The sequence below is a fragment of the Anolis sagrei genome, chromosome Y (genome assembly GCF_037176765.1).
Source record: "Anolis sagrei isolate rAnoSag1 chromosome Y, rAnoSag1.mat, whole genome shotgun sequence".
In the NCBI taxonomy this organism is placed as follows: domain Eukaryota; kingdom Metazoa; phylum Chordata; class Lepidosauria; order Squamata; family Dactyloidae; genus Anolis; species Anolis sagrei.
The window spans coordinates 34,895,516-35,017,411 of NC_090035.1; the positions used below are offsets into that span (position 1 = coordinate 34,895,516).

The 121,896-nt window shown below is 43.2% G+C and overlaps 1 protein-coding gene across 9 annotated transcripts; it reads left to right on the forward strand.

Moving 5' to 3' along the window:
• Positions 1 to 36,074: 36,074 nt before the first annotated feature.
• LOC137095496 (dual specificity tyrosine-phosphorylation-regulated kinase 1B-like) lies at positions 36,075 to 121,036 on the forward strand. 9 transcript variants are annotated; one of them, XM_067462232.1, is made up of 13 exons: positions 36,075 to 36,297; positions 49,418 to 49,651; positions 50,219 to 50,396; positions 87,438 to 87,583; positions 88,765 to 88,884; positions 89,099 to 89,287; positions 90,020 to 90,167; positions 90,806 to 91,092; positions 91,363 to 91,509; positions 102,475 to 102,615; positions 117,534 to 117,837; positions 118,003 to 118,109; positions 118,240 to 121,036. In XM_067462232.1, exons 4-13 carry the CDS (start codon positions 87,521 to 87,523, stop codon positions 118,633 to 118,635), a joined length of 1,902 nt encoding a protein of 633 aa, XP_067318333.1. In that variant the 5' UTR covers positions 36,075 to 36,297; positions 49,418 to 49,651; positions 50,219 to 50,396; positions 87,438 to 87,520; the 3' UTR covers positions 118,636 to 121,036. The 9 variants fall into 9 exon arrangements, with proteins under 9 accessions (XP_067318333.1, XP_067318335.1, XP_067318332.1 ...); XM_067462234.1 differs by lacking the exon at positions 87,438 to 87,583; XM_067462231.1 differs by lacking the exon at positions 50,219 to 50,396.
• Positions 121,037 to 121,896: the final 860 nt, after the last annotated feature.

Consider the following 121,896-nt stretch of genomic DNA (forward strand, 5'->3'; position numbering starts at 1 on the left):
TTAAAAATGTCAATACAAAATTAAAACGACCACTGTTTGAAACACAATAGCTTTAAAAATTATATAATAAAAATGTAACACAAACCACATCTGCTGCAATGATTTAAAAACCAAATGCCTGCCTAAATGAAAAAGGATTTGCATGCCAGCAGAAAGACAACAAAGAGGAAGCCAGATAGACCTTCCAAGGGAGTAAATTCCACAATTTGGAAGCAAGCACTGGGAATATGCTATGCATCTTTACCAAACGTGCCTATGATGGTGGTGAGACCAAGAAGCAGTCATTCCCCGGAGGTCTTAAAGCTCAAATAGGTTCATGTAGCGCACTGCCATAAGCCCAAGCCACTGTAACTGACAGGAATGATGAAAGTGGTAGTTCGTCAGTGTCTGAATAGCTACAAGTTGTCCGCCCCATTTATAAATGTTCTGTATTTCTAGTACCTTAACAAACACATTTTCTAACTGCAGTTTTGGAGTTTTGTTTGTTTTCCCATATCGCTCAGGTCCAGGCTATTTGGATGACGGCATCCTCTTGTACAAATGTACCTGGGTCCTGAGATCTTCAAGAGTGGCCCTTTTCTCAATTGCACCTCCATCTCAAGCTCGGTTGGTGGGAACAAGAGAACAGGGCCTTCCTTCTTGGTGGCTGCTCCTCTGCTCTGGAACTCCCTTCTTCCCATAAAATCCAGAATGGCCCCTCCCTGTCTTTCTGGCACCAGGCTATAACATTTGTATTCAGGCAGGCTTTGAAAGAAGGAGGTTTTTAAGACCAAGTCAGGGGGTCCTGTGGTTGTAGCTATGAATATGTATTTATTTACTATATTTATACCCTGCCCTTCTCACACTGAAGAGGACTCAGAGCAGCTTACAAGTAGGCAACAATTTGATGTCGCATAAACAGACATACAAACAAAATAAACATTTACATTAAAAACCAAAAAGTTTAAAACATCTCAACATTAAAACCAATTATTAAAATCATGCAATCCAAAATTATAGTCAGGAGCCATTCCATTTGTTATTCCACTATTCCATATTCATTTTAATTGGTTTTAACTGTTTACTTTTAATACTATTCAGATTTAATTCTATTTTAATATTTGTGTATTTTTAGGCTTTACACTGAAATATATTGGTTTTGCTGTAAGCTGCTTTGAGTCTTTTTTTTTACAGAGAAAAAGTGTGATACAAATAATATAAATACTAATCATAATTCCTTAAATCAGTGGTTATCTTATTTTGTTTTTCTAAGGAGTTTTCATCTGCAGGCTTGCCAAGGCTTTAATCTAGAAAAGGCAGTCTTCCTTCCTTTTCTTTTTCCATAGTGAACTGGATGTTTGGGTGGAAAAAAGAAGCATCATTAAAGCCTTGGCAGACCGTGCAAAAAGAATCTGCGAACCCCACCTCCTCCAGGATGAACTGAACCACCTCAACTGGGCTCTCCAGGCCAATGGATACTCCACCTCAGATATCAGAAGAGCTGAAAGACCAAGAACAAGCCACGAGAGTCAAGATGAAGATCCACCCAGAGGAAAAGTGTTCCTGCCATACATCAAGGGAACCACTGACCGCATAGGGAAGCTGATGAGGAAACACAACTGTAACAAAGCCTCCCAGCTGCTGGCACCAAATTATGTAAAGAAGTACTAATTTTCCTTGATGCCAACAATATTTGTAAGGAACCTTCTTTTAGATATCAATTAAGCTGCCACCAATATGTTTAGAGACGCTGGTTTATGTCTCTGTTTATCCTTAGTTGTGTTGTGAGGTGACATTGGTAGTGTGGAATGCACCAAGCATAAAAGCAATGGAGGAGGCAGGTTTGAAATACAAAGAGAACAAGTTTTATTGTTAACAGAACGTAATTGTTGCAGTTTTGAGAATTTGAACTTGGCACAAGGCTTGATGTTACAAAATGGCTGGTTTGAGATACATTCAAGCTTCTGATGTTACAATTCTATAAACTCCTTCTTTAGTGAAGTGCTTTTATTACTTCAGAGTTCCCTATTGTGAATATTCCACACTGTTTGTCCTATACTCGGATCAAACCACTGATCACCAGTCTTTCCTTACTGGCGATCCTTAAAACCCCTTCTGTTAGATTCTTTTAACCTAAGCAATCTAACAAGGTAACACCTTCAGCTCTCTTGCTGAAGAAATATTCACAAATCCTAAGAACTAACTGAATTCTCACAGCTTCACAACCCAGAGCCCTAACTGACTCTGATCCTCTTCCCCGGGTCTCATCCACCGGACTGAATATTAACTGTCGCTTTCAAACCTTTTATTCCTTAAACTCCGCCCACCTCCTCTGAGGCCTTGTTACCATGGCAACCTATCTCTTACAGTTAGGCCATAGCAACTAATGTAAACCCTAAATACAGTTTAAACACAGTACATTAAACACTCTATAATAAACATTTCTCTACAACAACATACAAACAATCTACAAACCCACCAAGAAAATCCAACAAATGCTACGTTCAGCACAGGACAAGAGGGATCATCTCACCTCTGCAGGAGTCTACTGTATACCATGCAGCTGTGGACAAGTCTACATAGGGACCATCAAACGCAGCGCCCAAACAAGAATCCAGGAACATGAAAGGCACTGCAGACTACTCCAACCAGAGAAATCAGCCATAGCAGAGCACCTGATGAACCAACCTGGACACAACATTTTATTTGAGAACACAAAAATGCTGGACCACTCTCACAACCACCATGTCAGACTACACAGAGAAGCCATTGAAATCCACAAACGTGGACAATTTCAACAGAAAGGAAGAAACCATGAAAATGAACAAAATCTGGCTACCAGTATTAAAAAATTCTAAAATTGCAACAGCAAAAACAGCAGAGAGAAAAACAGGCAGGGACATCTAATCACCTTTCAAGAAGAGTTTGCTCCAGGCACAGTCAGCCCATTGTATGCTAATCAAGGTGGTCAGTTGAAAGATTCACACCTAGCCCAACTTACAAAAGCCCTTTGTCTCACCCTGGTCATTCCACAGATATATAAACCCCTTTTTCCCCAGCTCCAGCAGACCTCACCTCTGAGGATGCTTGCCATAGATGCAGGCGAAACGTCAGGAGAAATGCCTCTAGAACATGGCCATATAGCCCGAAAAAACCCACAAGAACTGAACTGTTGGAACGCTTGAAACTAGGATGAGAACTTGTCAGAAATGCGTGCCCTTCTGCATGTTGTCAGACTGCAATATCAATTAGGTTTAATTAGGACAGCTCATATTGAGGGCTCATGTGAGCTGCTGTTCAACACCTTGGAGGGACACATGTTGCTCATCAGAAAAAATGAGTTTAGGTGGTCTTGGGTTGCCAAGACATTTTGATGGCCTGTAAGGTAAAGCAGGGGTTTGTTTCTGATGTTGAGAGGCATTCCAGTGTCACACATCACCAGTGAAAACTTGGTTTGAATATTCCTGGCATTTAGGCTGAGTGCAACCCATTTAATCCCCAATTTCAAGCTGGGGCAGAAGGTTGAACTCTTCTTTTCTCTATAGCTAGAGTTTGGAAAAGTGATATTCTGAAATATCTTTCTCAAAATCCCCTAGCCAGCCTATGAAATGAAATCTAAAAAGGCAATATTTCCATGCCAGGACAATGATCTGAATTGCTGCATTACTCAGTTGATTTTTTTTAACTATCTGGTCAGAAGTGTATTTGTAGATACAACTGCAGCACTGGATCTTGTGAATGCTTTTTCGGGGTACTGTTAGCCACTTCATTGTTCAAGTAGATAAAGTGTGCTCTGTGTTTACTTCCTGTATCTCATCAAACAGGAAGGTCTTGTGTATGCCGTTGAGTTTTCCCATCGCTCAGGCCGCGACCTCATTAATGTAGCAAAGAAGTGAACCAACATTATCCCTGTAATCGAGGATGCCCGACACCCACACAAATACCGCATGTTGATTGGTAAGATGCATGTAAAACCTTTCCTCCTGTACAGATAGCAACACCTGTGTTCTGATTCTGTTATGAATCCAAAGAGGTTCCTGTTCTTTTGTGCAGAGTGTATAAGGAATAATAAGGTAGTTTAGATCAATGAGACACTTTAGAGACCAAATTTGGCTTTGACACTATTCATGTAACTTCTATTGAAATACAATCATCACAGAATCATATCCAAAATCACATCAAGGAGAGCTCTCGCACATACACACACATTCATACATACGCATACACAGGCCACCTCCAGCGAAGATGATCAGTCTTTTCCGAGGAAGTGCGGACGCTCTGTTGCCATGGATCAGGAAGCGTGCATCTTCTTGGTGTCACCTGCATTTATAGGCAAAAATCCATTTTTCTTCTTTTTAATAATCAGGTTGTTCTGTCCCTTTCAAGTCCTTTTAACTCCTTGTTCTTTCCAAAGTTCAGGACATTGCATTCTGGGCCTCATGACTTATGAGATACACCTGCACACTGCTTCTACTCCTTATATGCTCGGCCGCACACCTTATTGTCCATTGTCATTCAGTTATGCCTTGATGCCTCCTCGCTTTGACTGCCAAGGCCCTCCTATATCATGCCTTGTGAGAACTCCATGTTGGTTTTTCTTCAGGCCTGTTTCTTCTCTTTTACATGCATTCAAAACATTCATTCCTTACAATTCAACTGGACATTTCTCACTAGATTGTCCCTTTGACTCCTTCCCTTACATACACAGAAGGATCAGAAGGTTGAACACAAAAATCCTTATAATGAATCAGACTGACTTGGCTCAGCATAATCTACTCCAGAGCTGGCAAAAGTGCAGCCAGTATGACATGTGTGGCCTCTCAGCTCCCTGGTAATACTGAACACCCACCCAATCATTTGATAAATATTTTTAGTCCACTTTTTAGGTAGGGATTTTTTTTTGCCTGAAGACAGCCTTAAATCTGTTAAACCTGCCCAAAAAAGTGGTGGTTTCACTCCCCCCCCCAAAAAAAACCCCTCCACATTACAAAATAATGAAATCAATCAAAAACACAATATCAAGAATTTGATTCACTTACCTGTGTCTGGAACACCCTGCCCCTCCATCTTCTTCCCTCATTCCTTCAGTCTTATCAATTGGTAGTGGCCTGAAGATTTGTTGCAGGTTTCCAGGAATGGAACCCAGTACCATCTGCAAGCAAACCACAAAACCTGTTGCCCTAATTGCATTACTCAAATTATTTTGGAGAACAGCTTCTGTCATCTCCACTCAGTACGGGATGGTGGATGTTGTGCCCAAAACCTCTGGAGATAATCTTGGTTGGGAAAGGCTGCCCTAAATGACAGGGCCAACTAGGAGTAGCAGTTGTTAGACTGGAAACATTAAGCCAGTTTACTGTCTCCCATGTCGTATTTCACAGTGTTTTATGAGGGGAGGGCATTGAAGGATAAAGAAAAAGCTGTTATACCTCATTGAATAGCAGGAAGGAAAAGCAGGATGTAAATGTTATGTATACTAAATAGGTTAATAAGACACTTGCTACTTCTCTGCAATTGCTCTTACAAAGGCAATGGCTAATATTGAAAGTGTCTAGTTTATTCTTTATTTATTTAAAGCATTTATATTCTGCCCTTCTCACCTTGAATGGCACTTAGGGCGGAGCACAACATATAAACGGCAAGCATTCAATGCCGAAACATACTAGACCATACACATACAAAAACATTAAAATCACTTATCTTGACTTTAAAATCCTCTAGTTAAAACTGTCTCAACAACCACATCAAATTTGGTTGGCATACTAAGAGTTCCTATCGCCACCTCATTAGACAGTCCCAAAGGCTCGGTCCCACAGCCATGTTTTTATCATCCTTCTGAAGGACAAAAGGGAGGGGGCTGACCTGATCTCATTAGGAAGGGAGTTCCATAGCTGAAAGGTAATAACTGAGAAGGCCTGTCTCTCATGCCCGCCAAACATGCCTGGATAGTGGTGGGACCGAGAGCAGGGCCTCCCCAGAAGATCTTAATCTCTACGGTGGTTCATAGAGGGAGATGCGTTCAGACAGGTAAATTGGGCATAGTGTTCCCCAGATAATGAACCACAAGCCCTATAATCCCCAGCCAATAACTATACTGGTTGAGGCTGATAAGAACTTCAGTGCTTCAAAGAAGATTTATGAATAGTCTTTAGTTCCCTTTGTCTAACGTATCTCTTCTCTTTCCAGGCATGGTGGATGTAATCTTTGCAGATGTAGCTCAGCCTGACCGGTCACGTATAGTTGCTTTAAATGCACACAATTTCTTAAAAAATTGTGGTTATTTTGTCATCTCCATCAAGGTAACTCTTAGTATGACTTTTGTACGATTTATTTTCCTTGACTGTGGCTTAAAATATGACTATTCACATGCTGCCTGACTACTGGATATTGATGTAGGTTGCATTATAAGAATAATTACTTGTTGCCCACCACCCTGTCCCCTGCCAGATTTCAGGAGCTGGGGTATTTAACTGGCTGATGCACATCTCTTTTGTTCAGGCAAACTGTGTTGACTCAACAGCAACCCCCGAGGCAGTTTTTGCATCAGAGGTAAAGAAAATGCAGCAGGAAAATATGAAACCCCAAGAACAGTTAACTTTGGAGACCTATGAGCGAGACCATGCAGTGGCGGTTGGCATTTACAGGTATAATGAAATATTTTATTTTTGTTCAAAAGAATGTTCTATTTTTAAAACAACATATAGGAATATAAATATGGGGGGGGGGGGGGCCTTCAGAGGGTTATAAAGACATTGCAATTACACAAAAAGAAACCAAAATAGTGGCAAAGGAAACTGATTTATAACTTTTTAACTAATTGTTGGATGTGATGTGATTATATGTATTATTACCTAACATATTGTACCTATATTTTTACAATTTATGTACTACTAGCAGTGGAATTTTTAGAGAGGAAATTAGTAAATGTCCTCTCTGAAAATTCCGCTCCTAGTATGAGTAAATTATTCCCACAGAAAGACAATGCTGCTTCTCGGTCTTGCATAAAACTACTCACTGACTTTTCTTTACTTAATTTGTTTACTGTATTTATACTGCACCCTTCTCAACCCTGTAGAGAACTCAAGGTTGTTTTTATATAAAGGCAACAATTAGATGCCAACACATAATAAAAACATAAGCATTGAAACAATCATTAAAACACAATAAAACCTTAAAAGCAATTATTTAAAATCACTCAATCTAACATCATAGTAGGTGGCTGTTCTAATTTATTGTTGTACTATTTCATCTTTTCTTATTGCACTGCTAGATTACTCATTGAATGCTTGGTCAAACATCCACGGTTTTAGCCTTTTCCTAAAGGTCAGGAGGAAGAGGGCTGATCTAATCTCACTAGGGAGGGAGTTCCATTGCTGAGGCACCACCACTGAGAAGGCCCTGTCTCTCCCCACCAATCACACCTGTGAAGGAGATGAGACTGAGAGCAGGGACTCCCTAAAAGTTCTTAATCTTCTAGCGTAGCTTATAGAGGGAGATATGTTCGGACAGATAAACTGGGCCAGAACTGTTTAGGACTTTTTAGGATAAAGCCAGCATTTTGAGTTGTGCTCAGTAGCAGATTGGCAGCCAGTGGAGCTGACACAACAGGAAGGATGTCCTCTCTCTGTATGCCACTCCGGTGGCTAGCCTGGCTGCTGACCATTGGGCTACTTGAAGCTTCCGAACAGTCTTTGAAGGCAACCCCATGTAGAGCACATTGCAGTAGTCTACTAAGGATGTAACAAGGCGTGGAGCACCGTGGCCAAGTCTGGCTTCCCAAGATAAGATAATTAACGTATCAATTTCAGCGAGGTCATAGAGTTTCATTCTTTCCATTTCTACAAATACAACAATCTAGTTGCTGTAATTATACACTAGCCCCTTGGTTTTTGCAAGGCTTAGAAGCACGGGATTCCTTTGAAAACATGAATATCTGAAGCTCTGCACTAACCCCCCCCCCCCCCCCGCAAATATTTAAACACCTTCTGGTTCTCTGAGTCCTGAATTTGTGACAGTGTATCCCTGCCCCTGCACAGGGCTTCCTTCAATGAAACCATCCCTTCACCTCGTCTTTCTTGGCAGATGGTGGTGCAGAGCAAATTGTTCTAGCCTACTTCTCCCACCCATCTTTGTCTGCCTAAACAAGCTGCAGAAGCCACTTCCACTTCACAGGAGTCTGTTTTTCATGGGGTGGTGCGTAGTTTGGACCCCAGACCTGCAACTCTCCATCCTCTGTCCTGTCCTCTCCCTCCTCCATTGCAGAAGTGAAAACTCCAGGCAGAAATGTCTCCATTAAGTCAGTAGTAGAGGGCCATGTTTTCACTGTTACTCATTGTTGTCCTGCAGTCACGCTACTGTAGTAGCCACTGCTGCTTCTGCCTCGCATGTCACACTGGTGGTATCAAGAATGATGGGTAGGCCTCAGTTTCTGCCATCCCAACAGTGTCTGGCCTGTGGGTGCCTCCTCCTCTTATATGCTATGTGTATCTCTTCTTATTCTGCAATCTGGTGCCTTTAAGTTATTTATATAGAGCTTCAAGTATCTTTGCACACATAAATATTGTGGTGACTTATATTGTCTCCTTTTAACCTTGAAAGTATCATAAATACAGTCTGGATGCTCACTCTCATTGTCGTGCAGGAAAATGTGATCAGTTTTAGGGAAAGGGGATGACCTAGTTCGACACCCCTTTTGTCCTCACTATCAGGTTTTTGGTGCTCTGTGTGATCACTCTGCTTATGCTTGCCCAGTGGCTACCATGACAGAGGCATCTCCATGTTGCATGGACAAAGAGGGGGTTGCCTAGGATCTGTGGCCTCCTAAGAACAGCGCAGGAGGCAACCCCACTGTGGGCAAACATGAGCATCAATATTCTAATGTTGGATTCTCTATTGGACCTGAGAAGTCCATATAACAGTAATGCATGAGAGCTCCTCCTCCTCCTCCTGATGATACAAATAAGGAGCAAAAACTGGCTGGGGTGTTCAAGATTCTCCTGCTCTTCTGCACGCTTCTCCTTGATCTAATAACTTCCTGCCCTCCTCCTGGCTAGATGTCTCCACAGTAGGAATGTTTATGCTACTTATGGCCTGTTCCCACACGTACAAAAAACCACTCCAAGTTTCATAGAATCACAGTCGGAAGAGATCACATAGGCCATCAAGTTCAGTCCCTTGCCATGCAGAAAAGCACAAAATACCCCTGACAGATATTTACTTTACTGTACTTTACTTTACTTTACTTTACTTATATACCGCTGTTCTCAGCCCGAAGGCGACTCACGGCAGTTCACAACAAATAAGACAGCAAAAATTCAATGCTACAGTGTTAAAAAAACAGTTAACAACGTAACACAATAAACAATTACTACAATAACCATTCACTATCGTCAAATCAACAAAAACATAATCCAGATTTGTCATCCATTGTTCCATTCCTATGTTAATTACCAATCATTGCACTAATTATTCGAACACCTGCTCAAACAGCCAGGTCTTCACTTTTTTGCGGAATACCATTAGAGATGGTGCTAGTCTAATGTCCGTGGGAAGGGCATTTCACAGCCGAGGAGCCACCACCGAGAAGGCCCTATCTCTCGTCCCCGCCAGCCGTGCTTGAGAAGCAGGCGGGATCGAGAGCAGGGCCTCCCCGGAAGACCTCAAAGTCCTGGAGGGTTCATAGGCAGAGATGCGGTCAAATAGGTAGCTTGGGCCGGAACCGTTTAAGGCTTTAAAGGCTAACTCCAGCACCTTGAATTGAGCCCGGTAGCAGATTGGTAGCCAATGGAGCTGGCCCAACAGGAGGGTTGTATGCTCCCTGCGTTCCGCTCCGGTTAGAATCATGGCTGCCGCACGTTGTACTAATTGAAGCTTCCGGGCCGTCTTCAAGGGCAACCCCACGTAGAGAGTGTTGCAGTAGTCTAGGCGGGATGTAACCAGAGCGTGGACTACTGTGGCCAAGTCAGACTTCCCAAGGTACGGGCGCAGCTGGCACACAAGCTTTAACTGTGCAAATGCTCCCCTGGTCACCGCTGAAACCTGGGGTTCCAGGCTCAGCGAGGAGTCCAGGATCACACCCAAGCTGCGAACCTGCGTCTTCAGGGGGAGTGCGACCCCATCCAGCACAGGCTAGCTATCCAGCTTCTGTTTAAAAGCCTCCAAAGGGAATTTCCATCACAATCTGTGGCAATGTGTTCCACTGTTGAACAGCTCTTATGGTCAGGAGGTTCTTCCTCATAATTATAGAATAATAGAGTTGGAAGAGACCACATAGGCCATATTTCTCCTGCCACAAACCATCACGAAGTTTAAGATCTTCAGGAGAGGCCCTGCTCTCGATCCCACCACTATCACAAACACAGTCGATAGGGACGAGAGACGGGGCCTTCTCAGCAGTGGCCCCCATGATGCACTATGGAACGCCCTCCCTAAAGATATCTGTGCTGAAGCACTTTCTTAAACAATGTTTCCTGAGGTGAATAGCCTTTCTGTTTGATCCTTCCCTGATCAAACCCCAGATCTCTAGTTCATTTCTAACTAGTGATCTAAACAAGCTTCTCTTAGTCCTCTCTAACTAATGAAACTAATTAGGTTTCCACTTCAGCCTTCCTAAACTGAAGAAACCTTTGACTATTCACAAACACTTCTTCTCTACTTCCCACTCTCTCTCTCAACTGCTAACTCCGACTCCAAAACTCTAACTGAACATAAACTGTCGTTTTTCAAACTCTCCCCTCTAAGCTCCTCCCACTTCTCTCTCTCTAGCCTACATCGTCTCCATGGCAACGCACTCCTCAGTTAGGCCGCTCCAGCATTAGTGCAGCCAATCTAAAGACAAATACAGTTAAAATCATACAATTTATAATCAACTTCTGTACAATAGGAAATAAATAAATAAGTTTAGTTCAACCTCCTGCCATGCAGGAAAAGCACAATCAGAGTACCCCTGACAGATGGCCATCCAGCCTATATTTGCTTAAAGTGGAGTTGCCTACTGTGAAGCTTTTGGGAAGCAGCAAATCTTGAGCAAAGACAACCACATTTTACTGCATGTCTAGGATGGCAATATTCATGAATCATTCTTAGGACATTTTCAAGTTAATCTATCTATCTATCTATGTATATAATAAAAGTCAAAACTTGTATGCGGAGGACAAAAGTGTGGCGGGAGGAGTATGTGCCAGCGTTCTGATTGGCTGCCGCTGTGGTGCTATTTGCATATGGTCTCTGATTGGCCAGCTTCAATAGGAGCCCCTGGTGGAGAAAAGAGTTCATGGCAGAAACGGGGACATGAGAAGGAAATTTGCATATGGTCTCTGATTGGCCAGCCTCAATTCCAAGATTCTGAGATGACAAAGAGAGGAAAGGAAAAGGCCAGGAGCTGAGTCAGACAATTACCAATACAGACCAGACTTGGCACACAGAGCCCCCATGATGCACTCGACATCCTACTGCAGTTTGGAGGAGGATGAACTATGGATGATGGGACTTGCAGTACCATCACTCACATTCTGAGACCGCTGTTAACCTCATCCAATGACCGAACAGGAACAAACTTGGCACATAGACCTCTCATGACCCACTTTATGTCCTGGTGTGGTTTGGCCGGGGATGGACCATGGATTATGGGACTTGCAGTACCTTTGCTCAATTCTTGAGACCACTGCAACCCTCATCAATTATCGATAAAGACCAAACTTGGCACACTGAGTCTTCATGATGCACTCTACATCCTGGTGCGGCTTGGAGGAGGATGCACCATGGACGATGGGACTTGCAATACCTTCACTCCCTTCCTAAGACCATTACAACTGCCAACAATGATGCATCAGGACCACAATTCACACAGAGAGCCCGCATGACCCACTCTACATCCTGGTGCAGTTTGGAAGAATTTGACAATGGATGATGGGACTTGCAGTCACTGCATTCACTTCCTGAGACCACTGAGATCCTCGCCAATGAGTGATCAAGACCAAACTTGGCACACATAGTCCCTATTGCCCACTCTACATCCTGGTGCACTTTCGAGGAGGACAGACCATGGATGATGGGACTTCAAGTACCTCCACTCCCTTCCCAAGACTGCTGCAACCCTCATCTAATGTCTGATCAAAACCAAACTTGGCACACAGAGCACCCATGATCCACTCTACATCCCAATGCTGTCTGAAGGAGGACGGATGATCAATGATGGGACTCCAAGTACCTTCACTCACTCCCTGAAACCACAGCGACACTTATACGAATACCAATAAAGACCAAACTTGGTACAGAGAGCCCCCTTGGCCAACTCAACATTCAAATGAGGTTTGGGGGAGAACAGACTATGGAGGATGGGACTTGCAGTACCTAAACTCACTTTCTGAGACCACTGTGACCCTCATCCAATGACTGAGCAAGAACAAAACTTGGCACACAGGGCCCTCACGACCCACTCTCCATTCTGGTGCAGTTTGGAGGAGGATGGACCACAGATGATGGGACTCGCAGTACCTTCACTAACTTCCTAAGGCCACTGTAAGCCATATAAATAACTGATAAAGACCAACCTTGAGACCCAATTCCTTTCTCAAATAACCCGGGCAGCGCCAGGTCCCCAAGCTAGTATATAATAAAGGTGAAAGTTTGTATGTGGCGGACAAAAGTATGGCGGTGCAACGGGAGGAGTATGTGCCAGCTTTTTGATTGGCCAGCCTGAAAGTTCCAACATTTTGATTGTCTGCCACAGTGGTGCTATTTGCATATGGTCTCTGATTGGCCAGCTTCAATAGGAGCCCCTGGTGGAGAAAAGAGTTCATGGCAGAAACGGGGACATGAGAAGGAAATTTGCATATGGTCTCTGATTGGCCAGCCTCAATTCCAAGATTCCGAGATGACAAAGAGAGGAAAGGAAAAGGCCAGGGGCTGCGTCAGACAATTACCAATGCAGACCAGATTTGGCACACAGAGCCTGCAAGACCCACTCGACATCCTACTGCACTCACTTCCTGAAACCACAGTGACACCTATCCAAATACCAAGAAAGACCAAACTTAGCACGGAGAGCCCCCTTGGCCAACTCAACATTCTGGTGAGGTTTGGGGGAGAACAGACTATGGATGATGGGACTTCAAGTACCTCCACTCACATCCCAAGACTTCTGCAACAGTCATCCAATGACCAATCAAGACCAAACCTAGCACACAGAGCCCCCATGACCCACTCTGCATCCTGCTGCAGTTTGAAGGAGGATGAACCATGGATGATGGGACTTGCAGTACCACCACTCACATTCTGAGACCGCTGTTAACCTCATCCAATGACTGATCAGGACCAAATTTGGCACATAGACCTCTCATGACACACTTTACGTCCTGGTGTGGTTTGGCCGGGGATGGACCATGGATTATGGGACTTACAGTACCTTTGCTCAAATCCTGAGACCACTGCAACCCTCATCCAATTGCCAAAAAAGACCAAACTTGGCACACTGAATCTCCATGACGCACTCTACATCCTGGTGCGGCTTGGAGGAGGATGCACCATGGACGATGGGGCTTGCAATACCTGCATTCCCTTCCTAAAACCATTATAACTGCCAACAATGATGAATCAGGACCACAATTTACACAGAGAGCCCGCATAACCCACTCTACATCCTGGTGCAGTTTGGAAGAATTTGACAATGGATGATGGGACTTGCAGTCACTTCACTCACTTCCTGAGACCACTGAGACCCTTGCCAATGACTGATCAAGACCAAACTTGGAACACAGAGTCCCCATGACCCACTCTACATCCTGTACTTTCGAGGAGGACAGACCATGGATGATAGGACTTCAAGTACCTCCACTCACTTCCCAAGACTGCTGCAACCCTCATCTAATGTCCGAACAAAACCAAACTTGGCACACAGAGCCCCCATGACCCACTCTACATCCTACTGCGGTTTGGAGTAGGGCATACCATGGATGATGGGACTTGAAGTACCCCTACTAGCTTTCCGAGACTGCTGCAACCCTCAACAATGACTGAACAACACCAAACTTGGCACATAGACCTCTCATGACCCACTTTACGCCATGGTGTGGTTTGACTGTGGATCGAGCATGGATTATGGGACTTGCAGTATCTTCGCTCAATTCCTGAGACCACTGCAACCTTCATCCAATTTCCGATAAGGACCAAACTTGGCACACCGGGTCTCCATGATGCACTCTACATCCTGGTGCGGTTTGGAGGATGATGCACCATGGACGATGGGACTTGCAGTTACTTCACTCACTTAGTGAAACTACTGAGACCCTCATCCAATGACTGATGAAGACCAAACTTGGCACACAGAACCCGCATGACCAATTCAACATTCTGGTGAGGTTTGGGGGAGAACAGACTATGGATGATGGGACTTCAAGTACCTCCACTCACTTCCCAAGATTGCTGCAACCCTCATCTAATGACCAATCAAGACCAAACTTGGCACACAGAGCCCCCATGACCCACTCTACATCCTGGTGCTGTTTGGAGGAGGACGGACTATGGATGATGGGACTTGCAGTACCTTCACTCACTTCCTGAAACCACAGTGACATTCATCCAAATACCAATAAAGACCAAACTTGGCACTGAGAGCCCCCATGGCCAACTCAACATTCTGGTGATGTTTGAGGGAGACTAGTCACTTTCTGAGACTGCTATGACCCTCATTCAATGACTGATCAAGACCAAACTTAGCAAACAGAGCCCCCATGACTCTCTCTCCATCCTGGTGCAGTTTGGAGGACGATGGACCACAGACAATAGGACTCACAGTACCTTCACTAACTTCCTGAGACTACTGCGAGCCATATAAATAACTGATAAAGACCAACCTTGATATACAATTCCTTTCTCTAATAACCCGGGCAGCACCAGGTCCCCAAGCTAGTAAGGGATAAAGCTAAGTTGCCAAGACATAGAGGCTTTGGCTCAGGGCATTCAGGCAGTGGTGGCCAGACTCTGGCACTTCCCCTGAATAACGGAACCAGTGTAGCAGCCCCCGTGGTCCAATTAGCAGGCAAAGACAGTACAGTCTCCACCCTCAAACATGGAGGACCAATTTGAGTTTCTTCCATATTTTTTCCTCTTTATCCTGGTAAAAAGAACTTTGGCTTAATTTTTTATTTTCAAGATTTTCCAAATCAGATTATGAATTTGAGTCCAGCTTTTTTTACCACATATTATTAAGTCCTCATTTGCTACTCATATTTTCAAACAGACATTAGCAGTCCCTTTGTACATCTTAGATCAGTGGTTCTCAACCTGTGGATCCACAGATGGTTTGGCCTACAACTCCTAGAAATCCTAACAGCTGGCAAGCTGGCTGGGATTTCTTTGTGTTGTAGGCCAAAACACCTGGGGACCCACAGGTTGAGAACTGCTGTCTTAGATAATCTCCCTGGAATCAATTACTATATTTGATTATATGGTGAAATCTAACTTTACTATTGCCTGGTTGAACTTGTGTCTGAATGTAGGGAAGGGATGGGCAGCCTTATTGTGAGGCTGCAAAAGTAGTCAGACCACACCTTCATTGATATTTCACATCAAACTGTTTGTTTCCCTAGCCCTAAATAATCTTCTTTGAGTGATATTGGCTCTCTTAAGGTGCATACACAGCTGAGCTTGAAACAGGCACTTTTAGCTTACTAGGTCTAGGGATCACTGGAAAAATGAACTTGGTGACAATGAATAACTGCACAGAATGTGCTTGGTTCCTCCCTCCCACTATCTCTCTATACAAAAAAAAAAAAAAAAAAACAACTATTCAGCTCCCTCTTCCAAATGCCCTGGGTATTCAAAACAGAAAGGGTGCATATCATCCAGAGGAGGATATGTCCAGAGGAGGGTGACTAAAATGATCAAGGGTCTGGAGAACAAGCCCTATGAGGAGCAGCTTAAAGAGCTGGGCATGTTTAGCCTGAAGAAGAGAAGGCTGAGAGGAGACACGATAACCATGTATAAATATGTGAGAGAAAGTCATAAGGAGGAGGGAGCAAGCTTGTTTTCTGCTGCCCTGGAGACTAGGACATGGAACAATGGCTTCAAACTACAAGAACTTCCTGACTGTGAGAACAGTTCAGCAGTGGGACTTTCTGCCCTGGAGTGTGGTGGAGGCTCCTTCTTTGGAAACTTTTAAACAGAGACTGAATGGCCATTTGTTTCCTGATTCTTGGCAGGGGGTTGGACTGGATGGCCCCTGCGGTCTCTTCCAACTTTATGATTCTGTGATTTTATCCCACCAGCCAAAGTAGCAACAATTACTGAACCATATACCAACAGCAAGAGAAAATCAGTCAGTATTCAAAGGGATGCAAATGCATGTTCTGGCCATGTGAAATGTATCCCTTCTCTTCACCTTCATACCTTAATTTGTGGTTCTTGTCATTCAAAGCCCTAAGCTTGCAAGGACAGGCTGTAACTTTTCTAAATTGATGCAAACTATTGTATCAGAGCTTTTATATTCTAATTGTTGAAACCCCAACAGTGATATTATTCTTGCTGGGATGGTAACGTGTAAATTTTGAAAGACAGTACTATCCAGCCTAGCCAGTTCAAATCCTCTCCTGCACTACCGTTTTTTTTCTTTTTAGCAGTAAGAATGGTGGTAAGGTAGGGAATATCAAAATGGAAAAGAATACTAGTGATCAAAAATGAGGAAGAGATGACCTTCTGAGTTGGCTCTTTCAATCAGCCTATATCAGTGGTTCCCAGCCTTTTTTTTAAAACCAGGGACCTCTTGAACAGGTACCACTCTCCAACATTAGTACCAAAAGGGTTACGAATCTGTTTTTTGTCAACTTTAGATTTCATTTGGTTATTTGAGGTGCTAATTCAGAAAATTGGATGGACCACACACATCAGCTCGAGTTTCTGATACAAAACATATGTCATCCAGTAGTCACCTTCTCTTCACCCATAGAAAACCATATTTAATAATCTAGAGCTGATGTGGTAGTAGTAATTTTCATGGGCAGTCAGGCTCTCCTCCCGATATCTTCATTGCCTCAGCACTTATAAGAGGGTTTCATGAGACCAGTTACTCCCATTGCCACGTGGTTTCAAGGCAATGGTGAGGCCGCGGACCATATTTTTGTTTTTGAGGACCACTGCCTTAGATATATTGGCAGTGTTTTCTTGGGGCGGCGGGGAAGAGAAACTAAAGACCTTCAGTCACTCAAAGACCAAAAGTTTTACACCCCTAGAAAAGACTAACTGATTTGTTGAGCCAATTTACACAACTGAGGAGCTTTAGGGTCTTCCTTCATAAGTGGACAGGATTATTCCATGAGTATTCTCTTTGTCTCTTGAGATGTCTTGAAAGGATGTGAATATGGGGTTCTCTTAACTTATCCTTCTTTAGCATGAAGCATGTGTGGTTAGGGTTCTGGAGAAGATATACTAGCAAACAACTAATGGTGGTTCAAGAAATGTGCTTTAGGAATTGGTTTATCTGATATTCTGACAATGTTATCACACTAAGCTAAGTGCCACCAAAATTTCAAGAGTGCATCTAGTTCTGTGATGGCGAACCTATGACATGCGCTGACACTCGTAGCCATTTTTGATGACACGCAGCCGCATATAGAGAAGCATGGGTTCGCATGGCCAAGTGCAGTAGCCGAGGATGAAACATTTGCTGTAGTGTAGACACACTGTACCGGAGATCTATAGCAGGCCAAAATAACAGAACTCTGGCACTTATTTATTTATTTATTTATTTACGATTTTTATATGCCGCCCTTCTCACCCCGAAGGGGACTCAGAGCGGCTTACAAGTAATATGTATATACAATGTATTGTCGAAGGCTTTCATGGCCGGAATCACTCAGTTCTTGTGGGTTTTTTCGGGCTATATGGCCATGTTCTAGAGGCATTTCTCCTGACGTTTCGCCTGCATCAATGACCTCTGAGGATGCTTGCCATAGATGCAGGCGAAACGTCAGGAGAAATGCCTCTAGAACATGGCCATATAGCCCGAAAAAACCCACAAGAACTGAGTGATTCCGGCCATGAAAGCCTTCGACAACACATTGAACCGACCTCTGAGGATGCTTGCCATAGATGCAGGCGAAACGTCAGGAGAAATGCCTCTAGAACATGGCCATATAGCCCGAAAAAACCCACAAGAACTGAGTGTATATATAATATATTATATTATTACCATAACACAATATTAATATTGTATATTACTATATTGTATTATACTATTATACTGTAATATTACATGTAATATAAAATATATAATTATAAGATCATATGTATATTTAATATATTATATTTTTAGCAAAGTGCAGGAGACAAGGTGGAACTGTCTTCCTAGTCCCCTCTCTTCACTCTGGACCCATGGCAGTAGTTGGTGCTGGGGGAAGGAGCTCCCAACTGATGATAGTTCACGCTGGTTTCATCCTCTTTTTTGTTTTGGTCAAAGTGTCTAGTTCTGGGACTTCTGGTTAGGCCGTTAAGGGATCTTTGACCTCACTTCCAGCCAGCGGAACAGGGAGCAGAATGCCGCGGAGGATGCATCTTTGAAAGCTCTGTGATTGCCATTACTAGCAACCACATAACCACAGCAACTATCATCCAGTCTACTGTTCTGGGGTGTCGAATGTGAAGATATCTTACCTTGCCAGCCTGGGTGGCAGGGCCTAGGAGAGACAGGCTACTTAGTTTCAGCTTAGAAGGCCTGGCAGAGGGCAGCAGGAGCCATCTTAGTTTAGGGAAAACTCCATTTCAGAGAGGGGGAGTAGCCTAGGCCTGAGCCAGCCTTGGAGCAGCCAGGATTGGTTTGTTAAAGGGGGACGGAGTTAGATTGTTTGGAGGGAAAGAAAGGAGCTATTTCAGCCAGTCAGTCTGGTTGATGTTAGAGTTAGAGCAGGATTACAGTTTTAGGAGTTCGTGATTAGAATAGGCAGTTTGCCTGAAGTTTGCCAGCCAAGTGAGCTGTGGCAAACTGGGTACAGCTATTTAAGGAAGAAATAGCTGGGTTTTATATTTGTAACCAAGAAAGAACCGTTCTCTTGCAACCGTTACGCTTATAAGAACTAAAACCATTTTATCTGTAACAGCCAAGCTTATTAAACTGCATTCACTTCATTCTGTACCTCTATCAATAAACATTCCTTGTTATTTTTGTTTAGCCATAAAGGAGCCTTTATAATTTGGTGGTAGATGGTGGGATTGATCGTATTGCCATCTGCATAGTTATTATAATTGGTTTGCAGCGGTGTGGGATGCATGTAACATCTCAATCCAGAGCATTTTTGTGAGAATCCTGAGGTAAATTTTTGTCAAAACGTGATACTTAAGAATTACCTCAGAGACAGAACACCTCTAGCGCCATTTTAACACACATTAGGCACCATGGCACCACCAAAAACAAAGAAGGGTACTTCTGAAGAACCAGAAAGAGAAGGGGAGATAACTGCTTCTGTAGTTGAGGAAACTGAGACCCAAGTACAAGAGGGTAGACAAGAACAGATAGCTACCTCTTTGTCAATTGAAAAGCTCAGGCTAGAAATGAGGTTGAAAGAACTGGAGTTTCAGGCAGAGAGGGAAAGGGAAAGGTTTCAGGCTGAAATAGAAAGAGAAAAGATTCAGGCTGAAAGAGAAAAGATACAGGAAAGGGAGAAGGAAAGAATGATTGAATTGGAAAGAGAAAAAATGCAGATGGAGAGAGAAAGAATGCAAGTTGAGGTAGAAAGAGAAAGAGAACGGTTAAAACATGAGGAGAGAATGGCAGAACTACAATTGAGAGAAAGAGAGAGAACTCCTAACTTAAGCCAACAGCAGGACTCTAACATGCAAAGGGTGTTAAAGAACTTTCCTCGTTATGTAAAAGGGGACTGCGTGGAGTCATTTCTGGCTAGCTTTGAACGGGCTTGCCACGATTTCGAGGTACCTGAAGCCAAAATGATGGTGTACCTGAGACCACTACTTTGTGGGGAACTTAGTGAGGTTTACGCTGATCTGCGAGAGACAGAGAGCGCGAGTTACCTCATATTTAAAGAAAGGGTGAAGCTGAGGTTTGGCTTGACTCCTGAACAAAGTAGAAAAATGTTCAGGGAGATCAAAAGAAAGCCAGGAGAAACCTTTTCACAATTGGGAAGCCGAGTGGAAAAAGCCTTAGAGAGATGGCTTGAAGGAAGTAAAACGACCACTTTTGAGGAGTTAAAGCATTTAGTTTGTATGGAACAGTTTTATCGACTGATCCCCATACAAATGAGGTGGTTCGTTAAAGACAAGAAGATTAAACAAGTGTCAGATCTCGTGGCTTGGTTGGATGAGATGGAGCATGACTGGAATGTGAGTCATAGCTCAGGAGCCACCAAGAGACCGAGGGAATGGGTTCCAAAAGAGAAAACTGACGTGGGAAACCAAAATCCTGTCAGGAGGGACCACATTCCAGAGATTGCCACAGGAAAACTTGTCTGTTACTTCTGCCATCAAGAGGGTCATAAGAAAACGGCTTGCCCTAAATTAAACACCCAGAAAAGGCCAATTACACCACCAAAGCCTGTAAAGGTGGTTAGGCAAATATCTCCACACGAAGAAAGTCAGTCTCCACACGCACAGGAAGAGCCTGTAAAGATAATGCGAGTATGGAGTACTGAGAAAGAGACAAATGGAGATTATTTGAGGGTGATCAAAGTGAAGGGTCAAGAACTAATGGGGTTCAGAGACACTGGGTCTGAAGTATCCCTCATTAGGCCGGAGTTTGTCAAGGAAGACCAGATACTTCCAGGCCAAAAGTACAAGCTGAGAGGAATTTATGACCCTGTTTTCGAAGTGTCAGTGGCTGAAATCCCAATAGAATACAAGAACTTCTCTGGAAAATGGAGAATGGGACTTTTTAATGATTTAGAAGTTCCAGTATTGTTAGGCAATGATTTGGCTGAGATATGTTAATATTATTACCAGAAGCCAAGCTGAACTAGAAGGGGAGGCTGAATACAGTGTTGCTGATGAACAACCATCTACCTCACAGACAGAAAATGTCAGCCAAGAAATTCCCTTCAGTTTAAACCAAAGCCATATGAGACAGTTTGAAGCAGCCCAGCAACATGATGAAAGCTTAAAACCTTTATGGGATGAAGTAGTCCCAGAAAACCACACACCCACAAGTGAAAAGCCAGTTTTGTTTAAAGTTGTGGAGAATATATTGTACCGAGTTGTGAGGAGACAAAAGAGTCCCAAATTCTTTGAGGAAAGAACACAACTGGTAGTACCACAAAAGTATAGGGCTAAAATCCTCAAGTTAGCCCATGATACCACCTTCAGTGGACACCTAGGTATCAAGAAGACCAAAGATCGCATCCAGTCTAGGTTTTTTTGGCCCGGAATGGGAGGTGATGTGACAGCCTATTGCAAGTCCTGTGAGACCTGTCAAATGGTGGGAAAAGCCAAAGATAAGACAAAAGGACTGTTACAATCCATTCCAGTTGTCACGGTTCCCTTTGACAAGGTCGGGGTGGACATCATTGGCCCTATGTCCCACAAGACACTTGATGGACATAGATTCATCTTGACTGCCGTGGACTTTGCCACACGATACCCAGAGGCAATTCCATTGAAGGAAACTGACGCCAAAACAGTGGCAGACGCGCTGCTCAATATATTTGCACGCGTGGGTTTCCCTAGATCTATCATTACAGATCTTGGAGCTACATTCTTGTCGCAGATGATGCAAGAACTGTTCCGGACCTGCAAGATAAAGCATCTGACTTCTACTCCATACCATCCTCAAACCAACGGCTTGACGGAGAGATTCAACGGTACCCTCAACCACATGCTGAAGGCGTACGTCCACAAGAACCCTAATGATTGGGACAAGAAACTTCAACACTTCTTGTTTGTTTATCGGGAGGTTCCACAAGCCAGCACCAAGGTCAGCCCATTTGAACTGTTATATGGGAGAACACCAAGAGGACCTATGGACATTTTGAAGGAAGCATGGACAGGAGCAGAGGACATTCCAGAGAGTGATATCAACAGCTACATCGAGGACTTACGAGGACATTTAACAACCATGAGAGACTGCGCAGCCGAGAGTTTGTCAACTGCCCAGCTGAAGCAGAAAGAACAGGCGGATCTTCACACAAGACACCGATGTTTTGATGTGGGAGATAAGGTCCTGGTTTTAGAACCAAGATCTAAGAAGAAACTGGAGGTTTCTTGGGAGGGACCTTATGTAATAGGGTCAAAGACTGCAAAAGAGTGTAATACTATAAAAAGTGGACTGGCTGGTTGTAATGTGAAACTGAATAGTAGGGGAAGGAGAATTGGAATTGGGTGAAGAGAACAAAAAGGAACAAACAAATTTATTATCTACAAGGGCCAGACCAAAATAACACATTGCTTAATGAAGGTGTTATTGTAGAAAGATATAGGATAGTGTATTGTTTAAGAATTGGTTAATCTGGTCAATTGCAGTCTTGCAAAGTATATGGTGTTATCACAATGAACTGTATATATTTCATACAATAGGTATGATATATAAATATATTCTTGTAAAGTGTGTTAGTTATGTAGATAGGTTATGCTAAGAGACAAAGAGTATTTAAAAAGTCACTATATGAATATAGAAAGGTGTGTATAGGTTGTTCATATAACAAAAAGAAATTTCTTCTACTGTGTTATAACCTTTATAGAGGACAGAAAGTCTCTTATTAATGAAATGATTTTTGTTTAGATACAGAGACTTAAATCTCTCCAGATTATTTAAACTTGTTCATAAGTATAGGATTCTTGATGATATTAGAATATTGATGTATATAGATAAGAGTATTGATGATAACAAAAGATTAATATATGTATATTAAAGTATTGAGATTATATGCACATAGAATGTCAGGAGACAATATGTGGCCAGATATATATAAAGTATAAACAATACTAGAGTGGCCTCATCTAAATACTCAGAATGTCATCGCTGATAATTTGTCTAGAGCCCTGAGTTAAGGTAAAGACTAGGATTGCAAAAGTTATTGTAGTTACTATGTTAGTTTGTTTATATGCATTGTCGCTATGTATTTAACATGTTTTTTTCCCTACAGGAATGTATTTATTGTGTATAATGCATTGATTTTATATGGTACTAGCTGTGCCCTGCCACGCGTTGCTGTGGCCTATAGTAAAACTTATCAAAGTTGAGGTAGATATCTGGACTATTATGAAAGAGAGGTACCTACCTATTCCTTCCCCCTTTCTCTCCTTTCTTCCTTCTCTACCTCTTTCTTTCTTTCCTTCTTTCACTACTTGGTTTCATCCTTCTCTCTTTCCTTCATTCCCTCCCCCTTTCTTCCTTTGCCTTTCTTCCCTCCCTGTTTGCTTCCTTCTTTCGCTTTTTATTTCCTTTTATTTCACCACCATCATAACAATAACAATAATGCAATGCATTGCCTCCGGGACCTGACACCACTCCCATTCCCCCTAAAAGGGTCTCATAGGAATAATAGCATCATAATAATCATAGAAATAACAATCTTTACCCGCCACGCATTGCTGTGACCAACCTTCCCTCTTTCTCTCCTTCTTTCCCTCCTTCCTTCCTTCCCTCCCATCTTTCCTTCTCCTCTTCCTTCTCTATCTCCTTCCTTCCCCCTTTTTCTTTCTCTTCTGGCCTCTTTCCTTCCTTCTCTCTTTCCTTCTTTCCTTCCCTCCCTCTTTCTCTACATCTTCCCCCTTCCTTCACTCCCTCTTTCCTTCCTTCATTCCCTTTTTTCTTTCCTTCTCTCCTTCCTTCCTTCCCCCTTTTTCTTTCTCTTCTGGTCTCTTTTCTTCCTTCTCTCTTTCGTTCTTTTCTTCCCTCCCTCTTTCTCTACATCTTCCCCCTTCCTTCACTCCCTCTTTCCTTCTTTCATTCCCTTTTTTCTTTCCTTCTCTCCTTCCTTCCTTCCCCCTTTTTCTTTCCCTCCCTCTGTCTCTCATTTCTTCCTTCTCTACCTCTTTCCTTCCTTCCCCCTTTTTCTTTCTCTTCTGCTGTCTCTCTTTTCTTTCCTTCCATCTTTCCTTTTCTTTCCTTTTCTTCTTCCTTCTTTCTCTAACTTTCCTTCCTTCCCCCTTTTCTTTATCTCCCTTTCTCTTCTTTCCTTCCTGTTTTTCCTAGATTTTGACAGGGCGGGAAGGGGTGCGGTGGGGTTTGGAGGTGGCGTGAAGTAAAAGGAGGTAAGATTGGGGCAGGCGAGTGATGGAGCGTGAGGTTGTGTGTGTGTGTGCGGCAGCGGGGGGAGTGATGGAGCGTGGGGTTGTGTGTGTGTGTGCGGCAGCGGGGGGAGTGGGGTTGCGCATGTGTGTGTGGCGGTGGGGGAGTGATGGAGCGTGGGGTTGCGTGTGTGTGTGCGGCGGGGGGAGTGATGGAGCGTGGGGTTGTGTGTGTGCGTGCGGCGGGGTGTGTGTGTGCGGGAAGCGGCGCGGCGGGGCTTGGAGTGGGCATGGCTTCTGCAGAGGGAACTGTGTGCGCGCGCCAGGGAACTTGCGGCTGGGCACCAATGCGCATGCTCAGTTGTTTTGCCGTTTTGTGAGTGTGTTGTTGTGTTGTTTTTCATTTTGAGTAGATATGTTTGTACCTTATGGGTTGTGTTATGGGCATGGGAATTTTGGTTAAGTTTCGTTGGGGGGTTTGTGAGTTTTGTTGATTTGCCGTTTTGTGAGTGTGTTGTTGTATTGTTTTTCATTTTGAGTAGATATGTTTGTACCTTGTGGGTTGTGTTATGGGCATGGCAATTTTGGTTGTTTTGTTGGGTTTTTTTGAGTTTTGTTGTTTTGCCGTTTTGTGAGTGTGTTGTTGTGTTGTTTTTCATTTTGAGTAGATATGTTTGTACCTTGTGGGTTGTGTTATGGGCATAGCAATTTTGGTTAAGTTTCGTTGGGGTTTTTTGAGTTTTGTTGTTTTGCCGTTTTGTGAGTGTGTTGTCTTGTTTTTCATTTTGAGTAGATATGTTTGTACCTTGTGGGTTGTGTTATGGGCATGGCAATTTTGGTTAAGTTTCGTTGGTTTTTTTTAGTTTTGTTGTTTTGCCGTTTTGTGAGTGTGTTGTTGTGTTGTTTTTCATTTTGAGTAGATATGTTTGTACCTTGTGGGTTGTGTTATAGGCATGGCAATTTTGGTTAAGTTTCGTTGGGGTTTTTTGAGTTTTGTTGTTTTGCCATTTTGTGAGTGTGTTGTTGTGTTGTTTTTCATTTTGAGTAGATATGTTTGTACCTTGTGGGTTGTGTTATGGGCATGGCAATTTTGGTACAGTTTCGTTGGGGGTTTTTTGAGTTTTGTTTCCTCGTTGGATGCCCCTAACAAATTTATATATATAGATATATTGAATTGCAAAATGTATTTATTGCAAATGTGTTTATTACAGATGTGAGTATTGCAAAATGTATTTAAATGTGGGTATGTATATAGATAGATAGATAGATTAGATAGATAGATTAGTTAGAGGGGTTAGTTAGGCCTAGGATATTGTTGGGCTTTGCTTCGGAAAAGGTCTGCAAACCTTTTCACTTCGCAAACCATCTTGAGGTGGGGAGGGAATGTGAAGATCCCTTACCTTGCCAGCCTGGGTGGCAGGGCCTAGGAGAGACAGGCTAGTTAGTTTCAGCTTAGAAGGCCTGGCAGAGGGCAGCAGGAGCCATCTTAGTTTAGGGAAAACTCCATTTCAGAGAGGGGGAGTGGCCTAGGCCTGAGCCAGCCTTGGAGCAACCAGGATTGGTTTGTTAAAGGGGGGCGGAGTTAGATTGTTTGGAGGGAAAGAAAGGAGCTGTTTCAGCCAGTCAGTCTGGTTGATGTTAGAGTTAGAGCAGGATTACAGTTTTAGGAGTTCGTGATTAGAATAGGCAGTTTGCCTGAAGTTTGCCAGCCAAGTGAGCTGTGGCAAACTGGGTACAGCTATTTAAGGAAGAAATAGCTGGGTTTTATATTTGTAACCAAGAAAGAACCATTCTCTTGCAACCGTTACGCTTATAAGAACTAAAACCATTTTATCTGTAACAGCCAAGCTTATTAAACTGCATTCACTTCATTCTGTACCTCTATCAATAAACTTTCCTTGTTATTTTTGAAACTTAAGCCTGAGTCAAGTGTACATTTGTGGATTTGGTCCCTTTTCCTTTTAAATCAACCTCATCTGTTTTCCTTCAGAGAAGCCATTTAAAAGACACAGTACTTGATGGTCTAAAAAAGCCTTTTCTTAGGTCAACCAGCTAGAGGGTTCCTGTTCATTTAGGTTATGGTGGCAGCGAAAGTTTAAATAGAGAGACATCCCCTCAAACGCTATATATGTGCCAGTGAATTCTTTATTAAAGGAGGGACAGTGGTGGGATCTGTTTGCCCCCTGTCCAGTTATATTGTTTAGCCATAAAGGAGCCTTTATAATTTGGTGGTAGATGGTGGGATTGATCGTATTGCCATCTGCATAGTTATTATATCGTGGATATCTAATTTACCATCATTACTGAAATAAGTGAGGGGAAGGCTGGAAGAGGCAAGGGTCTGTGCTATGGGTGCCCTTTCCCACCATTAGGGACAGTGGCAGCCATCTTAATTTACACTAAGCAGGTAAGTTAAAGAATTAGTTTTTTGTTTAAAAAATGTATATTATAATTATACTTTTTGTTATTTAAACTATAAATATCACAAAATTAAGTTTTTTCCCATCAAAGTGACACCCCACCCCAGTTATGTTTGGTTTTTTAGGCAAATTTTGACACACTCAACTCAAAAGGTTGTTCATCACTGGTCTAGTTTGTGTTGGATGGAGATTGCCAGTCTCCAGGCAGTCTCCAAGGTAGAGCTAGGAAGCAATTATTCCTGAATTCCTTGAGAGCTGGCACCAGTCAGAGCTGACAGTACTGGGCTAGATGGAACATCTGATTTGGTATAAGGCTGTGTTCCTCTAAGATTGGAGGGACCCTGTGCTGTAATTTCTCAGCTGTGTTACTGCAAGTAGCTTTCTTGTACATCAAATACTTGAGAACTGTAGAACCCAACAGCCCTGTTTAGTACCTTACTTGGTTAACAAATTTTTCCCTTTGTCTTACAGGCCACCACCTAAACAGAAGATATAATGTGTAGGAGCTATTGATGTCTTTCATGACAATGCTTCAGCTCTGAATGTCCCCTCATTATGCTTTATGAAACAGGTCTTTTTCTACAGAAGAAACCCCACCTTCCAAAGAGCAATGTGTTCATGTTGCTTTTTATTTGTATTTGAGATTCTCATGTATGCATATTTTTATTAAAATAACTATTTTATTTATTTATCGTGTCAGGACAACCAGTCAAATTAAAATTAAATTAAAATAATTTAAATTTAAGTCAAATAAGAATAAATAAGTCAAATTTAAATTAAAATAAATAATATAGAGACATACTGGCTTGAATTGTCGGCCCGCAGAAGTGGAGACACTTCAGTACAATGTCAAAGGATGTTGCACCAATGTTTGTGTTTTCCTATAAACTGATATATCATCTATGAAAATATCAAAACAGTCCATTTAAAGAGAATGGAAAGCATCAATAGATCTGCATTGTCTTGCCCTGTTTCCACAATGGTCCAAATAAGTGATCTGGGAACAGCATTCAACTGATAAATTAGCTCCACAGTAGCCCTATAAAATTTTGACAGTAACTTGGCCTCAATATGAATTTGGGTAAGACAGTTCTGTGTAAGTTGTTAATATGCATGTAGTTTAGGATTTTTTTTTCTTTTCCCATCTTGCATCTTCAGATAATACCTTAATATGCACAACCTGGGGTGAACTTGCTGACCAAAAGGTTGGCATTTTGAATCCGAGGAGCGGGGTGAGCTCCTGCTGTTAGGCCCAGCTTCTGCCAACCTAGTAGTTTGAAAACATGCAAATGTGAATAGATCAATAGGTACTGCTTCTGAGGAAAAGTGACAGCACTTCATGCAGTCATGCTGGCCACATGACCTTGGAGATGTCTATGGATAATGCTGGCTTTTAGCTTAGAAATGAAGATGAGTACCACGCCCCACAGTTGGAAACGACTAAACCTTTACCTTTATGCACAACCCAGACCACCAATTTACTTTAAAAAAAAAAAATCAAAGCTTGTTGGATTTTTAGGTATGGAAGAAGAGGTGAAATTGAAAGTATGAGAAATAGAGGGTGACCTACAATATACAGAACAAAGAAACCTGTATTGTTTTTAACAAAATATATCCCTTCCTTTATAAACACCATAACCCTCCTCCTCATACATTTCATTTCTAAGAGACCAACAAATGTCAAATAGTTATTAAAGTCTTAAACAAGAAAGTTGTCATTGTGTGCCTGGAAATAGGGAAGGAAACGTTACATAATTGTGTCATCACTAAAAAGGCCCTTTCTCCCATGTCTATTAATTGGATCTTTGTGACGTCTTGAATATCAATCCTGAAGAGCTATTGTGGTCACTTAGGAGATAAGCGAATCCTAAGATAACTGTACAACTTTTAAGATCCATGGTTACTGTTGTTATGGAGCTAATCATTTTTTAAATACCATAAAGCAGGGGTCCCCAAATGAAGGCCCACTGGATTTGATGTTGTTTTCAAACTATAGTCCGGCCCACAACAGTTGAAAGGTACCTAAACCAGCCCTTGGCTTAAAAAGCTTGGGGACCCCTGCCATAAAGGAACCAACAGCATTAATCACTTCAAAAAATAGAGGAATTCCAGACAAGAATCAATCAGGGCCAGCTAACACCTCCCAACAAAGAAGTACCCCAGGCAGCAACCAATTAGACATTGAAGCTGCAAGGCCATTAAATGCTAATCAAGGTGACCATTTGCAACATTCATGCCTGCCTTAAGCAGACTTCTTTCTCGCACCCTGGACATTCCACAGATGTATAAACCTCACTTGCCTAGTTTCCAACTGACCCCTCAACCTCTGAGGATGCCTACCATAGATGTGGGTGAAACGTCAGAAGAGAATGCTTCTGGAACATGGCCATACAGCCTGGAAAACTCACAGCAATCCAGTGATTCCTGCCATGAAAGCCTTCAACAACACAATGTCAAAGAGGCAACTGAATTTTTGTCCCTCTTACCCTCATTTTTGTGGTTTGCATTCCTCCATCAGTGCCAATTTTAACTTCAATGTTTTTTGCTAATGCTTGTCCTGTATATCAATAATACCATTTAAATGATGGTTGAGAAGATGCAGTAATATTCACTGCCACCAAATTTAGAAGTAGTCAGCAGAGGAGTAGCTAAATTACAAGTGCTGATGTGTAACAGGAGAGTAGAGGGAGATTTATTATTTATTTCTCTGTATTTCTACCACCAACGTGAGGTAAGATGTATTATTGTGAGAAATGGCACACTGGACGCAGAATTGATGGAGATGAGGCAGTCTTCAAACAAAAGTTAACAAATTTATTGAGCACAAAGCGTGTGGTTGCAAGTTGTAACTTTCCTTATAGAACTCAGAATAATACTTGGTTAGATGAACGTTCCACTATTTCAGGTTACACAGTATCTTCCTGAGGTGAAGCACTTATTACTAAGCAAAGTTACAATACAGGGATATCTCCCTTATCTGATCCTCCCTTGATCAGATACTCAATAAGCTTATTCTTTAGCCTTTCCTTAGACTAAAAGAATACTGGCTATGTTTCACTTATCAGCCTCTCTAGCCTAAGAAACTTGCAGTAGCTTAATCTGGCTTTCCAAAGCCTTGAAACTTTGCTTCACAATTCACTCTCTTTCAGCTACAACCTCCTAATAATTTCCTCTACCAACTCCTCACCCTCCAATCTTAACTGCCTCACTAACTGTCCGTTTTCAAAACTCTCCCCTTTAGGCTCCTCCCACTTCTCTCTCTGCCAGCCTGCCTTGGTCTCCATGGCAACGCAGATGGAGGATTCCTTTGAAATAGGCTGCTCCAGTGTTACTGCAGCCAACACAAACCCATAAATACAGTTTAAATCATGCAAATTATTATTAACTTCCTCGCACTTTCCACCCAAAAAAGGATTCTTTTTGGCCATTTAGAGTCCCTGAATGGGCAAAAATAATTCTAAAAATTACATAACAATATTTATATATGCGATATTCCTGAAATGCAAACATTATGGGTAAATATATTATAATTCATACATACAAATCTTTAACCTTAAGAAATTCTAGACAATGCATCCGCGACTACGTTCCTTTTTCATTGTCTAACCATTTTCATATAAACTATCTATCTAAACATTTCTATCTTCATACAGTGACTTTGTAAATATTCATTAACTATTACAAAACTTATACACCTAACACACTTCAATATAATGTATTTATATCCTATACCTATTGTATAAAACATATACAGTTTATCACTGTAAGGACACCATACATCTTACAAGTCTGCAATAAAACAAGATACCATCTGTAAAATATTACACTACACTATATATACAATACCTTTCTGCATTAACACTTTTATTCTATGTGGTTTAACCTTTATAGAAAATAAGGGGTTTTTCATTTACCCAATTCCAATCCTCTTTTTCCTGATACCCAGACTCAAATTATAACAGGATAATACACCCTACACAGTTTCACATTCTTCTCTTTCTTCTTTTATCCTGGTCTTCCAATCATCAGGAACAGTTCTGCTTGTATAGAATTTGGAGGCTTGAACAAAAGCTTGCTTCAACGTAGTATCAGGTCCTTGTGAAGATCTTGTAGTTCCTTGAACATCTATTCTTGGCATTGAAGAGAATTCACTGTCCTTGGAAGAACGAACAAGAATACTGTCCTTCTTCATGGCAAACTCATCACTGCTATCTGGACGAACTTCCAAAGCTAGAAATTGCAGCTTTTTCTTTTTGTCATCATTCACATAATCAGGGTATATTATTTCTCTTGCTAGTCCATCAGCTTGGCTTTTATCCACTTTTTCTTCTGCCGATATATAATTAGATCTCCTTATTCTGCTTACTTTCTTTTCAGTTGGAGACATATCGAAATGCTCAGAGTCAGTATGGAAGAGTTGATCTAATGTTTTACTCTCAGCGAAATCTCTCTCTTCTTTCAGGCAAAGGGTAGAATGTTTGAGAGTCTTCTCTTCTTCTTCATCATATTCTGTTACAGGGTACCAACTTGTATTTATCATTTTGTTGATGCCAGCTCTTTGATAAGTTTCACTTAGACTCTTATCTTCAGCTACAGTTCCAATCTTTAGAACTTCTTTTGTATGATCATCTGGAACTTTTATAGTGGATGAATCATGTCTAGAAGTTATCTTAACTTCAATTAGTCCTTCAGGTGTATGGATCTTTGTTTCACAGAAGACCCTTGGATATTCTGAACTTGCATCAGTTTCTACTGTCAAATCCAGAGTTTGTTTTTCTTCAGCTTCCTCTTTCGATTGTATTTCATTGTCCTTGTCAAAAAGGTTAGTTTCTCTGTATAAGACACCATTTTTAAAACCAAATCTGGAGGGTTGCTCTTCTAGTGATTCTGAGGCGTTTTGAGCCAAAGCGAACAAAGGTTTTAGAGATTCATCCATTCTTTGTTCTTGCTGAATCTCTTTGACTCCTCCTGTCTTATTAACAAGCTCAGTAACCATAGCACTGGCTTTTGGACTCTCTTCCACATCCTGTTGTATGGCTAAACACATGGCCTTTTGATCAGGGCTTTTGATGTTATATTCTTTTTCTTCACAAATCATCCTCCAGTTTTTAATCTTCTTAGCCAGATCATTACCAATTAAACACGAGTATGGTATGTCTGGGCTGATTGCAAAGTCCCAAATTCATCTCCAGCCCTTATATTCTATTGGTAATGAAACCACTTCAGTTGGTATCACAGGTCCCAAGCCTTTTAAATTTATTTCTGAGGTAGGTTGTCGAAATTCCTGAGGTATGACATCTGGCTGAATAACACACATCCGCTCCGGTATCCCTCCATCCATTCATGTACTTATTGTCAATGGAAATGGATTCTAAGTACTCCTCAGTTGTTGTGTTTGACAGGATGAACTGTTTCCAAGCTATCTTTTGACATAGTAGCTGGTTCTGTCTTTTTTGTTTCATTTACTTTGCTAACAAAAAGGGGTCTTATCCTTTTTTAATAGGGGACATTGGTATCTTAAATGATCCCATTTCCCACACTGAAAACACCTCATCTTTCCTTCAGGAGCAGTTACTACCTCAGACTTCTTAGCCAACTATCAAACAGCTGAGCCTGTCTCGAGGCCACCTGAGCAAAACTCTGGTTCTTATCTCTTTTCAGAGTTTTGAACTTTAATCTGTAAAATTCCGGCGTCAATTGGAGTTTCTGTTGAACCTGCCTTTTAAATAAACTATAGTCTCTATGGGACTCCTCAGGTATGTCTCCATAGATTTCTAAAAGCTTTCCGCTTATCTGAGGTCTTAAGTAAATCATCCATTTCTCCTCATCAATTTCAAAATCTCTGCAACATCTCTCGAATCATATTAGAAACTTCTCCACATCGTCATCCTTATTAAACTTAGGGAATCTCCTTAGAAACATATCTGTGGTGTCAACTCTAGAGTTCCCTTCTTGGTTACTAATAGGTGGTTGAGATAAGGCTAATCTCTGTTTTTCCAAATCAATCTCCAATCATCTCAATTCCAGTTCTCTATCTTTTTCCAATTCCAACTGCGAAGAAGCAGAAGAGCCTAGGGATGATTATTGTTGCTACCAATTTGAAAGGAACCAAATTTACCATCAAGTTAGAAGGGAGGCTGTTCAATCGCACCTCTTCCTTTATTAAGATAGTAATAACTTAGTAGTAATTAAACTGTATGTATTGTAGCGTGACTGGAGATAAGAATATAGATCTATTTGGTCACTTTCCCCTGCGTTTCTGCCACCACGTGAGGTAAGTTATAATATTGTGAGAAATGGCACACTGGACACAGAATTGATGGAGATGAGGCAGTCTTCAAACAAAAGTTAACAAGTTTATTGAGCACAAAGCGTGTGGTTGCAAGTTGTAACTTTCCTTATAGAACTCAGAATAATGCTTGGTTAGTTGAATGTTACACTCTTTCAGGTTATACAGTATCTTCCTGAGGTGAAGCACTTATTACAAAACAAAGTTTCAATACAGGGATGTCTCCCTTATCTGATCCTCCCCTGAACAGATGCTTAATAAGCTTATTCTTTAGCCTTTCTTTAGACTAACGGAATACTGGTTATGTTTCCCTTATCAGCCTCTCTAGCCTAAGAAACTTCCAGTAACTTAATCTGGCTTTCCAAAGCCTCGAAACTTTGCTTCACAATTCACTCTCTTACAGCTATAACCTCCTAATCTTTCCTCTATCAATTCCTCACCCTCAAATCTTAACTCCTGACTGCTCACTCCTCTAAACCTAAAACCTAACTCATGACTGTTCACTCCTCTAAACCTAAACCCTAACTGAACATAAACTGTCGTTTTTCAAACTCTCCCCTCTAAGCTCCTCCCACTTCTCTCTCTAGCCTACATTGTCTCCATGGCAACGCACTCCTCTGACTTAGGCCGCTCCAGCATTACTGCAGCCAATCTAAACACAAATACAGTTAAAATCATACAATTTATAATCAACTTCTGTACACCAACTTTCTCAATTCTCGCTCCTCAGCCTCAGCCAACCTCTTCATTTCTCTTTCTTCAACCTGTCGTCTTTCTTCCATTTCTAACTTTTTCATCTCCAGTTTATATTTGAAAGCCATTTCTGACACAGGCACAGGCTCTTGTTCATGTTCAGATTCTGAACTTTCTTCTTGGCATTCCTCAACCTTTTTCTTATGTTTGGTAGCCATATTTTGATAACTTTTGCCTCACAATTTATCACTAAGTGATCTTAAGGCACTAAATCAGTTATTAAACAGATCCCGTCGTCTGCCACCAATTTGCCAAGCTGCATTAATTATCACTGCCACCAATTTGAGAAGTAATCAGCAGAAGAGTAGCTAAATTACAAGTGCTGATGTGTAACAGGAGAGTAGAGGGAGATTTATTATTTATTTCTCTATATTTCTATCACCAATGTGAGGTAAGATTTATTATTGTGAGAAATGGCATACTGGACGCAGAATTGATGGAGATGAGGCAGTCTTCAAACAAAAGTTAACAAATTTATTGAGCACAAAGCGTGTGGTTGCAAGTTGTAACTTTTCTTATAGAACTCAGAATAATACTTGGTTAGATGAACGTCCACTATTTCAGGTTACACAGTATCTTCCTGAGGTGAAGCACTTATTACTAAACAAAGTATCTGAGTATCTCCCTTGATCAGATACTCAATAAGCTTATTCTTTAGCCTTTCCTTAGAGCCTCCGCAAACTAGCCTCCTGCGACAGCAAACTGTGCCAGCTGGTCCAATGACGTTGAAGACTCTGCCTCTCTCTCCGCCTCTTTCTCCGTGCCAGCGTGGTTTTTCTTTTGCTAGGGCAGCTATGCCAGCGTACTCTCGCTGTTGAATTCTGCCAACAACAAGAGTACGCTGGCATAGCTGCCCTAGCAAAGGAAAAACCACACTGGCACGGAGAAAGAGGCAGAGAGAGAGGCGGAGTCTTCAACGTCATCGGACCTGCTGGCACAGTTTGCTCTCGTAGGAGGCTAGTTTGCGGTGGCTCTTAGACTAAAAGAATACTGGCTATGTTTCCCTTATCAGCCTCTCTAGCCTAAGAAACTTTCAGTAGCTTAATCTGGCTTTCAAAGGCTCGCAACTTTGCTTCACAATTCACTCTCTTTCAGCTACAACCTCCTAATAATTTCCTCTACCAACTCCTCACCCTCCAATCTTAACTGCCTCACTAACTTGTCTGTTTTCAAAACTCTCCCCTCTAGACTCCTCCCACTTCTCTCTCTGCCGGCCTGCCTTGGTCTCCATGGTAAAGCAGATGGAGGATTCCTTTGAAATAGGCCACTCCAGTGTTACTGCAGCCAACACAAACCCATAAATACAGTTTAAATCATGCAAATTATTATTAACTTCCTCACAATGGTATTCTCACTCCTGAAGGGGCTGTGGAGAAACCTGCAAGTCTAGCCAGGGAGGTGCGGGAGAGGCCTTTGCAGGGGCCGTGACCTCTTCCCAGTTACCTTCCTGTGCAGAAAGGAGCAGGTGCTTTTTCAATGCATTGGGAGAGGGATAGAACAGTGTTTCTCAACCTGGGGGTCACAAGGGGGGGGGGGTATCAAAGGGGTTGCCAAAGACCATCAGAAAACACAGTATTTTCTGTTGGTCGTGTGGGTTCTGTATGGGAAGTTTGGCCCAAATCTATCATTGCTGGATTTCAGAATGCTCTTTGATTGTAGGTGAACCGTAAATCCCAGCAACTACAACTTTCAAATGTCAAGTCTATTTTCCCCAAACTCCGCCAGCGTTCACATTTGGGCATTTGAGTATTAATGCCAAGTTTGGTCGAGATCCACCATTGTTTTGAGTCCACAGTGCTGTCTCGATGTAGGTGAACAACAACTTCAAAACTGGGTTGTTGTAGTTTTTTTCGGGCTATATGGCCATGTTCTAGAGGCATTCTCTCCTGACCTTTTACCTGAATTTATGGCAAGCATCCTCAGAGGTAGTGAGGTCTGTTGGAACAAGGAAAATGGGTTTATATATCTGTGGAATGACCAGAGTGAGACATTATTGTATTGTATAGATGCAGGCGAAATGTCAGGAGAAAAATTGCCTCCAGAACATGGCCATATAGCCCGGAAAAACCTACAACCCATTATTGTATTGTTTGTACGTGTTTTTTGCACCACAAGTAAGATATGTGCAGTGTGCTGATGAATTCATTCATATATTTTTTTCAAATTATAATCCCGCCCTCCAGCAGTTTAGAGGGACTGTGACCTGTCCCTCTGTTTAAAAAGTTTGAGGACCCCTGCTTTTGAGTCACATACAAAAAGCCTCGAGCGGAGGCCTGCCTGCTTCTTTTCTTCCTTCTCTGCAAATGGAGAGGGAGGGAGGGAGAGGGCTCTGGGGAGTGGCGCGCGCAGGCCGCAAAATCCGGCGCATGCGCAGGCCGGCTCAAGGAGGGCCGAGGAGCAGCGCGCGGAGGGCACATTCCCCCCCTTCCGTCACGTGGCCGCGCGCGGGCAGGGCGCATGCGCTCGGCGGCGGGGCAGCGGAGGCGGTTTTGTTGTGGTCGCCATTTTTTTTTGTGGCATTACTGGGAAATCCCGGCGCCGGAGCAGCCGCCCCGGAGAACGCCCTTTTGCGCTGGGGGTGGGGGCGCATTCCGCCCGCCTGCCGCGCCCCGCCCCCAGCGCGCTTAGGCTTCTCCCTCCGCCTCAGCCCGGCGCCGCTTGGAAACACGCCGCGGGCCGCAGCTGCCTCCTGAGGTAAGAAGAGACCCGCACGGCTGCCGCTCCCTGCCTTGCAGAACGGCCGCCAGCTCGCTCGCCCGCCCTTAATGCCTCACGGAAGGAAGCAGTGAGAGGAGGAAAGAGAGGGAGAGAGAAGGCGGGCAGGCGGGCGGCCTTGGGGAGGGGGGGGGCGGGTGGACGGGAAGCCTTTTCGCCGCGCCTCCTCCCTTCTCCCGCCCAGTCCTCCCCTTCCTCCCTTTTTCCGGGCGCGGCGGGTAGAGCCGGGCTGCCTCCGTCAGGCCCCGCCCAGGCCAGCTTCGCCTCGGGCGCGGGGCCCCACCCCTCCCTCCCGGCCCCACCCTGATTCCCCCCCCCCCCCAAAAAAAACCCCTCTCCCCCGCTTTCTCCGTAGGCCTTGCTGAGCTCACATCCCTTCTCTCATCGCCTCCTTTTTCCTACAACCGCCCTTTTGGTGGTCGGGAGATGGTTTAGCCCCATCGTGTGCCATCAGGCCCGTCTCCCTAGAGGCGCGCTTTCAGAATCCTGTACCATCTTTTTTATTCTACGTGCTTGGTATTACATGCATCCTCGAGTCTTAGCGCTCTAACAAATCCAATCGTGGTCGTTAACATATTACAGAATGGAGCGAGGAGGGGTGGGTTTGTCCGCCCCCCCCCCCTTTTCTCTCTCTCTCGTGTCTGCATCTTTCTTGGGCATTTGTGGCAGGCGGGTGTCATGTCTCAACTGTCAGCTAATAATGCAAAAGGTTTTTCCCTTCAGCTGTATTTACAAAATTGTAGAGAGGCAGGTAATACATTCATTATTGTGTTCTCGAAGGCGTTCGTGGCTGGAATCCACTGAGGGCCCTTCTGCACAGCCCTGTATCCCAGAATATCAAGGCAGAAAATCCCACATTCTTGGAGTGTGGACTCAATCCAGGGCCCTTCCACGCAGCCCTATATCCCGGAATATCAAGGCAGAAAATCCCACAATATCTGCTTTGAACTGGGTTACCTGAGTACGCACTCAGATAATGTGAGATTTTCTGCCTTAATATTCTGGGATATAGGGCTGTGTGGAAGGGCACTGGTTTGCTATGAGTTTTCTGGGCTGTAGGGCCATGTTCCAGAAGCATTCTTCCTGACTTTTTGCCCGCATCTATGGCAGGCATTCTCAGAGGTTGAGGGATCCCTCAACCACTGAGGATGCCTGCCATAGATGCGGGTGAAACGTCAGGAGAGCATGCTTTTAGAACATGGCCCTACAGCCCAGAAAACTCACAGCAACCCAAATTCCTTCTTCTTCTTCTTCTTCTTCTTCTTGCTGTTCTGATCATTGTTTTTCCATTCGGCCTGGTTAGCAATAAGTAGCCATTCTGCTAACTTTTGTGTCTAAAATCCCCCAGTCTACTAAAGCAATAAATAAATTTGCCCCCAGCCAGCACATTAATTTTAGAGGGTTCTATATATGAATATTTCTGTCGTGCAAACCTTTAAAAACATCATAAGGAGCCAAATCGATCCCTTTTAGAGTCCCTCCTTTCCATTAAGTCAATATATTTATCTTCATTTCAGTCACATTATGACAATTGAAATACTCTGGGGATGTCGAAATACATTTGGGGCCTTATTCATTCATCCTCCTTTTGATGTAGAGAACTACTTAAAATATATGTCACAAGGTACCCCTTTTCCAATATGTTCCATAATTGGTCTCTTCTTCCCAACCTATGTGAGGACAAATTAATTCATAATAAGTATATGTATGCTGGCATTGAATTCTTGCCATTAATATGTTGTAAACCGCCTTGAGTCCCACCCAGGAGTGAGAAGGGCAGTATACTAAATAAATAAATAATATTTGCCACTTGTAGTTGAATGGTCATTCTGTGAAACAGGTTCTATTCTTTTCAGGGGGAAATCTGATCTTTTTCTATTTCTGTTATCTATATAAATAAAAATGTAATGTTTGTTTGTGCTACCATCAGAACTCAAAAAACACTGGGGGAATTGACACCAAATTTGGACACAAGACACCTAACAGTCCAATTTATGTCCTCCACTCAAAAAAACCCCCACAGAAACAGCAGAAACCCCAAAAATCCACACAACGGAAGAGCACCCATTACAGCACTGAGAGCCAAGCGCGTGCGCATGCACGGCGATACAAATAGAACTGCCACAGCGAGCAGCACCCAGCTCCCTCCCTCACCGCATGCAAAGCGTCAGCTGCGTTTCTCTCTCCCCCCGGAGCGGCTTCGGCCTTCCTTCCTTCCCTTCCCCTCCCTCCTTCCCTCCCTTCCTTTCCTTCTTCCTTCCTTCCCTCCTGTGTGGGAGCAAGAAGCCTCCCGGGAAGGCACCAGGGATGCCAGCATTGCCTGGCCATGCCCACCCGCCCCCGCCGCCAAGAGTGCACACCCCCCTCTTCGCCATCAGGGATCTTCTGCTGTGCTCTCTGTGCTCCGCGGCCACGAGGCGCCTCCTGCTCCACTCCCACCAGAGAGCAAGCGATGGCGCCGCTCTGAATAGGTTTGGCCCAATTCTATCGTTGATGGGGTTCAGAATGCTCTGTGATTGTAGGTGAACTACAAAACCCAGCAACTACAAATCCCAAATGTCAAGATTCTATTTCCCCCATACTCCACCAGTGTTCACATTTGGGCATATGGAATATTCGTGACAAGTTTGGTCCAGATCCAACATTGTTTGAGTCCACAGTAATCTTTGGATGTAGGTGAACTACAACTCTAAAACCAAAGGACACTGCCCACCAAACCCAGTATTTTCTGTTGGTCATGGGTGAACTGTGTGCCCAGTTTGGTTCTATTCCATCGTTAGTGGGGTTCAGAATGTTCTTTGATTATAGGTTAACTATACATCCCAGCAACTACAACTCCCAAATGACAAAATCATTTTTTCTTGAGTGAAGGACTTACATTGGGTTGTTAGGTGTCCAGTGGTTTTTGAGTTCTGTTAATCCCACAAACGAACATTACATTTTTATTTAGATAGATTTATTTCCTATATTTATACCCTGCCCTTCTCCCACTAAAAGGAGATTCATGCTTATATATGCCAAAAACCACTTTCAAAACGACAGAAAATAGATTTTCTCCTCCCCTCACCAGCTTCATTCTCCTTTATTAAATCTACAGTGTAGATGCACCCAAAGTCAACCCTTCCACACTGCCATGTAAAATCCAGATTACCTACTTAGGACTAGATAATATGGCAGTGTAGACACACACGCATGCGCGCATGCACACACACATATATGGATGGATGTTGGATCACTGATTGGTTATACACACACACACACACACAGATATATATCTATAACAATACTTCATATATTACTATTATATATATTTCTATATAATACATATATATATTATATATTATTTTTAGATATACTACTATATAATGTTGCTACTATATATTACTATATTAAATAGACTCATAGAATAGATTTAGAAGGGACTCTACCATGGTATTGGGGGAGAACAGACAGGAAGGAAGGAAGGAAGGAAGGAAAGAGGTACTGAAAGAAGGAAAAAGAGAAAATAGGAAAGGAAAAGGAAAGGAAAGGCAGGAAAGAGATAAAGAAGGAAGGAAGGAGACAAGGAAATAAAAAGGGAAAGAAGGAAGGAAACAGGGAGGGAAGAAAAGAGACAAAGAAGTAGAGAAGGGGAGGGAAGGAAGGAAGGAGAGAAGGAAGGATGAAACCGAAGAGCAAAAGAAGGAATGAAATAAAGAGGTAGAGAAGGAAGAAAGGAGAGAAAGGGGAAGAAAAAGGGGGAAGGAATAGGTAGATACCTCTCTTTCATAATAGTTGAGATATCTACCTCTACTTTGAAAATTCTTACTATAGGCCACAGCAACGCGTGGCAGGCACAGCTAGTGTTACAATAAAACTATAAATGACATAATGAATAATTTCAATAATAAGTTGAAAAGAGATTGCTGACAGTAATTGAATTGTAAGTACAAAGAGTAGAAATTATATTTATTTTTACATGCTGGTCACAGATAGATTGTAGAATCCTTGTTCCAGAATGCTATTGGTGCCAAGAATTTAGCAGAATTTTGAATAAACTTAACAATGAAACCCTAATTATGTTTATACAAAAATAAATGTCATTGCATTCAGTGGAACTCTTTCCTTGGTTGCTCTCCTATATTTATTTGCCATGGAAGTCAGTACCATATAATGCAGTGGGTCTTACTTTTGTGTGTGTAAGTTTGTGCTGTTTTTAAATTCACAGTAATTGTAAATGTTTCCCTGCTCTCTGTGATCCAGTTAATTCAATTTAAAGTATTCTGTTTGTAAGTGCAGCTTTTATGGGGCATATGCCCAAGGAGTAATGCATGTCTTGCTAAATTGGTTCCTGCCAGATGTAAACTTTATGTAAACTGAGGTTACCTTTACCATTGCAGAGCAGACTGTATATATTATCAATACCTGTTGCTATTTTTAAAATAGTAATTAAAAAAACTAAGTGTACACTGTATATTTTTATCATTAGGTTCTGTGAACCCTTAAAATTATTCATAAACCATTAGTAATTGATGTTTGTGTGTTGGCTCAAATATGGCTTGTAGTGCTTCAAGTGAATGGCCTGTTACTTTCTTTATACAGTAGAATCTCAGTTAAACAGACCTCTTAAGTAAACAGCAAAGATTTGAAGACATAATACTTGAAATTTGCCTTTGTCTTGATGAGCTTTTAACTATGTGTTTCAATATCAATATCAAATAAATACAAAGTTTATTGGAATTATATAGTACTAGCTGTGCCCTGCCACGCGTTGCTGTGGCCTATAGTAAAACTTATCAAAGTTGAGGTAGATATCTGGACTATTATGAAAGAGAGGTACCTACCTATTCCTTCCCCCTTTTCCTCCCCCTTTCTCTCCTTTCTTCCTTCTCTACCTCTTTCTTTCTTTCCTTCTTTCACTACTTGGTTTCATCCTTCTCTCTTTCCTTCATTCCCTCCCCCTTTCTTCCTTTGCCTTTCTTCCCTCCCTGTTTGCTTCCTTCTTTCACTTTTTATTTCCTTTTATTTCACCACCATCATTACAATAACAATAATGCAATGCATTGCCTCTGGGACCTGACACCTCTCCCATTCCCCCTAAAAGGGTCTCAGAGGAACAATAGCATAATAATAATAATAGAAATAACAACCTTTACCCGCCACGTGTTGCTGTGGCCAATCTTCCCTCTTTCTCTCCTTCTTTCCCTCCCTCCTTCCTTCCTTCCCATCTTTCCTTCTCCTCTTCTTTCTCTATCTCTTTCCTTCCTTCCCCCTTTTTCTTTCTCTTCTGCTGTCTCTCTTTTCTTTCCTTCCATCTTTCCTTTTCTTTCCTTTTCTTCTTCCTCTAACTTTCCTCCCTTCCCCCTTTTTCTTTACCTCCCTTTCTCTTTCTTCCTTCTTTCCTTCCTTCCTGTCTTTCCTAGATTTTGACAGGGCGGGAAGGGGCGGGGTGGGGTTTGGAGGTGGCCTGAAGTAAAAGGAGGTAAGATTGGGGCAGGGGAGCGATGGAGCGTGGGGTTGCGTGTGTGTGCGGCGGCGGGGGGAGTGATGGAGCCTGGGGTTGCGTGTGTGTGTGCAGCGGCGGGAGGAGTGGGGTTGCGTGTGTGTGTGCGGCAGGGTGTGTGTGTGTGCAGGAAGCGGCGCAGCGGAGCTTGGAGTGGGCATGGTTTCCGCAGAGGGAACGTTGGCCTAAAAGGGTCTCAGAGGAATAATAATAGCATCATCATAATAATAGAAATAACAACCTTTACCCGCCACGTGTTGCCGTGGCCAACCTTCCCTCTTTCTCTCCTTCTTTCCTTTGTTTCCTTCCTTCCCTGCCATCTTTCCTTCTCCTCTTCCTTCTCTATCTCTTTCCTTCCTTCCCTTTTTCTTTCTCTTCTGGTCTCTTTTCTTCCTTCTCTCTTTCCTTCCCTCCCTCTTTCTCTACATCTTCCCCCTTCCTTCACTCCCTTTCCTTCCTTCATTCCCTTTTTTTTCCTTCTGTCCTTCCTTCCTTCCTTCCCCCTTTTTCTTTCTCTTCTGGTCTCTTTTCTTCCTTCTCTCTTTCCTTCTTTCCTTCCCTCCCTCTTTCTCTACATCTTCCCCCTTCCTTCACTCCCTCTTTCCTTCCTTCCTTCCCTTTTTTTCCTTCTCTCCTTCCTTCCTTCCTTCCCCCTTTTTCTTTCTCTTCTGGTCTCTTTTCTTCCTTCTCTCTTTCCTTCTTTCCTTCCCTCCCTCTTTCTCTACATCTTCGCCCTTCCTTCACTCCCTCTTTCCTTCCTTCATTCTCTTTTTTCTTTCCTTCTCTCCTTCCTTCCTTCCCCCTTTTTCTTTCCCTCCCTCTGTCTCTCATTTCTTCCTTCTCTACCTCTTTCCTTCCCCCTTTTTCTTTCTCTTCTGCGGCTGGGCACCAATGCGCATGCTCAGTTGTTTTGCCGTTTTGTGAGTGTGTTGTGTTGTTTTTCATTTTGAGTAGATATGTTTGTACCTTGTGGGTTGTGTTATGGGCATGGGAATTTTGGTTAAGTTTCGTTGGGTTTTTTTTGAGTTTTGTTGTTTTGCCGTTTTGTGAGTGTGTTGTTGTGTTGTTTTTCATTTTGAGTAGATATGTTTGTACCTTGTGGGTTGTGTTATGGGCACGGGGATTTTAGTTAAGTTTCGTTGGGGGATTTTTGAGTGTTGTTGTTTTGCCGTTTTGTGAGTGTGTTGTTGTGTTGTTTTTCATTTTGAGTAGATATGTTTATACCTTGTTGGTTGTGTTATGGGTACGGGGATTTTGGTTAAGTTTCGTTGGGGGATTTTTGAGTTTTGTTGTTTTGCCGTTTTGTGAGTGTGTTGCTGTGTTGTTTTTCATTTTAAGTAGGTATGTTTGTACCTTGTGGGTTGTGTTATGGGCACGGGGATTTTAGTTAAGTTTCGTTGGGGGATTTTTGAGTTTTGTTGTTTTGCCATTTTGTTAGTGTGTTGTTGTGTTGTTTTTCATTTTGAGTAGGTATGTTTGTACCTTGTGGGTTGTGTTATGGGCACGGGGATTTTGGTTAAGTTTCGTTGGGGGATTTTTGAGTTTTGTTGTTTTGCCGTTTTGTGAGTGTGTTGTTGTGTTGTTTTTCATTTTGAGTAGATATGTTTGTACCTTGTGGGTTGTGTTATGGGCATGGGGATTTTAGTTAAGTTTCGTTGGGGGATTTTTGAGTTTTGTTGTTTTGCCGTTTTGTGAGTGTGTTGTTGTGTTGTTTTTCATTTTGAGTAGATATGTTTGTACCTTGTGGGTTGTGTTATGGGCACAGGGATTTTGGTTAAGTTTCGTTGGGGGATTTTTGAGTTTTGTTGTTTTGCCGTTTTGTGAGTGTGTTGTTGTGTTGTTTTTCATTTTGAGTAGATATGTTTGTACCTTGTGGGTTGTGTTATGGGCATGGGAATTTTGGTTAAGTTTCGTTGGGGGGTTTTTGAGTTTTGTTTCCTCGTTGGATGCCCCTAACAAATTTATATATATAGATGAAGTACTGTATTAGGCCTGTTTTCAAAGTTACTCTCAAGCACTCAAAAACTAAATTTACCAATCCCTATAGGTGCTGATTAACTGAAAATCTTCTGTATATCCAGTTGTGCATGGATATACAGTTGTGCCTGACCCTTACTTAACCCTTACAGTTTCCTATTAGTCCCTTATATTTAATAGTATGTTTTCTTCTCCATACCCATACAGATGTTTTGATTTTTTTCTAAGTGTATATATAGTTACAGCTTCAAATGCCATTATTGATAATAATAATTAGGTAGTAGTTCTATCCCATTCCTAAAGACTTCTATTGAATTTGAGATGGGTCTAGATTTTCCTTAACTAACTTTGGTCTAGATCACTAAGAACCTGTTTTAGCAAAAGTCAGGATTGCTAGAAATCATTCCTGAGTATATTGGTATCTTTTTGCAAATTAAAGCACACTTTTAAGAAATTAAATAGATATTGTGCTTGTCAGGATTCCTTTTGCTTGGTCACTGGTGACTTAGTTATGGCACATTGAGCTTAAATGCAGCATGTGTCTACCTTTCTGCTAAGTCAAGAGTACTTTTTTCCTCATAGCCTAGTGCATCAGGAGAAAGAAAAGACAACAGAAGATGGTGAAATAATTGTGCTTTTCAAAGTGAGCCAAGATGTGGAGGGTCTTGGAAACACTGAAAAAGAGCAGTAGTTCAACTTTTTCATAGTCTTGAGTCAAGAGAGGGGCTAGTAAGTTTAGTTCCTTCTTAGAATGCAGTAATAGCCCTAGAGACATCAAGGCTACAATATGGACCGGATGAGTGCTGCTATCATTTCAAAAATACCTAGATTAAAAAATAGTTCATTGGGGATTTTGAAGTGTGTTATCCAAGTTGTTTGCTTCCTTTTCATTCCAGAGTCTTTGTTAAAAGTCAAGATATCTTTAACTAATAGACTTGAAAGAAACTGTCACAGGGAACATACAAATGCTACTATGTTACAAGCATTTCCTGTAGCTGCATACAGAAACCATGAAACCTGCAAATAAACTTGATCTCTGTAGATGAGGATCAAAACATTATTTCATTGTAGAATTCGATGATTTCATAAAACTGCAATATTTATTTATTTGGAATATTTATATCCCGCTTTTCAGCAAAAAAGCTTCTAAAGTTGCTTACAAATTGTTAATTTAACATTCATCCACCTGTTAAAAATCTGTTCAAAGTTGGAGGTGACCTTAAAGAAAAGGTTAGATCTTTCAATCATGACCAAACACACATTTACTATGAGCAACAAAATATGATTCAGCTGCATAAAAATACAGGTGTGATTCTTAAGATTATGCACAAGATATTGATGAGAATTTTCAAATATTCTAGAACTGCCATTTTATAGAATCATGTAACAAAGGGGTAAAAAATGGCAGCTCATTCCTTCCTCACCAGATGGGATGATCCTTATACCAATTTAGGGTCAACCTTTGCAGGCCAGATTACAGTATGTTACTAGCTAAGAGCAGGTGCACTGCAAAAAATGCCTGTAAGTGTAACTAATTAACGTAATTCAAATAAGCAACCAAAAACACATGCTACACAGTCATATTGGTTCTCTGGCCTTCAAAATGAATTTTTAATGTGAAATCCTGTCATCTGATGCGCTTTTCTCCCAAAATTCCATCTCTCTACTGCAAAAGGTTAACATGGCTTTTCTTCTGAGAAAATGGCATAGTTGCTGGCCACCACAGTGGCATGGCATAGCCTCCGAAACACCAATATCCCCTAATGACTCCTACCTATGTTTTAATCAAATACCAATTAAATTATTAGTACCCTAGAGTAGAAACAACTTGGAAGAGGAACATGGAATTGTCGGTGCCCACTGTTAAACTTCTGCAAAGAACCTGAAATGTTGTACATGTTAATTCCAAATATGTATGGGACAGACATCTTGTGTCTGCGAAATGACTTGTCCATATCAGACATTATTTCATAGGTGTAAACAACATCAGTATGTCCTGGCATTGGATCTTGCCAGAAAGGAAGTTTCCTATATCTCTTAGGATTCTGACAGAATTACTGGAGAACTCAAGAGATACTTCTTGTGAATAGCTTGGTATGCTATCTTATATTTCCTAGATATTTACAAAATACACACTTGTAAGCTGCCTATTTATCCTATTCTCTCTCTGTGTGTACATTTGTTCTCAGTTATTTTGAGCCCTTTTTTACTATACATGAAAAAACATGGTTATTTGCTCTAGTTAGTGTATGCAAGCGTATGGGCACATGCACACTTTTAAGTAGGATTTTCTTTGGCAAGGAATACGCCAAGTTAGTTTTAACAGTTCCTTCCTCTGAAATAGCCTACAGCACCTGTTATTTGTTGGCAGTCCCCCATCTAAGTACTAATCAGGATTGATCCTGCTTAGCTCCCAAAATGAGAAGATCTAGACCTTTGGTGTATTGAGACCTTACTCTAGTTGATACTGTGGCATAAATAACTTATTTGGCAGACTAGGAAGCAAATCCATTTCTCTACATGCATAAAAGCAGCAATCACTAGTAAAAAGAATATAATCTCTTATTTTGATTCTCCATGTATGAACAGGAAGTCAGGAGTGCACATAGGCAACTGTGGTATATTGGAGTTTAGGAACATAAATGAACCCAACAAACAATATTGTGCAGTTGTGTCCTTGATTTTTCAGGTAGTCCTCTTTAAGACATAGTTGGCTAAACCTTTTCTCAAACAGTTTGGATCATCAAACCCAGTTCTTACCAAGAAAACCTCTCTTTTTGCTCTGAAAGGTGGTGATTGTGGGGAAAAGATTGGCTTTTATGTGTTTTTGACTTGTCAGAAGCTGGAGAAATTACTGGCCTACATTAATTTGTTGGCCTACATTAGTTGGGTGTTTTCACATGTCATATGATGCTTCTAAACAACTTTCCATTAATTAGTGTTTTTTGGGTGAAGCACTGCAATTGTCTTAGAAATTATAACAGTCATACAACCCCTATAGAAACCAGTCCATTTTTTTCTGCTTCATACTTATTTCAATTCCCAATACTTTCTGTTCCTATTTAATATTTTCTTATTCTGATTAAAAGTTTCCTTTTGTTATTTTCTTAACACTTGTCAATTCATGCCAAGGACAATACACATAATGTGAGTGCATTAACTTTTGTTCAGGAGAAGAAACATGTTAGTAGAAAGGTTGATGGTTCTGTTTTATTGGTCTTTGGGGACTACTGTGTGTGAGGTGATCAGGAATATAATTTCAGTGAATTTGTAATCTGCTGCCTGGCCTTATTTATGGCTTTTCAGATCTTGATTTTTAAAGTAGAGGTAAATGGATACCAAATGGCCCTGGCAGCACATTTCATTGTTTCATTCCTGGTCCAGAATATTTGAAAATAGAATATTGAATATGTGTCTTGGATTGTGTTATCAATTTTCTAAACTTAAGATGCTTCTATAATTTATGTGATTCACTATTATAAATCACTCAATAAAATAATTCAAGCTTAAAATTTCACAATATTTTAAATGCAGAACATATGAAAATGTAACAATATTAACTCTGTATTAATAATCAGAGTTTTGTATACTGATTTTGGGATTTATATTTAAACAATAGGGCATTACTATTTTTCCAAAAACAGCCAGCAAATTTGATGATTTTCCCCCTTTTGCTTCATGGTTGGTTATCCTGAATCAAAGAGAAAGAACTTGGGGGGGGGGGGCATGTAGACCATCCCTAAATATGTTAGCTCAGTGTTCTTTGACATACAAACAGGTATAAAGTGAACAACTTCAGGACAAACTTTAATATCATGACATCCTGCATACAACTTACTTATTATTTGCACCCTTGTTCTTCCCATATCTTAGAACGGATAAAGTCAAAGAGCAATTTCTGTCTATGTTTTGATGGCATGATTAGCCATGGCTTATTTTCACAGCATTAATTCTATGAGGGTTTTGGGTTCACTTTTTCCTTTTCTCCCCTTTGGTGCACTTTGGAGGAGGGAGATACAAGCTTTTGTTTTCATTTTTAATTAGCTGTAGCCTATAGTACCATTTAAAAAACAACAACCAGAAACCTCTGGCCTTGCCGGATGGGGAAGGAGAGGCACATGCAAGTGGTATTCGCAGAAGCTCCCATCATCATAAATTGTAATTTATATTTGTGTCTGCAAGCATTTTGACATCTAAATCTGGCCACTGTTGAAAAGCTATTTGACAGGTGGACATTTAGTTTGATTCTGCATAGCTTATGTATTCAAGAGCACTACAATGGGGATGGGGTGGGAGTTGTCAGTACCAAAAATGACTAGTAGGTTGATCTATGTTAACATATTACTGCCATATCTGCTAGGTGCACTTCTTTTCCATAGTCAAATGCATTTGATTCGTGAAATGTCCATATACAACATTCAGCAGAAAAAGCAGGCAGTAATTCTGAGTTGAAGTGTTTTCAGTTATATTTTTTGTTGCTACGTGATATCCTTTATCCAGGAATGCAACATTAATCTTGATTCATTGAAAAATAATTCCTATGCTCTCAGACAGATCCTGATCTCTGGTGATCACAGACCTAGCAATGTGGATAACAGTGCCCTGAATCATTTCTGTATCTTTGTCTTGAACTCTGACTCAGACATACGTCTTCCAAACTTGATGGAAAATTTACTTCTAATAATTGTACTCCTGATTTCAACATTAAGCTGCTATTATAGGCACAGTTTGAAGTATGTTTTGTTTTTTACTTGAAGCTTTCATGTTGACCTTCTACCATCATGATTTGACAGTGTCATTGAGATGTTGTTCAGAGTTCATGTATTTTCATGACAGATGCAGGTGTCCCCCTAATACAGTATCGGTGTGAGGCAGTATGACTTTAGTCTTGTTTCAAGATGAGTGATGCATAATCATTTTAACTGCTTTAAAGATTATTTAATTATGCTGACCGTTGGCTTCAGTGTTGTACATGTATGGTCGCTGCATGTCTCTCCCGATTACCATACCTGGTTTATGCCTCTAACCATTAAGTAGCAGCACGAAGCATGGGATAGTGACCTCTTTAAAGAAAAATGACATTTGGCCAGTAAAGATGCTTTTGAGTGTTCATTGTTTAAGGCAAAAGTATAGTCAGAAAGATATCAGAATGGCACTGATTTGTGTGGCATTCTATTATAAATGATATACTTTGTATTTTTTCAGAAAGCCGATGAGTCCTCCGTATTTTTTCGCATGACTTCATAGATCCTTAGAATTTTCCATAATGAACATTTGTTGTCTTAAATGTTCAGGCATTTCTGAGAGGCATAATTAAGGTTGCACTTGTTTGATATACTTTTGATGTTTTCAAACTTCCTATAATTCCATTCATGTCTTCATATCAGTAATATTTTTATTTGGAAATATGTTGGTGGGTGGTAGGAGAAGAAGGGTTTTTTCTCTCTCAAAAAGATACAGTCTTGGGTTAAATAAAATCGTAGCTGAAAATTCATTCCTGTGTCATTTTGGCTAACATCTCAAGTCCATGGAATACATGATGGTGTTCCTAATTGTTCATTGGAGCAACACAGCTGGGTTGTGGTTAGAAGAGTTTTTAATGCGATATTTTTATCTGCAAAAGCTTCTTTTAACCCTCAGAACTGCAGGAGTGCACCTCTGCTGAGGAAGAAACTAGGTGCATTCTGGCTGGCACAAGAGGAAGCAAGCTCAGTTAGGACACTGTGATCAAGCCAAGCAGCCTTGCCTATTGCATTGAAGGATGGAAGCAGATACGAAAATCAACTCAAATGCCTCCTGAGATTCTGGACAGGAGGAGAATTTTATACCCAGTTGTCTCTTGAGAGTCACCGAGCAGGAGAGATCACGACTACGGTGAGTGGCTGTGGCATCATGCCAACACCATGAGCTCTGTTGTTGCTGGGTCTCCCTTTGCAGGTTATTTCTAGCCCCTGTTCCTGGAAGGAGAGCCAGTTCTTTACCGAGGTATTTTTGGAGACTCTCGCCTTCTCTTTCTTGCTTTGTTTGGGCATAATCAGCCCATTGCATCCCGGAGAACCTAGCAACACTGCCTGGCTTCCCATTGGCTTGCCAGCAGCTCCAGTTCTCCAATGAGAACCTTGTTGCCATGGCAGAGACACCACTGCACAGAAGCAAGTGAAGAGGCGGGGATTGAATTTGCAGCCTGGTGGAAATCTGCAGGGCAGAACAGGGACCAAGCAGAGGGTTAATGTGTAGCCTGTGGCCTGCCTGGAAGCGGAGTGCAGGCTTGGCCCTGTGCCAGTGACGTATAATACCAGGGTGGGCTGACAGAATGAAACTCCCCTAAGTAGCTCTGCATGCTTGGAAATACAGTATCTTGGCTTTTTTTTCTGCAAAGAGAGCAAAGTAGCTTGCTTCTCTTTCTTAACCCCTCCCCAATCTGCTCCCCACCCCTTGCAGAACAAGGAACTGCTTTGGCAAGGGACACATGCAGTCTCAAAATGCTGGATATGCATTCTCCTTGCGTAACGACCAGGCATTTGTTACTGTACAGTTCAACTGGAATCCATTGCAGCAGCAGAGCTGGCAATGCTGACATGTTCAGAAATCATGGTTCAGTGCATGAAAGTCTGAAATGGTGAGTTGGGGTTCTTTTGGCCTTAGCACTTAGTGTACGTTGCTGTTGCTTAGTTTCTTTTGGCATCCACTCTCTCTTATGTCATCATATAATTGCTTGTTCTGGTACTGTTTTCTTTTTTTAAAATAGTTATCCTTTTGGGAAAGTATTTGTAGGGATCCTAGTGATTGAAATGATTTTCTTTGTTGCATGAACTCAGTTATGAGAGATTCCAAAAACTGCCCCAGTTAATTATCTTCGGTCTTCTCCTCACGCTCCCATAGTAGGCCTAGTTGATGGACCTAGCTCTAACACATATCTGCGTTGGTCAACATCATATTCCTTCATAGAATACCCTTTGTTTTAATCAGATTGTCACCAGGCTTTTGTCCATCCCTTCTGGAATTGTAGTAGCAAAAAAAAAAAAAAAAAAAAAAAAAGGGAAAAGAAAAAGAAAAAAAAAGACAGAAGGCCAAACATAGTATTGATGTAGGATTTAACAGCCACCTGTCCAGTGTATTCAATCATAAAGATACAAGCAAAAGGTAGCCCACAGACAGGGCTACTGTGGTAGATGCCTGACTGACAAAGCTACTAAAAAGTGAAGTCAGCTAATGGACAGTGAACAAGAACTGGAGGTCCTTGGGAGACAAGGATGTTGAAATGGGGCTTGGGCATCTTTTCTTCTGTGTCCAACAAGAAAAAGTGGTGACATTTTTGGTTCTCCTGAAGAGATGTGGACCGTATCCCTACTGGTGAGTGTGTGAAGCAGGAAAATGTACCATAATAAGGAAACATTTTTTAAATTCTATTTGTAGGAACACAGTCCTGTATCGGTGTTTCTTACTTTCCCCAACTTCCCCCAACTTGCATGAATTATCTTGAGTTTCCTGTCGTAAATCCTGTGAATCGCACATATGGTAAACCTGCGCCTGCGCAGTTCAGCGATCGGAACCTTCTAGAAAGTAAAATGACAGTTTAGACTCCCTCTGGCCATGCGCCCCCCCTCCCTTATCCTATATATAGCCCGGGACAGTGGCCATTACTCAGTTCTCTTTTTTCCGCGCTACAGCAAACAGCGTGAGAAGCTTCCCGTTGACAAACGGCAAGATAACTGATGAGACTTAACAAAACAGCGTTTATTGATCATTGTAATGGCAACTACAGCCTTTAAGAAATGCACTAACTGCCCAAATATTCTCCCGGACACAGACGGACACTCGCTGTGTCTTGAATGCCTGGGGGAGGGGCATCTTTCACAGCCGTGCGACATTTGCTCTGCCTTCACTCCTCAAACGAGGAAAAACAGGCTGCCCAGACTAAGAGCGGCGCTTTATGAGAAAGCACTAATGCCGCAACCTATTCAACCGCAAGGAAATTCCCGTGAGCAATCTTCCTTACCTGCAGGGGGGAAGAAGAAGATCAAGAAAGTCAAGAATAACGGCCTCCAAAATGGCCGCCAAACCGCTGCAGCGAAAAAAGCTCCGGCGAAGAAATCAAATCCCTCCGCGAAGAATCACGAGGGCGAAAAACTGAACAAAACGAAAGGAGGCTCAAACCAAGCCGCTGAGGGCATCGACGGAGCCAATGCGGCAAACGCCATCCCCATAGGGATGAATCGCGTCCATGCCGACGGAGGGGCGACGACCAATGGTCTGACCCCTCCGATGCCGCTGCTGTCCTCGACCGCGCAAGGAGGAGGGGTTTGCACAGTTGCCCCCTTCACTCCCGATATCGGCTCATCCTCTGAGGCTAACCCCGCCCTCCCTTCAACAAGCCACGCCTTCGAAGGCATGTATAATGGCCCTCCCACTTCTGGGGCTGATCGACATGCCTCATCCCAGCCGGTATCGGAGGGCGCAGACAGCCAAAGGGGACAGGAACCTCCCCAAGAAGGAGGGATGCAAATCAAGGGGAGGAGAATCATCAGAATGCTGCGGAACACGGAGCGGCGGCATCCTCCTTGCGCTCATGGCCTACCTTTGTGTTTCACCGGCCAAGCAAGCCTCCAAGGCGCTCAAGGTCTCCGTCGCGGCGCTGTGGATCCAGGCGTAGGCGATACCGATCTACGTCGAGGAGGGGACGTCGCTCGCGCTCCTCCTCCTCCTCTTCCTCGTCCTCGTCCTCCTCCTCTTCTGGTCATTCAAGAAGGGGAAGACGCTCCAGATCCTCAAGGTCCTCAAGCCACTGGAGAAGATATGGCCCTGGGGCAATGCCCTTCCCAGGGTTTTGGCAGATAGGCCCATCAGGCCAACTTGTATTTATACAATAACCAATGTCACGACCAGCATCAGCGCAGGGAGCGACCCCCATGATGCTTAATAGACAATCTGTGACTGTAGAAAGACACAATACAAGAATGAATACCAATACTAATAATAATGACACCACAACCAGCATGAGACCTAATGATGGGGGACCTACATTGCAAAATACTGCAACGACAACTCTGCCTACTAATACTATTAACAATACTACTGTAACCCACATGAGATCCTCTGATGGGGGGATTACAGTGCAAGACACTACCATGGCTCAAGGGGTTGCACACCGAGGTAACCCCGCGAGCGATAATCAGAGTAGAGTGCAGGAACTACATCACACAAACACTGCTACTATGTCTGCATCTACTCATTCAAGTAATAAAAATCAGTACACCCAGAATCTGATGTGTGTACAAGCAGCACCTGAACATGCTCCTGATCCTACCACAACTGAACTGAATGACATGGCATCAGATTCCGATTCCCCAGATACATTTCAAACATTGGGGGGTGATTAATAAACGTGGAGGTGGTCTACGTCCAATTCTGGATCTCAGAGCCTTAAATACTCACATAATTCCAAAGAAGTTTCGAATGGTCACACTTGCCTCAATTCTGCCCCTTATCCCTAAGGGAGCATGGTTTGTTACAATTGATTTAAAGGACGCATATTTCCATATCTCAATAGCCCCTCAACATCGTCGATATCTTTCGTTTATGCTAGGACAGAATGCTTATTGTTTTAATGTTCTTCCCTTTGGCCTTTCGATGGCGCCACATGTTTTCACGAAATGTATGTCTGTAGTGGCTGCAAGGGAATAACTGTTTACCCATACATTGACGACTGGCTTGTAGTAGCTAGATCGTGCAGGCAATTGCAGGACCAAGTGTCTACCATTTTGTTTCTTCTCCAGTCATTGGGCCTCGTAGTCAACTGGGAGAAGTCGATCCTTACACCCACCCGCAAAATCCAGTTCATCGGCCCTGTTGGACTCTGTTTCCGAGAGAGCGTTTCTTCCGAGGGACAGGTTTGCCAACCTTCAAATTCTAGTCAAGCAAGCAAGGACCTCCTCTTGCGTTTCGGCGCGAATGATCCAAATACTACTAGGTCATATGGCAGCCACTACTTCCGTCAACCATTATGCGAGGTTCAGAATGAGAACCCTCCAGTCATGGTTCCTGGCAGTGTTCGACCCGCTGACGAGCAATCCCAAGTTGAAGCTCTTCCTCCCGGACGTGATCTGAGATTCACTACTGTGTTGGGAGGACGAAGCATGGGTCTGTTCTGGGTTCCGATTCCACCATTTGTACCCTACTAAGGTTATCACTACGGACTCCTCCCTTACGGGATGGGGGGCTCACTCTCAGGGACTCGTTGCACACGTTGTATGGTCAAGACAGGAAAGAGACATGCACATAAACATACTGGAACTTTTCACAGTAGAAAGGGCTCTACACTCCTTCGAAAAGGTCATTCAGGGTCAGGTAGTTCAAATTATTATGGACAATACAACAGTAATGTTTTACTTGAACAAGCAGGGAGGTACGCACTCGATGGAGCTGCTATCCCTCTCAATACAGATTTGGGACTGGTGCATAGAAAGAGGAATACATCTATTAGCGAGTCATCTTCCAGGGGAGCAGAACACGCTCGCAGACGCACTAAGCAGAAACCCACTAGTACACCACGAGTGGTCGCTGAACCCACAAGAAGCACACAGAATATTTCTTGGTGGATTTGTAGATTGTTTGTATGTTGTGTTTCCTCATCAGCTTCCCTATGCGGTCAGTGGTTCCCTTGATGTATGGCAAGAACACTTTTCCTCTGGGTGGATCTTCATCTTTACTCTCGTGGCTTGTTCTTGGTCTTGCAGCTCTTCTGATGTCTGAGGTGGAGTATCCATTGGCCTGGAGAGCCCAGTTGAGGTGGTTCAGTTAATCTTGGAGAAGGTGGGGTTCACAGATTCTTTTTGCACAGTCTGCCAAGACTTTAATGGTGCTTCTTTTTTGACTTGGGTGATGGTTGGAGTTTTTATGTAGATATCTATCTGTGTGTGTGGGTTTTCTGTAGACGGTGTGACCCAATTGTTGATCTGGTTTGCGGATAACTAGGACATCTAGAAAAGGCAGGCTTCCTTCATTTTCTTTTTCCATTGTGAATTTCAACAGAAAGGAAGAGACCATGAAAATGAACAAAATCTGGCTACCAGTATTAAAAAACTCTAAAATTACAACAGCAAAACAGCAGAGAGGAAACAACCAGGCACATCTTAACACCTCTCAACAGGAGATTTTCCCAGGCTCAGGCAGGCATTCAAATGCTAATGAAGGTGGTCAGCTGAAACATTCACACCTAGCTCTAGCAGAGAAGAGCTCTTTGCCCCATCCCAGCCATTCCACAGATATATAAACCCATTGTCCTATTTCCAACAGACCTCACTACCTCTGAGGATGCTTGCCATAGATGCAGGCGAAACGTCAGGAGAAATGCCTCTAGAACATGGCCCTATAGCCCGAAAAAACCCACAAGAACCTACTAATAATAATGCTAATTTGTTGTAATTGTTCTTCATTTCAATTATTGTATTGTTTTAAGTGTTTTTGCACTACAAATAAGATATGTTCAGTGTGCATAGGAATTCTTTCATTTTTTTAAAATTATAATCCGGCCCTCCAACAGTTTGAGGGACTGTTACCTGGCCCTCTGTTTTAAAATTTTGTGGACCCCTGACATAGATAATTCACATCATGACATAGTTTACCTCTTGTGCAATTAGTGACTAGTTGTGTGATTGAACATTTCTTCTAAGTCCTATCAGTAGTTGTGGCAAATCATCAGACTACTTCACCAAAGTAGTGTGCAATCTGGTGAACAGGCAGTCTGCTCCCAAGCAAAATAAGACTTTTTACAATATTCTTTAAGATATCACTGTCAAAATAGGTAAAACAACCAAATAAAGTTGAAAAAAGCTAAAAATCAGAAGTCTGATGAGAGACATCCCTCAAGCATGGTCTCTCATCATTCTAATCTGAAGCTTTCTGTAAGAGCTTTTAAACAGTGGAACTCACTACTTCAGGATGTGGTGGAAATTCCTTCTTTGGAGCGTGGATGTCTATTTATCAGGGGCATTTTGATTGTACTTTTCCTGCATTGGAGGGGGTTGGACTAGAACTGAAATGTGGTCTTTTTCAACTCCTATGATTCTGTGGTCTTTTTCAACTCCTATGATTCTATGGTCTTTTTCAACTCCTATGATTCTGTGAACCTCTTTATGTGGAAGAGTAGCACTTCAAACAATTGAAAGAGCTTTAAGATTAACAGTTGGAAATGTTTCAGTTTATCCTGTTCTCAGAATGCTCTGACTCAATAACTATTGGACGAGCATCTTTGGGTTAAGTCAAGTTATCCAACAGACGCTGATGGAGACTTGTGTTGTATCCGGAAATGTGTACAGTTTGCTCTGGACTTGTAGGACTTTATTTGAGGTAACATTTTTTGTAGGTGTTAAAAGAAAAGTTGACATGCCAGAGAGAATTCAAATCAGATCAGCTTTTTATTTATGATCAGCAACCAGGATAGAATCCCACATTACAATCATCCATCACATCAGTATAGGTTTCAAAAATATCACCTAGACCCTACATTTAGATAATGTTAATAAATAATAATAATAATAATAATAATAATGGATTTGTTTACCTGCCTCTCCTTGCAGCTCGAGGGAGGATACAACACCATTAAAACAAGAGATAAAACACTTTTAAAGGACATACAACAAGGTACACAGTTAAAATGCTAAAGAAAATCTACTGACAAGATTTGCTCAAAAAAGGAATAACATTTGACTTGTTCACTGAAATTTGATAAAGGACATTGATTTGGATTTCATAAGAGAGAACAAGTCAGCAATGGAAACTATGGGGTCTATGTAATATACTTCATTGGACTTTTTCAAGAGAAAGAACTGAGTGAGCATCAGAATGGACATTAGCTCAGAATGCTTTTGGCTGTGGAGATTCAATTAGACACCTCAAGGGTTCGCTTCAAAATCTGAGATTCTTATATATGACCAATATTTGAACACCCATATACCCTACAGTTTGCCTTAGTTGAATTAGCAGCATTTTTGTGAGAATTTTTGTTTTTCATATGTGTGCAGTGAGTTTTTCCTGGTATTAGAATAGGACATTTTATTTATTTATTTATTTACACTGTTTATATGCCGCCCTTCTCACCCCAAAGGGGACTCAGAGTGGCTTACAAGATATATATATATATATACATACAATATTATTAGCATAGCACCATATCAGCATATTAGCATAGCACCATTATAGGCATGTTAACCATTTGTCAGAAGGTTCTGCACTGGTAAAAAGCCTGGATTTAGACCCTGTCTATCTTCTTTCAAAAAGTTTTACTGACAGACTCAACATGTAGAAAATAGTGGTTATCCTGGACCAAATCAGAGTGAAGGAATTAGAAGCAAACAGATTGCTCTGGAATAAAGAACTAGTTTGAGATCCAAGCTTGCCTTTCTTGCCCCAAGGCCTGAGTTAGGATGATGGCATTCTTTTCTACACAAGCTGAATTGTAGACTGTCATGTGCTTCCATAATCCTCTCCTTTCTTGGTCTTACATTTTAGTAGTTCATTACATATTCATGATATGATCTCCAGTGATATAAAGCATTTCTGGGAATCACTGGGATTATTTATCAATTCCAGAAGGCATACAATTTGGATGTTCTGTTATATTATGATTGGGAGTTCTGTCTCCCTATAGCTGTGGTCTAACAACATGAAAAGTTGTCATGGCACATCCTCAATTGATAAATTTCAAGACCATGCAGAAAGCATGTATTCAGACATTTCAACACTCCAACTAACTAAACTCCTCAAAAATCTTCAACCATTGCCTTTGTGTCCCTTTATAAGCTGTAAAAGTATAAATATGTCTTACAGATTCATGATGTGGAAGAGGGTGACTGATGCACTTAAGTTCCTGGAAAATTTTGATTGTGCTTTATTGCCTTTCTATTTCTTAACAAAATTGATACAAACTGCTCCCATCTCTGGGATTTAACTAACCTTCAGGCATAGCTAGAGCATAGTTTGCAAGTTTGGATGGAACACCAAACTCTGTTTTGTTGCAAAAGAGGACTACTATATGGTCTAAAAAGGGAGCTTACTCACCAAAGACCAAAATTCTGGATTCCTATTATATCTGAAACAGTCTTTTGAGATAAACTGACCAGATAAGACAGGATTTAACTGGGAACCAATTTTCTGTCCCTGAAATCTTCAAGGTCTACTTGAATTGTTAAAAACCCTCTCATGACCTACTTCGGATTTTGAAAATTAATATTTTTAATGTTAACTAAAAAGGGGCTCAAGTATTTTTTAAAAGATGCATCACCATGTCCTTTAGTGGAGGTGGGGCAGAAAAAGTCTGTAGATAGTGAAGTAATCACTGAAACAAACTTGGGAGTTCCGCGTTTTGCCTTTGCATTTTGTCAAGACAGGGAACAGTGGCAGCCAATGAGAGGTTGAAAGTGTATTTAAAAGCAATTTTCATATGCAAGCAAAAGAGTTTTCTGAGCAGAATGCAATTCACTTTTCATAAAATATGTTCTGTTGGCAAAAATGCCCCTAAAATATAATGTGTAATACAATAGAGTCTTATTATCCAACCTTTGCTCATCCAACGTTCTGTATTATCCAACGCAGTCTGCCTCCTGCCCGGATCCACAACTGTTTCAATATATTGCAATGTTTTGGTGCTAAATTAGTAAATACAGTAATTACTACATAATGTTACCTTGTAATGAACTGCTTTTTCTGTTGATTTGTGTTAAAGCATGATGTTTGGGTGTTTAATTTGTAAAATCATAACGTAATTTGACGTTTAATAGGTTTTTCCTTAATCCCTCCTTATCCAACATTTTCGCTTACCCAATGTTCTGCCAGCCTATTTATGTTGAATAAGCGAGACTCTACTGTGTTTGATACAAATTGGGTTTCCACTCCCCATTTTGCTTTTATTGTCCTAATTTATTTTAGTTAATTTTGCAACATTGTGCTTCATCTTTCCCAATATGCATTTTATTCCAGAAAAGATACAAACAATGAACAAACTCATAAGTGTGTGAATCATTGCTGGCAGGATTAATTAGGAACCAGTGTTAAACAACTATAAAATTTTAGTGTTAAATAAATTATGTTAATAACAATTGCTAATATAGAATTGATATTAAGCTATCAGTAGGGAAAATAGTTTGCATATATCCAGGAATCTTTCAGAATAAAGATGCCCATACTGTGGCTGTCACTTTTTCCAACTTCACTTTTCCACATACAGAACTTGAGTTGTCATGATAAGAGGAGCTTGACCTACAAGGTGTCAAAAAGATTGGGGCTAGGTGTTACCTTTCATGAAAGTGACCATAAATTACCTTGATTTAAGAATGTATAAAAGTGTCAGCCAACAAGGGAATAGTTTCTCATTTGGATATTTGAAAAAATTGGAGTCCCTTTCAAAATGGTATTATGCATATACAAATATGTGTAACTTTTCATCTAGAAGATCATTATACACTGCATCATTGAGCAATTTTGTTTAGTTGTACCACTACACCTTCAAGAAATGAATGTCTGAAATCACCATTATCTAACTCAGGGGTCCTCAAACTAAGGCCCTGGGGCCGGATACAGCCTTCCAAGGTCATTTACCTGGCCCTCGCTCAGGGCCAACCTAAGTCTGAAACAACATGAAAGCACACAACAACAACAACAACAACAACAACAATTCTATCTCATCAGCCAAATCAGGCTCACACTTCCTGTTGAAATACTAATAAGTTTATGTTTGTTAAAATTGTTCTTCATTTAATTTTTTATTGTTTTTAAGGGTTTTTTGCACTACAAATAAGATATGTCCAGTGTGCATAGAAATTCATTCATGTTTTTTTCAGATTATAATCCGGCCCTCCAACTGTTTGAGGGACTGTGACCTGGCCCTTTGTTTAAAAAGTTTGAGGACCCCTGATCTAACTGGTAGTTGTCACAATTACTATTACTTAGAAAACAAATTTGGAATTGTTTGTCAGTGGCCATACATCCACCAATCCATATGCAATCAGAGAACTTCAGTATATGTTCATAAATGCCTACTTTATAAGAAAAAAACATTGGTAATTACTTTTGTAAATTATTATCGACCTTTCTCAAACTCCTGTTGCCTCATAAAGTTTTGGAAGAATAAGATAATTAACCTATTGGAAGCTAGTACCAATAGGCTAATAGCTTTAGTTCAAGTAAATAAATGGTGGAATTTAGGTGTTAGAAAAGAGGAGTTGGGAATTGGCACAGTTCAACCTTCTCCATAGTGGTATCTTCGGACTGCATTTAGAAACCTTTTGTCATACCACTTTGTCCATAGTGGTGTCTTCGGACTGCATTTACAAACCTCTTATCGGTTTCCACTTGGTCATGGCATGTAAACCAGCTGTTTGCTTTGATCTAGCCAAGAGAGCATTTCATGCCCACTGACCTTCCATAGCCTCGGCAATGACAGCTGTGTAGCTCTGCTTTCTGGTTAGTTTGCTGTGGCTTTAAGACACACTCTCGCAGGAACAAAACCTGGGAAAGTATTCTCCAAAAAGTCCGGCTGTAGACTACGGTGGATTGTCTGGGCTTGAAGAGGAAGGGCTTTTCCTATGGTGATCCCATTCAGTATTGCAACTCAGCTCATGCAGTGCTGTTGACATTGCATACAAATTGGGCCTGACAGGAACCTTTCAGCTTTCTGCCTTCAGCCCGTTACAACAGGAAAATGGTTACAGGTACGGTTTGTTTGTGACAAATTGAAGAGTGATGTATAATCTTTCAATTAAAAGTTTGTCCTATGTTCTGAGGTTGTGTCAGTGAATAACAGGAGGTTGAAGAATATGTTTCTATGATTAGAGAAGGACGCTAGAAATGCATAGAGGAAACTTTGTTTGCTTGTGAGATTACAGTTAGGGAGATAACCCTTGTGAAATGACTTAGCATGATCATGGCAGAATCTGGAATCATTTAGGGAAGGGAAATCAAGAACTCATGGTTTTAATTAGTGGGAGATGATGCGGCATTGCATCTAAGAATGCAAGGGATAGCCTGTCTTCAGTAGTGTAATAGTGTGGTTCTTTTAAAAACCATAGCAGGAAATAGGGCATTGAGGCTATATGACTCAGTTTGGTGAAAAGCAGCAAACTTTAGATGAATTTCTAAGGATAAAGGAGAAAGGTGTACCACTTGCCAGTATTATATCACAAGTAGCTTGTAATGACTACAGTGTAGAGGAGGAATTAGTTTGGAAAGGGCCGGTTTGTTCCATATGTGCCTTAATGAACTTTAAACTGGACATCCCCTGATTACAGAATTGCCTGTTTCCTGTCGTAGTCAACTACGAATTGCACACATGGTATTCCTGCGCCTGCGCAGACCCAACTTCGGAACCTTCTAGAATTAAAAAGATGACATTTATGACATTGCCTGGCCCCGCCCCCCCTCCCCCCTCCCCCCTCCCCTCTCGAGTATATATAGCCCACGCGGGGCCAGGCCCCCTCAGTTCTCTTTATCCGCCCAGCGATTCAACTAGAGAACCTTCTTCGTGACAACTCGTAGGTAGACTTTGGTTTAGACTCGGACTGGCTATCGCTCTTCTCTAACTCTCTGACCCGGACTGTATATCGACCTCTCTTTTGCTACTTCCTTGATTGGTTTTGACGGATCGCCCTAGCATTGACCTAATGGCGACCACGTCTTTCAAAAAATGCACCCAGTGCCCCAATACTCTGCCGGACACGGATGGGCACTCTCTGTGTCTCACTTGCTTGGGGGAAGTTCATCTTGCCTGATGAAAACTCTTCCCCAAGATTTGGCAGTGTTTTCTGACTTGAGAGTGTGTCCAGAACATATTGTTGATATAAAGTGTGTCTTGTGAAAAAGGACAATGGTATACTGGAGAGGTAAAATCTCATTTGTATTAGCACATTAGCACACATCCCCCATCCTTCCAAGATAATGGAGAGATACCCCATTTTGTTTACTTTATTCATAATCCCTTATTTTAACTTATGTTGTACTGTATCTGTATGTGTTTGTCAAATGTTTTTGATATGGCCAATAGGCTAATCAATAAAACGTACTTACTTAGCGATTGGTATAGGAAGCTAAGGTAGGATGTTGAAAATAAATTGTAAAAGTAAGTATCTGTGTAATTATTCTGCTGTGATGGGTTTTATTAATAGTCACAGTTGGTTGATGAATAAAAAGGTGGAAATTAAGGAACCAGTGTTTGTGTGAGAAGGCAAAGGCAGAATGTGAACCATGGGAACTATGCAAGACCAGGTAGCTCCGCCCGCTGTTACAGGGCTCACTGGATACTGTCTATATACTTTCAAATTCTCTCTACCATCAGAGTTTAAAAACTGCTTTTGAATAATGAAATCTGAGATCAATATTTTCCCTACTTTTCACAACAACCTGGAATGTTCGTAACCCCTTTTTATTAATTAAGATATCTCTTCATTAAATGGAGAAGTTGTTCCTTAACAAGCAGGAGACTATTGAAAGATAGAGTCTAAGCAAGCAGGAGATTATTCAAATAGATAATATAGATAGACATTGTATCATTCTGATAAGAAATGTATGAGTAACCTTTGAGTCAGGCTGAGTTGGAAAAGATCTTCCATACCTTTTCACATGCTTATTAAACCCTATGGTGTGGTATCTTCATTTATACCTTCCTCTGTTCAGGAAGGGGGTTGTTTTTTTAATCTGTTAGTTAAGCACACTCTTGCAAAGGCAAGAGAATAACTCCATCTCCTTTTATTCTTTAGACAGAATTGTAACCTCAACTCATCTGTATCAGATAGAATCATAACTTCAAAGCCCTTTCATTCATGCATTGCCTCAGTTAATAAATATGCAGGCGCAGTCGGTTTGTGTTGGAGGGTCGCTGTACTCTTGAGGGTTAGTTGTAGAAACTCATCAAGCAGTCTTCTCCCTAACAAGTTATTGCTGGTCTAGGTTTTGTTCTCAGCTAGGAACAGAAACGGTTAGTTCTGACAGCCTGTTTGCTGCAGTATCCCATTCCAGCCACTCAGCACATCCCTTCAATATCTAAGAATAGAACTTACTAGTTCTGATGGTTGCTGAGGCACCAACAGTAGTAATAAAATTGTAGTTTATGTGAAAAATTGAAACCATCTAGGCCAACAATACCTATATTTCTAAAAGGATAAATTTTCCTCCTGTTAGATATCACTAAGATACAGAAGAGTATGACACGTGTAACCTCAATTTTGGAGGTTTCACAGATCCATATTCTATTTTCCTTCAGTGTGTATGATTTTGCTTTATCGTCTTTGTACTCACATGTTGTATGTATCTTACTGTGTTTTGGTTTTACTTTATTGTAATATGCTGTTGGGCTTGGCCTCATGTAAGCCGGCCCAAGTCCCCATTGGGGAGTTAGTGGCGGGGTATTAAATAAAGTTTATTATTATGTTTGGATCCACCGTCTGTGCTTGTTTGGTATAAGGCAGGAAACCAATGTGTATTGGGAGCTAGACTGGACATATTTTGAGAGAAATTGTACTCCTTCATTTAACTCTCTTGCAACTTGGTAAGAGGATAAAAATGTAAATTGGGCTTTGATAGACCCGTCGCAAACTAGCCTCAGAATTCAACAACGAGAGTACGCTGGCAATGCTGCCCTAGCAAAGGAAAAACCACTCTGGCGCGGAGAAAGAGGCAGAGAAAGGGGCGGGGAGAGAGGCGGAGTCTCATGACATCAGGGACGTGCTGGCACAGTTTGCTCCCGCAGGAGGCTAGTTTGCGACGGGTCATAATGATATGATGAACTAGATCAGGGGTCCACAAACTTTTTAAACAGAGGGCCAGATCACAGTCCTTCAAACTGCTGGAGGGCCGGATTATGATTTAGAAAAAAACATGAATGAATTCCTATGCACACTGCACATATCTTATTTGTAGTGCAAAAACACTTAAAGCAATATAATAATTAAAATGAAGAACAATTTCAACAAATATAAACTTATTAGTATTTCAATGGGAAGTGTGGGCCTGCTTTTGCCTGGTGAGATAGGATTGCTGTTGTTGTTGTGAGCTTTCAAGTCATTTCAGACTTAGGTTGACCCTGAGCGAGGGCCAGGTAAATGACCTTGGGAGGCCGGATCTGGCCCCTGGGCCGTAGTTTCAGGACCCCTGAGCTAGATGTTCAATACTTAGTTTAAGTTTATTCTGTTACTCAATGCCAATTAGATCCCAGTTACCTTTCAATTGGAAGCAGTAGTCATAACCCAGTACCTTCAGCCCATTTGCTTTCACTTAATTTTTAGTTTGTAGGAAGTTCTGTGTAAGTAGCTTAACATAGAAATAGTAGCTACTTAGGATATAGAAATAGCAATAGCACTAGTTTTGGATAGTGTGGGATGTAGTCTGAAATAGAGGGAATTGAAGGACAATTATATTACTGCATTTATAATTATTTGAATGAGAAGACACTGGGAAATAGGGTTTCTTCTTTAAAAAAATATTTTTTATCTTATCTTAGTTATTACATTTGTTATACATTTGTTTATAGCAGTTACATATTATTCAACACACTCTTTAACATATAATCTTATTATTCTGCTTAAGCATTTTTTTCCTTTTTTTCCCACCACTGTGCTCCCCTCCCCCCCATCTCAAGCCACAACTTTTACATATCGTCTGTCCAAAATCTCAATTCTTCTTGTGGCGGTATATTTATATATATTTATATATATTTATATATTTGCTTCACTTGTATACCGCTCTTCTCAGCCATCAGGCGACTCAGAGCAGTTAACAACCAGTATCAACAATACAATACAAAATCATTAATCATTTAAAACAGTAATATCCATTAATTAACATCAGAACATCAATACAACAATACAGAAAAACAACAATCCATCACGTCTCATCAATAGAATCAGCATCCAATCTCGTTGTCCATTAATCCATATTCCAGTAATCAATCAATTGTATTGCTTAGTTGAAAGCCTGATAGAAGAGGCAGGTCTTCACTCTCTTCCTGAATCCCAATAAGGAGGGGGACAATCTAATGTCTGTAGGAAGGGCGTTCCTACAGCCGGGGGGCCACTACTGAGAAGGCCCTGTCTCTCGTCCCCAGGCGTGCTTGTGTGGCCGGCGGGACTGGAGGGCCTCCCCAGACAATCTTAATGTCCTAACTGGTTCATAGGAGGAGATGCGTTCGGACAGATAGGTTGGGCCAGAACCGTTTAGGGCTTTAAAGGCTAAAGCCAGCACTTTGAATTGTGCCCGGTAGCAAATTGGCAGCCAGTAGAGCTGGCGCAAAAGAGGAGTTGTATGCTCCCTGAGTGCAGCTCCTGTTAGCATCCTGGCTGCCGATCGTTGGACCATTTGAAGCTTCTGAGCAGTCTTCAGAGGCAACCCCACGTAGAGAGTGTTGCAGTAGTCTAAACGGGATGTAACCAGAGCATGGACTACCGTGGCCAAGTCAGACTTCCCAAGGTACGGGCGCAGCTGGCGCACAAGTTTTAATTGTGCGAATGCTCCCCTGGTCACCACTGAAACCTGAGGTTCCAGGCTCAGCGATGAGTCCAAGATCACACCCAGACTGCGAACCTGCGTCTTCAGGGGGAGTGTAACCCCGTCCAACACAGGCTGTAACCCTATACCCTGTTCGGCCTTGCGACTGACCAGGAGTACCTCTGTCTTGCCTGGATTCAATTTCAATTTGTTCGCCCTCATCCAAACCGTCACAGCGGCCAAGCACCGGTTCAGGACCTGAACAGCCTCCTTAGAAGAAGGTGGAAAGGAGTGACAGAGTTGGACATCATCTGCGTATAGATGACATCGTACCCCGAAGCTCCGGATGATCTCTCCCAGCGGCTTCATGTAGATGTTGAACAACATGGGAGACAGTATTGAGCCCTGAGGAACCCCACAAGACAATGGTTGTGGGGTAGAACAGGTGTCTCCCAATAACACCTTCTGAGATCGACCCTCTAGGAAGGACCGGAGCCACTGCAAAACAGTGCCTCCAAGGCCCATTTCCGCGAGGCGTCCCAGAAGGATACCGTGGTCGATACCGTGGTCGACGGTATCGAAGGCTGCTGAGAGGTCCAGCAGAACCAACAGGGACACACTCCCCCTGTCTAGTTCCCGGTGAAGATCATCTACTAAGGCGACCAAGACTGTTTCAGTTCCATGTCCCGGCCTGAAGCCAGACTGTGCTGAATCCAGATAATCCATGTCGTCCAAGAATACCTGGAGTTGTGAAGCCACCACACGTTCCACAACTTTGCCGAAGGGAGGCATTAACCACCACCGTTACCCACTTGGCCAATCCCCCTCTGTCTTCCTTCAAAAGCCAGGATGGGCAGGGATCTAGGATGCATGTGGTAGGCCTCATTCCTCCAAGTATCTTGTCCACATCCTCGGGTTTCACCAATTGAAATGAATCCATCAAAACCGGCAAGCAGATGCTCCAGCTACATCCTCAGAGACTGCCGTTAATATGGTATCCAGGCCAGAGCGGATCAAAGCGACTTTGTCTGCGAAGAACCGAGCAAAGGCTTCACAGAGAGCTGCTGAGTTGTCAGGGCTCCCATCCTGAGTGGTGGGATTTAAAAGGCCTCTGACAACCCGAAACAGTTCAGCTGGACGGTTCTTTGCAGACGCAATAGTGGCCGCAAAGAAAGATTTCTTTGCGGCCTTTATTGCCGCGGCATATGCTCTTAAGAAGGACACAAACCATGTTCGATTTGGCTCGCTCGGATCCGAATGCCACACGCTCTCTAGTTCCCTCTTCCTTCGCTTCATCACTGCCAACTCCTCGTTGAACCAAGGAGCTGGTTTAGCTCGGCTGCTTGAGAGGGGACGTTCTGGAGCAATCGTGTCTATTGCCCTAGTCATCTCCCCATTCCAGAGAGTGACCAGGGCATCAACAGGATCACCTACCGAGGTGGTGGGAAACTCCCCAAGAGCCATCAGGAATCCATCCGGATCCATAAGCCTCTTGGGGCGAACCAGCTTAATGGGTCCCCCACCCCTGAGGAGGTTAGGGGATGCAGTGAGTCTAAATCTGACCAGGTAGTGGTCGGTCCATGGCAACGGAGAGATGGTCAACTCCTCAACACCGCCACCATGCTCCCATCCCTGACAGAAAACCGAGTCCAACGTGTGTCCAGCACTGTGAGTGGGGCTAGATACCTGTTGGGACAGCCCCATGGTTGCCCAGGTCGACATGAAGTCCTGAGCCGCTCCTACTAGGGTAGTCTCAGCGTGTACATTGAAGTCCCCCAGCACAAGAAGCCGCTGGGACTCCAATGCCAAGTTCGAGACCACCCCTGCTAGCTCAAGTAGGGAGACTGTGGTGCAGTGGGGTGGGCGGTACGCCAACAGAATCCCTATTCTGTCCCGGTCACCCACTCTCAGATGGACACATTCAAAATTGGTTGACTGCGGGATGGGGCCCCTGGTCAGAGGGATAGTATTTCTATAGACCACCGCAACCCCGCCTCCCCGCCCTCCGGATCTTGGTTGGTGCTGTACGGAGAACCCTGGTGGGCAGAGCTGGGTCAAATTTACACCTCCCTCTTCGTCCAACCAGGTCTCCGTAATGCACGCCTGATCTGCCCGTTCATCCAGGATCAGGTCCTGGATGAAAGATGTTTTTCCGTTGACAGATCTGGCGTTCAACAGCACCACCTTCAATTCGGAGGGACCGCCATCCTGGGTACACCGACTTACCACATCAGGAGACTGATTTATGGTTACTAAATTACCAAAGTCCCTAGGCCGAATTAATGGTCTCCCTTTCCTGCATCTCCCCCTCCCCATTATGGTTTCTATAGGGGCCCCTCGGCCGTCAGGACGCCCTCCCTCCTCCATGTCGCACTCCATTGTTATACTCTCAACCCATACTTCACACTTGATTGTATAATTTGTTAGTATTTCCACTTGCCGTACTCCACCCCTCCATTCCTTTTCTCCCCCTGCTCTATTATATCCAAACTTCTCAAAGCCACCCCCCCCATCCCTTCCCCAATTCGTTAACAGTACACTTAGCAAATACCAGGCGATAGAGGGCAGCATGGGTAATATAGTTGATACAGAATCACTAGAATTCGTAAAGTGCCAGCAGGTGTAAAGTGCTAGAGGATATAACTATTAAAGTGCAACGGGTGTCACAAGTTTATAGATAGTTAAAGTATCAAATTAAGATGTGACATGGAGGGGTTGGTATTCAAATGCCGGTTGTTAAGTCAGTAAATTAAAGTGCTGAGGTTGAGCAAATTAGCAGCACAAATTCATTTTGATATTATATTCACTTCAATGTTAATTCACAGGTTCACTTCAGAGTTAAGTTAGTAAATCAAAGTGCTGAAGTTAACCAGGTTAGCAGCACAATTCGCTTCACTGTAAGTGGATTAAAGTGCTGAAGTTGGGCAGGTTCGCAACACAATTTGGTATTTTAAAGTGCAATTATATTACAGTTCTTAATCTTCAGTCTTAATTGGAAATGGAAATGGGCATGTAATGGAGATGAAAATCCTTCTCAACCCCTCTCAACCCCCCCCCCCCAAGAATTGAACCCCAAACAGCAGAGAACGTGAATCCTCTGGTAATCAGAGTTCAGTTCACTGGGTAGTAATGGGTGATGGAAGTCCGGAAGGGTGAGGTAGAATGTTGGTCAAAAATAACGAGAATAGTGGACAGCTGCAGCTGTTAACCGGAGATGCTGGACATTCCGGAAGGTGATGCAATATAGATGACAGGAAGGTGATGCAATGCAGATGGTAGGAAGCCAGTAACGGATGTAAACACTGCCGCCAAATCACAGGCCATAAACCCTATAAACCACAGCCACAACACAACAAGAAGAATATGGCTGCAGGGTTTTCAGACAAATTGCCGTTCCCGATGATCTTTACAGGACAACCGCTCCTCAAAGACAGCGGAAGAGCCCTCTCCCATTCAGGGGGCAGTGGGGGATGTATTGGCTGACGAACTTCCTGCCCAGTGGACAAGTCCTCCGAGTAATGGCGGCCAGTATCTGATTGAATCACTGGGAGAGGGCTGAACAGCCCGATGGAATAGGGCATCAATAATCAGCCACCAGCACCCAGGCAAAAAGGTCTTCACAGCAGCAACAACGGCGCTCCGCGGCCCTCCGCAGCAGCAGGCAGGTCCTCAGCCCGGTTCCTCCACAGCCCAGCATGCACGCCAGGCGCAGGAAGACACAGGGGGACGCCAGGCAAGTCGAGCGCCAATGGAACGCCGAATAGATGGCAACGCCGAACAGATGGGGACACCGAGAAGTCGGGGCCCCAAGCAGCAAAGGAGGAGCGACAGCCCCGGCAGGGAACAGCCTCGCGGTGCAGACGCCCAGGTGAAAGGGGCTTCCTTGCCGGGGCAAACCGAGGCCCAGATGGAAGGGGGCGTCGACGTGGAGCGCGAGAGCCAGGCACCAAGCTGCAAACGGCGATCAGCGTCAGGCCGCACTCCGAGTCTCCCCCAGAAGGAGAGGAAAAGCAGAGGAAACGCGGAGGAAAACGCGGAGGAGCAGAGCCCAGCAGTTTGCACTCCAGCAGCCCCAAGATGGAGCAGGGGCCGAGAAAACAGCAAGCGACGGCTCCCAGGGTAACTTTCCTTCTTTATTTTTTAAACCATTTACTACAAATTTTCCACATACAATATCAAAATCACTTTGTTTCCATATACCTTTTTTAACTTTTAATATACACTTAAGCTTAGCATTTATTGCCAGTTTCCATGCTTCCTTGTACCACTCCTCTATTTGTATATTTATTTCTTTTTTCCAGTTCCTTGCTATGAGCAGTCTTGCTACTGTTAATAAGTTTGTTATCGCTTCTTTATCCTCTTTTTTCAATTGTATATTGTTATATAATGATAGTAAAGCTGTACTAGGACTTTTCTCAATTTTCATATTCATTATATCTTCTATTTCTCTAAATACTCTCCCCCCAAAATTATTTACATATTTACATTGACACCACATATGTATATATGTTCCTGGTTCTTGACATCCTCTCCAACAATTTTTGAGTTATTTTTATTTATATATGCTAATCTTACTGGTGTTAGATACCATTTCCATATTAACTTATAATAATTTTCTTTAACCCATATTGATAAATTTTTAGATGTCTTTGTCTCCATAATTGTTGCCACTCTAATTCATTTATTTTTATCCCTAAGTCTTCTTCCCAAACCTCTTTAAGGGTATTGTTTTTTGTGTTTCCTTCCTTTATTTCAATTATTATCATATATTTACTAGTTATTCCTTTCAAGTTTTCATGCTCTTCTGCAACCCTTCCCTCCTGTATTATTTGTTCAAATTGATTAAGTTTACTTCCATTTTTATTATTTTTTTCCCAATTTTAAGCCATTGTTGTAATTGTATACAATGGAACCATGTCAACTTTATTTCTCTAAACTCTTCCATATCCTTTCCTTCTTCATTCCAACCTTTGTCCAGTCCCCTATCTTGTCTAGATTTTTTTCCCTTAACTTTTTAACCATTACTTTTTTTAGATTTTTTTGGAAACTTCTTTTCCATTACAATTGGAGTTATAATTGACCCATCCTTTATTAACTTTCTCCTATATTTATTCCATACTTCTAATGTATTGCTCAGCATTGGATTTCTAATTTCCCTAATTTCTTTTCTCATGAACTATTTGAAGAATATATTCCAAATTTCTTCTTCCACTTCTTCTTACTAAGTCCTTACTAAGCCAATGTACTCCTTCTTTTTTAACCAATCCTTCTATAACCAATCTTAATCTACTCGCTTAATAATATTTTTTAATATTAGGTAGTGCTAATCCTCCCTCTTTTTGCGATCTATACCATAACTGTTTATTTAATCTATTTCTCTTACTACCATTGCAATACTTATTTATCATTAGTTGCCATCTATTTAGGTCTTCTTCTGTAATTTGAAGTGGCAGCATCCTAAATAAAAAATTTATCTTTGGAAGTATTTTCATTTTTACTAATACTATCCTTCCAAACCATGATAAGTGTATATCTTCATACTCTATTAACATTTTCTGAACAACTTTCCTCAATGTTACTACATTTACCTCTTCCATTTCTTTTAAATCCTTTGTTATTATTATTCCCAGATATTTTATTTTATTCTTAATTCTTATTCCCATATAATCTGTTTTATAAAGTCTTTTTCTTCTTTCCTTGAATAATTGAGTAGCATCATTTCTGACTTATTCCAATTAACTTGTAACCCTGTTGTTTTCCCAAATACCTCCAATTTTATCCATCTTATTTACTACATCTATATATATATAAATTTGTTAGGAGCAAAAGTAGTGAAAGAAGGAAAGAAAGAAAGAGGTAGAGAAGGAAGAAAGGAGAGAAAGGGGGAGGAAAAGGGGGAAGGAATAGGTAGGTACCTCTCTTTCATAATAGTCCAGATATCTACCTCAACTTTGATAAGTTTTACTATAGGCCACAGCAACGCGTGGCAGGGCACAGCTAGTTTTCTATAAATAGCAATGTGTCATCAGCAAATAAACTCACCTTCTATTTCTCCTTTTTTCCTAACCCTTCTATATTCTTGTCTTTCCTAATGGCATTTGCAAACTTCTATCACCATGGCAAATAAAATTGGCGACAGAGGGCAACCTTGTCTTGTTCCTCTTGTCACTTTTATTTCATTTGTCACTCGGTCATTTATAGTGACCACTGCTGAATTTCTTGAGTAATATTGTTCTAGAATTCCTTTTATTCTACTCCCCATTCCAAATTTGTTCATTATTTCCCTTAATGTTTCCCATTCAACACAATCAAACGCTTTAAAAATGTCTAATGATAATATCCCTACTTTTTTCTTCCCCTCTTTAGCCAAACAAATTTTATTTAATACTCTCCCTATCAAATTTGACATTTGTCTTCCTTTTACAAATCCACACGGATCTTTTTATATATACTTATACATGCATTTACTCATTCTATTGCCTATTATAGCTATTATATTGGCTATTTACTCATTCTATTGGCTATTATATTTGCATCCTGATTAACTAACGATATGGGCCTATATGACCCCGGGTCTGTTAAATCTTTATCAGGTTTTGGTATTAATATTATTAGTGACTTCCTCCATGATTCTGGCATTTTATCTCCCTTCATTATTCCATTATACAATTCTAATAATTTTGGAGTCAAAACTTCTCTAAAGCTTTTATAATATTCTGTTCCTAGTCCATCCAAGCCTTTCCCAACTTTTAAATTCTTAATAACTTCCTCTACCTCTGTCTTCTTAATAGGTTGTTCCAGTAGTTCTTTATCTTTCTCCAACCTACACTCCCAATTTTCCTCCACATATTTCCTGGTTGCTTCTATAGAGCTAGCTTTTGTTTGGTATATTTCATTATAAAATTCTTCAAATACCTTCAGGGTTTCTTAAACACACATTTAATCTAGGCACAATCTAGGCACATTCAAGGCCAGGGGGCTCCTCCCACTGTTATAGGGCTCACTAGATGCTGTGTATAAACATTCAATTCTCTCCACCATCAGAGCTTTAAAAACTGCTTTTGAACAACGAAATCATAAGATCAACTGTTTCCCTACTTTTCACAACAATCCAAGAGCTGTGGTTATGTTGGAACTCCATGGTTTCGCATTGATATGGCATTGGGGGCTGTGTGGTGGTGGTTGGGGTGTGGTGGGATGGGTGTGTTGTTTTGTGGTGCGTGCTGGGCAAGGCATTTAATTTCGTTGTGCAATAACACAATGACAAAGCTATTCTATTCTGTTCATGAACATGAAATCTCCAGGCTGTGATTTGCTACACAAATGTCACCATTACTCCACATTCATTATTTTGACTTCTGATTAGCATGACAGAGGTTAGGCTTATACTGCTTTTGAGTATATTCACAAAATGATATTTTAAGATTGAAGTTTAAGCACTATCAAATGGGCTGGGTGCAGGTATATACTCTTAAGTGGAAACTGTGGAGCAGACTATTCATCTAACTTTTTAAAAATTCTGCTGCTGCCACTTACAATTTGTGTGCTGCCTTTAATTTCTAGGTAAATGTACTGTAGAATTTTTATGAATGAAATGCCTCTCAGAAAATACAGGTTATGTGTGAAAAGTAAGCGCATGTAAGCCCTAAGGTTTGTGGTAGCCATTTGTACCTAATGCAGATTCCTGTGGGCTACTGCCAATTGGAGGCTAATGCATCTATTGTTATTTAATACTAGCTTGGGGACCTGGCGGTGCCTGGGTTATTAGAGAAAGGAATTGTATATCAATGTTGGTGTTAATCAGTTATTTATATGGCTCGCAGTGGTCTCAGGAAGTTAGTGAAGGTACTGTGAGTTCCATCGTCTGTGGTCCATCGTCCTCCAAACGGCACCAGGATGGAGAAAGGGTCATGGGGGCTCTGTGTGCTAAGTTTGGTCTTGATCAGTCATTGGATGAGGGTCACAGCAGTCTCAGAAAGTGAGTTAAGGTACTGCAAGTCCCATCATCCATAGTCTCCCTCAAACATCACCAGAATGTTGAGTTGGCCACGGGGGCTCTCAGTGCCAAGTTTGGTCTTTATTGGTATTTGGATGAATGTCACAGTGGTTTCAGGAAGTGAGTGAAGGTACTGCAAGTCCCATCATCCATTGTCCGTCCTCCTCCAAACAGCACCAGGATGTAGAGTCTCTCATGGGGGCTCTGTGTGCCAAGTTTGGTCTTGATTGGTCATTAGATGAGGGTTGCAGCAGTCTTGGGAAGTGAGTGGAGGTACTTGAAGTCCCATCATCCATAGTCTGTTCTCCCCCAAACCTCACCAGAATGTTGAATTGGCCATGGGGGTTCTGTGTGCCAAGTTTCGTCTTCATCAGTCATTGGATGTGGGTCTCAGTAGTTTCACTAAGTGAGTGAAGAAACTGCAAGTCCCATCGTCCATGGTGCATCATCCTCCAAACCGCACCAGGATGTAGAGTGCATCATGGAGACCCGGTGTGCCAAGTTTGGTCATTATCGGAAATTGGATGATGGTTGCAGTGGTCTCAGGAATTGAGCGAAGATACTGCAAGTCCCATAATCCATGCTCGATCCACAGTCAAACCACACCATGGCGTAAAGTGGGTCATGAGAGGTCTATGTGCCAAGTTTGGTGTTGTTCAGTCATTGTTGAGGGTCGCAGCAGTCTCGGAAAGCGAGTAGAGGTACTTCAAGTCCCATCATCCATGGAATGCCCTACTCCAAACCGCAGTAGGATGTAGAGTGGGTCATGGGGGCTCTGTGTGCCAAGTTTGGTTTTGTTCGGACATTAGATGAGGGTTGCAGCAGTCTTGGGAAGGGAGTGGAGGTACTTGAAGTCCCATCATCCATGGTCTGTCCTCCTTGAAAGTGCACCAGGATGTAGAGTGGGTCATGGGAACTCTGTGTGCCAAGTTTAGTCTTGTCGGTCATTGGTGAGGGTCTTGGTGGTCTCAGGAAGTGAGTGAAGTGACTGCAAGTCACATCATCCATTTCCAAATTTTTCCAAACCGCATCAGGATGTAGAGTGGGTCATGCGGGCTCTCTGTGCGAATTGTGATCCTGACCCATCACTCTTGACAGTTGTAATGGTCTCAGGAAGGGAGTGGAGGTATTGCAAGTCCCATCGTTCATGGTGCATCCTCCCCCAAACCGCACCAGGATGTAGAGTGCATCATGGAGACTCAGTGTGCCAAGTTTGGTCTTTATCGGTGATTGGATGAGGGTTGCAGGAATTGAGCAAAGGTACTGCAAGTCCCATATTCCATGGTCAATCCCTGGCCAAAAAGACACCAGGACCTAAAGTGGGTCATGAGAGGTCTGTGTGCCAAGTTTGGTCCTGATCAGTCATTGGATGAGGTTAACAGCAGTCTCAGAATGTGAGTGATGGGACTGTAAGTCCCATCATCCATGGTTCATCCTCCTCCAAACTGCAGTAGGATGTAGAGTGGGTCTTGTGGGCTCTGTGTGCCAAGTCTGGTCTGTATTGGTAATTTTCTGACCCAGCCCCCTCTGGCCTTTTCCTTTCCTCTCTTTGTTATCTCGGAACCTTGAATTTGAGGCTGGCCAATCAGAGACCAAATGCAAATTTCCTTCTGTCATGTCCCCATTCCTGTCATGAACCCTTTTCTCCACCAGGGGCTCCTGTTGAAGCAGGCCAATCAGGTTGCATATGCAAATAGCACCACAGCGGCAGCCATTCAGAATCTTGGAATTGAGGCTGGCCAATCAGAGACCAAATGCAAATTTCCTTCTGTCATGTCCCCATTCCTGTCATGAACCCTTTTCTCCACCAGGGGCTCCTGTTGAAGCAGGCCAATCAGGGACCATATGCAAATAGCACCACAGCAGCAGCCAATCAGAATCTTGGAACTTTCAGGCTGGCCAATCAGAAAGCCGGCACATACACCGCCACACATCCGCCGCATACAAGTTTTGACTTTTATTATATATATAGACTAGCTTGGGGACCCGGCGCTGCCCAGGTTATTAGAGAAAGGAATTATATATCAAGGTTGGTCTTTATCAGTTATTTATATGGCTCGCAGTGGTCTCAGGAAGTTAGTGAAGGTACTGTGAGTCCCATCGTCTGTGGTCCATCGTCCTCGAAACTGCACCTGGATGGAGAGACGGTCATGGGGGCTCTGTGTGCTAAATTTGGTCTTGATCAGTTATTGGATGAGGGTCACAGCAGTCTCAGAAAGTGAGTTAAGGTACTGCAAGTCCCATCATCCATAGTCTCCTCTACATCACCAGAATGTTGAGTTGGCCATGGGGGCTCTCTGTGCCAAGTTTGGTCTTTATTGGTATTTGGATGAATGTCACAGTGGTTTCAGGAAGTGAGTGAAGATACTGCAAGTCCCATCATCCATTGTCCGTCCTCCTCCAAACAGCACCAGGATGTAGAGTGGGTCATGGGGGCTCTGTGTGCCAAGTTTGGTCTTGATTGGTCATTAGATGAGGGTTGCAGCAGTCTTGGGAAGTGAGTGGAGGTACTTGAAATCCCATCATCCATAGTCTGTTCTCCCCCAAACCTCACCAGAAAGTTGAGTTGGCCATGGGGGTTCTGTATGCCAAGTTTGGTCTTCATCAGTCATTGGATGAGGGTCTCAGTAGTTTCACTAAGTGAGTGAAGGAACTGCAAGTCCCATTGTCCATGGTGCATCATCCTCCAAACCGCACCAGGATGTAGAGTGCATCATGGAGACCCAGTGTGCCAAGTTTGTTCCTGGATGATGGTTGCAGTGGTCTCAGGAATTGAGCGAAGATACTGCAAGTCCCATAATCCATGCTCGATCCACAGTCAAAACACACCATGGCATAAAGTGGGCCATGAGAGGTCTATGTGCCAAGTTTGGTGTTTTTCAGTCATTGTTGAGGGCCACAGCAGTCTCGGAAAGCGAGTAGAGGTACTTCAAGTCCCATCATCCATGGTATGCCCTACTCGAAACCACAGTAGTATGTAGAGTGGACCCTGGGGGCTCTGTGTGCCAAGTTTAGTTTTGTTCGGACATTAGATGAGGGTTGCAGCAGTCTTGGGAAGAGAGTGGAGGTACTTGAAGTCCTATCATCCATGGTCTGTCCTCCTCGAAAGTACATCAGGATGTAGAGTGGGTCATGGGGACTCTGTGTGCCAAGTTTGGTCTTGATCAGTCATTGGCAAGGGTCTCAGTGGTCTCAGGAAGTGAGCGAAGTGACTGCAAGTCCCATCATCCATTGTCAAATTCTTCCAAACCGCAGCAGGATGTAGAGTGGGTTATGGAGACTCAGTGTGCCAAGTTTGGTCTTTATCGGTAATTGGATGGGCATTACAGTGGTCTCAAGAATTGAGCAATGGTACTGCAAGTCCCATAATCCATGGTCCATCCCCGACCAAACCACACCAGGACTTCCTGTGTCTCACGAAGATTGATGGCTCCCCCCAAAATGTACTTCACTTTCATTTCATTGCTGGTTTTAATTCCTCTCTTTGTCATCTCGGAATCTTGGAATTGAGGCTGGCCAAACAGAGGTCATATGCAAATTTCCTTCTCATGTCCCAGTTTCTGTCATGATCTCTTTTCTCCACCAGGGGCTCCTCTTGAAGTTGGCCAATCAGAGACCATATGCAAATAGCACTGCTGCCCAGCCAATCGGAATCTTGGAATTTCAGGCTGGCCAATCAGAGACCACAGTGGCAGCCAATCAGAAAGCTAGCACATACACCACCACACTTTTGTCCTCCGCATACAAACTTTCACCTTTATTATATACTAGCTTGAGGACCCGGCGCTGCCCGGGTTATTTAAGAAAGGAATTGTATATCAAGGTTGGTCTTTATCAGTTATTTATATACTCGCAGTGGTCTCAGGAAGTTAGTTAAGGTACTGTGAGTCCCATCGTCTGTGGTCCATCATCCTCCAAACTGTACCAGGATGGAGAGAGGGTCATGGGGGTTTTGTGTGCCAAGTTTGGTCTTGATCAGTCATTGGATGAGGGTCACAGCAGTCTCAGAAAGTGAGTTAAGGTACTGCAAGTCCCATCATCCATAGTCTCCCTCAAACATCACCAGAATGTTGAGTTGGCCATGGGGGCTCTCAGTGCCAAGTTTGGTCTTTATTGGTATTTGGATGAATGTCACAGTGGTTTCAGGAAGTGAGTAAAGGTTCTGCAAGTCCCATCATCCATGGTCAACCCTCCTCCAAACAGCAGCAGGATATAGAGTGGGTCATGGGGACTCTATGTGCCAAGTTTGGTATTTATCAGTCATTGGATGAGGGTGGCAGTGGTTTCAGTAAGTGAGTGAAGGTACTGGAAGTCCCATCATCCAAAGTCCATCCTCCTTCAAACTGCAGCAGGATGCAGAGTGGGTCATGGGGGCTCTGTGTGCTAAGTTTGGTCTTTATCAGCCATTGGATGAGGGTGGTAGTGGTTTCAGTAAGTGAGTGAAGGTAATGCAAGTCCCATCATCCAAAGTCCATCCTCCTTCAAACTGCAGCAGGATGTAGAGTGGGTCATGGGGGCTCTGTGTGCTAAGTTTGGTCTAGATTGGTCTATGGATGAGGGTTGCAGCAATCTTGGGAAGGAAGTGGAGGTACTTGAAGTCCCATCATCCATGGTCTGTCCTCCAAACTGCACCAAGATGTAGAGTGGGTCATGGAGACTTGTGCCAAGTTTGGTCTTGATCAGTGATTGGCGAGGGTCTCAGTGGTCCCAGGAAGTGAGTGCAGTGACTGCAAGTCCCATCATGCATTGACAAATTATTCCAAACCGCACCAGGATGTAGAATGGGTCATGCAGGCTCTCTGTGTAAATTGTGGTCCTGACCCACCATTGTTGGCAGTTGTAATGGTCGTAGGAAGGGAGTGCGGGTATTGCAAGCCCCATCGTCCATGGTGCATCCTCCTCCAAACTGCACCAGGATGTGGAGTGCATCATGGAGACTCAGTGTGCCAAGTTTGGTCTTTATCGCTAATTGGATTAGGGTTGCAGTGGTCTCAAGAATTGAGCAAAGGTATTGGAACTCCCATAATCCATGGTCCATCCCCAGCCAAACCACACCAGGATGTAAAGTGGGTCATGAGAGGTCTATGTGCCAAGTTTGGTCCTGATCAGTCATTGGATGAGGTTAACAGCGGTCTCAGAATGTGAGTGATGGTACTGCAAGTCCCATCATCCATGGTTCATCCTCCTCCAAACTGCAGTAGGATGTAGAGTGGGTCTTGTGTGCACTGTGTGCCAAGTGTGGTCTGTATTGGTAATTTTCTGACAGAGCCCCTGGCCTTTCCCTTCCTCTCTTTGTCATCTCGGAATCTTGGAATTGAGGCTGGCCAATCAGAGACCATATGCAAATTTCCTTCTGTCATGTTCCTTGTTTCTGTCATGAACCCTTTTCTCCACCAGGGGCTCCTGTTGAAGCAGGCCAATCAGGGATCATATGCAAATAGCACCACAGCAGCAGCCAGTCAGAATCTTGGAACGTTCAGGCTGGCCAATCAGAAAGCCGGCACATACACCGCCACACATCCGCCGCATACAAGTTTTGACTTTTATTATATATATAGACTAGCTTGGGGACCCGGCGCTGCCCGGGTTATTAGAGAAAGTGGGTAATGGCGGTTCTGTATCTTTATTGGTCATTGGATGACGGTGGCATTGTTTTCAGGAAGTGAGTGAAGGTACTTGAAGTCCCATCATCCATGGGGGCTCTGTGTGCTAGGTTTGGTCTTTATCAGTCATTGGATTAGGGTTGCAGTGGTTTCAGTAAATGAGTAAAGGTACTGCAAGTCCCATAATCCATGGTCAACCTTCCTCCAAACAGCATCAAGATGTAGAGTGGGTCAGGGGGGCTCTGTGTGCCAAGTTTGGTCTTCATCGGACATTAAATGAGGGTTGCAGCAGTCTTGGAAAGGGAGTGGAGGTATTTGAAGTCCCATCATCCATGGTCTGTCCTCCTTGAAAGTGCACCAGGATGTAGAGTGCGTCATGGGAACTCTGTGTGCCAAATTTGGTCTTGATCGGTCATTGGTGAGGGTCTTGGTGGTCTCAGGAAGTGAGTGAAGTGACTGCAAGTCCCATCATCCATTTCCAAATTTTTCCAAACCACACCAGGATGTAGAGTGTGTCATGCGGGCTCTCTGTGCAAATTGTGATCCTGATCCATCACTGTTGACAGTTGTAATGGTCTCAGGAAGGGAGTGAAGGTATTGCAAGTCCCATCGTCCATGGTGCATCCTCCCCCAAACCGCACCAGGATGTAGAGTGCATCATGGAGACTCAGCGTGCCAAGTTTGGTCTTTATCGGTAATTGGATGAGGGTTGCAGGAATAGAGCAAAGGTACTGCAAGTCCCATAATCCATGGTCCATCCCTGGCCAAAACACACCAGGATGTAAAGTGGGTCATGAGAGGTCTATGTGCCAAGTTTGGTCCTGATCAGTCATTGGATGAGGTTAACAGCAGTCTCAGAATGTGAGTGATGGGACTGTAAGTCCCATCATCCATGGTTCATCCTCCTCCAAACTGCAGTAGGATGTCGAGTGGGTCTTGTGGGCTCTGTATTGGTAATTTTCTGACCCAGCCTCCCCTGGCCTTTTCCTTTCCTCTGTCATCTCGGAACCTTGGAATTGAGGTTGGCCAATCAGAGACCAAATGCAAATTTCCTTCTGTCATGTCCCCATTCCTGTCATGAACCCTTTTCTCCACCAGGGGCTCCTGTTGAAGCAGGCCAATCAGGGACCATATGCAAATAGCACCACAGCAGCAGCCAATCAGAATCGTGGAACTTTCAGGCTGGCCAATCAGAAAGCCGGCACATACACCGCCACACATCCGCCGCATACAAGTTTTACTTTTATTATATGTATAGACTAGCTTGGGGACCCGGCGCTGCCCGGGTTATTAGAGAAAGGAATTGTATATCAAGGTTGGTCTTTATCAGTTATTTATATGGCTCGCAGTGGTCTCAGGAAGTTAGTTAAGGTACTGTGAGTTCCATCGTCTGTGGTCCATCGTCCTCCAAACTGCACCAGGATGGAGAGAGGGTCATGGGGGTTTTGTGTGCCAAGTTTGGTCTTGATCAGTCATTGGATGAGGGTCACAGCAGTCTCAGAAAGTGAGTTAAGGTACTGCAAGTCCCATCATCCATAGTCTCCCTCAAACATCACCAGAATGTTGAGTTGGCCATGGGGGCTCTCAGTGCCAAGTTTGGTCTTCATTGGTATTTGGATGAATGTCACAGTGGTTTCAGGAAGTGAGTGAAGGTACTGCAAGTCCCATCATCCATTGTCCGTCCTCCTCCAAACAGCACCAGGATGTAGAGTGGGTCATGGGGGCTCTGTGTGCCAAGTTTGGTCTTGATTGGTCATTAGATGAGGGTTGCAGCAGTCTTGGGAAGTGAGTGGAGGTATTTGAAGTCCCATCATCCATAGTCTGTTCTCCCCCAAACCTCACCAGAATGTTGAATTGGCCATGGGGGTTCTGTGTGCCAAGTTTCGTCTTCATCAGTCATTGGATGAGGGTCACAGTAGTTTCACTAAGTGAATGAAGAAACTGCAAGTCCCATCGTCCATGGTGCATCATCCTCCAAACCGCACCAGGATGTAGAGTGCATCATGGAGACCCGGTGTGCCAAGTTTGGTCCTTATCGGAAATTGGATGATGGTTGCAGTGGTCTCAGGAATTGAGCGAAGATACTGCAAGTCCCATAATCCATGCTCGATCCACAGTCAAACCACACCATGGCGTAAAGTGGGTCATAAGAGGTCTATGTGCCAAGTTTGGTGTTGTTCAGTCATTGTTGAGGGTCGCAGCAGTCTCGGAAAGCTAGTAGGGGTACTTCAAGTCCCATTATTTGCCCTACTCCAAACAGCAGTAGGATGTAGAGTGGGTCATGGGAACTCTGTGTGCCAAGTTTGGTTTTGTTCGGACATTAGATGAGGGTTGCAGCAGTCTTGGGAAGAGAGTGGAGGTACTTGAAGTCTTATCATCCATGGTCTGTCCTCCTTGAAAGTACACCAGGATGTAGAGTGGGTCATGGGGACTCTGTGTGCCAAGTTTGGTCTTGATCAGTCATTGGCAAGGGTCTCAGTGGTCTCAGGAAGTGAGTGAAGTGACTGCAAGTCCCATCATCCATTGTCAAATTCTTCCAAACCGCACCAGGATGTAGAGTGGGTTATGCGGACTCTCTGTGTAAATTGTGGTCCTGATCCATCATTCTTGGCAGTTATAATGGTTTTAGGAAGGGAGTGCAGATATTGCAAGTCCCATCGTCCATGGTGCATCCTCCTCCAAGCCGCACCAGGATGTAGAGTGCGTCATGGAGACTCAGTGTGCCAAGTTTGGACTTTATCGGTAATTGGATAAGGGTTGCGGCTTGGAGGAGGATGCACCATGGACGATGGGACTTGCAATATCTGGATCAGGACCACAGTGGTGGTACTTCAAGTCCCATCATCCATGGTTCATCCTCCTCCAAACTGCAGTAGGATGTCGAGTGGGTCATGGGGGCTTTGTGTGCCACGTGTAGTCTGTATTGGTAATTGTCTGACTCAGCCCCCTCTGGCCTTTTCCTTTCCTCTCTTAGTCATCTCGGAATCTTGGAATTGAGGCTGGCCAATCAGAGACCATATGCAAATTTCCTTCTCATGTCCCCGTTTCTGCCATGAACTCTTTTCTCCACCAGGGGCTCCTATTGAAGCTGGCCAATCAGAGACCATATGCAAATAGCACCACTGCGGCAGCCAATCAGAATGTTGGAACTTTCAGGCTGGCCAATCAAAACGCTGGCACATACTTCTCCCGTCGCACCGCCACACTTTTGTCCGCCGCATACAAACTTTCACCTTTATTATATGTATAGATATAGATATAGATAGATAGATATAGATATAGAATATAGAATATAGATATAGAAGATAGATATAGATAGATATAGATATAGATAGATTATTTAACACGCAAGTTAATAACAGCATTTCCCAGTGACATCACTTCTACATGCAGAATGTCTCATAAAGAGTACGTGCAAGTTTGTGTATTATATATATTTAATATTCCATTAACGTCCACAGCTTTTACATTTTTGAACCTAAGTGGTAAATAAATAAATAAGGTTTCAGGTTCAATTTCTGGCTTCTTTAGTAACAGAATTCTGAGCATGGAGCTGTGAAATACCTCTGACAGTGGTCTTAGAGATCTCTTTGCCTATCAGACCAGATACTAAGTAGTCTATAAGAAGGAATAATGGTCCAGCTTGTATTCATATGGAGAGTTGTTGACCATCAACGTAGACAAGACTGGATTAGAATAGTTAATGGCCTGGTCCCACTTCGCAATATTTAAATTTTTATAGGGAGAAGTAATGGGTGTCACTGACACACACAACTGAAGTCCCTCAGTGAAGGTGCCTAATTGCTCCCCACCCCTAATAAATATGTCATATTTGCTCAATTACATAGCCAAAAGTTAGATGCACATTAGATTCGATGGCACATTAGAATTGCACACATAAATCTGCCAGTCTCAACCAGAGAGAGGGGTACAAACCCACCAGCCTCAGCCTGATGAAGGGGCACAGCTTTCCAATTGGCCTTATTGACAAAGTTTTCAACCTTCCCTCCCCCCAATTTTGAGAAGTGCCACCCATCCATGGGCCATGGCTTTGGAGGTAGGCAAACAGAATTACATTTCACAACACATATTTTTCTTTTGCAATGTGCACTTTCAAAATTGAGGTGGGCATTGCTATTAATGGCACATGGTACTTGAGTAAATATGGTAGTTTCTGCAGCAAGTTTTGACCCATCAGTTGAGTCCTATCTTACAGCCAGTGCCCCTTACTTCACTAAGTATGACTGAAAATGACCACTTCTCATAATATAATGTCTGTAAAAAGAAATAATGGTCCAGCTTGTATTCATGTGGAGAGTTGTTGACCATCAGAGCAGACAAGAGTGGATTAGAATGGCTAATGGCCTGGTCCCACTTCACAATATTTCGCTTTTTATAGAGAGAAGTAGTGGGTGTCACTGACACACACAACTGAAGTACCTCAGTGAAGGTGCCTAATATGAATATGAACATCAGTTTACAAAGGAAAGAGCCTATGTATTTAAATGATTTCTAGAGCTGTTAATGGGTGGCTACGAGAAATGACTATACAAATGGCTTATGCATCACAACAGGATTTGTATTTTCTAAATTACTAGCTGTGCCCTGCCACGCGTTGCTGTGGCCTATAGTAAAACTTATCAAAGTTGAGGTAGATATCTGGACTATTATGAAAGAGAGGTACCTACCTATTCCTTCCCCCTTTTCCTCCCCCTTTCTCTCCTTTCTTCCTTCTCTACCTCTTTCTTTCTTTCCTTCTTTCACTACTTGGTTTCATCCTTCTCTCTTTCCTTCATTCCCTCCCCCTTTCTTCCTTTGCCTTTCTTCCCTCCCTGTTTGCTTCCTTCTTTCACTTTTTATTTCCTTTTATTTCACCACCATCATTACAATAACAATGATGCAATGCATTGCCTCTGGGACCTGACACCTCTCCCATTCCCCCTAGAAGGGTCTCAGAGGAACAATAGCATAATAATAATAATAGAAATAACAACCTTTACCCGCCACGTGTTGCTGTGGCCAATCTTCCCTCTTTCTCTCCTTCTTTCCCTCCCTCCTTCCTTCCTTCCCATCTTTCCTTCTCCTCTTCTTTCTCTATCTCTTTCCTTCCTTCCCCCTTTTTCTTTCTCTTCTGCTGTCTCTCTTTTCTTTCCTTCCATCTTTCCTTTTCTTCTTCCTCTAACTTTCCTCCCTTCCCCCTTTTTCTTTACCTCCCTTTCTCTTTCTTCCTTCTTTCCTTCCTTCCTGTCTTTCCTAGATTTTGACAGGGCGGGAAGGGGCGGGGTGGGGTTTGGAGGTGGCCTGAAGTAAAAGGAGGTAAGATTGGGGCAGGGGAGCGATGGAGCGTGGGGTTGCGTGTGTGTGCGGCGGCGGGGGGAGTGATGGAGCCTGGGGTTGCGTGTGTGTGTGCAGCAGCGGGAGGAGTGGGGTTGCGTGTGTGTGTGCGGCAGGGTGTGTGTGTGTGCGGGAAGCGGCGCAGCGGAGCTTGGAGTGGGCATGGTTTCCGCAGAGGGAACGTTGACCTAAAAGGGTCTCAGAGGAATAATAATAGCATCATCATAATAATAGAAATAAGAACCTTTACCCGCCACGTGTTGTCGTGGCCAACCTTCCCTCTTTCTCTCCTTCTTTCCTTTGTTTCCTTCCTTCCCTCCCATCTTTCCTTCTCCTCTTCCTTCTCTATCTCTTTCCTTCCTTCCCTTTTTCTTTCTCTTCTGGTCTCTTTTCTTCCTTCTCTCTTTCCTTCCCTCCCTCTTTCTCTACATCTTCCCCCTTCCTTCACTCCCTTTCCTTCCTTCATTCCCTTTTTTTTCCTTCTGTCCTTCCTTCCTTCCTTCCCCCTTTTTCTTTCTCTTCTGGTCTCTTTTCTTCCTTCTCTCTTTCCTTCTTTCCTTCCCTCCCTCTTTCTCTACATCTTCCCCCTTCCTTCACTCCCTCTTTCCTTCCTTCCTTCCCTTTTTTTCCTTCTCTCCTTCCTTCCTTCCTTCCCCCTTTTTCTTTCTCTTCTGGTCTCTTTTCTTCCTTCTCTCTTTCCTTCTTTCCTTCCCTCCCTCTTTCTCTACATCTTCGCCCTTCCTTCACTCCCTCTTTCCTTCCTTCATTCTCTTTTTTCTTTCCTTCTCTCCTTCCTTCCTTCCCCCTTTTTCTTTCCCTCCCTCTGTCTCTCATTTCTTCCTTCTCTACCTCTTTCCTTCCCCCTTTTTCTTTCTCTTCTGCGGCTGGGCACCAATGCGCATGCTCAGTTGTTTTGCCGTTTTGTGAGTGTGTTGTGTTGTTTTTCATTTTGAGTAGATATGTTTGTACCTTGTGGGTTGTGTTATGGGCATGGGAATTTTGGTTAAGTTTCGTTGGGTTTTTTTTGAGTTTTGTTGTTTTGCCGTTTTGTGAGTGTGTTGTGTTGTTTTTCATTTTGAGTAGGTATGTTTGTACCTTGTGGGTTGTGTTATGGGCACGGGGATTTTGGTTAAGTTTCGTTGGGGGATTTTTGAGTTTTGTTGTTTTGCCGTTTTGTGAGTGTGTTGTTGTGTTGTTTTTCATTTTGAGTAGATATGTTTGTACCTTGTGGGTTGTGTTATGGGCACGGGGATTTTAGTTAAGTTTCGTTGGGGGATTTTTGAGTGTTGTTGTTTTGCCGTTTTGTGAGTGTGTTGTTGTGTTGTTTTTCATTTTGAGTAGATATGTTTATACCTTGTTGGTTGTGTTATGGGTACGGGGATTTTGGTTAAGTTTCGTTGGGGGATTTTTGAGTTTTGTTGTTTTGCCGTTTTGTGAGTGTGTTGCTGTGTTGTTTTTCATTTTAAGTAGGTATGTTTGTACCTTGTGGGTTGTGTTATGGGCACGGGGATTTTGGTTAAGTTTCGTTGGGGGATTTTTGAGTTTTGTTGTTTTGCCATTTTGTTAGTGTGTTGTTGTGTTGTTTTTCATTTTGAGTAGGTATGTTTGTACCTTGTGGGTTGTGTTATGGGCACGGGGATTTTGGTTAAGTTTCGTTGGGGGATTTTTGAGTTTTGTTGTTTTGCCGTTTTGTGAGTGTGTTGTTGTGTTGTTTTTCATTTTGAGTAGATATGTTTGTACCTTGTGGGTTGTGTTATGGGCATGGGGATTTTAGTTAAGTTTCGTTGGGGGATTTTTGAGTTTTGTTGTTTTGCCGTTTTGTGAGTGTGTTGTTGTGTTGTTTTTCATTTTGAGTAGATATGTTTGTACCTTGTGGGTTGTGTTATGGGCACAGGGATTTTGGTTAAGTTTCGTTGGGGGATTTTTGAGTTTTGTTGTTTTGCCGTTTTGTGAGTGTGTTGTTGTGTTGTTTTTCATTTTGAGTAGATATGTTTGTACCTTGTGGGTTGTGTTATGGGCATGGGAATTTTGGTTAAGTTTCGTTGGGGGGTTTTTGAGTTTTGTTTCCTCGTTGGATGCCCCTAACAAATTTATATATATAGATTAGTAAGTACCTGGGTTGTTTGCAATAGCTGTAAATTTGGTATTGGTTGCAGGATTTACTATCTTGAAAATCCCAGTTTTGATACTTTAAAACAAATTTCTTATTCTTGCTAAAGATGGGAAGACCTGGGGGAAAAACAGAAATATGGGGAGGGGGCTAAAAAAACAGAAAAATTGGGTGTGGAAAAAACCTTCTCTTCCCTTCCCCCCTTTTTCCTGGTTTTTTTTTTTTTTAGGTCCTCCAATCTCTAGTCCTCATTGAGAAGGTTTTCAATTGCAAGTACCTGAAGTATGTGCAGAAATGCCCAGATCCATATTATATATCATCCTGTGCATGATTAGTAAAGCTAGGATCTTAGTGGCCACTTTTTGCCACAAGGGTTAAGCATATCTGGAAATGACTTGGTGCTAAATCATATTATATCCCTGTATTGTATCTGGGATTGGAAATTCTTATGTGCACATAATATCTTCAGGTAACTAATTGATCCCTGTATTCATGCAAGATGTAAATGATTTTTGATGGACATCGTTATTTCTACAAAGTATTTTTAATGTGCAGAATGTTTTCTTGTGGTTATAAAATAATATTTGTTGGGGCAAAAATTTTCACAAGATGAAAGCATATATCTTGAAATGAGTTTATCCTTAAAAGTAGTACAGTACATAAAACTAGGTATTTTTTAAAATCTTAGGGAGATGAAGAATAATCATGCATTCACCGGAAAGTGTGTGTCCACTTTCCACTGACTGAATGGAAGCTTCAGAATATCATACTACTGCTGGGGGAAACACTATGACTCTTGTGCAGTTTTTTGAACCTACAGGAAGTTACTAGAGAAGGTCCCGGGCTGTAAACAGTCCCCATCAGTGAGATGTGGAGGTGGCTTAGTTCCTGTTTGTTTGCATGGTTGACAAGGACTACTATGGCTGCCTGCAGAAGCAAGTGGCTGTGATCCAAGCCTGTAATACACTCTGCCTGCTTTGTAATAAGGGTTTTAAACTCTTTGGATATCATTGAAGACTGATATAATGCTGGGCGTTACCCATATGGCCCTCTTCCTTTTGCTGCCATTTAGTACAAATAGACACAGTAAAAGCTGATAACCGATTTCAGCTTTCAGTGAAAACACCAAAATATTTTTGTGTCCCATAGGTGGCAGCAGCACCCCACAATGCCAGCTGTCACCCTGCAGCCAGGTTGCCTCTCTTGGCCGCTCTCTTCATACTGAGACAATCATGTCGAGCCAGCACAGCCATGCTCCCTTCTCCAGCATCCAGCCTATGGCTGAGCATCAGCAGGTAATCTCCCTGATTCAGCCAGCAAGTGCTTCCCTGATTGAGCTCTCTTGATTTTAGAATACATGCTTGCACATGTATGCAACTCTTCGTGGCTGCATTCCCACTCTCAACCTGTGGCTATTCGAAGCATATTTTACATTATGGCATATAAATCTGTGAAGCCCTGTGTGTTTTGTTGGTACTGTAGAACCACTGTAGTCAGACCAAGGCCCAAGATTCTTCAGCTTGTAGAGTAGTGGTTCTCAAACTTCCTAGTGCCATGACCCCTTAATACGCTTCCTCATGTTATGGTGACCCCAACCATAAAATTAGTTTCATTGCTACTTCATAACTTGTCATTTTGTCAGTTGATTTTGTCCTGTAGTTGCTGGGATTTATAGTTCATCTACGATCAAAGAGCATTCTGAACTCCACCAACGATGGAATTGAATCATACTTGGCACACAGAACTCCCATGACCAAGAGAAAATACTGGAAGGGCTTGGTGTGCATTGACCTTGAGTTTTGGGAGTTGTAGTTCACCTACATCCAGAGAGCACTGTGGACTCAAATAATGATGAATCTGGACCAAACTTGGCACAAATTCTCAATATACCCAAATGTAAACACTAGTGGGGTTTGGGGAAAATAAACCTTGACATTTGGGAGTTGTAGTTGCTGGGATTTATAGTTCACCTACAATCAAAGAGCATTCTGAACCCTGCCAATGATTGAATTGGGCCAAACTTCCCACACAGAACCTCCATGACCAATAGAAAATACTGTGTTTTCTGGTGGTCTTTGGTGACCCCTCTGACACCCCCTTGCGACCCCTCCAGGGGTCCCGACCCCCAGGTTGAGAAACACTGCTGTAGAGGAAACTAATATGGGGTGGGGTGTGCATCACTAGGAGTAGCAATGATGTGTGCAGAGAGCCACTTTTCATGAGCCCAAAGCATTTATCATCCTCTTTGCTACACCATCAGAGAGGTAGATTAAGGAAACAGTTTGCATCTCCTGAATTAAGAAGTTGTTCTTTGTGTCATCCCTCTGCCAAGGAAGTGATGCAAAAAGAAAACACGGTTTTCAGTATAAAAGCCTTCATGCACCACAGCTCCCCATTGACTGCTGGTCTGCTTCCTGCACAACATCATTTTAAGGCAATGTCCACAGAGTTCACTTGTCTTTCTTTTGTGTGACAGATCATGCCAGACCTGGCCATTCTGCAGAGGAGAATCCCACTCACTTTCCGGGACTCTTCCACAGCCCCATTACGCAAGCTGTCTGTGGACCTTATCAAAACATATAAACATATCAACGAGGTAAGAGGATTGTTTTCATGGTGTCATCTCTGAAGCAGAAAAAATGATGTTTTAAACATAATTGCAGTGTGTCTTGTCTCCGTGCTCAATAATTATAAAATCATCTCTTGTCCTGCCAAAAGGTTCCGGGCTATTTAGTTTACCTTGAGAAGACTGAACTCTCCATTTTAAAGTCTATTCTATAATGTGTGTTGTTCCTGCCTTTTGTTGCCAGGTCTATTATGCCAAGAAGAAGCGCCGAGCCCTTCAAGTGGCACCAGAAGACACCAGCACCAAGAAGGAGCGGAAAGTACACAACGAGGGATACGATGATGACAACTATGATTATATAGTCCGCAATGGGGAGCGCTGGCTGGAACGTTATGAAATCGACTCACTTATTGGCAAGGGGTCCTTTGGACAGGTTAGGAGACAATCCATGGGCAGAGAAGTGTTCTGTATCTGCTTATATAACCACATAACAAGCTGCATGCCATATTCCTTTGAGAATTAATAAGATGGTTTCTTACCAGTAGACATTATTTGCATGGATAAATCAGAGGATATACCCCACAATTACAATAACACAGTGATTTGCCAAAAAGTAGAATAGATATAGCTCTTGATAAAGCTCATAATTATTGTAAAACTTGCTAAATTTAGTCCCTAATATTTCCAGTTAGTGTGATAATGGGGAAGATTGCAGCTTGAAACCCTGAAGAGATGCTATCCACTATCTGGACTAGTAGTGGCAGAGGTCAAAAGTCTTTCTTTGGGATCCTGGGAGGCATTCAATTAGCAAGATATATTTCTCAAAGCCTCCTGGGGTTCCATTGGTGATGTCAGCCCAACCATCACTTGTTTTAGGGCTAAAGAAGACTTCCCCTCTAAAACTAGAGGTTTCTGGGAGCATGATTATCCAAGGCTGGGACCTCACAAAGTCTTGGCCTATTCCGTTTGCCATCCTGATGTAATATTGAATTAGTAATTTATTCAGGTAGTTGAATTTTGAATTTTCTTATCACCATTGCTAGGCTTCTCCTGCAGATTTCCAGGGCTAGGTGGCTCAAATAGGTCTTCCCTAGCTTGGCACAGTACAGATTGATACTGACAAATGGGGAAATGATTCTAATGTGTCTTTCTTTTTACCTATTAGGTGGTAAAGGCTTATGACCAACAGGCTCAGGAGTGGGTGGCTATTAAGATAATCAAGAACAAGAAGGCGTTTTTGAGCCAGGCTCAGATTGAATTGCGGTTGCTTGAGCTCATGAACCAGCATGACACTGAAATGAAATACTATATTGGTGAGAGTTGGAAATCAACCATGTTTCTAGTGGGGGTGGGGAGTGTTTTTGAAATTAGATGAAATGTTAATGGACAAGAGTCAACAATGCTGAGATGCACCAGAAGTGAAATCCGTGGGGCTTCAGACTCATGAGAAAACTTGTAATAAAGTGATTAAAAGAAGGGCTGAAATATATGTGAGGAAGCTGTTTGGTGTCCTCTGAACTTAAAAGAAAGACTTGTCACTAATTGGTTATATGTACATAATGTGAGTTATTTATTTATTATTTATTTACTTCTTTTCTATCTCGCTCTTCTCACCCCTCAGAGTGGCGTACAACATACATCTAAGCAAAAATTCAATGCCTCATTATACAAATCATATAAAACATAACATACAATCACTAGAAACAATCAGCATATAAATAACATTTAAAACCATTAAACATAATAACCCCATACACAGATAAAACATTGGACCAATCCTTTAAGCACCCTACCAGGGCCCTCCCCTCCTTCAGTTATTCTTCAGTTACTATGAACAATTATCATGTTAAGGGCCCACAAATCTTAACTCCATGCGGGAGATGTTGCATGAGCTGGAATGCATGAGTGTCACTGTTTCATATTCTGTCACCCTTTCTTCTTTCAACTCCAGTGCACCTGAAGCGGCATTTCATGTTCCGGAGCCATCTGTGCCTGGTATTTGAGTTGCTGTCCTACAACCTGTACGACTTGCTCCGTAATACCAACTTCCGAGGTGTCTCTCTCAACCTCACACGCAAGTTCGCCCAGCAGCTGTGCACAGCACTGCTCTTCCTGGCAACACCTGAGCTCAGTATCATCCACTGTGACCTTAAGCCAGAGAACATCTTGCTGTGTAACCCTAAGCGCAGTGCCATCAAGATTGTGGATTTTGGCAGCTCCTGCCAACTGGGCCAGCGGGTGAGTGACCACCAGACCTCACATTTCCAACCATAATCTTTCTAGAAGTGCCAGAACTGACAGCCTGGTTGACATGTCTTTTCTGCATAGCTAAACCACTTTCTTCATTTTCAGGGTGTCTTCAGCTTTGCCTTCTTTAAATTGGAATTTGGAAGGCATGGGAGCAGCTTACTTGTTCCAGCCAACAGCAACTGAAATCAGTCCCAACTATTATAAATTTCCATTCCCTGGATGCAGCATTTGACAGTATCATGCATTTTGTTTCTGCAGATCTACCAGTACATCCAGAGCCGATTTTACCGCTCACCTGAAGTGCTACTGGGCATGCCTTATGATCTGGCAATTGACATGTGGTCCCTAGGCTGCATCCTAGTAGAGATGCACACAGGGGAGCCCCTCTTCAGTGGTGCCAATGAGGTAGGTGAAAATTAGTACATGTAGTCCCTGCTTTTAATACAAGATAGATTCTGTAGGTTTGTTCTTAAGTTGAACTTGTATGTAAGCCAGAACAGGTCTGGCGCGCACTGTTGACTGGTTTGGGAAAGGAGCACCGCATTGTCAAAAGGTGTACTCTGTAATGTGGCCAAAAGTGCATTCTTAGAATCCCTTCTTTAAAAACAAAAGTTTTGGAACACCAAAGCTTCCAACCATGGAAAGGACAACAAGGAGCTTCTCCTGTTTCTACTTGGTCTCTGTGAAATCACACATATCGATCTTTTGTGCAGGTGCAAGGCAGCTCTGAATTCTCTAAAGCTTTAAGAAACTCTTGGTGGTAGATCCGCCCACCCTGCCCTGGAGGATATAACCATCAGATGAGGCTAGCACCTCCATTCATTTTTGTCCACAGCATTAGCAGCAGCAAGAGATTTCTCTTAGATAAGTTTCCTTATTAAGTGTTGATTCTCCTGCCTACTGCAGTTTCTTTTCATATTGACCTTCAGTTTGTTTGACTTCTCTTCTGTAACTCCTACTTGGTGGTTTTTCCTGTGTTTGACTTGGACTGCTTTCACTATGTCTTTGGCTGCCCTTTCAGTGCTTTTCAGTATTGACTTAAGTCTCGATTGACTACTACTGTGAGTACACTAATTTTGGGGCTTGCTTCTTCCCTGTACTTCTCTTATTCACCTGCTTTCTATCACGGTGTCTACCTTTTAAAACCAATGTGTAGTGGAGGAAGGTTTTCAGGCACTGATGGTCACTTATGTGTCTGCTTTGCTTGGGGGAGGCTCATATGCTGAAGATGTTGCCAAACCTTCACCCCCAAGTATAGAAGAAGCAAGAAGCATGCCTTAGAATGCTCCTTTATGAGCAGGCGTTTACAACCTTACCTTCCTGGCCAAAGAAATTGAATGTGTTGGAGCTGCCACACAGTGGCTGGTCCCACGCTGAAGAAGTCATGCCTATCCCCCTTCGCATCAAGAGGCACCACACAGCGCCAAAAGCCCTCAAAATGGGGCAAAAGGGCATGAGGAGAGGAATGCTATATAGGTTTATGCAGTGTCCTTTACTGCCAATATGGAAATTCACAAACGGAAGCAGTACAATTGCTCATTTTCAGAAATATGCAAAATATTTGCTCTCAGTTTGAGTGACAAATCATCTATAGACAAGAATACCTCTAGCAGCAACAAGTCCCATCTGTACTTACCACGCCCTTGTGTGTTGACATGGACTCTGGTGTACTTGACTCAGGTGTTGCCTCCCTTACAGCACACCTCTGCACTTCTCAGAGTCTCTGCCCCTGGTGGGAGGGAACTTAGAGCAGCATCAACTGCCGTTGAAAATGCTGCTAGAGATGAAGAGAGACCTAAAAGAGGAGCTCCAACAAACCATAAAAAACAAAATGAAGGAGACAAAAGAGGACATTGAAAGACTGAAACAAGAAGATAAAGGTCTCCTAAAAGAGAATACAAGTATTAAGGAACAACAGGATGTGATGGAAAGAAAAATAAACCTATTGGAAGGAGCAGTTGCCTCACTCAAATTACAATATGAAATTATGGAAACAAAGGAAAAGGAATATCAATTACGATTCCGTAATATCCGAGAAGAAGAAAATGAAAATATTAGAGAAGTTATCATCGACAGGATCACCTCAATTTGGAAGAAACCCAAAGAAATAACTGAATCTAATATAGACCGAGTCTTCAGAGTTAACTCGAATTTCGCCAAAAAGTACCAGCCCCCCCCCCCCCCCCCCGGTGATGTTCTTGTTTGCTTTGGCAGGAAATCAGTTAGGGATGAAATACTAAAAGAAAATGCCAAGACCCATACAGATTAAAAAGGACAAAAAATTGTGATATTAAAAGAATTTCCCACCTCAGTATTAGAAAAACGACGAAAGTACCTCTTCCTGACGGAGGAACTAAAGAAGCGAAACATAAGATTCAGGTGAGAGGGGGAAAGAGGCTAATGGTAACCTGGAACGACACGAAGTATTGGATCACTTCCGAATCTGAAGCCAAAGCTTTCCTTGGAAAAACGCAACAAAAAGAGGCCAGAGGTTTCTTATCAAAAGGAACCCACGAGGGGGAAAAACACCCAATTCAAAACCTACAACCAAAAGTGAGGAAACCAGTGAAGATGAATCAACAGGCAACCCAGAGGATAAAAGAAAAAGATCCAAGAGACCCAGAAGGAAATCACTCAAGGACTACACCTACTTCTCTGACACCAAACATAGAGACTGATAAAAAATCTAGACAATCTTATGATTCAGAATATTAGAATAATATCCCACAATGTCAATGGATTCAATTCCCCCAATAAACAGAAAAAATATGGCAGCATCTGAAAAAAGGCTCCTATGAGATAATTTCTTTACAAGAAACTCATATTATCCACAAACACGCTATGTATTTGGAACAGGAAAAACTAGGGAAATTATACCATGCCTCTAGTGGAGAAAAGAAAATGAGGGTTGCCACATATATCAAAGAAAGCATAACATCCAAACTAGCCTTCAAGGACCGCGAAGGCAGAATATTAGGAGTAATGATTGAAATAAATGGCCACCAAATATTAATCTGTAATATATATGCGCCTAATGGGGCCAAGAGAAAATTTGTTGAAAAACTAAAAGGGTATATTATAGGTCAACATTACGATGAGCTAATAATAATGGGTGACTTTAATGGGGGTCTTAATAAAAAAAATAGACAAATCCTCCAAAGGAACAGTAAGGGCAAAAGATAAAGTAGAGGAATTACCCAAATCATTCATCCACTTCAAGAAGAATTTGGACACTCTTGACATTTGGAGACATCAACATAAGAATGAAAGAGATTATACTTTTTTTTCGAATCACCACCTAGCTGGTCACGACTGGACATGATTTGGGGTAACAAAACATTACTAACAAAAGTGACCAAATCCAAAATACTCCCAATTCTTAACTCTGACCATGCCCCAATAAAAATAATAATACAAAATCAAGGGAAAACAGATAGAACATATGTTTGGAAACTAAAAGACCATCTTATCAAAGGGGAGGCTAAGCAAGAGGCAAACAAAAACCTCATAAAAGAATTCTTTACATTTAATACTGAAAAAGATTCATCTATAGAAGTTATATGGGACACCAGTAAGCCGTATATGCGGGGCCATTTCTTAGAACAAAACGCAAGAGAACAAAAAGTAAAAAGATATGAACAGGATAAACTAGAAAAGGAACTGGAAAAAAAGGAAAAATTAGCTAAACCCCCCCCCCCCCAAATCAAACACTACAATACCAACTAGAGGTGATAAAAAAACAGCTAAACACTCTTCAACTGGAAGAACTAGAGGAAAAACTAAAATTCGTCAAACAAGATCACTTTGAAAATGCTAATAAAGTAAGTAAGTGGTTAGCTAGGAAAATAGCAACCAAAAGACAATCCCGCCACATAATTAAAATAGTAGAAGAAGGGCAAAGCTTCTATCACGCCCCAGAAATAATAAACCAATTTGTAAAATACTACAAACGTCTATATGCGGACGATAACATGCCCATGGAAAAAGTAGTGACATTTATAGGAAAACAGCATATTCCCAGACTAAATGAAGAACAAAGAGAGATACTAAATAAGAAAATTACTACAGAAGAAATAAAAAGACAATTCATCAACTACCTCTGAAAAAATCCCTGGGGCCGGATGGCTTTACACCTCTCTACTATAAAACCTTCCAGGAACTGTTAATAAGTCTCCTGAAGAGGATCATTAATAAGGTGATGGAAAAGGGCACAATGCCAGAATCCTGGAAGGAGGCCACGCTAACATCAATACACAAGCAAAACACAGACAGTTCTCTAACAAAAAACTATAAGCCTATTTCACTCCTCAATGTTGACTATAAAATATTTACTAGCACTTTAGAGTCAAGACTAAAGGAGATATTATCAGGAATAATTGAGGAGGAACAGAAAGACTTTTTGCCCAAAAGACAGATAAGAGAAAACATAAGAATAGTCCTAAATGCTATTGAGTATTATGAGAAGAAGCCACAGAAAGAGGTAGCCCTCCTCTTTCTCGAAGCCGAGAAGGCGTTTGACAACGTCAATTGGAATCTGATAAAAGCTACCCTAACTGAAATGGATGCGGGATATAACTTCATTAAGGCAATACAGGCCATATACTCTCAACAACACGCTAATATAATGGTTAACGGGAAGCTTTCTCCACAATTTGCAGTCAACAAAGGAACTAGACAGGGGTGCCCCCTATCCCTGCTTCTATTTATCTTGACCCTAGAACTGCTCCTATCAAACATAAGAAATAATGAGTTAAAAGGACTAAAAATTAAATCCCACTCATCAAAATATGGGCCTTCGCTGATGATCTGGTATGTATCATAGAAGACCCGGTAGAACAAATAGAAAAATGGTGGCAAGAGCTAGAGCGCTTCGGGGCGATAGCAGGTTTCAAAATCAATATAGATAAGATGCAGATTTTAGATTATAGATTTTACCTGCAGTTCCTCCTTTTTGTCGGAAAGATTTTTAGTTATCATCTTTCCGACAAAAAGGAGAACTGCAGGTAAAAACAAACATTAAAATAGTACCGAAGGTTAAATATTTTGGAATCATACTTACGCCCAAAAATATTCAACTCTACAAAAATAACTACGAGGAAAAATGGAATAAGATTAGAGCCAAATTAAGAAAATGGGAATCACTCAATCTCTCCTTGTTAGGGAGAATTGCAGTCATACAGATGAACATTCTTCCCAACATGTTATACTTATTTCAAACTCTTCCAGTTATTAAAACCAAAGCTATGTTCAAGATCTGGCAGCAGGATATTAAGAAATTTATATGGAAAGGTCGGAAAAGTAGAATTAATTATATTAACTTATGTGATAGCAAAAGGAGAGGTGGTTTGGCCCTGTCTGATTTGCAAACATACTACGAGGCAGCTACACTTTGTTGGATAAAGGACTGGGCCACCCTAAAAAAAACAAAAAACTTCTAGCCTTAGAAGGATTTGATCTAATGAAAGCATGGCATAGCTATTTGTGGAGGGGGAAGGCCCCGAAAGAGAGAAATTTCAAAAACCACTTAATTAAAGCTGCATTAATCCAGGTGTGGGATAAATACAAGACCAGATTCTATTCCAAAACTCTTCTTTGGTTCTCCCCAAATGAGGCCAACCAGATAAGAGCGGTCCCAAGAACCAATTGGCTAACTTATAAAGACATAGTAAGAAAGGAAGGGCATGATCTAACTATAAAAACCCAAGAAGAACTAAACATTTACAACCCACTCCTTTCCTGGTTCCAATATTATCAAATAAAAGAGGACTTTATGACAGATAAGAAGCTAGGTTTCGAGAATGATGAAACATTTTGGGACAAGATCCTAAAAACTGACACGAAACTAATAAAGAAAATTTATCAACACTTGCTCCATTGATTAACCGAGAAAGAACAAATAAAACATAACATGATAAAATGGGCCAGGGACATTAGGCGTACAATAAATTTGTCTGAATGGGAAAAGGTATGGACAAGAAAGTTGAAATATACTTATTTGACTGATTACAAAGAAAACTGGTATAAGCTCTTTTACCGATGGTACCTTGCCCCGAAATATTGTCAAAGATTAATAAAGGAAAATCCAACTGAAAGTGTTGGAAATGCCAGAAAGAAGAAAAAGGTGACTTTATTCACATGTGGTGGAAATGTAAAATGGTCAAAACCTATTGGCAACAAATTCACAAAAAAATAGAGCTAATATTAAAAATTAAATTTGAATTAAAACCAGAATACCTATTACTAGGTATTACAGATTTTGATATGGACATAAATACAAACAAACATTTTTGTTACCTAATAACGGCAGCGAGAATAAAACTGGCCCAGCTATAGAAATCTTTGGAAATACCCTCAGCAGAGCAATGGACACTGAAGGTCCTGGACATTATGATCATGAATATTCTTACACAAAGACTATCTCAATACAGCAATAGATCTAAAACAACAGACTGGACTAACTTCCTCCAATTCCTAGATGACAAGAAAAAAATAATTAAATAAAATTAATTAAACAAACAAACAAACAAACAAATATACAAATGAATAGTATTAGAATAGAAATGCAAAAACGTGAAACTAATAAAAAAAAACCTGACCGAGTCCTCAGGAAAATAATAACAGACACCAATTCGATAAAGCCAAGAACCTCACCAGACCGCCTCCCAACTTCCAGATGGATTGGAACCAGTCCAAAGAAGACAAAATAGAAAGCTACCCCTGATCAACCTGGAAGTACTTTTCTCGATGGAGAGAACTAGATCTCCATGCGAAAGTGGATTGAATGATATTGTATGTGTTTGTGAGAGAATGAGAAGCCCCCCTTTTTTCCTCCCCCCTTCTTTCCTTCCCACCTTTTTCTACACTTTCCTATCCCTACCAATTGTTCCACCACTTTTTATGTACTCAAAAATAAATATATATTTTAAAAAAGAAAATACTGCTAGAGAGCTTGGGCGCCGCCGCATTCCCTCCCTCCAACAATTTGGCCTCCCCACCATCGTAAGCTCGGTGCTTTCCTGCACGCCAGCTGAGGCAGCCGCCAGAGGTCTTTGCACAGCCAACCCTCCCATTGCTGCCACTTTTCCCTTCGTCTACAGAGCTATCCCGCACTATAATCCAGCCACTGTGAGGACCCAGACATGCTACCAACTTCAGATTGATACAGCTACAAGACATCCTCTCCCCTCCAGCGGCTGCCAACAGGCTAGCCAGTCTTGCCAAAAAGCTTATTCCTCGCCTACAAGAAGGGCAACAGGCTTCAAATTTTATGGTCCTGTACCCAGTGCACCCTTAGATGTTGATGTTTCCTTTATACCCATTGTAGGCCCAGTGCCACTTGTGGCCTGTGGTGATGTTGCTTCATCATTCACTCTGGCACCAACGTGTTCTGAATCACTCCTTTTTTCTAGAGTCATGGTGCGAAATCACAATGGACTACTGGGTCTTGGAAATTGTCAGAACTGTTTATACTATCCAGTTTGCTAGCCTTTCCCCAGTTGTGCATCTTCAGGCTACACCCCTTCAGCCCCTTACGAAAGGAGGTACAGGACTTGTTCCAGAAAAGTATGATCTGTCAGAATATCCCAAATATTTCTGGAAGCAACCGGCAGTGGAAAGACAGTAACCTTCGTCTGATCTTGGACTTCTGCATATTAAATCGTTTCACGAAACCACTCAACATCAAAATGATACCATTGCCTATTATTCTGTTGTTGCTCAAGAAGAGGGCCTGATTTGCAATGGGACATCAGGAAGACAATTGTTTTAATATTTCTGTCAGGACTCAGCATCATAGGTTTCACTTTTTTTGGATGGGCGCTAGGTGTATCCATTCAATGTTCTTCCTTTTGGCCACTGTACAGGGCCTCAGCAACTCACCTCTTCCTTAAGGCCATAAAGGTGGCTCCTTTATATTGTTGATGAGTTATTGGGGCTGACTATATCTCAGCTCACCTTGCGTCCACCTTGTCTCCCCTCCAGAGACTCGACTTGGTGGTCATCCATGAGAGGTCTTCTCTTGTGCCAACTCAACTCACCTGTGTCATGTTGGAATCCATCAAAGAAAAGACCTACCTTTTGGAGACTCATTTTCAGGCCTTGGGTCCACAATACTGAGAGCATCAGCATCTTGCCACATGCTTGCCAGAAACTACAATACAATTCTGGACCATATGGCATTGACCATTGCTATCATTCCCTTCGTGAGGATCCACATGCAGACAGGGTTCTTGGGAGCGTGCAATGCTCTCTGCGACAGCCCAAACACTGCGCTGTTTCTCCCTCCCAAGGTCATGCAATCCCTCAGCTGAGGGTTGCACCATGTCAACATCTCCAGCAGAGTGCCTTTTTAGCAGATACAGCCCTCTCAAACACTTGACGACACACTCCTCCCCATATGGATGGGGAATGCATATGGGCCACTTGATGGTCCAAGGATTGTGGTCGCTACAGAAACTGGCACCCCATCAATTATTTTGAGGTGCTTGTACAGGAGATGCTCTGGGCATCCCAGAAATCCCTTACGAACCAGGTGATTCAGTTGTTGACTGACAATACCATTACATTCTACATCAACAAACAGGGAGGGATGCATTCCCTCAGCCTGCTCAACATCACTATTCAGATCTGGACTTGGTGCATCCGACAAAGGGTTCACCTAGTGCACTCCATCTTCCCATAGAGGAGAATGTTTTGACAGGTTCCTTAAGCAGGACTCTGGCCTCCGCCCATGAGTAGCAACTGCACCTGCAGCAGACCTGGCTCATTGCCATTGGGGTATTCCACAAGTGGACACCTATGCTCCCTTCCTCCACACTCACCGCCACCTGCAGATAAGTTGCAGATATCTGCACAATGACTTTCTCTTCACATGGTGGCCAGGGCTCCTCTTTGTTTTTCCTCCTACACCACTAATAGCATGAACTTTAGCAAAGTCCTGAGGGGCATGGTGGACTGTATCCTCATCATCCCATTGTGATCCTGGCAACCTGGGTTTGCCTCACTGTTACAGGCTTCTAGCAGTGAGTTCCACCGCTGCTACTTACAAGGACTCCACAAATTGATCTTACCCTACAACTGACCTTCTCACAGAGCCTACTCCTGTAGTCCTTAATTTTTGCTCTCACAATCAGAGCAAGGACTCTCCTTTTCCTCCTTGAAATGTTATCTAGCTGCCATCTCTTTGTTACAGGCGGAAAGCAGAACATTTGTCCTTTTTTCAGGACTCCCTCATTCAACTCTTCTTGAAGGGGCTTAGGACCATTCCCCGCTGGTGCATCCTCCAACCCTAGCAGGGAGTTTGGAGCTCATCTTGTCCCAACTATTGAACCTCCCCCTTTCGAGCCCATGGCATCAGCAAAGCTTATCGCTAGGAAGCTCTTGGCAATTCAGTCTCGTCACAATGTTTTTCCTCTTCAATCATTTCAACTACCTATCTGGCCTGCCAACTCACAGACAGACCCCTTCCATCCTGAATCAGGGGTCATTCGTCAACAGCTGTTGCACCCTTTCAGGTCATCTTATTTGGAATGCTCCAAAATTTGCCTGGCAACAATGTGGTCAACCCCACACACTTTGTGTTCCACTTCAAGCGTGATGATTTCTCCAGGAGCAACGCTGCCTTGGCAGAGCTGTGCTTGTTTCCTGTGGGGGCATAACTCCCTCTTCCAAGTTGGGAAGCTCGCTAGTCACCCATATGTGTGATTTCTCAAAAACCATGAAGAAGGAGGTTTGGCTGCTTACCTGTAGCCATGTTTCTTTGAGTGATCATCTGTGAAATTAGCATATCCCCACCCATCCTCCTTGCTGTTCCTCAGTTAGCAGCTGGGAAATGAAATGCTAGCCCCAACTGATGACTATATCCTCCAGGGCAGTGTGGGCGGGGCTACCATCAAGAGTTTCTTAAAGCTATAGATAATTCCAACCTGTCTTGCACCTGCGCACAAGTCACATATGTGCGAATATCACAGATGACCACTCGAAGAAACATGGTTACAGGTAAGCAACCAAACCTTATCCTACCACAGATACCTTAGGGTGCATCTGTGCCATGGAATGAATGCATCTTGATATCACAAACTACCCTGTTTGTAACTAGAAGTTGTATGTAAATCAGATTTTTATAACTTGGGAACTGCCTCTACTTAGTTATTGTGCTCACGATGGCTCATTATAAAGATGATATTTAGGCAGATAGATATCCTTGTCTACTCAACAAAGAAGGCTTGAACCTCCGTGCACCCTCCATGTTGGGATAGAAAGCATAACACCAGAAAATATTGTTATTTCCGATTACTGATTAGAAATAGGGGTGAAAATCCATTCCTACCTCCATTCCTGTTAGAATGCTGAACACTGTGTTTATTTATTTACTTATTTATTTATTTACAATATTTATATACCGCCTTTCTCAGCCCGAAGGCGACTCAGGTCGGTTTACAAATGGCACAATTTGATGCCTACAAAACAAAGTACAATTAAACATTTAGAATCAAAAACATTTGATAAAATAAAATGAAATCGATAAAAATATAAATCCACAGTGTCTCATTACTAAAATCATTACCCAATTGCATTGTCCAGTCGTTCCGAAGATCAGAGTTTGTCTGCTACACTGCATTTGGGAAAGCTTGCTCAAAAAGCCAGTTTTTTTCGAAATGTTAGGAGGGTGAGGGCTGATCTGATATCCCTAGGGAGGGCCTTTTATAGCCAGGGAGCCACCACTGAGAAGGCCCTGTCCCTCATTCCCGCCAACTGAGTCTGTGAAAAAGGCAGGACCGAGAGCAGGGCCTCAGAAGATCTTAGGGTCCTAGATGCTTCATAAGGAGAGATACGATCGGACAGGTAAGCTGGGCCAGAACTGTTTAAGGCTTTATAAGCTAAAGCTAGCACTTTGAATTGTGCTCGGTAGCAAACTGGCAGCCAGTGGAGCTGACGCAACAGAGGAGTTGTGTGCTCCCTGAGCGCCGCTCCTGTTAACAACTTGGCTGCTGCCTGTTGGACCATTTGAAGCTTCTGAACAGTCTTCAAAGGCAACCCCATAGAGAGCGTGTATTTAAGGAGATTTCCTGTCAATGAATACATTTGATTAGTATGTGGGAGAGTCCCTGGATTTTTTTTCCTTGCAGACATGGAAACAGAAAGCATGTTTGGAGTATACATTTCATCTATTCTCTATCCCCAGATCCAAATAATGATTACTAGCATTATATGTCTTAGATTCAGTGCAAAAGGCAATTGAAGTTTCTGGAAACACATGAGTATATTTGTGATTCACTGACATAAGTGGATTTAAGAAGCCACTGAATAAGGGTTGAGCTTTGGAAGCCATTGGGAGTTGTAGTCCTCTGATGTTGTACATTTCTCTTGCAGGCGGACCAGATGAGCCGGATTGTGGAGGTCCTTGGGCTCCCGCCACCTCACATGTTGGAGCAGGCTCCCAAGGCTCGGAAATACTTTGAGAAGTTGCCTGAGGGGGGCTGGGTCCTCCGGCGGGGCAAAGTTGGCAGGAAGGTAATGTTCAGCACAACTCATGCTTCAGTCCTCATATTCCCATCAAGGAGCTTAAGGCCAGTGTAGCAGAAGCAAATTTGTGACATTACCACACTTTAAATTTACCTTAAATCAATGTGCTAAGGTGGTGCTCTCCCTTAGTATTTATCAAAAGTTATAAAAAGATGTGGGGTTGAATTCTTCACTACTTCTTTGTTCAAGTGGATTTCCTTGCTCAGAGATCAAGTAAATTTGACCTGTTGGATGCAGAGCTACAATATATACTTATGTATAAGTTAGGGACAGGTTTTGGGGCCAAAATTCTGGATCCTGGTATGACTCATGAATTCAGTGTAGGATTATCTGGTGAAGAGAGAAAAGTGCTAGTGTTGCTCAGACCACTTTCCCCAGACCCCACCATCACCATTATCATACCCAGGCATTCAAAGAGGCCCCACTTAGAAAAGAGGATGGTTCCTCTTATGTATGTATGTATGTATGTTCATATACAGTGTTAACTATTGTCAACACAGGAGCCAGCCCCTTGTCTGAATGGAGTGGAGAAAGACGGGTGCTTAGTGATTCCTGGGAGAACCTGAAAGATCACAGACCCTCTCTACTCTCCCAGTATTCCTTTCATTGGAAGGCCGAAACTAAGACAAGTCAAACCCGCATTTTGGACTTTAGGAGAGCTGATTTCCAAAAAATGAAGGAAACGCTGAGCAGCATTCCGTGGACACAGATACTAAAAGACAAGGGAGTTACGGATGGATGGGAATTTCTCAAGAGTGAAATACTCAAGGCGCAATTGCAAACCGTGCCAACAAAGAGAAAAAATAGGACAAGTGCAAAGAAGCCAGAATGGATGTCCAAAGAACTTCTAACTGTGCTAAGACACAAAAGAGACATGCACAAGAAGTGGAAAAAGGGAGAAATCACCAAAGAAGAATTCAAACAAATAGCCAATACCTGTAGGGAAAAGGTCCGCAAGGCTAAAGCACAAAATGAGCTCAGGCTTGCCAGGGACATTAAAAACAATAAAAAGGGCTTCTATTCTTATGTCAGTAGAAAAAGGAAAAACAAGGAGGCGATAGGACCTCTTCGAGGAGAAGATGGGGCAATGCTGGCAGGGGATAGGGAAAAGGCAGAACTACTTAATGCCTTCTTTGCCTCGGTCTTCTCACAAAAAGAGAGTCTTCAACCTCAGTAAGATGGAGTGAATGAGGGATTGGAGGACATCCAACCCCAAATTGGGAAAGAAGTCGTCCAGGAATACCTGGCCGCTCTTAATGAGTTCAAGTCCCCAGGGCCAGATCAACTACACCCCAGAGTATTGAAGGAACTAGCGGAAGTCATTTCAGAACCATTGGCAACCATCTTTGAGAGTTCTTGGAGAACGGGAGAAGTTCCAGCAGATTGGAGGAGGGCCAATGTGGTCCCAATCTTCAAGAAGGGAAAAAAGGATGACCCAAACAACTACCGTCCGGTCAGCCTCACGTCGATACCGGGCAAGATTCTGGAAAAGATTGTTAAGGAAGCGGTCTGCAAACACTTAGAAACAAATGCAGTCATCGCTAATAGTCAACATGGATTTATCAAAAACAAGTCATGCCAGACTAATCTGATCTCTTTCTTCGATAGAGCTACAAGCTGGGTAGATGCAGGGAATGCCGTGGATGTAGCGTACCTGGATTTCAGTAAGGCCTTCGACAAGGTCCCCCATGACCTTCTGGCAAGGAAACTAGTCCAATGTGGGCTAGGCAAAACTACGGTGAGGTGGATCTGTAATTGGTTAAGTGGACGAACACAGAGAGTGCTCACTAATGCTTCCTCTTCATCTTGGAAAGAAGTGACAAGTGGAGTGCCGCAGGGTTCCGTCCTGGGCCCGGTCCTGTTCAACATCTTTATTAATGACTTAGATGAAGGGCTAGAAGGCATGATCATCAAGTTTGCAGACGACACCAAATTGGGAGGAATAGCCAATAGTCCAGAGGACAGGAGCAGGATTCAAAACGATCTTGACAGATTAGAGAGATGGGCCAAAACTAACAAAATGAAGTTCAACAGTGACAAATGCAAGATACTCCACTTTGGCAAGAAAAACGAAATGCAAAGATACAGAATGGGGGACGCCTGGCTCGAGAGCAGTACGTGTGAAAAAGATCTTGGAGTCCTCGTGGACAACAAGTTAAACATGAGCCAACAATGTGATGTGGCAGCAAAAAAAGCCAATGGGATTTTGGCCTGCATCAATAGGAGCATAGTGTCTAGATCTAAGGAAGTAATGCTACCCCTCTATTCTGCTTTGGTTAGACCACATCTGGAATATTGTGTCCAATTCTGGGCACCACAATTCAAGAGAGATATTGACAAGCTGGAATGTGTCCAGAGGAGGGCGACTAAAATGATCAAGGGTCTGGAGAACAAGCCCTATGAGGAACGGCTTAGGGAACTGGGCATGTTTAGCCTGAAGAAGAGAAGGCTGAGAGGAGACATGATAGCCATGTATAAATATGTGAGAGGAAGCCACAGGGAGGAGGGAGCAAGCTTGTTTTCTGCTTCCTTGGAGACTAGGACGCGGAACAATGGCTTCAAACTACAAGAGAGGAGATTCCATCTGAACATAAGGAAGAACTTCCTGACTGTGAGAGCCGTTGAGCAGTGGAACTCTCTGCCCCGGAGTGTGGTGGAGGCTCCTTCTTTGGAAGCTTTTAAGCAGAGGCTGGATGGCCATCTGTCTGGGGTGATTTGAATGCAATATTCCTGCTTCTTGGCAGGGGGTTGGACTGGATGGCCCATGAGGTCTCTTCCAACTCTTTGATTCTATGATTCTATGATTCTATGATTCATTGGAAGCCCCAAAGAGCCACCACTGTTACCATTTGCCAGCCAAGACATTTCAAAAAGCCACAAGTGGCACAGTGGCAGAGAGATGGAGAAGTTGGTGGTGCTTTTAGGTTCTCCCAGGAATCACTAAACATTTATCTTTCTCCATTCCACTCAGAGAAGGGGACGGTTCTGTTTTTCGTAAGAGTTAAGGTACAGTACCTGCATTGACCAATGGATAAGTCAGTCCAGGTGTTGATTTCTGGACTGAAATTTCTAAACTTACACACGAGTCAGCGGTTTTGTAATCATTTGCTCAGCAGTGGAACCCAGTTTAACTATGCTGGCATATATTTACACCTCTGGAAATGCGCATTGGTCATTGTTTCTGCTAGAAAATAGCTTATTTTTCTATTGTGTTATGTTGTTTCTTCTTCATGGTCTTTGTGAATCACACAAATGGGTTAACCTGTATAGAGCACTACTCAGAACCTTCTAGAATTCTAAAGATACATTTTTGTGATAACCCTGTCCACTCTCCTAGCCGGTGTATTACGTGAGTCCCGCCAAATCCCCAGTTCCTTTTTCCTTTGCCGCAGCAGCACAGGAACTTGCAGTGTTTGTTTTTAAATCTCAGCTAGGTTCACGGTTTTCTTTTGAATGTCCCTTGACTCTTGGACTATTTTTTAATTTACTGTGTAGTCCAGGGGTCCTCAAACTAAGGCCCAGGGGCTTGATGCAGCCCTCCAAGATCATTTATCCGGCCCTCGCTCAAGGTCAACCTAAGTCTGAAACCATTTGAAAGCACACAACAACAACAACAATCCTATCTCATCAGCCAAAAGTAGGGCCACACTTCCCATTGAAATACTAATAAGTTTATATTTATTAACATTTATTTATTTATTATTTATTTACCTTACTTATATACCGCTATTCTCAGCCCGAAGGCGACTCACAGCGGTTCACAACAAATACGAACAGCAAAAATTCAGTGCTACAGTATAGAAACAGTTAACAACCTAACACATTACACAATTAATAAACAGTTACTACAATACCCATTCACTGTCGTCTCGTCATCAAAAACATGTTCCAGATTCATCATCCATTGTTCCATTCCAGTGTTCATTAACCAATCATTGCACTAATTATTGGAACGCCTGCTCAAACAGCCAGGTCTTCACTTTTTTGCAGAATACCATTAGAGATGGTGCTAGTCTAATGTCCATAGGAAGGGCGTTCCACAGCCGAGGAGCCACCACCGAGAAGGCCCTATCTCTCATCCCCGCCAGCCGAGTTTGAGAAGCAGGCGGGATCGAGAGCAGGGTCTCCCTGGAAGATCTCAAAGTCCTGGTGGGTTCATAGGCAGAGATGCGGTCGGATAGGTAGCTTGGGCCCGAACCGTTTAGGGCTTTAAAGGCCAACGCCAGCACTTTAAATTGAGCCCGGTAGCAGATTGGTAGCTAGTGGAGTTGGCAAAACAGGGGAGGTTTATGCTCCCTGCGCTCCGCTCCTGTTAAAATCATGGCTGCCTAGCGTTGGACTAGTTGGAGCTTCCGAGCTGTCTTCAAAGGCAACCCCGTAGAGTGCATTGCAGTAGTCTAAACAGGATGTAACTAGAGCGTGGACTACCGTGGCCAAGTTAGACTTCCCAAGGTACGGGCGCAGCTGGCGCACAAGCTTTAGCTGTGCAAATGCTCCCCTGGTCACCGCCGAAACCTGGGGTTCCCGGCTCAGCGATGAGTCCAGGGCCACACCCAAGCTGCGAACCTGCGTCTTCAGGGGGAGTGCGGCCCCATCCAACACAGGCTGTAACCCTATGCACTGTTCGGCCTTGCGACTGACCAGGAGTACCTCTGTCTTGTCTGGATTCATTTTCAATTTATTCGGCCTCATCCAGACCGTCACAGCGGCCAAGCACCGGTTCAGGACCTGGACAGCCCCCTTAGTAGCAGGTGGAAAGGAGTGACAGAGTTGGACATCATCCGCGTACAGATGACACCGTACCTCGAAACTCCAGATGATCTCCCCCAGCGGCTTCATGTAGATGTTAAAAAACATGGGAGACAATATTGAGCCCTGAGGAACCCCACAAGACAATGGTTGTGGGGTTGAACAGGTGTCCTCCAACAACACCTTCTGAGATCGACCCTCTAAGAATGACCGGAGCCACTGCAAAACAGTACCTCCAAGACCCATTCCCGCGAGGCGTCCCAGAAGGATACCGCGGTCGACGGTATCGAAGGACGCTGAGAGGTCCAGCAGCACCAACAGGGACGCACTCCCCCTGTCGAGCTCCCGGCGCAGATCATCCACTAAGGCGACCAAGGCTGTCTCGGTACCATGTCCCGGCCTAAAGCCAGACTGTGCCGGGTCTAGATAATCCGTATCTACCAAGAATACCTGGAGTTGTGACACCACCACACATTCCAAGACTTTGCCCAAAAAGGGGAGATTGGAAACTGGCCGATAGTTGTCGAATTTAGTGGGGTCCAGTGATGGTTTCTTCAACAGCGGTTTTATTATAGCTTGTTTTAAGCTCGCTGGAATCTTGCCTTCCCGAAGGGAAGCATTAACCACCACCTTAACCCACTCAGCCAATCCCCCTCTGGCCTCCTTTAGAAGCCAGGATGGGCAGGGGTCCAGGATACATGTGGTTGGCCTCATTCCTCCAAGTATCTTGTCCACATCCTCGGGTTTCACCAATTGAAATGAATCCATCGAAACTGGACAAGCAGATGCTCGTGTTACATCCTCAGAGACTGCCATTAACATGGTATCCAGACCAGAACGGATCAAAGCGACTTTGTCTGCAAAGAACTGAGCAAAATCTTCACAGCGAGAAGTCGAATCGTCAGGGTTCCCACCTTGAGCGGTGGGATTTAAAAAGCCTCTGACAATTCTGTCTTTTGGCTTCGATTTGGCTCGCTTGGATCCGAACGCCACACACTCTCTAGTTCCCTCTTCCTTCGCTTCATCGCTGCCAGCTCCTCGGTGAACCAGGGAGCTGGTTTAGCTCGGCTACTTGAGAGGGGACATTCCGGAGCGATCGTGTCAATTGCCCTAGTCATCTCCCCATTCGAGAGAGTGACCAGGGCCTCGACAGGATCATCTACCGAGGCGGCGGGAAACTCCCCAAGAGCCATCAGGAATCCATCCGGATCCATAAGCCTCCTGGGGCGGACCAACTTAATGGGTCCTCCATCTCTGCAGAGGTTAGGGGGCGCAGTGAGCCTAAAACTGACCAGGAAGTGGTCGGTCCATGGCAACGGAGAGATGGTCAGCTCCTCGACCCCGCCACCTCATGGTTTGTTTGTTTTTGTTTGCTTTGTTGGGATCTCAACTTCCCATCCCTGGCAGAAAACCAAGTCCAGTGTATGTCCTGCATTATGAGTGGGGCCAGATACTTGCTGGGACAGCCCCATGTTTGCCATGGCAGACATGAAGTCCTGAGCCGCTCCTGAAAGGGCTGCCTCGGCATGGACATTGAAGTCCCCTAGCACAAGGAGCCTCTGGGATTCCAATGCCAGGCTTGAGACCACCCCCGCTAGCTCAGGTAAGGAGACTGTAGTGCAGCAAGGTGGGCGGTACACTAACAGAATCCCTATTCTGTCCCGGTCACCCAACCTCAAGTGGACGCATTCAAAATTTGTTGACTGCGGGATGGGGCCCCTGGTCAGAGGGATGGAATCTCTATAGACCACTGCAACCCCGCCTCCCCGCCCTCCAGATCTCGGCTGGTGGTGCACGGAAAAACGTGGTTGGCAAAGGTGGGTCAAATTCACGCCTCCCGCTTCATCCAACCAGGTCGCCGTAATGCACGCCAGATCTGCCCGCTCATCCAGGATTAAGTCTTGGATGAAAGTTGTTTTTCCATTGACAGATCTGGCGTTCAACAGCACCACCTTCAATCCAGACGGACCGCCATCCTGGTTACACCAGCTTACCATATCAGGAGACCGGTTTGGAATTACTAATGTTGTTACACGATCCCTAGGCCGAATTAATGGTCTCTTTTTCCCGCATCTCCCCTTCCCCACCACCACTTCTATGAGAGCCCCATGGCTGGCACAACACCCCTCCTCCTCCATGCCGCATTCCATATCCAGAACCTCAATATGTATTTCATTGTTGGCTATTTGCTTTGTTGGGATCTCAACTTGCCATGGTCTTCTGTTCCCTTTATCTCCCCCCACCCCTGTCCTATCATTTCCCAAGATCTCCAGCTCGCTTTGTTCCTTGCCCCTTTCACAATTAACTAACAATAAGAATAATAAATTCTAAGACAAGATGGAAGTGTCTTCTGTTCCCTTATGTCTTTGCTCTGGCTAGAGCAGCCCTTGGAGCCAGAAGGGGAAGGGGCCTCTCAAGTGATGATATAGGCAGAAGACAAGATGGAAGTCTCTTCTATGCCCTTCTGTCTTTGCTCTGGCTAGAGCAGCCCTTGGAGCCAGAAGGGGGCGAGGCCTCTAAGTGATGATATAGGCAGAAGACAAGATGGAAGTCTCTTCTGTGCCCTTCTGTCTTTGCTCTGGCTAGAGCAGCCCTTGGAGCCAGAAGGGGGCGAGGCCTCTAAGTGATGATATAGGCAGAAGACAAGATGGAGTCTCTTCTGTGCCCTTCTGTCTTTGCTCTGGCTAGAGCAGCCCTTGGAGCCAGAAGGTGGCGAGGCCTCTAAGTGATGATATAGGCAGAAGACAAGATGGAGTCTCTTCTGTGCCCTATCTGAGGGAAGATATTAAAATTGTTCTTCATTTTAATTATTGTATTGTTTTTAAGTGTCTTTTGCACTACAAATAAGATATGTGCAGTGTGCATAGGAATTCATTCATGGTTTGTTTGTTTTTTTTCAAATTATAATCCTGCCCTCCAACAGTTTGGGAGACTGGCCTGACACTCCTTTTAAAAAGTTTGAGGTCCCCTGCTCTAATCTCTCTGTTTCTTCAGTTTCTAAATGTTTCCTTGGCCTTCCACATCAAACTGTTTTAAGACCACACTTCTTTTCTCCTGCCCCAGATCTCAGAATGTTTACCATATATTTTCTCCATTACATTTTTAAAGAAATGTATGTTGTGTGGGTGCAAGATCCCCAATAAGAATGACCTCCTTTGTCTGGGTGAGGGTCACATTGCTTAGATCTTTATATCTCAGGCATGGAAAAGTCTGAAAGCCTTGCTGTATAAAAGATCTTGGCTCTGGCACTTCCATTGACTAAGAGACCTCCAGCACATTGAAACTGTTAATCCCACCAAAATTGCATCAGCACCTTTGGTCTTGTATGCTCTCACAAAGTTGACCTTGGGACCACCTCTGGGCCACCTCCCTCAAAACCATCCCTATGTTCCAAATTTTAGCACCATTGTCCAGATTCGGATAAGGACACCATTGTCTAGCTCAGGGATGAGCCGCTCATTCAATCCACTAGTGGCAGAACCTGACCCACCCTCTACAGCTGACAATTTGAGAGCCTTCTCAAATCAGATGCTCAATTTTATTGGTGTACTCAGTCTCGAGATCCATCAGTCTACCACTGTCATAGATGAACTCATATTTTGGGACATGCAGAAGCAATTTTCCCCTGCTGCTTTCCCTCCATTTCTTCCATACCTGCTCCTCAACATTTATGAGGGCATGCCCTCCCATCTGCATCAACCCTCAGTGATGATAACATTGGATTTGTTTCTACTAAGTTGGGAGCCCACTGCGGGAGGGTCTCATAGTGCAAGGTCAATGGTCTTTGAAAGAGGTGGAGGAACACATTAACTTCCTGGACCTTCTTGCTGTCAAGAAGGCCCTCAAGATAGATAGCATAGATAAGGTTGTTCAGTTGGTGACTGACAATTCCACAGTGATATACAACAAGATGGTAGATGGCGATCCCTCGTTGGACGAGTAAGATGGTCTTCCATCATGGGTTTCCTTGTGGGTCCGCATGTGGCTGTGGAGCCCTATTCTTGCTCTGCATCTTCTTCCGCAGTGAGGGCATTGGTTTCCAGGTGGAAGGCGGTCCCGGTCGGGGTTGGCTTGACGCGCCTTCCTCCTGGCACGTTTCTCTCTTTCACCCTCCACTTGTGCCTCCTCAAATTCTGCAGCACTGCTGGTCACAGCTGACCTCCAGCTGGAGCGCTCAAGGGCCAGGGCTTCCCAGTTCTCAGTGTCTATGCCAGAGTTTTTGAGGTTGGCTTTGAGCCCATCTTTAAATCTCTTTTCCTGTCCACCAACATTCCGTTTTCCGTTCTTGAGTTCGGAGTAGAGCAACTGCTTTGGGAGACGGTGGTCAGGCATCCGGACAACGTGGCCTGTCCAGCGGAGTTGATGTTGGAGGACCATTGCTTCAATGCTGGTGGTCTTTGCTTCCTCCAGCACGCTGACGTTTGTGATATACAACAAGCAGGAGTACTCAATCAAGGAAACTACTGAGTGTGGCACTGAAGGTCCGGGATTGATGTGTACAGTGCAAGACCTTCCTTAATGCTATACACCAAAAGACATCAGCCACCTGGCAGACACTCTGAGCAAGACATCACACTGTCAGCAGCTCCACCAAGAATCTTTTCGTCCCTTGTTTCAAAGATGGAGAATCACATAAATCAGTCTCTCCACATCATCGACCAACACTTGATACTATCTATTTTGCTCATGGGTTCAAGAGACATGTTCCTCTTCAATTCCCCTACTGTATGCCCACTTATCCTCCTCACCAGGGCCTTGGTGAAGATCAGTCGAGAAGCCCAGCTGTTTCCTCATCACTCCATGTTGACTCAGGCAGCTGTGGTTCGTAACCCTCCTGCTATCTGAGGGAAGATATACATTTTGGTATCTAGCAAATCTTCTGACAGTCCAAGGTTGGGATTTTCTTGAGTGTTCTGACACCTCTCCATTATCTGCCTTAACATTGCACATTTTAGATTTTCCTGTTTCTCTGTCTGACAGGAGTCTTTTATTGCATCTATCAAATGCTGTTTGGGTGCAATTTCTTGGCACTATAATAATAATAATAATAATAATAATAATCTTTATTTATACCCCGCCACCATCTCCCCAACGGGGACTCGGAGCAGCTTACATGGGGGCAAGCCCGAACAACAACTTCAATATAGAAATACAAACTGCAGTAAAATAAAAAACATAACATTAAAGTGTAACACATCAAAACATATAAAACAATATACACAGAGCATAGAAACCAAACATAATGACAGAGAACGGGCCGCATGTACATAAAAATTCCGAGTGAGATAAGGGGGCAGAACTAATTGTAAGGGAGAACTCATAGAGAGACAGGAAAATAAACAAACCTTTGTACATGGGGGAGAGAACTCCTGGGACAAGAACATTGAGGGAGCAGTAGCATAAAATTATGTGGCTATTCTCCAAAAGCACAACGGCAGACCCGGTTTCGCTGATCCTCTAAACTGTTTCTCCAGAGTTACAAGAAACTCCATCTCTTGTTCCTAACTGGAGCTTAGAATTGGCTTGTCTCATCTTAAAATGAGTCAATGACAACCTGTGATCTTTACTTTCTCACATGAAAAACTGCCTTCCTTATGGCCATAACACCTGCCAGGCATGCCAGTAAACTCTTTTGGCTCACCAACTTCACTTAAGCTTTCACCAGGACAGAGCTATCCTCGTTTCCTCTTTACCTAAAATGCTCTCTGGCTTCCACATCAATCAGGACATTGTCCACCCAGCATTCTTTCAGAATCCTGCATCTGATTTGTAAGGGATGCTTCATTGTCTTGAGGTAGGAGCCCCCGGTGGTGCAGTGGATGGCAAAACATCAAAACATCCGGGTGACCCCTGGGCAGCGTCCTTGCAGATGGCCAATTCTTTCACACCACAAATGACTTGCAGTTTCTCGAGTTACTCCTGACACACAAAAAATGTCTTGAGGTTAGGAGGCTGACTGGCACAACCTGGGAATCACAACCAGATACAGTGAAGACATCTGCCCTTGCGCTATGCTACTCTGCTGCTGAGTACGCATGCCCAGTGTGGAACACATCTCGCCACACTAAAACAGTGGATGTGGCTCTTAATGAGACATGCCGCATTATCACACGGTGTCTGTGCCCTACACCACTGGAGAAATTACACTGCTTAGCCGGTATTGCACCACCTGATATCCGCCGGGAAGTTGCAGCCAATAGTGAAAGGACCAAGGCAGAGACATTTACAGCTCATCCCTTGTTTGGATATCAGCCAGCACATCAACGACTTAAATCAAGAGTTTTCTTAGATCTACAGAGACACTCGCTGGAACACCTCAGCAAGCAAGAGTTCAAAAGTGGCAGGCTCAAACCCAGCACCTCAGTCCGTGGGTGATACCAAATGAGAGACTCCCCCCTGGGCACACAGAAGACTGGGCGACTTGGAAGGCGCTGAACAGACTGCGCTCTGGCACCATAAGATGCAGAGCCGATTTTAAGAAATGGGGCTACAAAGTTGAATCCACGACATGCGAGTGTGGAGAAGAGCAAACCACTGACCACCTGCTGCAATGCAACCTGAGCCCTGCCACATGCACGATGGAGAACCTTCTTGTGGCAACACCAGAGGCACTCCAAGTGGCCAGATACTGGTCAAAGGACATTTAATCAGCTACCAAGTTTGCAAAATTTGTGTGGTTTTTTTTTATCTGTTTGTTTTGTTCAGTTAGAAATATAATACAATGTTCTGGTTGCGGATGACACGATAAATAAATAGGAGGGCTCTAAACTTTTATGTCAGTAGGACTGCATCTTGTTATTCTTCCAAAAGACTTGGTCTCAAAATGTGTAGCAACTACAATTTGATTAACTTATGAACTTGCTGGTAAGCAGTCTCGACAAGGTGTTGGAGGATACTCCACCAGAGCAGTGGCTGCCTGAGCTGCCTTCATGAGAGGCATCCCTCTCTATTTCATCTGCAAAATTGCAACATGATTGACCCCATTGACTTTCATGTTACATTATCATGTGGACTTTATTTATTTATTTACCTTATTTATATATCGCTGTTCTCAGCCCGAAGGCGACTCACAGCGGTTCACAACAAATACGAACAGCAAAAATTCAGTGCTACAGTATAAAAACAGTTAAGAACCTAACACATCACACAATTAATAAACAGTTACTACAATACCCATTCACTGTCATCTCATCATCAAAAACATGTTCCAGATTCGTCATCCATTGTTCCATTCCAGTGTTCATTAACCAATCATTGCACTAATTATTCGAACGCCTACTCAAACAGCCAGGTCATCACTTTTTTGCAGAATACCATTAGAGATGGTGCTAGTCTAATGTCCATAGGAAGGGCGTTCCACAACCGAGGAGCCATCACCGAGAAGGCCCTATCTCTCGTCCCCGCCAGCCGAGCTTGAGAAGCAGGCGGGATCGAGAGCAGGGCCTCCCCGGAAGATCTCAAAGTCCTGGTGGGTTCATAGGCAGAGATGCGGTCGGATAGGTAGCTTGGACCGGAACTGTTTAGGCCAACGCCAGCACTTTGAATTGAGCCCGGTAGCAGATCGGTAGCCAGTGGAATTGGCGCAACAGGGGGGTTGTATGCTCCCTGCGCTCCGCTCCTGTTAAAATTATGGCTGCCGAGCATTGGACTAGTTGGAGCTTCCAAGCTGTCTTCAAAGGCAACCCCACGTAGAATGCATTGCAGTAGTCTAAACAGGATGTAACCACAGCATGGACTACCGTGGCCAAGTCAGACTTCCCAAGGTACGGACGCAGCTGGCGCACAAGCTTTAGCTGTGCAAATGCTCCCCTGGTCATTGCCGAAACCTGGGGTTCCAGGCTCAGCGATGAGTCCAGGGTCACACTCAAGCTGCGAACCTGCGTCTTCAGGGGGAGTGCGACCCCATACAACACAGGCTGTAACCCTATGCCCTTGCGACTGACCAGGAGTACCTCTGTCTTGTCTGGATTCAATTTCAATTTGTTCGCCCTCATCAAGACTGTCACAGCAGCCAAGCACCGGTTCAGGACCTGGACAGCCTCCTTAGTAGCAGGTGGAAAGGAGTGTCAGAGCTGGACATCATCCGCGTACAGATGACACCGTACCTTGAAACTCCGGATGATCTCCCCCAGCGGCTTCATGTAGAAGCCGCTGGGGGCTTCTACATGAAGCCCTCCATGTTAAACATGGGAGACAATATTGAGCACTGAGGAACCCCACAAGACAATGGTTGTGGGGTTGAACAGGTGTCCCCCAACAACACCTTTTGAGATCAACCCTCTAGGAATGACTGGAGCCACTGCAAAACAGTACCTCCAAAACCCATACCCGCGAGGCGTCCCAGAAGGATACCGCGGTCGACGGTATCGAAGGCCGCTGAGAGGTCCAGCAGCACCAACAGGCACACACTCCCCCTGTCGAGCTCCCGGCGCAGATCATCCACTAAGGCGACTAAGGCTGTCTCGGTACCATGTCCCGGCCTAAAGCCAGACTGTGCCGAGCCTAGATAATCCGTGTCTACCAAGAATACCTGGAGTTGTGAGGCCACCACACGTTCCAAGACTTTGCCCAAGAAGGGGAGATTGGAAACTGGCTGATAGTTGTCGAATTTAGTGGGGTCCAGCGATGGTTTTTTCAACAGCGGTTTTATTATAGCTTGTTTTAAGCTCACTGGAATCTTGCCTTCCCGAAGGGAAGCATTAACCACCACCTTAACCCACTCAGCCAATTCCCCTCTGGTCTCCTTTAGAAGCCAGGATGGGCAGGGGTCCGGGATGCATGCGGTTGGCCTCATTCCTCCAAGTATCTTGTCCACATCCTCGGGTTTCACCAATTGAAATGAATCCATCAAAACTGGACAAGCAGGTGCTCGTGTTACATCCTCAGAGACTGCCATTAACATGGTATCCAGACCAGAACGTATCAAAGCGACTTTGTCTGCAAAGAACTGATCAAAAGCTTCACAGCAAGAAGTCGAATAGTCAGGGTTCCCACCTTGAGCGGTGGGATTTAAAAGGCCTCTGACAATTCAGAACAGCTCAGCCGGACGGTTCTTTGCAGACGCAATAGTGGCCGCAAAGAAGGCCTTCTTTGTGGCTTTTATTGCCACGGGATATGCCCTTAAAAAGGACACAAACGGTGTTCGCTCGGATCCGAACGCCACACACTCTCTAGTTCCCTCTTCCTTCGCTTCATCGCTGCCAGCTCCTTGGTGAACCAGGGAGCTGGTTTAGCTCGGCTACTTGAGAGGGGACGTTCCGGAGCAATGGTGTCAATTGCCCTAGTCATCTCTCTCTAGATCTGTGAGCAACAGTGCATTTGGGACAACTATCCTATTTTCATGTGTGGTATGACACGTGTCTAATGCAGTTAGTAGCTGTCTAGCCACCCATTTGTGTGATTCACAGAGATCATGAATGAGGAGGATGGGTTAGCAAACCCCACAGGCATGGTTCGTGGGGACGAGGGAGCGGGCCTTCTCTGTGGTTGCCCCCCAGCTCTAGAATTCGCTCCCCAGGGAGATTAGGCAGGCACCCTTTCTGGCAGCCTTTAGTAAAAGCTTAAAAATCTGGCTCTTCCGCTGTGCTTTTGGAGATTGAACTATCAATTTCCATGCCACATCCTCTCCCAGGACCAATTTATCTCTCTGATGCCCTTCATCTTATCCCTCGGTTGAAGATTAACTCCACTGTTTTCTCGTTTGACCCTCTCACTAGTTATAGCACTTTCTATCTATCTCACCCACGGGTTTTATCAATTATTACCCATTGCATTTGGCCCAGTGGTTGTCAGTGAAATTGCACAACCCAGCATATCCTCCTCACTTTGTGTTCTGCCATTCCTAGTGACATTGGCCGCTGCTTGGGTGGCCATGGAACTGGGGATTTGGCAGGGCCCACCCATATATAATGGCTGAGAGAGTGGGTGGGGTTATCTTTAGAATTCTAGAAGGTTCCAAACAGTGCACTGCACAAGTAGTCTATTTGTATTATTTCAAAGATGACTGCTCAAAGAAACAGTTAAAAATAGGCAACTCATCTTTCTAAATGCTATGTTTCCTGAACTCAATTTATGTTGTCAATAAGAATGCTGATTTGATAACACACAAGAATATTATATCCCACACTGCCCACACACTGCTTCTTGGTGTCTTTTAGGACTACAAGGTTCCAGGCACACGGCGACTGCATGAAGTATTAGGGGTTGAAAATGGGGGCCCAGGCGGGCGCCGTGCAGGAGAACAGGGCCATTCCCCTTCTGACTACCTGAAGTTCAAGGACTTGGTATTGCGCATGTTGGACTATGAACCTCGTAGCCGCATCACACCATTCTATGCTTTGCAGCACAACTTCTTCAAGAAAACGGCTGATGAGGGCACCAACACCAGTGCCAGCACCTCTCCTAGCCTGGGAACTGAGCACAGCCACTCTACCAGCACCACTAGTTCTGTATCCAGTTCTGGTATGTCACATCACTAACATTATTCTCAGCCATGTTGATTAAATATTAGAAGCACATCTTTCTTCATGCAGAAAAGAGTGTCTCATCTAGCTGCTACTACCAGTGCTTTGAAATCCATTTATCCCTGTTCTGCTTTGCTGACTATCTAACATTCTCTTCTGACAGGTGGTTCCAGTGGTTCTTCCAATGACAACCGTGGTTACCATTACAGCAATCGTTACTATGGCAGCATGGGCACTGTGCATGCGGACTGTGAGATGCAGAGCCCCCAAGTACGTTGCATGTCAGAACTTGGCCATTTTGGTTTCCAGTGGCTGCCTTTCATATCACCCCAATCTTTCCCATTTTTTCTTGAGATTTTCCTCTCAGTACTGCCATGTTCTCCTTTCCTTCTTATTGCAGGCACCCCCTCAGCAGCAGCTGTGTCTTTGGGCCAGCGGCGACAACGAGAGTATTCCTCACATCTTACCTCACAAGCCCACGCCAAGCCAGGCCATGCCATGTTTTCCCCCGAGTGGGCACCCTCCGTACCAACGCCCTCCGCTTCCACTATCTCCCCCTCTCCCAGAGGCCATGGAGGTGTCTCTGGGCCCTCGCCATCTAGACTGCAACCCCACGGGGCTTGGCTCTTCCACCTTGCACTTGGGCGCCTCAGCCTTCCGGACTAGGACTGCTGGTGGCTCGCGCCCTGAGGGACTCGGCCTCAATTACCCTCTCCGTGGGCGCGGGCACCGAGACACTGACGAGACTGCACTGATGGGTGTCTGTGTGCCCCAGGGCACCGCTGCCAGCTCCTGATGATGGACTGGCCCGGCAGGCTAGGAGCCAGTGCCCGGCAAGAGCACTCCCTTGTTGCACCAGAGCCTGGACGGGCCAGGACTGACTGTAGGGCAGGGAACCAGGGCCCACAGAGCACTTCTCCAGCTATGAGAGTCAGAGTGGGCCAGGACTTGTGGTGGGATGGGGTCAGGCTGCCTGGCTGTGACCAGTCTAGAGACCAGGCCCTCTTGCTACCCGGGAACGTGCTGCAAGCGGTAAGCATTGTTTGGGAGAGGGGAGGGGGGAATAGAGCAGGGGAAGCATGTGGAGCTAGCATCGTACCGCCCTTGCAGCCTGGATGCCACTTTCCTCCTTTTGGTCAGTGCTTTCTCTGAGTTGTGTGGTCCTTCCTGGCTACAGGCCCTTTGTGAATCACTCAGCGGCATGTGGCCTGAAAGCCATTCCCTTCCCTGGTGCAAGAGATTTCAATCTTCTGTGCTTGGATGGACATACAGACTCCTGTGCACTACGTGGACATATGGGCTTGGTGGCCTGTGTGGTCCCATGGGAATTGCTGCTAAAACTTCCCCCTGCTTGGAAATAAAGGGTTGCCCCAACCAGCGAATGTTTATGCTGTCTCGTGCAGCCATCTTGGACCTGCCTTTTGTTATGTGTACATGAGGGGAGACAGTGCCTAGTTCTTTGCTCTGGCATCATTGAGGGGATTGCCACAGTATCTTATGGAAGTGGCAAAGTGGGACCTGAGCTGGACCATGGCTGTGAATTTTTAACTCTGCCTTAGGTAAGCTCATGCTTCTTTGCACAATATTCAGTCACCTGAACTCAGGCTGTTTCCTTACGATTCTGCTTTCTTGAAGTGTGGAAGCTGTGCAAAGAATGAAAAATGTGGCCTGTATTGTATCACAGTTCCTTATTCCTTGGCCCTTAACACACAAGCACACCAGTGTTGTTTTCATTTTTGCCTTTCTCGTATATATGTATGTATATATGTATGAATGAAAGGCAAAAACGCTTTAGCAGCAAGGCTGAAGTCTTCTGGAGAGCTATCCTCCACATAGCACTTGCAGGTTGTTTGCTAGGTGCTTAGTACTGTGTGCTGTGCAGCCAAGAACAGGGTTAATAGCTGGCCAAATTAGAGGGGCTTGTGTGTTAGTTCTGTAATATAGCTGTGTCCTTTTCATGTTGAATGGTTCTGGCAACGTTTTCTTCTTTTAGCAGGATGAGACTCAGCTGGACCTTACAAATGAAGATGTTTTGTCTAGAAAAATGGCTATGGCCTGTGCAGAACCTTGGAGTCACTGGTGTGTTTTAGCATAATACAATTCCAACAAGTACAGTTTGTGCAAAGGCTAGTGAAAGCAAATTGCACTATGCCAGTGACGCTTGGACAAGAGGATAGCTGTTGCGGCCAGGGCCTATGTGCCCCGTCACTACAGAGCAGTGGAAAGATCTCTCAGGCAAAATGCAATGTGTTGATGAAGATGTGAGGTGATTGGATTTGGCTTGTGTTGGTGGTACCTATCTTTTTTTAAGTCCAGAAATTGATGAAGAGTATATGCTAGCTGGGTGCTATCTATCATGTATGTACACAGCTACATTCAGGCCAATGCTCGCTGTAGAATAACGGCATTTGATCCTGGGATTCAGTATCCTAAGAATCTCAGCTGTTTTCAAGAATCCATTTCTTCTTGTCCTGGTCATAAATACCAGTTGGAAAGTGCAGATAACTTGGCAGCTCCGTAGGATTTCTGCTAGTCAGGACAGGGGTGTTACAATTCCCAGTGGTGCCTCTTGACCTCTTCTTCCCCCCCCCCCCTCCCCAAAACAGTTATGTGAAACAAAACATATTTGTATTACTTACACAGGGTACAACATTTTCTCAGTGCAGCCATTTTGTTATTTAGAGCATCATACGCATATCCTTGAATATATAGAGTACAGAGAAGAGTTGAGAGTTTTAGTAGTCTGTCATGATGCAGGGACACTGGTGTCCAGCCAACCATAATGGGTTGTAGTTGGGCTCAAAAGTATTAGATTGTGCTTCAGAACAAATGTCATATTCAATGGGAAATTAAATGGAGGCTCACTAGAATTACTAAGAAAGAACTTGCTGCTGAAACAGAGAGAATCCTCAGCCATGGCCACTCACTAGCATGCAAGTTCCCAGCTGTGCAGATTTTGCTACCCTTAAAACCAAACAAGCTTTTATAGCCAGTTGCTTAACTTGGGAATGTATTCCATTAGTTTTCTACTCCTATTTAAATGATAAATGTTTAGAAGTGATAATCTGAGGGTACTGTGTTCTTGCTCCCTGCCTGCCCCATCATCACATGGGGCTCAGCTTTCCATACAATCATCCATATCCTTCAGCGTGAGTTCACATAGTTAAAATGAAAGCAAATAGCTTTACCACCTCAAACTTGTCTCCTGTGTTTTAAATAATTGCCTGGACTGAGAATAATTGCTGAGCTGGCAGCTGGCATGTTTCTGTTAGTAGTTGGCCGCTATCATGGAGTATCTGAATTTCACTTTGTATTTAAAGATACACAGTTCTCCTAAAACTTATCTTCAGTCTGTATGTACTAAATATTTGTGCAAATGCACAAGAAAAGAAAATATGTTCATCTTTAATATCCCAGCCTTTCTACCTGTTCCTCTCTAGAAAGAATGTCCCTGTGATTACAGGTAATTATGGTTAATGTCACATGTGTCAAAGCCACACACTTTCAGTCTTAGGTGAAAGAAACAACATGGTAATGTTAAGCACTGTGTTCCATGGTTCCTTGCAGAAGTCGGTTACAACTTGCAGGAGCTGGATGGAAGCCAACAGTGTGTCTGTTTGGGTGTTAACTGAAAGATGAGGGGATATTTTTAAGAGATCTACAGGATGTTTCAAAATGATGGACCCAATTTGAAATAGTTATATCTCTGCGACCACATGAATAAAACTATTACCCATTGAAAGATTGAGGCATAGTTTCGAATGATTACTACTAGACGTTTCTCCCAGCGCACAATGAGCCCTGTGGCCTCAGTCATTTGAAGATGACAAGCCTCCAACATAAATCGTAAAAAATATTCTCCACTTGCAGGGTATTTTTTTAAATGTTTCTGGCTCCAAATGGTTAATAAAATGTGATAACCCACTAAACTGTTTGTAACTTTTTGTGTAATTGTAAAATGCTGCTGCACTTGTGAAATATACTGCTTTGAAATTGGGTTCATTATTTTGAAACACCCTGTATCTATATATATAAATTTGTTAGGGGCATCCAACGA

What these genes read in the sequence shown, in the direction of transcription:
- LOC137095496 (XM_067462238.1), top strand. An exon ending in TAGTTCTGTATCCAGTTCTG is followed by an intron (nt 117,838 to 118,002) that starts GTATGTCACATC and finishes CTCTTCTGACAG; the next exon opens with GTGGTTCCAGTGGTTCTTCC. An exon ending in GTGAGATGCAGAGCCCCCAA is followed by an intron (nt 118,110 to 118,239) that starts GTACGTTGCATG and finishes TTCTTATTGCAG; the next exon opens with GCACCCCCTCAGCAGCAGCT.